Here is a 144,179-nt window from a genome sequence, read left to right on the forward strand (position 1 = left end):
GTTCGTCTTCACTTCTTCCTGGGCTCCTGCACCTTCCTCACTAGTTTGGCTGCTACCATGCGCCCTGGTAAAACCATCTCCCCCACCCTCACATGCCTGCCGCCTTGGTGCTGCCGACCGTCTGGACCTTGCAGATGTTAGCCCTTCTGCATACAACTCCTCCTCCTCTACTTCCTCCACCTCCTCTTGTGCCATCACCTGACTCCGAATTCTGTTTAACATGTGCTCCAGCATGTAAATCACCGGAATAGTCATGCTGATAATGGCATCGTCAGCACTAAACATCTTCGTCGCCATTTCAAAACTGTGCAGAAGGGTGCATAGGTCCCTGATCTGAGATCACTCCTCCAGCGTGATTTGCCCCACCTCTGGATCTCGTTGGCCCAGGCTATACGTCAGAACGTATTGCACCAGGGCTTGTCGGTGCTGCCACAGTCGCTGCAACATGTGCAGAGTTGAATTCCACCGGGTAGGCACATCGCATTTTAGCCGATGAAGAGGCAGGCCCAACGACTTCTGTAGAGATGGAAGTCGCTGAGCTGCGGGATGCGAACGGCGGAAGTGAGCACACAGCGACCGTGCCCTCTGCAGAAGGCCATCTAGTCCGGGATAGTGGGCTAAAAATTGCTGGACAACCAGGTTCAACACGTGAGCCATACAAGGCACGTGTGTGACATTGCCCCGGCGAAGGGCTGCACCCAGGTTTGCAGCATTGTCGCACACGGCCTTCCCTGGTTTCAGGTCCAGTGGAGACAACCATTCATGAAATTGGTTCTCCAGAGCTGACCACAACTCCTCAGCTGTGTGACTCACATTTCCCAGACATTTCAAAGTAAAAACCGCCTGATGACATTGAGCCCTACTGCCAGCATAGTAAGGAGGTGTGCAGGATCCCTTCTGAGCAGTTAGAAAGCGGGTGGCATTACCAGACAGGCTTTGGGTGCAGGTGGAGGACCGAGAGGAGGTTGAGGAGGCAGAAGCAGTGGAGGAACTTTGAGATAAAGAGGATTGACGCACAACTCGTGGGGACGGCAAGACTTGGACAGCAGCCCCTTGTCCTTCTGTCAACATAGTTACCCAGTGCCCAGTCAGCGACATGTAACGCCCCTGTCCATGCCTACTCATCCAAGTGTCTGTGGTGAAATGCACCCTGTCACACACAGTTTCTCAAAGAAGCGGTGATGTGGTGTGCGACATGCTGGTGGAGCGCAGGCACACCTTTCTTTGAGAAGTAGTGCCGACTGGGCATCTGGTACTGGGGCACTGCGACGGACATAAGGTCTCGAAAATCCTCTGTGTCCACCAGGCGGAAAGGCAGCATTTCTGTAGCCAAGAGCTTGCAGATGGTGAAATTCAACCTCTTAGCTTTCTCATGGCTAGGAGGAAATGGTCTTTTACTTGTCCACATCTGAGGGACCGAGGGCTGGCTATTGTGCTTAGACGGGGTTGATAAGGGTGTCCCCGGCAAACTGCCGGTCTGTGAGGAAGATGCAGGCGGACATGTTAGGTTGCCTTGATCCAAAGGTGGTGCTATCGATGTCGGACAGCGCTCAACACCAGCTGGTGTTACCACCTCCAAAGAAAATGATGACCTGCCAATCACGCTGGCTGTTGCGGGTAAAGAGGTGGCTGGTCTGCGCCCCAAAACAGGTGTGACTGCTGTCCCCCCAGTCACAGAGGATGAAGAGGCCGGGGATGCACAAGATACGGCAGACGGTGGTTGGCCCGGCCGGCTAGGCCGCATTGTAGCACAGTGAGCTTCCCACTGCAACTTATGCTTCATGTCCATGTGCCGGTTCATGCATGAAGTACTCAAACTATGTATTTTTTGGCCTCTACTTAGCTTTTGCTGACAAATGTTACAGATAACACGAGTTGGGTCATCTTTATCGATCTGAAAAAATGCCCAGGCTATGCAAGGCTTAGCACCCATGCGACCTGAAGAGCCACCATGACTTGTGGTCAGAGGCAGAGTTGTGTTTGAGGATGCAGTTTTCGACGTGCTTCCAGTACTACATCACTGTCCAAGAAGGGGCACCTGACCTCGTCATCACTAGCATTCTCCTCCACCTCCTCTGCTGACCTCATCTCTTGGCTGACTGTGGGTTGACAGTCAGTGGGATCTCCAACCTCATCATCATCACCCTGTGCGTTATCACACCCGTCGTCCTCAGAGCCAACCTGTTCCTGCCCTGACAAAAAACTAAAGTTGTCGCTCCAATCAGGTATTTGAGTCTCATCATCGTCTTCCGCATTGTCTCCACCAACAGGAGTTACAGTTTGGGAATGAGGGTCTACATTATGGTCAGAACCTTCAGCGTCTGGTCCTGGATCCGACTCATAAAGATTCTGGGCATCAGTGCAGATCATTTCCTCGTCTGGATTCACAGAAGCGCTGGAGCCGACCTCTGATTCCCAGGCTATAGTATGAGTAAACAGCTCTGCAGACTCAACCATCTGTTCTACCTCATACTCAGACGGGCAGCTGGAGATTTGGGAGCTGTGAGGAAGCAAGTGCGATTGGGGTGACACCTTTGAGGACTGGAGTATTTGTGATGTTGAAGTTGATGTGGAGGAGAGCCCACTTAAAGGAACACTTGATATCCGTTGAAGCACCTGCTGTTTTTGTGCCTCATCTGGAATTTGTAGCGATTGGCGTGGCTGTAAGAAAGGGATCTTATCACATTGTCCTTCCCAACACGCCTATTCCCCTTTCCACCAGCAGCAGGCCTTTTTCCACTCATTTTGGTGGTTAACTAATTCACAACTCTGGAGTTGTTTGCACAAAAAAAAAACAATGGATGGGAACCGAGCAGAGCTGAGTGGCCAAACTGTGGTATTAGGCCAAAACTATTGGCTGATGCAGAAAAAAATTATATTCAATTTGCAACCTGATGGAGGTCAGTATAGATGGACTAATAGAACAAGTCCCACACACTGCTAGAAAGACAAATATTTTTTCAGAGCTAGATGCAGATAAAAATTATATTCAATTTGCAACCTTATGGAGGTCAGTATAGATGGACTAATAGAATGATGCTATGCCCAAAAGGTTTTACTTCACTAGGTGCAGTAAAAAAATTGGTATTCTATACACAGGTGGTATATCTTGCAACACAGATAGGCTACTCCACTGACTAACACACTCTGCAATAGGCCAAAAAGGATTAGCTTTGCTAGATTCAGCCAAATGCTGTGAAAAAAAACTTGCACAGCACTGGCACAGACCTGCCTGGCAAAAACTGATAGGAACTGATGTAACCTAGTCCTGAAAAGGACTGCAATTACAATTAGTCTTTACTCCCACAATCTATCTATTTAAGAGCACAGACCAGCCTGATAAAAGTCGTAGGAAATGCTGCAACCTAGTCCTTAAAAGGACTGCAATCACAACTATTCCCTACTCCCAAGCTATCTGTAGATTTGTGCGAAAATTGGCTTGAAATGAACAAGGTATAGCGCACACAGCAACAGCGGTGCCGTCTAACACGCAGCTGCAGCAGTGAGAAAATGGTGGCGACGGGGAAAATGGCTTGGTCTTATAGGGCAAGGACATGTGACATACACTGCCAATGACACATGCCCTTGCTTGTGTGAAAAAAAGCACTTCGCTCCGTGTGTGCGCTGCTGATAGGCTGACAGATTGCACCTCCCCACTGTAAATGCGGGAAAGAGAAAAAAAAATGGAGATCTTCATTATTCCTGCAGAGATCCATCCCCTGCCCCTCCCCCCGCCCCGCTGTACACTCAAACTGCGTATTAACATTAATTTTCATCATTACTGAGAAAAAATTCAGTTATGATTTTGGTGCACGAACAGTTATCGAACATAACCTCGAACAGCCGAATTTTTCTCAAATCGTTCGTGTTCGCCGAAAGGCTCGAACACCGCCCAAAACAGCTCGAATTTGAGATTGGCGAACAGTTCGAGTCGAACAACGCTCATCTCTAATTTTGACCCTCATCAGTACTGAGCTATGTAGTGGATGGCAGAATAAGATGCTATAAATGCTGCTCAGGGAGATACTGACTCTCATTCAGGAGATTCAACTCGGTTTGGAGATTTAGAGCATTGCCTTGAAAATAAGGGTGTAGTTACACTGTGTGATGCTGCTGGTTGGCGGCTGTTTAATAGCCTGTTTACACAATCAGACCACACTTCAGATGTTCACAGAACGATCAGTAATAACTAGTGTTGAGCATTCCGATACTGAAATATCGGCTATCGACCGATATTTGCTGTATCGGATTTCCGATACTGAGTTCCGATACTTTTAGAATATCGAATACCTGAATCGGAAGTTCCCATAATGCAATGAGCCAGTTTGATTTTATTCAGCCAATGAGGATCCTAAGAAGTGTGGGCACATCCTGTTAGGCATGTAGGCATCTTAACTAATGGCATGGCTGTGATTGGCTGCTGAAATGATGTCATGATGCACTATAAAAGCCGCCGCCGCCATTTTGGGTTCACTCTGCTGTGAATTCAGTTAGGGACTGGACGCTGCTGTTCTGAGGGACAGTTTGAGCTAGCGATTTGCTTTATTGTGCTTTACCCAGGCTACTTTATAAACCGCTGTGCGAGAAGCTTTCTTTTGCCTTGCAGAGCTAGTGCACAGTTCTCTGCACTGTTCATGGCTGTCTGTGAGGTCTCTGTGTGTGAGTGCAGCTCACGCTGTAGTGTGTTCTGCAGCCACGTCCGGTTGTAGTCCGCTCAGCGTGCGTCACTGCTTCATACATTGTCCTTTTTTGCATTAGTGCTGCTAATTTTTCCTGATTTCTCCTATTAGTGTGGTGGTTCCATCCGTATCCAGCTAGATTGCTTCCAAACACACTATATAAGAGTAGATAGAGAAGCTTTCTTTTGCCTTGCAGCGCTAGTGCACAGTTCTCTGCACTGTTCACAGCTGTCTGCGAGGTCTCTGCGTGTGAGTGCAGCTCACGCTGTAGTGTGTTCTGCAGCCACGTCCGGTTGTAGTGCACTCAGTGTGTGTCACTGCTTCATACATTGTCCTTTTTTGCATTAGTGCTGCTCATTTTTCCTGATTTCTCCTATTAGTGTGGTTCCATCCGTATCCAGCTAGATTGCTTGCATACAAACTATATGGGAGTAGATAGAGGAGCCGTTCTGCAGCCTGTGCCCTGCAGCCCCAGCCAGATTAGTATTAGCCTATATTTTGTAGCCTCATCTATTGCATTGTAGGTTACCTTCCTGCATTGTAATAGCTACATAAAGTTTGTGATACTATCGGTTTTACATCTTTGGGCACATCCAGTGTCTTTTTGTGAAAAAAAAAACTTAAATAAAGTTCACCAAACACTCCACTTTACAGTTGTGTAGGCAACATTAGCTCATATTAAAGTCTAGTCCACACTTTATAAAATTAGTGTTTCTTATACCTGTTAGCAGCTGTTCAGGAATAAGCACACTAAGCCCTTAGTACTTAGCCTATCTTTATCAGTCTACGAAGATGAAGAAGGGAGGGAGTAAGGCATGTGGTCATGGGCGTGGGTGTGGAGTTTCTGCAGGGAGAGGACGTGGGGATTCTGTGCCTGCTGCGGGCACCAATGACTCAGCATCCCCCAGTTTTACCAGGGAACAGTCCTTTTTGCGCAGCTTTGTAGGAGCTCGCCGTACCCCACTGCTGCGGGAGGACCAAATTGAAGCCGTTGTCGGATGGATGGCAGCTAACGCATCGACTTCAATTAGTTCCAGATCCTCTCAGGTCCTGAGCACTGAAGAGCACCCATCTGTCTCTTCACCCCCTGCCAAATTGCCCAGGCAGTCAGAGAGCCCTGGACAGGAGCCATCTCTACTTCTGTTCTCTGAATCTCTTGGCTTGGAAAGAGGGGGCCAGCCAAGCATAATTTTAGAATTTGAAGAAGAGGTAGTATGCAGTGATGCGCAACCGCTTTGTCTCTCTGAATCTGAAGAGGCGGGTGGGCCAGTGCCTATGGTCAGCACACCTCCGTACGCATCTGAAGAGGAGTCTCAGGTGCCACTTTCTGGTGCGTACTGTGCTCTCGAGACTACCCAGGAGAAGCAGTTGTTTGAAGAGGGTAGTGTAGATGATGAGGTCCTTGACCCATCATGGCATGAGGTACAGGAAGATGGTGGGAGCAGCTCTGAGGAAGAGATTCCCCGAACGGCCCAAAAAGGAGGGAGAGGGAGGGGGCAGACTTGGTTGCCTGTAGCGTCCACTTTGGCACCCATTAGGAGCATGCATCTTCCAAAACCCAAAACAGGCGCTCCCAAGACTTGCAATGCCTGGTCCTTTCTTGACACAGTTGCAGATGACATTTGCTTTGTCAAATGCAAGCTGTGTAATTGGAAAGTGAAAAGAGGGAAAAGTGTCAGCAACCTCAATACCACAAAGATGTGGAAACATGTGCGGACCAAGCATGTGGTGGAGTTACAAAGACACACTGAAGACCTAGGCCAACCTACAGCGCCACCTACCACCTCTTCAGCTCGTGTTGTAGCCTCTTCCTCCAGCTCACACACAGCTGGTTCGGCTTCCTCACAGGATCGCCATGGAAGAACCTCTGGCACTGTTGTACAGAGAGACAGTGTCATTCCACCCACAGCACCACGTTCCCTGTCATCCTCACACTCCCAGGCCAGTCTACAGCCATCGTTAGCACAGGCATGGGAGAAAAGGCGCCCATACTCGGCAAACAACCCCCGAGCACAGGCTCTGAATGCTGGCATTGCAAAACTACTGTCCCTTGAAATGCTATCAGTCTGGTGGAGACTGACACCTACCGTAACTTGATGGCATTGGCAGTCCCACAATACAACGTGCCCAGCCGCTTTTAATTCAGCAGGCAAGCCGTCCCTGCCCTGCAACAGCATGTGGAGGGAAAAATTAAACATGCGCTACAAAACGCCGTCAGTAGCAAGGTCCACCTGACCACCGATGCGTGGACCAGTAAGCATGGACAGGGACGATACCTTTCCCTCACTGCCCATTGGGTAAATGTTGTGGAGTCGGGTACAGATCTTGACAGTGGCGCTGTACGTGTTCTGCCAACTCCAAGGATTGCAGGAATCCAGTCTGTACACATTGACTCCTCCTCATACTCCAGTTTCTCGGAATCAGTGCTGCAGGAGCCGTCATGGTCTACCTCCACATCGACCCGTGAACGGTTACCTGTTACGACCGATATGAGCACAGCCGTGGCCAAACGTCAACAGGCCATATTGAAATTAATTTCTTTGGGGAATCGAAGCCACACAGCGCAGGAGCTCTGGAATGCCATCAAGCAGCGACGTGTGGTTTGTGCCAGCGAATTTCCAGCCAGGCATGGTAGTGTGTGACAATGGCCGAAATCTGGTGGCATTTCTGGGCCTAGGCAACCTCACTCACATCCCATGTCTGGCACATGTGCTCAACTTGGTCGTGCAGAGTTTTTTGAGGGACTATCCGGATCTTGATGCACTGCTGCACAAGGTCCGCATAGAGTGCGCTAATTTGCGGCGTTCCAGCATCGCAAGATCGCGCATTGCAGCGCCGATTACGCCTTCCGGAACATCGCATCATATGTGACCTACCCACCAGGTGGAATTCAACTTTACATATGTTGGAGAGGTTGTGTGAGCAGCAGGCAGCAGTAATGGAGTACCAGCTGCAGCAGGCACAAACAAGTCGCAGTGCGCGCCGTTCACACTTTACCACCACTGAATGGGCCTCTATGAAGGACATCTGCCACATTTTGCGTGCCTTCGATTATTCCACGCGGATGGCAAGTGCAGATGATTAACTAGTCAGCATGAGTATCCCCTTTATCTGCCTGCTTGAAAAAACACTGCAAGCACTAAGGGAGGAGGTTTTGGAAGAGGTGGAGGATGAGGAGTCACAAATGCCATCTGCTTCTGTACAGTCTGCGCAATGTGGTTCCTCACAAAGGCCTAGGCAGGGGACACTTTGTGTGGAGGATGAGGAGGAGTCAATGGAGGAGGAAGACAGAGGAGGGAGGTACACAATGCTCTAGTAGTCAGTATCTAGAGTGAGGGTGGGGTGATGCAGAGTAGGCAGAGATCACGCCTCAAGCAGGGGACAGCGTTTCTTGGCCAGTTGGCATTCTGCAGCACATGGTTGATTTCATGCTGCAGTGCCTGAGAAACGACCGCCGCATCGCCCACATTCTCAACACGGCTGATTATTGGGTGTCCACCCTCCTAGATCCTCGCTACCGGGACAACTTACAAAGCCTCATAACACCGTTGAACCGGGAGCATAAAATGCGGGAGTACCAAGACACACTGGTGCATTCCATCATGTTCTCCATTCCACCCGAGAGCAGTGCTGCTAGTGCTTTACAAAGCAGCTCAGTGCGTCAAGGCAGTGGAGGAAGCTCTGCACAAAGAGGGAGCAGAAGCAGCACCTCAGCACAAGGCAAGACCAGTATGGCCCAAATGTGGCAAAGTTTTGTGTCCCTGCCACAAATGTCTACACCATCACAGACGGCTCCAGTCAGCAGGAGGCAACGTTTCCGTCAGATGGTGACAGACTACATGTCTTGCCCTCTCAGTGTACTCCCAGACGGCTCTTCCCCCTTCAAGTTTTGGGTCTCTAAGCTGGATACATGGCCAGAGCTTAGCAAGTATGCATTTGAGGTGCTGGCTTGCCCTGCTGCTAGTGTATTATCGGAAGGCGTCTTTAGTGCCGCAGATGGTGTACTAACAGACCATCGCACCCGACTATCCTCCGATAACATTGACCGGCTTACTTTTCTGAAAATGAACAAGGCCTGGATCTCGCATGAATTTTCCAGTCCTCTTCCAGATTAAATAATTGGTTGGCAACAGTATCCAGGTTCATGTTTCTACCACCTGAACTGTAATCCTTGGGCTCCAACACCGCCAGTTGCTGCTCAGAAGTGCCGTCTGCATAGTCAACACTTGCTCCAGTGTTATTGGGGTTCAGTAACGTCAGCTGATCCCCTGCTGTGTGTCTGGCAATTTCTCCTGCTCCGTCCACATTGACACTACTACTGATTTTAAACTTGCTCCAATTAGGCCTCTGGCTCCACTCTGTTTTTAGTATTCACCCTGGGTTCCAGCACCGCCAGCTGTTTCCCAGCAGTGTCTTTGGCACGGGTACTCCCTTCTGCCATGCCTGGTTCCAGCACGCCAGCTGTTTCCGGGTAGTGTCAACGACACTTTGCCTCCAATACGTTGTCCTGTCGTGTTGCGGTCGGGTTAGCCGACTCTATGGTGCCTGCAGTTTAGGTGACTCCTTTGTGGGCAGCGGGATCTGGCAATGAAGGCTGGTTCCATAGTGCCAATAGGACAAGCACCCCCTGTAGGACTGTGGGTTTCGGCAACTCCGACCGGCTCGCGGCCTTGCAACTTTTTTTTTCATGTGTACCTTCTGCTGCCTATCTGAGTTCCAGTACCATTAGCTGGTTCTCTGGAAGTTAATCTTGAATATGTCCCCCTGGGTTCCAGTAACATCAGCTGGTTCCAGGCAGTGCTTTTGGCTTAGGTGCCTCCTTCTCGGTATCCGAGTTCCACCAACTGGTCCTTGGTAGTGCTTTCTGGCACAGGTACCTCCTGCTTAGTAACCGGGTTCCAGTACCATCAGCTGGTCCTCGGTAGTTCCATTGGCTCTTGTACCTTCTGCTACTCATCCGGGTTCCAGTACCATTGTCGGGGTCGTAGCGACATTCCACTCGTCCTCCAGTCACTCCAAATTAAGGCTATGAGCATGGGTCAACCATTCAAAGAATGAGTCAGACAACAAGCTGGTTCAAACTCAGAGCATGCTCAGAAGGCTACTGGCAAGCCACGATCTCAGCAATGTTCTGTCTTTATTTCCGCATGCACAAACTTAAATACACTACATAATGGGGAGGGGAAAGGGAGTGTTCGGGGCGGGGTAAGCCATAAATGTCTAGTATCCAGCCACTCCTGATTGGTCCATGACTCCTTAACTCAGTCTCTGGGCAGACAACCGTCAGTTGATGTTTTGGTTTCATTTCTCTGAAACAGGTGCTTGGCTGATACTGGCGCCATCTTAGCATAAGTTTCGATCTAAGTAACACGTAGCAAGGAAAGCTTATTGTTATAAGACACAAAATGGTGGTTAGTACATAAGCAAAGCATATAAAAGTATAAAAGTGGAAAAATATATATTCTTTTTTACCCTGACATTCCCCCCTAAACACTAAGCTTTCCCTTGCTTCGGGGCCTTTGAGACTGTCCATGTGTGGGGAGAGGGGAGGTGGATTTCTTCACCCAATCATCTTAGAAGCTGCCCCCTTATGGGACGCCCCCAAACAATTGAGCCCTACCCTAAATGACACATGGAGTTCTCCCAACTGACCCTAAACTAGATCTCTCAATTGGACTGTCATGGGAGGTTGGAACAGCATTGTTTATAGCTTTCCTGTATAAGGGGACTATGCAGCATACCATGTCATTCCTGCACAATTCACTATGTCACAGTAATCAAATCGATACGTCTGGATTTTTGCGTGAGTATCTACCCAAAATGTGGTAGCTGTCCACCCTGGGACAGACAGTAAGCATATGGAAAGGATATAGAAGAAGGTAGTCATCTTTTATAGGCTCGTTTTGTCTCTCTTGCAGTGGGAGGCGTGAACCCAGGTGCTCTTGCCCTCAAACTTCAGAGCTGTAGGAGTAGTCAGGATCACAGTGTAGGGGCCCTCAAATCTGGGTTGGAGACAGTACCTCCGGACAAACTTCTTTACGTACACCAGGTACCATGATTTCAGCCTTGGGTGAAATCATGTACCGCATCACCTGTGGATTCTGGGAGAGAAGCAGACACTGTAGAGCGGGTGTTAGTCAATTCTTTAGACAGAGCAATCACAAATTTTACTACTCTATCATGTGTTTCAGACAACTCTTGGGGCCTAATTTCTCCTATTTTAGGTGGGGTCCCAAACAAAATTTCATAGGGAGTTAGCCCATGTTTAGCTTGTGGGGTGTGTCTGATATGATACAATACTATAGGGAGTAGGTCGGGCCAGGGGAGGGGATGATCTTGGGTCATTTTCAAGAGCTGGGTCTTGAGTGTGGAATTCATCCTTTCCACTTTGCCTGAACTGGCAGGATGGTATGGAGTGTGGAGGCCCAAATCTGTTCCCAACATGTTCCAAAGTTCTTTGTAGATATTTGCTGTGAAAGCTGGTCCTTGATCCGATTCTATGACTTGGGGAACTCCAAATCTGCAGGCAATTTCAGTGATCAGTTTCTTGGCTGTGACTTTAGCAGTCATGTTGACAACCGGGTAGGCCTCGGGCCAGGCTGAGAACATATCCACGGCTACCAAAACGTACTCATATTTTCCTGCTTTAGGCATTTGGATATGGTCGACTTGTATTCTCTGCCAAGGGTAGTCTGGTTTAGCCAGGTGTTGGAAAGGGACCCGTGCCGCACACGTTGGGTTGCAGTTAGAAAAATAGCCCAAGTACTACAAATTGAGTGTGGGCAAGGGAACAGAATCCCCCCTGACACCCTCAAATACCGACTCCAAGGCAACATTTTTTTACTAGGAGAAAAACAGAGTCATCATGGTTTTTTAAAAAAAGACACATATTTTATTAACAATCAGTTTAAGACAAGTGTTGTAATCAAAAAACAACAGGAAATTAATAAAGAGCAAGTGAAAAGCAAGGTGGACAATGAAATATCCACATAAGCCCAAACAGACCTGCCTCAATATTAGATGCTTAATCAAAAATAGACACAACTCTTATGACTGGAAAAAAGGATTTTTCCATAAGAGTAGGAAGACCGCTGCACCTAAGATTTTCAACCAATACCGTGAAAATTGCATAAATAATAGGCCAATAATTTATCTCAATGGAATATCAAAATTGAAGAGCTGTCGTTAAACTAAACACCTAGTGGCGCACTATAGTATACTGAAAAAAGAGAACAAGCATCAAAGACAGACCCATCAATTAAGGTGCAGCGTGCATGTTAATATAAACTATAGAGTTGGACAGATAGAGGAGCATCTCCACATATTCCCTCCCTTCCCCCAATCTCCCACTCCTACAAAATGAAAGGAGGGGAGAGTGACCTCTTAGGCATATTAGCATGAAGTGCCAGAAAGGGCATGTCACTCAAATTGGCAGTGGGGGAGATGTTGTTCTTACCAGGGGTGGTGGTGGGCAGTCAGTGGGCTTTAGGACAGACCACGTGCGTCCCCGACGCGCGTTTCGCGGCGATTACGGCCGCTTTCTCAAGGGGCGGTGAAGATAATGGGAAGCAGGCACCTTTTTTGAATCATTAGTGCCGGTCACGTGAGCGATCACGTGACCGGTCACATGTGTGATGGGGGCGTGCACTGGTGCCCTAGCGACGCGAAGCTGGCGCATGCGCCCGCCGTAACCCGCGCCAGACCACGCCCCCAGGCCGTCAAGACACCATCGCGCACGCGCGGGCACGCCGCTCAAAGAGCGGAGGTGCCCGACCGTGCGCGGACGTCATACAGACAGCCGGAGGCGCGCCCAACAGCAGGGAGGCCGGCGCATGCGCACCACGTCCCAGGGCAACAGTGCACGCATAGAGGTTACATATACACAGAACCAGGAAAGACAGAGCAGGAATTAAACAGGGAATTTCATATCATGACACCATATCCATGACAATTTGTCCATCAAGCCCTTTTCTTTGTCTTTTTCCATATTTCTGTCATCCCATCCTTAATTTCTATGGAACATCTGCATCACACAGTCATTTGGAGTAAATAAAGATTGATCCAATAAGGTGCAAAGAGAGGAGTTATGTTATTATCTGAAAAAAAGCTGAAAAATGTATACAATTAAAAACAAGAATTAAATTAAAACCAAAACAAAAATAAAAAAAGGAAAAACGGAGAAAAGAAAAAACAAATTTAACCCCAGACTAGACATATATATCCCTCGGACACAGTGAGGGTAACAAGGAGAGGGTAATTGTATGAATTAAAATTAACCAGGAAAAACCCAACATCACAAAAAGGAGGAAAAAGAGAGGGACTCATTTAGTCCACGGGGCGACAATGTCCCAAGTGTCACTATCCACTTAGCTTCGACCTGCGCCAAAACCTTTTTGACATTGCCGCCCCGTGCACCCAAACGTATCACGTCTATCCCCCGCACTTTGAAACAGCGAGGGTCGCAATTATGGACAGCCCTAAAGTGCCTAGGAATACTTTTGAGTTCGCTAACGTCGGTCGTTGTCCTGGCCGCACCAATGTCGCGCACATGCTCACGCACACGTATTCTCAGTTCCCTAGATGTAAGTCCAATATAGATTAGAGGGCAATCACACATGGCATAATAGATGACATTACTAGTGCCACATGAAATATAGTGTCTTATTTTAAAGAGTCTGTTGCCATCTGAGGACGTAAACGTGTTGCAGCGCGCGACATTGGTGCAGGCAAGACAACGACCGCAGGGAAAAGTTCCAAGGGTCGGTCCACGAGAGCCAAAAAGATTTGGTTGTGTCGGGACTAGAGATGAGCGTTGTTCTACTCGAACTGTTCGCCAATCTCAAATTCGAGCTGTTTTGGGCGGTGTTCGAGCCGGTCGGCGAACACGAACAATTTGAGAAAAATTCGGCTGTTCGAGGTTATGTTCGATAACTGTTCGTGCACCAAAATCATAACTGGATTTTTTCTCAGTAATGATGAAAATTAATGTTAATACGCAGTTTGAGTGTACAGCGGGGCGGGGGGAGGGGCAGGGGATGGATCTCTGCAGGAACAATGAAGATCTCCATTTTTTTTTCTCTTTCCCGCATTTGCAGTGGGGAGGTGCAATCTGTCAGCCTATCAGCAGCGCACACACGGAGCGAAGTGCTTTTTTTCACACAAGCAAGGGCATGTGTGATTGGCAGTGTATGTCACATGTCCTTGCCCTATAAGACCAAGCCATTTTCCCCGTCGCCACCATTTTCTCACTGCTGCAGCTGCGTGTTAGACGGCACCGCTGTTGCTGTGTGCGCTATACCTTGTTAATTTCAAGCCAATTTTCGCACAAATATACAGATAGCTTGGGAGTAGGGAATAGTGTTGAGCCACCCCAGTAGTGTTCGAGTTCGGTTCGGTTCGTCGAACACCCGTGTGTTCGCCGAACAGTTCGTCGAACTGTTCGTCGAACACCTTCGAACACTGTTAAAACCAATGGCAGGCAAACAAAAACACATAGAAACACATAGAAAACACCTTCAAAGGTGTCCAAAAGCTGACAAACTGCTCAGAAGACACAACTAACACATGGAAAAGTGACAAGTACATATAGTCATGCGAAAAGAAAAGAGGTGGAGGAGTAAAAGGAGGGGGAGACACAGATATAGGCATGTCATGCCCTTCTAAAATCCAAAAAGTGAGAAGCCGAGACGGCCAGTCCGCTCCTGCCCGTGCCACCTCCGTGTCCCCGGGTTTGTGCCAGAGCCGCGGTGAACCCTGACGGCCAGCCCCCCTCTCCCAATACTGGTGCCTGTCCGCTGGTGGGTCGAGAGAGCCCCCCTGTGGTGGAGGCAGCTCTAAGCTTTTTAATTTAAATTGTCCCTCTAATTTGAATGAATACACTTTAAATCCATTTACAAGGATCTATTGGAGGGCAAGTCTCATGCCAGCAGCCGCGTAATTCCAGCTCCAGTAGCGTCCACTAAAGCTGCTGCAGTTAAAAAGCTTTTATAAGGATCGAGCTCGGCTGTCCACCGCAAGGCATCCTAGTGCCAGTCCCAGCCCCTATGCCTTGGGGTGCCTCCTGATGCTCTTCACTAAGTATCCCGTGGTCCCGAAGCATTTCCTTTGAAAAAATTAAGTGTCCAAACTACAGGTGGTGTAGCTTGCTTAACAGCCGGGATAATCCGCTGACTAGCAGACACTGCTACTAGGCACAAAGTATTTCCTGGGCTAGATGCAGTTAAAAATTTGTAAGTAGATACTCTCGTTGGATGCTGAGAAAGCATTCCATAGAGTCTCCTGGCACGCCATATATGATTCTCTTAAAAAGCTTGGGGTAGGGGTCTAGGGGACCCTTTTATAGCCAAAATCACGGCCCTGTATCACAATACGTCACCTAGGCTGAAGATAAATGGAACTGTAGCACCGAGGGCTCGGTTGCTACAGACGTATTGCACCTCACCCAGAGGTGTGATATCTCACTCTCAGATAAGGATGGAGTGTGGATCAGGACCCGACACCTGCATGCATTACACCACATTGCCGTGGGGCAGGGCGACCAATATGCCCCTGAGATGGGCACGACAGTCCCTGTCCCTGGCTGGAGTGGGGGGAGGGAACACTGAGGAAGGGGAACCCTGCAGTGCAGGAGCAGGGAGGAAGCAGTTCCTGGGTGCATTGAGAAGGGAGTATAAAAGGTAGGCACCATCTTAGTTCAGTGCAGAGAAGTCTGAGCAGAAGTGGCAGGGAGCAGGGGCTCTGCATGAGCTCTGCTCCGGAGGCGGGCCTAGTAACAGAGGCCCAGGCCTGCAAGAGGGAGAAGGAAGGAAGAGGAGCGGAGAAGGCTCCAGGAACGAGGAATGAAGGGATCCCAGGGGTGCGGACGGGCGAGTCGCCACCGCACGCCCGAATCCACCTGCGTGGAGGGGTCAGGCCAAAGGGGGAGACCGGTCCCCGAACTAGTGGAGGCAGGAAACGACCCTCAGCTAGAAACCGGAGGCTCTGACATTTTATGTGGCGCAGCCCCTTGCTCCACCCGCTAGGAAGGCACCACATAGGGTCAGGGAAACTGGCGCCAAGTTTACCAAGAGGAGGCCCGAGGCAGCTGGACAGAAGTGTTGGTAAGAAAGGCCAGACAAAGGACACACAAAGGGGGTCCTGTGAAGCGCTCCAAAGTTATCTGGGAGTTGTCTGAGCCCCTCACCTGGTGAGCACAGTACGACGTGGGCAGCCGTTACCTGCAGACGTGGTCTGGATAATAAGAACTGTGAGTAAAGGCCCTGAACTGCATCACTGACTCCGTGTCGTTACTGCTGCTGCCCTGCACCATCACCCCCATCCTCCGCATACACTGCCCTGAGGCTATACTCCTCCCGTGGGGAGTTATGCTACGCTCTGCTGCACCCACAACACCAGCCTTAGCGGTCTGCCCTGTAGCGGCGGTTCACGCTGACCGCAATCCACGGGTGGCGTAGTCGGACATTTAAACATCAAAACCACATAAATAGTTCCGCCACTGGTTTGACCGCCCTGAGCCACGGAACCGGATCGCCGCCACGAAGACTACAACCACCAGCATCCACCAAAAAGGGTCCGGCTCCGGGTGTCCCAAGGCCCAGGGGGTGCGTCAGAACATTTTCATCACCTTTCACAATCACCAATGGGACAAGGCAGGGATGTCCTCTGTCCCCTCTCTTATACATCCTAGTGACGGAGCACCTGCTCTCATCAATTCGCCATAACCCCAATATTAGGTGGATTGAGGTGGGAGGCACCGAGTACAAGTGCTCTCTATTTGCTGATGATGTCCTAGTATATATCACTCAATCACATATATCCATCCCTGCTGTTATGGCTGAAATAGATCACTTTGTTACATGGTAAAATTTTAAAATCAATGCAGCGAAGTCTGAGGCCCTCGATGTCTCCCTCCCTAAATCCATATAGGATTCCATCCAGTCCAACTTTCCCTTTGCCTGGCCCTCACAGGGTATCAAATACTTAGGAATTCCTATTCATAGAGACCTCTCCCATCTATGTTATCTTAATTTTGGGCCCTTTATTGAACAATTCCATACAGACCACGGTTGGCAAGTTAGAACTGTAAGATTCACTACGTGAACCACTGGTGTTTTGTGGAAAAGCACATGTACACCGCGTTCCAAATTATTATGCAAAAAGTGTTTAGGAGTGATAAGGGAAGAATTTGTTTGTTTGTCAGTTAAACTCATTGATGGTGATGTGTGTCAGGGCTCTTTATATCACTGTAAGCAATTGCAGACACCTGTGCTAATTAGTTTGGCAGGTGTGTCCAATGAAAGGCAAGACTACTTAAGAAGGCTCTCTCACATTATTAAGCAGCCTACATTTTCTGCCAAAATGGGAAAGAAAAAGGATGTGTCGGCTGCTGAGAAGCAACAAATTGTGGAGTGTTTAGGTCAAGGCATGACTACAATCAACATTGTGCGATGATCAGGATGAAGTGTCTTGGCAATCAAGAAGTATGTAGCTGATTCACAGTACACACGTGTGCGTGCTGATAAGGGCAAATTGAGGACTCTTTCCTACAGGTAATTACGTCAGGTTGAAAGAGCAGCGGCAAAAAAGCCTTGTCATAGCAGCAGACAAGTTTTTGAAGCTGCTTGTGCCTCCAACGTCCCCCGAACAACAAGATGCAGGGTCCTTCAGAGGTTTGCAGCTGTGCATACGCCATCCTGTCGACCTCCTCTATCCACTTCACACAAGCAGAAACGGCTCCAGTGGGCCAAACATTACATGAAGACTGATTTCAAAACTGTTTTGTTCACGGATGAGTGCCGTGCAGCGCTCGATGGTCCAGATGAATGGAGTGGAGGATGGCTGGTTGATGGACACCCCACGCAAACACGGCTACAGCGCCAACAAGGAGGAGGTGGAGTAATGTTTTGGGCTGGAATCATGGGGAGAGAGATTGTCGGCCCCTTTAGGATCCCTGAAGGCGCTAAAGATGAACTCCATAATGTATGTGGATTTTCTCAAACAGCACTTCCTGCCATGGTTCAAGAAGAAGAACCGTGTATTTCACAGCAAGATCATTTTTCTGCATGATAATGCACCATCTCATGCTGCACATAAAACATCTGCATCTCTGGCTGATATGGGCATAAAAGGGGACAAACTTATGGTGTGACCCCCATGCTCCCCTGACCTCTACCCCATTCAGAACCTTTGGAGCATCATTAAAAGGAGTGTCTATGATGGCGGGAGGCAGTTCACATCTAAGCAACAGCTCTGGGAGGGTATTCTGTCCTCATGCAAAACAATTGAAGCAGAAACCATCCAAAACCTGACAAATTCAATGGACGAGAGAGTTCAGAAGCTCCTTTCGAACAAGGGGTCCTATGTGAAAATGTAACATCACCTAGAATAAAGTTTTGAGTTGAAAACTGTTTGATTTCAGTTTCTAACAACCTGCTAATGCTTATAATTTCAAAAATGACCATTTTTTTGGTCTTTATTAAAATGAAAAGGTTGATCGAAAAGTTTGGGGGATCTAAGAGTGTGGCAACCCAGTAGTCATGATTACTTCGAATTCTGACAATATGAGGGTCATGCTGCAGGTAGTGCAGCAAGAAGGCACTTATGTGTCTTGCGCATCTCGGAGCCCCAAAATTATTTTCCGGGCTAGATGCAGCTAAAAATTATTATTAATTTTAAATCTGGTGAAGCTTTAGTATAGATGGCCTAATAGGATCAGTGCTGCACACTGCTACAAAGCCCAAATTATTTTCCAGTCAAGATACAGATAAACATGATTAGTCATTTTAAATCTGGTGGAGCTTATTATAGATGGCCTAATAGAATCAGTGCTGCACACTGCTACAAAGCCCAAATTATTTTCCAGCCAAGATACAGATAAACATGATTAGTAATTTGAAAGCTTAAAACGGTTGGTAGGGTGATTTTAACCAATCATCAAGCTTTTACTCTCCCCAGGATGACACAGGGGTAGAAAAGTCGTTTCGGATCCATGATTTGTTCATCTTTATGAACGTGAGTCTGTCTACATTATCAGTGGAGAGCCGCGTGCGCTTATCTGTCAGCACACCACCAGCAGCGCTGAACACACGTTCAGACAGAACGCTGGCTGCGGGGCATGACAAGATCTCCAAGGCGTAAGTGGCTAGCTCCGGCCATTTATCCAGATTGGAAGCCCAAAAAGAGCAAGGGTCCAGTGACACAGTCGTGGCTTCAATGTTTACTTGGAGATACTCCTGTACCATCGTCTCTAGGCGTTGACTATGTGTCAGACTTCTTGTCTCCTGTGGCCTTGCAAAGGATGGGCTAAAAAAGTGGTGAAATGATTCCGCAAAATTGATGTTACCAGCAGATACTGTGGTTCTGTTACGGTATGAGTGCTGAACACTTGACGGTCCCACGGTTGGCAAGTTGGAACTGTGAGATTCACTATGTGCACCACTGGTATTTTGTGGAAAAGCACATGTAAGATTCTGCAACAGTCTCTGCTGATACTCCTGCATGCGTGCATCCCTTTCTATGGCAGGAATAATTTCTGCAAATTTACTTTTGTACCGGGGATCTAACAGTGTGGCAACCCAGTAGTCAGGATTATTTCTAATTCTCACAATTCGAGGGTCATGTTGCAGGTAGTGCAGCAAGAAGGCACTCATGTGTGTTGCGCATCCAGGAGCACCAAGTCCCTGTTGTGTTGGTGGCGAGGTAACAATCATGCTTCCTTCCTCTGTCCTCTCCCCCCAACCTCGCACAACAGAAATGTGATCAAGGTCTCCCTCATCTGATGAGTCTTCCATCAGTTCGTCCTCCACTTCTTCCTGGGCTCCTGCATCTTCCTCACTAGTTTGGCTGCTACCATGCGCCCTGGTAAAACCATCTCCCCCACCCTCACATGCCTACCGCCTTGGTGCTGCCGACCGTCTGGACCTTGCAGATGTTAGCCCTTCCGCATACAACTCCTCCTCCTCTACTTCCTCCACCTCCTCTTGTGCCACCACCTGACTCCGAATTCTGTTTAACATGTGCTCCAGCATGTAAATCACCGGAATAGTCATGCTGATAATGGCATCGTCAGCACTAAACATCTTCGTCGCCATTTCAAAACTGTGCAGAAGGGTGCATAGGTCCCTGATCTGAGACCACTCCTCCAGCGTGATTTGCCCCACCTCTGAATCTCGTTGGCCCAGGCTATACGTCAGAACGTATTGCACCAGGGCTTGTCGGTGCTGCCACAGTCGCTGCAACATGTGCAGAGTTGAATTCCACCGGGTAGGCACATCGCATTTTAGCCGGTGAAGTGGCAGGCCCAACGACTTCTGTTGAGATGTAAGTCGCTGAGCTGCGGGATGCGAACGGCGGAAGTGAGCACACAGCGACCGTGCCCTCTGCAGAAGGCCATCTAGTCTGGGATAGTGGGCTAAAAATTGCTGGACAACCAGGTTCAACACGTGAGCCATACAAGGCACGTGTGTGACATTGCCCCGGCGAAGGGCCGCACCCAGGTTTGCAGCATTGTCGCACACGGCCTTCCCTGGTTTCAGGTCCAGTGGAGACAACCATTCATGAAATTGGTTCTCCAGAGCTGACCACAACTCCTCAGCTGTGTGACTCACATTTCCCAGACATTTCAATGTAAAAACCGCCTGATGACGTTGAGCCCTACTGCCAGCATAGTAAGGAGGTGTGCAGGATCCCTTCTGCGCAGTTAGAAAGCTTGTGGCATGACCAGACAGGCTTTGGGTGCAGGTGGAAGACCGAGAGGAGGTTGAGGAGGCAGAAGCAGTGGAGGAACTTTGACATAAAGAGGATTGACGCACAACTTGTGGGGACGGCAAGACTTGGACAGCAGCCCCTTGTCCTGCTGTCACCATAGTTACCCAGTGCCCAGTCAGCGACATGTAACGCCCCTGTCCATGCCTACTCGTCCAAGTGTCTGTGGTGAAATGCACCCTGTCACACACAGAGTTTCTCAAAGAAGCGGTGATGTTGTGTGCGACATGCTGGTGGAGCGCAGGCACACCTTTCTTTGAGAAGTAGTGCCGACTGGGCATCTGGTACTGGGGCACTGCGACGGACATAAGGTCTCGAAAATCCTCTGTGTCCACCAGGCGGAAAGGCAGCATTTCTGTAGCCAAGAGCTTGCAGATGGTGAAATTCAACCTCTTAGCTTTCTCATGGCTAGGAGGAAATGGTCTTTTACTTGTCCACATCTGAGGGACCGAGGGCTGGCTATTGTGCTTAGACGGGGTTGATAAGGGTGTCCCCGGCAAACTGCCGGTCTGTGAGGAAGATGCAGGCGGACATGTTAGGTTGCCTTGATCCAAAGGTGGTGCTATCGATGTCGGACAGCGCTCAAGACCAGCTGGTGTTACCACCTCCAAAGAAAATGATGACCTGCCAATCACGCTGGCTGTTGCGGGTAAAGAGGTGGCAGGTCTGCGCCCCAAAACAGGTGTGACTGCTGTCCCCCCAGTCACAGAGGATGAAGAGGCCGCGGATGCACAAGATATGGCAGACGGTGGTTGGCCCGGCCGGCTAGGCCGCATTGTAGCACACTGAGCTTCCCACTGCAACTTATGCTTCATGTCCATGTGCCGGTTCATGCATGAAGTACTCAAACTATGTATTTTTTGGCCTCTACTTAGCTTTTGCTGACAAATGTTACAGATAACACGAGTTGGGTCATCTTTATCGATCTGAAAAAATGCCCAGGCTATGCAAGGCTTAGCACCCATGCGACCTGAAGAGCCACCACGACTTGTGGTGAGAGGCAGAGTTGTGTTTGAGGATGCAGTTGTTGACGTGCTTCCAGTACTACGTCTCTGTCCAGGAAGGCGCAACCTGACCTCGTCGTCACTAGCATCTTCCTCCACCTCCTCTGCTGACCTCATCTCTTGGCTGACTGTGGGTTGACAGTAAGTGGGATCTCCGACCTCATCATCATCACCCTGTGCGTTATCACACCCGTCGTCCTCAGAGCCAACCTGTTCCTGCCCTGACAAAAAACTAAAGTTGTCGCTCCAATCAGGTATTTGAGTCTTATCATCGTCTTCCTCATTGTCTCCACCAACAGGAGTTACAGTTTGGGAATGAGGGTCTACATTATGGTCAGAACCTTCTGCGTCTGGTCCTGGATCCGACTCATAAAGATTCTGGGCATCAGTGCAGATCATTTCCTCGTCTGGATTCACAGAAGCGCTGGAGTCGACCTCTGATTCCCAGGCTATAGTATGAGTAAACAGCTCTGCAGACTCAACCATCTGTTCTACCTCATACTCAGACGGGCAGCTGGAGATTTGGGAGCTGTGAGGAAGCAAGTGCGATTTGGGTGACACCTTTGAGGACTGGAGTATTTGTTATGTTGAAGTTGATGTGGAGGAGAGCCCACTTAAAGGAGCACTTGATATCCGTTGAAGCACCTGCTGTTTTTGTGCCTCATCTGGAATTTGTAGCGATTGGCGTGGCCGTAAGAAAGGGATCTTATCACATTGTCCGCTAAAAGAAGTAGACATTTTAGTTTGGCTGGAAGATGGTCTTTCTTCTGCACCTACCCCACGGACACAACCTTTTTTCCCCTTCCCAACACGCCTATTCCCCTTTCCACCAGCAGCAGGCCTTTTTCCACTCATTTTGGTGGTTAACTAATTCACAACTCTGGAGTTGTTTGCACAAAAAAACAATGGATGGTAACCGAGCAGAGCTGAGTGGCCAAACTGTGGTATTAGGCCAAAACTATTGGCTGGGTTAGATGCAGAAAAAAATTATTTTTAATTTGCAACCTGATGGAGGTCAGTATAGATGGACTAATAGACCAAGTCCCACACACTGCTAGAAGCCCAAATATTTTTTCAGAGCTAGATGCAGAAAAAAATTATTTTTAATTTGCAACCTGATGGAGGTCAGTATAGATGGACTAATAGACCAAGTCCCACACACTGCTAGAAGCCCAAATATTTTTTCAGAGCTAGATGCAGAAAAAAATTATTTTTAATTTGCAACCTGATGGAGGTCAGTATAGATGGACTAATAGACCAAGTCCCACACACTGCTAGAAGCCCAAATATTTTTTCAGAGCTAGATGCAGAAAAAAATTATTTTTAATTTGCAACCTGATGGAGGTCAGTATAGATGGACTAATAGACCAAGTCCCACACACCGCTAGAAGCCCAAATATTTTTTTAGAGCTAGATGCAGAAAATTTTTTTATTCAATTTGCAACCTGATGGAGGTCAGTATAGATGGACTAATAGACCAAGTCCCACACACTGCTAGAAGCCCAAATATTTTTTCAGAGCTACATGCAGAAAAAAATTATTTTTAATTTGCAACCTGATGGAGGTCAGTATAGATGGACTAATAGACCAAGTCCCACACACCGCTAGAAGCCCAAATATTTTTTCAGAGCTAGATGCAGAAAATTTTTTTATTCAATTTGCAACCTGATGGAGGTCAGTATAGATGGACTAATAGACCAAGTCCCACACACTGCTAGAAGCCCAAATATTTTTTCAGAGATAAATGAAGAAAAAAATTATTTTTAATTTGCAACCTGATGGAGGTCAGTATAGATGGACTAATAGACCAAGTCCCACACACTGCTAGAAGCCCAAATATTTTTTCAGAGCTAGATGCAGAAAAAAATTATTTTTAATTTGCAACCTGATGGAGGTCAGTATAGATGGACTAATAGACCAAGTCCCACACACTGCTAGAAGCCCAAATATTTTTTCAGAGCTAGATGCAGAAAAAAATTATTTTTAATTTGCAACCTGATGGAGGTCAGTATAGATGGACTAATAGAATGATGCTATGCCCAAAAGATTTTACTTCACTAGGTGCAGTAAAAAAATTGGTATTCTATACACAGGTGGTATATCTTGCAACACAGATAGGCTACTCCACTGACTAACACACTCTGCAATAGGCCAAAAAGGATTAGCTTTGCTAGATTCAGCCAAATGCTGTGAAAAAAACTTGCACAGCACTGGCACAGACCTGCCTGGCAAAAACTGATAGGAACTGATGTAACCTAGTCCTGAAAAGGACTCCAATTACAATTAGTCTTTACTCCCACAATCTATCTATTTAAGAGCACAGACCTGCCTGATAAAAGTCGTAGGAAATGCTGTAACCTAGTCCTTAAAAGGACTGCAATCACAACTATTCCCTACTCCCAAGCTATCTGTATATTTGTGCGAAAATTGGCTTGAAATTAACAAGGTATAGCGCACACAGCAACAGCGGTGCCGTCTAACACGCAGCTGCAGCAGTGAGAAAATGGTGGCGACGGGGAAAATGGCTTGGTCTTATAGGGCAAGGACATGTGACATACACTGCCAATCACACATGCCCTTGCTTGTGTGAAAAAAAGCACTTCGCTCCGTGTGTGCGCTGCTGATAGGCTGACAGATTGCACCTCCCCACTGCAAATGCGGGAAAGAGAAAAAAAAATGGAGATCTTCATTGTTCCTGCAGAGATCCATCCCCTGCCCCTCCCCCCGCCCCGCTGTACACTCAAACTGCGTATTAACATTAATTTTCATCATTACTGAGAAAAAATCCAGTTATGATTTTGGTGCACGAACAGTTATCGAACATAACCTCGAACAGCCGAATTTTTCTCAAATTGTTCGTGTTCGCCGACCGGCTCGAACACCGCCCAAAACAGCTCGAATTTGAGATTGGCGAACAGTTCGAGTAGAACAACGCTCATCTCTAGTAGGGAATAGTTGTGATTGCAGTCCTTTTAAGGACTAGGTTACAGCATTTCCTACGACTTTTATCAGGCAGGTCTGTGCTCTTAAATAGATAGATTGTAGGAGTAAAGACTAATTGTAATTGGAGTCCTTTTCAGGACTAGGTTACATCAGTTCCTATCAGTTTTTGCCAGGCAGGTCTGTGCCAGTGCTGTGCAAGTTTTTTTCACAGCATTTGGCTGAATCTAGCAAAGCTAATCCTTTTTGGCCTATTGCAGAGTGTGTTAGTCAGTGGAGTAGCCTATCGGTGTTGCAAGATATACCACCTGTGTATAGAATACCAATTTTTTTACTGCACCTAGTGAAGTAAAATCTTTTGGGCATAGCATCATTCTATTAGTCCATCTATACTGACCTCCATCAGGTTGCAAATTAAAAATAATTTTTTTCTGCGTCTAGCTCTGAAAAAATATTTGGGCTTCTAGCAGTGTGTGGGACTTGTTGTATTAGTCCATCTATACTGACCTCCATCAGGTTGCAAATTAAAAATAATTTTTTTCTTCATTTATCTCTGAAAAAATATTTGGGCTTCTAGCAGCGTGTGGGACTTGTTCTATTAGTCCATCTATACTGACCTCCATCAGGTTGCAAATTAAAAATAATTTTTTTCTGCATCTAGCTCTGAAAAAATATTTGGGCTTCTAGCAGTGTGTGGGACTTGGTCTATTAGTCCATCTATACTGACCTCCATCAGGTTGCAAATTAAAAATAATTTTTTTCTTCATTTAGCTCTGAAAAAATATTTGGGCTTCTAGCAGTGTGTGGGACTTGTTCTATTAGTCCTTCTATACTGACCTCCAGCAGGTTGCAAATTGAATATAATTTTTTTCTGCATCTAGCTCTGAAAAAATATTTGGGCTTTTAGCGGTGTGTGGGACTTGGTCTATTAGTCCATCTTTACTGACCTCCATCAGGTTGCAAATTCAAAATAATTTTTTTCTGCATCTAACCCAGCCAATAGTTTTGGCCTAATACCACAGTTTGGCCACTCAGCTCTGCTCGGTTACCATCCATTGTTTTTTTGTGCAAACAACTCCAGAGTTGTGAATTAGTTAACCACCAAAATGAGTGGAAAAAGGCCTGCTGCTGGTGGAAAGGGGAATAGGCCTGTTGGGAATGGGAAAAAAGGTTGTGTCCGTGGGGTAGGTGCAGAAGAAAGACCATCTTCCAGCCAAACTAAAATGTCTACTTCTTTTAGCGGACAATGTGATAAGATCCCTTTCTTACGGCCACGCCAATCGCTACAAATTCCAGATGAGGCACAAAAACAGCAGGTGCTTCAACGGATATCAAGTGCTCCTTTAAGTGGGCTCTCCTCCACATCAACTTCAACATCACAAATACTCCAGTCCTCAAAGGTGTCACCCAAATCGCACTTGCTTCCTCACAGCTCCCAAATCTCCAGCTGCCCGTCTGAGTATGAGGTAGAACAGATGGTTGAGTCTGCAGAGCTGTTTACTCATACTATAGCCTGGGAATCAGAGGTCGACTCCAGCGCTTCTGTGAATCCAGACGAGGAAATGATCTGCACTGATGCCCAGAATCTTTATGAGTCGGATCCAGGACCAGACGCAGAAGGTTCTGACCATAATGTAGACCCTCATTCCCAAACTGTAACTCCTGTTGGTGGAGACAATGAGGAAGACGATGATAAGACTCAAATACCTGATTGGAGCGACAACTTTAGTTTTTTGTCAGGGCAGGAACAGGTTGGCTCTGAGGACGACGGGTGTGATAACGCACAGGGTGATGATGATGAGGTCGGAGATCCCACTTACTGTCAACCCACAGTCAGCCAAGAGATGAGGTCAGCAGAGGAGGTGGAGGAAGATGCTAGTGACGACGAGGTCAGGTTGCGCCTTCCTGGACAGAGACGTAGTACTGGAAGCACGTCAACAACTGCATCCTCAAACACAACTCTGCCTCTCACCACAAGTCGTGGTGGCTCTTCAGGTCGCATGGGTGCTAAGCCTTGCATAGCCTGGGCATTTTTTCAGATCGATAAAGATGACCCAACTCGTGTTATCTGTAACATTTGTCAGCAAAAGCTAAGTAGAGGCCAAAAAATACATAGTTTGAGTACTTCATGCATGAACCGGCACATGGACATGAAGCATAAGTTGCAGTGGGAAGCTCAGTGTGCTACAATGCGGCCTAGCCGGCCGGGCCAACCACCGTCTGCCATATCTTGTGCATCCGCGGCCTCTTCATCCTCTGTGACTGGGGGGACAGCAGTCACACCTGTTTTGGGGTGCAGACCTGCCACCTCTTTACCCGCAACAGCCAGCGTGATTGGCAGGTAATCATTTTCTTTGGAGGTGGTAACACCAGCTGGTCTTGAGCGCTGTCCGACATCGATAGCACCACCTTTGGATCAAGGCAACCTAACATGTCCGCCTGCATCTTCCTCACAGACCGGCAGTTTGCCGGGGACACCCTTATCAACCCCGTCTAAGCACAATAGCCAGCCCTCGGTCCCTCAGATGTGGACAAGTAAAAGACCATTTCCTCCTAGCCATGAGAAAGCTAAGAGGTTGAATTTCACCATCTGCAAGCTCTTGGCTACAGAAATGCTGCCTTTCCGCCTGGTGGACACAGAGGATTTTCGAGACCTTATGTCCGTCGCAGTGCCCCAGTACCAGATGCCCAGTCGGCACTACTTCTCAAAGAAAGGTGTGCCTGCGCTCCACCAGCATGTCGCACACAACATCACCGCTTCTTTGAGAAACTCTGTGTGTGACAGGGTGCATTTCACCACAGACACTTGGACGAGTAGGCATGGACAGGGGCGTTACATGTCGCTGACTGGGCACTGGGTAACTATGGTGACAGCAGGACAAGGGGCTGCTGTCCAAGTCTTGCCGTCCCCACAAGTTGTGCGTCAATCCTCTTTATGTCAAAGTTCCTCCACTGCTTCTGCCTCCTCAACCTCCTCTCGGTCTTCCACCTGCACCCAAAGCCTGTCTGGTCATGCCACAAGCTTTCTAACTGCGCAGAAGGGATCCTGCACACCTCCTTACTATGCTGGCAGTAGGGCTCAACGTCATCAGGCGGTTTTTACATTGAAATGTCTGGGAAATGTGAGTCACACAGCTGAGGAGTTGTGGTCAGCTCTGGAGAACCAATTTCATGAATGGTTGTCTCCACTGGACCTGAAACCAGGGAAGGCCGTGTGCGACAATGCTGCAAACCTGGGTGCGGCCCTTCGCCGGGGCAATGTCACACACGTGCCTTGTATGGCTCACGTGTTGAACCTGGTTGTCCAGCAATTTTTAGCCCACTATCCCAGACTAGATGGCCTTCTGCAGAGGGCACGGTCGCTGTGTGCTCACTTCCGCCGTTCGCATCCCGCAGCTCAGCGACTTACATCTCTACAGAAGTCGTTGGGCCTGCCACTTCACCGGCTAAAATGCGATGTGCCTACCCGGTGGAATTCAACTCTGCACATGTTGCAGCGACTGTGGCAGCACCGACAAGCCCTGGTGCAATACGTTCTGACGTATAGCCTGGGCCAACGAGATTCAGAGGTGGGGCAAATCACGCTGGAGGAGTGGTCTCAGATCAGGGACCTATGCACCCTTCTGCACAGTTTTGAAATGGCGACGAAGATGTTTAGTGCTGACGATGCCATTATCAGCATGACTATTCCGGTGATTTACATGCTGGAGCACATGTTAAACAGAATTCGGAGTCAGGTGGTGGCACAAGAGGAGGTGGAGGAAGTAGAGGAGGAGGAGTTGTATGCGGAAGGGCTAACATCTGCAAGGTCCAGACGGTTGGCAGCACCAAGGCGGCAGGCATGTGAGGGTGGGGGAGATGGTTTTACCAGGGCGCATGGTAGCAGCCAAACTAGTGAGGAAGGTGCAGGAGCCCAGGAAGAAGTGGAGGACGAACTGATGGAAGACTCATCAGATGAGGGAGACCTTGATCACATTTCTGTTGTGCGAGGTTGGGGGGAGAGGACAGAGGAAGGAAGCATGATTGTTACCTCGCCACCAACACAACAGGGACTTGGTGCTCCTGGATGCGCAACACACATGAGTGCCTTCTTGCTGCACTACCTGCAACATGACCCTCGAATTGTGAGAATTAGAAATAATCCTGACTACTGGGTTGCCACACTGTTAGATCCCCGGTACAAAAGTAAATTTGCAGAAATTATTCCTGCCATAGAAAGGGATGCACGCATGCAGGAGTATCAGCAGAGACTGTTGCAGAATCTTACATGTGCTTTTCCACAAAATACCAGTGGTGCACGTAGTGAATCTCACAGTTCCAACTTGCCAACCGTGGGACCGTCAAGTGTTCAGCACTCAAACCGTAACAGAACCACAGTATCTGCTGGTAACATCAATTTTGCGGAATCATTTCACCACTTTTTTAGCCCATCCTTTGCAAGGCCACAGGAGACAAGAAGTCTGACACATAGTCAACGCCTAGAGACGATGGTACAGGAGTATCTCCAAGTAAACATTGAAGCCACGACTGTGTCACTGGACCCTTGCTCTTTTTGGGCTTCCAATCTGGATAAATGGCCGGAGCTAGCCACTTACGCCTTGGAGATCTTGTCATGCCCCGCAGCCAGCGTTCTGTCTGAACGTGTGTTCAGCGCTGCTGGTGGTGTGCTGACAGGTAAGCGCACGCGGCTCTCCACTGATAATGTAGACAGACTCACGTTCATAAAGATGAACAAATCATGGATCCGAAACGACTTTTCTACCCGTGTCATCCTGGGGAGAGTAAAAGCTTGATGATTGGTTAAAATCACCCTACCAACCGTTTTAAGCTTTCAAATTACTAATCATGTTTATCTGTATCTTGACTGGAAAATAATTTGGGCTTTGTAGCAGTGTGCAGCACTGATCCTATTAGGCCATCTATACTAAAGCTTCACCAGATTTAAAATTAATAATAATTTTTAGCTGCATCTAGCCCGGAAAATAATTTTGGGGCTCCGAGATGCGCAAGACACATAAGTGCCTTCTTGCTGCACTACCTGCAGCATGACCCTCATATTGTCAGAATTCGAAGTAATCATGACTACTGGGTTGCCACACTCTTAGATCCCCCAAACTTTTCGATCAACCTTTTCATTTTAATAAAGACCAAAAAAATGGTCATTTTTGAAATTATAAGCATTAGCAGGTTGTTAGAAACTGAAATCAAACAGTTTTCAACTCAAAACTTTATTCTAGGTGATGTTACATTTTCACATAGGACCCCTTGTTCGAAAGGAGCTTCTGAACTCTCTCGTCCATTGAATTTGTCAGGTTTTGGATGGTTTCTGCTTCAATTGTTTTGCATGAGGACAGAATACCCTCCCAGAGCTGTTGCTTAGATGTGAACTGCCTCCCGCCATCATAGACACTCCTTTTAATGATGCTCCAAAGGTTCTGAATGGGGTAGAGGTCAGGGGAGCATGGGGGTCACACCATAAGTTTGTCCCCTTTTATGCCCATATCAGCCAGAGATGCAGATGTTTTATGTGCAGCATGAGATGGTGCATTATCATGCAGAAAAATGATCTTGCTGTGAAATACACGGTTCTTCTTCTTGAACCATGGCAGGAAGTGCTGTTTGAGAAAATCCACATACATTATGGAGTTCATCTTTAGCGCCTTCAGGGATCCTAAAGGGGCCGACAATCTCTCTCCCCATGATTCCAGCCCAAAACATTACTCCACCTCCTCCTTGTTGGCGCTGTAGCCGTGTTTGCGTGGGGTGTCCATCAACCAGCCATCCTCCACTCCATTCATCTGGACCATCGAGCGCTGCACGGCACTCATCCGTGAACAAAACAGTTTTGAAATCAGTCTTCATGTAATGTTTGGCCCACTGGAGCCGTTTCTGCTTGTGTGAAGTGGATAGAGGAGGTCGACAGGATGGCGTATGCACAGCTGCAAACCTCTGAAGGACCCTGCATCTTGTTGTTCGGGGGACGTTGGAGGCACAAGCAGCTTCAAAAACTTGTCTGCTGCTATGACAAGGCTTTTTTGCCGCTGCTCTTTCAACCTGACGTAATTGCCTGTAGGAAAGAGTCCTCAATTTGCCCTTATCAGCACGCACACGTGTGTACTGTGAATCAGCTACATACTTCTTGATTGCCAAGACACTTCATCCTGATCATCGCACAATGTTGATTGTGGTCATGCCTTGACCTAAACACTCCACAATTTGTTGCTTCTCAGCAGCCGACACATCCTTTTTCTTTCCCATTTTGGCAGAAAATGTAGGCTGCTTAATAATGTGAGAGAGCCTTCTTAAGTAGTCTTGCCTTTCATTGGACACACCTGCCAAACTAATTAGCACAGGTGTCTGCAATTGCTTACAGTGATATAAAGAGCCCTGACACACATCACCATCAATGAGTTTAACTGACAAACAAACAAATTCTTCCCTTATCACTCCTAAACACTTTTTGCATAATAATTTGGAACGCAGTGTACATGTGCTTTTCCACAAAACACCAGTGGTTCACGTAGTGAATCTTACAGTTCTAACTTGCCAACCGTGGTCTGTATGGAATTGTTCAATAAAGGGCCCAAAATTAAGATAACATAGATGGGAGAGGTCTCTATGAATAGGAATTCCTAAGTATTTGATACCCTGTGAGGGCCAGGCAAAGGGAAAGTTGGACTGGATGGAATCCTATATGGATTTAGGGAGGGAGACATCGAGGGCCTCAGACTTCGCTGCATTGATTTTAAAATTTTACCATGTAACAAAGTGATCTATTTCAGCCATAACAGCAGGGATGGATATATGTGATTGAGTGATATATACTAGGACATCATCAGCAAATAGAGAGCACTTGTACTCGGTGCCTCCCACCTCAATCCACCTAATATTGGGGTTATGGCGAATTGATGAGAGCAGGTGCTCCGTCACTAGGATGTATAAGAGAGGGGACAGAGGACATCCCTGCCTTGTCCCATTGGTGATTGTGAAAGGTGATGAAAATGTTCTGACGCACCCCCTGGGCCTTGGGACACCCGGAGCCGGACCCTTTTTGGTGGATGCTGGTGGTTGTAGTCTTCGTGGCGGCGATCCGGTTCCGTGGCTCAGGGCGGTCAAACCAGTGGCGGAACTATTTATGTGGTTTTGATGTTTAAATGTCCGACTACGCCACCCGTGGATTGCGGTCAGAGTGAACCGCCGCTACAGGGCAGACCGCTAAGGCTGGTGTTGTGGGTGCAGCAGAGCGTAGCATAACTCCCCACGGGAGGAGTATAGCCTCAGGGCAGTGTATGCGGAGGATGGGGGTGATGGTGCAGGGCAGCAGCAGTAACGACACGGAGTCAGTGATGCAGTTCAGGGCCTTTACTCACAGTTCTTATTATCCAGACCACGTCTGCAGGTAACGGCTGCCCACGTCGTACTGTGCTCACCAGGTGAGGGGCTCAGACAACTCCCAGATAACTTTGGAGCGCTTCACAGGACCCCCTTTGTGTGTCCTTTGTCTGGCCTTTCTTACCAACACTTCTGTCCGGCTGCCTCGGGCCTCCTCTTGGTAAACTTGGCGCCAGTTTCCCTGACCCTATGTGGTGCCTTCCTAGCGGGTGGAGCAAGGGGCTGCGCCACATAAAATGTCAGAGCCTCCGGTTTCTAGCTGAGGGTCGTTTCCTGCCTCCACTAGTTCGGGGACCGGTCTCCCCCTTTGGCCTGACCCCTCCACGCAGGTGGATTCGGGCGTGCGGTGGCGACTCGCCCGTCCGCACCCCTGGGATCCCTTCATTCCTCGTTCCTGGAGCCTTCTCCGCTCCTCTTCCTTCCTTCTCCCTCTTGCAGGTCTGGGCCTCTGTTACTAGGCCCGCCTCCGGAGCAGAGCTCATGCAGAGCCCCTGCTCCCTGCCACTTGCTCAGACTTCTCTGCACTGAACTAAGATGGTACCCACCTTTTATACTCCCTTCTCAATGCACCCAGGAACTGCTTCCTCCCTGCTCCTGCACTGCAGGGTTCCCCTTCCTCAGTGTTCCCTCCCCCCACTCCAGCCAGGGACAGGGACTGTCGTGCCCATCTCAGGGGCATATTGGTCGCCCTGCCCCACGGCAATGTGGTGTAATGCATGCAGGTGTCGGGTCCTGATCCACACTCCATCCTTATCTGAGAGTGAGATATCACACCTCTGGGTGAGGTGCAATACGTCTGTAGCAACCGAGCCCTCGGTGCTACAGTTCCATTTATCTTCAGCCTAGGTGACGTATTGTGATACAGGGCCGTGATTTTGGCTATAAAAGGGTCCCCTAGACCCCTACCCCAAGCTTTTTAAGAGAATCATATATGGCGTGCCAGGAGACTCTATGGAATGCTTTCTCAGCATCCAACGAGAGTATCTACTTACAAATTTTTAACTGCATCTAGCCCAGGAAATACTTTGTGCCTAGTAGCAGTGTCTGCTAGTCAGCGGATTATCCCGGCTGTTAAGCAAGCTACACCACCTGTAGTTTGGACACTTAATTTTTTCAAAGGAAATGCTTCGGGACCACGGGATACTCAGTGAAGAGCATCAGGAGGCACCCCAAGGCATAGGGGCTGGGACTGGCACTAGGATGCCTTGCGGTGGACAGCCGAGCTCGATCCTTATAAAAGCTTTTTAACTGCAGCAGCTTTAGTGGACGCTACTGGAGCTGGAATTACGCGGCTGCTGGCATGAGACTTGCCCTCCAATAGATCCTTGTAAATGGATTTAAAGTGTATTCATTCAAATTAGAGGGACAATTTAAATTAAAAAGCTTAGAGCTGCCTCCACCACAGGGGGGCTCTCTCGACCCACCAGCGGACAGGCACCAGTATTGGGAGAGGGGGGCTGGCCGTCAGGGTTCACCGCGGCTCTGGCACAAACCCGGCGACACGGAGGTGGCACGGGCAGGAGCGGACTGGCCGTCTCGGCTTCTCACTTTTTGGATTTTAGAAGGGCATGACATGCCTATATCTGTGTCTCCCCCTCCTTTTACTCCTCCACCTCTTTTCTTTTCGCATGACTATATGTACTTGTCACTTTTCCATGTGTTAGTTGTGTCTTCTGAGCAGTTTGTCAGCTTTTGGACACCTTTGAAGGTGTTTTCTATGTGTTTCTATGTGTTTTTGTTTGCCTGCCATTGGTTTTAACGGTGTTCGAAGGTGTTCGACGAACAGTTCGACGAACAGTTCGGCGAACACACGGGTGTTCGATGAACCGAACCGAACTCAAACACTACGGGGGTGGCTCAACACTAGTCGGGACATAGTGGCTCGACACTAGAAGGTCTTTAAGATTTTTGGCCCGTCTCGGTGTCATAAGGGGACGATCCCCAAGAATTGGTCCCAGGGAGGGGTCGGTTGCCAAAATGTCCCAATGCTTGGTCATAGTCCTCCTCATATTTTCCCACTCATGGTTGTAATCCGAAATATACCGAATTTTTACTTGTCCAGTCTCCGATCCTTTAATAACGTTAGAGTATAGTAAGTTGTTACGTGGGGTCCGTCTGGCCCTATCATATCCATGCTTGATACATCTGTTGCTGTACCCTCGTTGTTTAAATCTGAGCCTCAAGTCCACGGCCTGACGCTCAAATCTAAGGTCAGAGGAGCAGATTCGCCTCGCCCTCAGGAATTGCCCGACGGGGACGGCCCTTATAGTGGTGGGATGGTGTGCCGTATCGGCATGTATTAGGGCATTAACTGACGTAGACTTCCTAAAAATGTCGGTCTGGAGGCACCTCCCACCATCAACCTCCAGCTCGACATCCAGGAAGTCAATTTTAGTAGTATGAGATCTATATGTCAGTTTAATGCCCCATGTATTCTGGTTCAGTTGTACCATAAATTCATTGAGCTGTTGCACCGTCCCTCGCCAGAAAAACAAAATATCATCAATATAGCGGAGCCAGCATAAAATTTGGTCCGTGGCCCCCGCGCCCTCATCGCCAAAAATGTGTCTCTCCCATGCTCCTAGAAAAAGGTTAGCGTACGAGGGCGCGCAGGCCGCCCCCATCGCTGTGCCCCGCCTTTGCAGATATACTGCATCTTTAAACAAAAAATAATTATGGGTCAGGACAAATTGCAAGAGCTCGATGATAAACCCACACAAAGGGCCGCCCAGGTCGGACGCCCCGAGGAAGAGACGGACCGACTCCAGACCAATGGTGTGCTCAATGCAGGTGTACAGACTTTCCACATCTGCTGTAACAAGCAATACCCCACTATCCAAAAGGACGCCATCGACCCGCGTAAGGACGTCCGCCGTGTCTCTGATGTACGAGGGCAGGGTCTCAACAATTGGCTTCAAGTAAAAGTCAATAAATCTGCATATGGGTTCACATAGACCACCCAGACCTGACACGATCGGACGTCCCGGCGGGTCGACGGGTCCTTATGGATCTTGGGTAAAAGGTAAAAGGTCTGTGTTTTTGGAAATCGGACAGTCAGGGCCTCCACCGTTTTCTTATCTACAATCCCACCCTCACAGGCATTGGCCAAAATCACCTGGAGTGCTGCGGAGAAGGAGGTTGTAGGGTTATAACAGAGTTTGGAGTAAGTATTAGCATCCTTTAGTTGACGGAATGCTTCTTTCTCATATTTCTTGCAGGGCCAAATCACAATATTTCCCCCTTTGTCCGCTGCCTTGATTACAATGTCACTATAGGACTGCAAAGTGCTAATTGCTTTCCGTTGAGATGCTGTAAGGTTATCAAATCTTCTAGAGGTAGACAACCTTCCAAAGTCCTCAGATACAAGCCTAGAAAAAATTTCCACAGCCGGGCACAGGGACAAAGGGGGCAAGCGTGTAGATTTAGGCCTTGCACATGGGGGTAACCCACCTTGTTGGAAAGATCCTTGCTCCTGCAATAATTCCTCCAAATTTGAAATTGCCTCCTGCTCCGCAGAACTCCAGGATTCACAAGGTGCCATGCTCCTAGAGTGTAATTTATGGAGGATGAGTTTGCGTGTAAAAAGGTGAAGGTCCTTTAAAGCTGTAAAATAATTAAAGCCATTAGTGGGGGAGAAAGACAATCCCTTGCTTAGAATCTCCAACTGCTCTGCAGAGAGAACATGGGAGGACAAATTGACAACCTGTAACTCCCCCTGGGACCCACTCACCCGTTGTTGCGATGGACCTTTGTTTTTGCTAGTCTGTCGAGTCTGGACCCTTCTAGGATTTTGTCCCAGAGCACTCGGATTATCCACAAATTGCGTTTTTTCGTGAGGATCCTCCACAGACGTGGTGGATGACATGGACGTTGATCTTGATCTGGAAAAAGAGCCTCCTCTCTGTTGAGGGCGAGACCGTCTATTTGAATGTCCCCATTTGTACATACGTTGTAATTGTTTATCTTGTAAATCACGTGAAAATTTCTTGGATTTAAACGTCTGGACCTCATTAGCCAGTTCCTGAGATAGAATTTCAATGTCTTCATTGAATTTTTTTAAAGACTCATTAGACATCTCTTTCTTCAGTATAAGCTGTAGTTGTTCAATTTCGGTCTCAATCAATGTTAGAGATTTCTGGTTCATCTCAATAAGTAGGTGCATGTATCCAATTGAGCATATGTTGGAATGTTGTTCCCATCTAGTCTTGATAGAATCATCCTCTACATTGAAGGAGGGAAAGATCTGTACTCTCAGACCCCGGGGTATGAGTCCCCTCTCAATATATTTTTTTAGGAAAGCCACATTCCACCATAGCCGTGTTCTCTTTCTAATGAGATCCTTAAATTTATTAGTATGTTCATTCATACAGAACCCCCCCCCGCATTACTATCATTGTCCTCCTTGCATGCATCGTTAAGTTGTGAGAGCCACGTTCCGTCCCGGGCTCGAAAGTCCATAGCGGGCCTGAAATAAACTGTGTGAGCCACAGAAATAAATATAATTAGAAAAATAGCCCAAGTACTACAAATTGAGTGTGGGCAAGGGAACAGAATCCCCCCCGACACCCTCAAATACCGACTCCAAGGCAACATTTTTTTACTAGGAGAAAAACAGAGTCATCATGGTTTTTTAAAAAAAGACACATATTTTATTAACAATCAGTTTAAGACAAGTGTTGTAATCAAAAAACAACAGGAAATTAATAAAGAGCAAGTGAAAAGCAAGGTGGACAATGAAATATCCACATAAGCCCAAACAGACCTGCCTCAATATTAGATGCTTAATCAAAAATAGACACAACTCTTATGACTGGAAAAAAGGATTTTTCCATAAGAGTAGGAAGACCGCTGCACCTAAGATTTTCAACCAATACCGTGAAAATTGCATAAATAATAGGCCAATAATTTATCTCAATGGAATATCAAAATTGAAGAGCTGTCGTTAAACTAAACACCTAGTGGCGCACTATAGTATACTGAAAAAAGAGAACAAGCATCAAAGACAGACCCATCAATTAAGGTGCAGCGTGCATGTTAATATAAACTATAGAGTTGGACAGATAGAGGAGCATCTCCACATATTCCCTCCCTTCCCCCAATCTCCCACTCCTACAAAATGAAAGGAGGGGAGAGTGACCTCTTAGGCATATTAGCATGAAGTGCCAGAAAGGGCATGTCACTCAAATTGGCAGTGGGGGAGATGTTGTTCTTACCAGGGGTGGTGGTGGGCAGTCAGTGGGCTTTAGGACAGACCACGTGCGTCCCCGACGCGCGTTTCGCGGCGACTACGGCCGCTTTCTCAAGGGGCGGTGAAGATAATGGGAAGCAGGCACCCTTTTTGAATCATTAGTGCCGGTCACGTGAGCGATCACGTGACCGGTCACATGTGTGATGGGGGCGTGCACTGGTGCCCTAGCGACGCGAAGCTGGCGCATGCGCCCACCGTAACCCACGCCAGACCACGCCCCCAGGCCGTCAAGACACCATCGCGCACGCGCGGGCACGCCGCTCAAAGAGCGGAGGTGCCCGACCGTGCGCGGACGTCATACAGACAGCCGGAGGCGCGCCCAACAGCAGGGAGGCCGGCGCATGCGCACCACGTCCCAGGGCAACAGTGCACGCATAGAGGTTGGGTTGCAGGTAGCGCAGACAGAGCAGGAATTTGAGTATGCAGTCACAGTGGAAGAGATTCCGGGTGCAAAGTACAGTTTCTTGATACATGCCAAGGCTTGATTCTTTCCTCTGTGTGTAGGCCCGTGAGCCCATGCTGCCACGGCTGAGTACATGCGCCTGGGCAAGCAAGGTTTTCCGTCCACTTGATAAAGAGCTGAGTCGATCTTTAAATCTTTGCGACCTGCCAGCACGGCTCCTGCCGCTTTCCATTGCTTGACTTCTTCAGTGGGGGTCTTCCTTTGTCTTCCTTTGTTCCTCACACAATTTTTCTTCAGGCATCCTGACCCCCCTGGATTCCACTCGTGTCTCCGCTAGACTTGTATGGTCTTCCGCCAGCTGTTCTTTGGCCCTTGCTCTAGTGAGCGCCACAGCTATGGTTTGCAGGCTCTCCCCCATCTCTTCTTCCTTTTCCTGCCACTTTGATGACACATTCTCCACTGCTGCAGTCTTGGCTGCTTGGTCAGCTAGGTGGTTGCCCCTGGCTTCCCTGGAATCTAGTCTTCCATGAGCCTTGACCTTGATAACAGCAACCTGAATGGGTAGTTCCAGGGCCTTCATTAGGGCCTTAATCCATGAGGCATGTTTCACTGGTGTACCTGCAGCTGTGATGAATCCTCTAGACTTCCACAAGAGTCCAAAATCATTGCAAATTCCATGTCCATACCTAGAATCGGTATATATGTTTGCCGTTGTTCCAGCTGCCAGGTGGCAGGCTTCTGTGAGAGCTACAAGTTCAGCTTCTTGTGCAGACATGTATGGTGGTAGAGCTTCAGCCTTGAGGACTGTTAGGTCTGTTGTGACAGCATATCCCGTGTGGAACTTCCCTTGAGGGTCTGCGAAACGGGATCCATCAGTCCATAGATGCAAGGCAGGGTGTGCGAGCGGATGTGCCACCATATTCTCTGGAGCAGAAGTCTCTTCCTGCAAAATTTTTATACAATCATGAGGCTCCACCAATGGACCTTCACCCTGTTCATCTTCCCCCCTAGAAGGTGGAAGCAAAGTGGCAGGGTTGATAGTCAGACATCTGGTAAATGTTATATTGGAGGGCAACAATAGGGAACACTGCAGCCGCAGGTGTCTTTGGTTGGTTAGATGTTTCGGAGATGTTTGTTGCAGAACAGCCGAGAGATCATGGCCAGCCTGTATAACTAGATCATGTCCAAGGACGATATCAGCTGACTTGTCAAGGAGGATGTGAGCAGCGTGGACCGCCTTAAGGCACGTGGGGGCAGTTCGAGCGACAGGGTCCAGGCGGGCTGAGTAGTAGCCTAAAGGCCGATACTTATGATCATAGTGTTGTGCTAGAACTCCAGAGGCATGACCTTCCGATTCAGAGACAAAGAGGTGAAATGGCTGAGTATAGTCTGGTAAGCCCAAGGCCGGGGCAGAGACAACAGCCTGTTTAAGGCGGTCAAAACATAGTCTGCGTTGGTGAGAGACACGTGGATCTTCAGCATGAAGCCAGACGGAGCCTTCGTCCTTAAGACAGTCATACAGGGGTTGCATAAGCTTTGAGGCATCCGGGATCCATTGCCTGCAGTAAGTGATGAGGCCAAGGAAAGTCTGCATAGCGGAGTAGGTGGTTGGGAAGGTGATATCCATGATGGCTTGTTTTCTTTCTTCAGTCAGATGTCTAGCACCTTGTGATATACAATGTCCGAGGAAAATGACCTTGGGCAGACACCATTGGACTTTGCCTTTCGAGACCTTACAGTTAGCTGAGTGAAGAAACCAGAGAAGGGATGTTGACATCTCTGGCAAATTCTCTTCAGTGCCGCAGAATAAAAGATCATCCACATATTGTAGAAGAGTGACCTGAGGGTTCTCTTGAACCCATGGCTCCAGAATAGACTTCATAGAATGAATGAATTGGTTAGGAGAGTTCTGGGCTCCTTGTGGAGTCCTGGACCATGTAAGCTGTGCTCCTTGAAAGGTAAAAGGCAAAAAGAAACCACGAATCTTCATGCAAGGGTATACTGAAGAAGGCGTTGACCAGATCTAACACTGTAAACAAGGTGGCCGTTGGAGGCACCTGAGACAAGAGGGTGTTTGGGTTGGGTACCACTGGAGTTTCTAAAATGGTAGCTGCATTGACGGCTCTGAGATCCTGAACCAACCGGTATCTTGGAGGCTCTCCCGGAGCGGTTTTCTTTTTTACAGGAAAGAGGGGTGTATTGCATGGAGATACACATCTAACAAGGACTCCTGACTCCAGGAGGGAAGCGATTTGGGTACCCAAGCTTTGTTCTTGTGCCGCCTTGAGGGGGTATTGTGGCAACCGTGGGTACCTGTGTCCAGGCTTGAGGTGTACTTGGACCGGGGGAACCTGCAGGAGGCCAATGTCCTCTGGCCCGCTGGACCACAGAGAGTGAGGGAACTGTGAGGTATCAAGAAGAGTGTGAGGTTGTATGGTCAACATCATGAGAGGGAAGGCTTTGAGAACGCAGCGATCTTCAGTCCCTTGTTCGGAATGAGGATCTCACAGAAGAAGCTCCATACCATGGCTTCCGAAGGTAATAGTTGCCTTCATCCGCTCTAAGAGATCGGCTCCCAACAAATTAACGGGGCAAGTTTCTGAGACCAAGAATCTTGTGAGTACTCCAGTGAATGGTCCTGCAGACACAGGGACTGTGAGTGGGGAGGAAGTATGTTGGCCTTCCACCCCAACACAGGTGAGGGTATCCGGTGATAGGGATACCGAGGGAGGGAGCTGTGTGGAAGAAATGACAGATGTGGCCGCCCCAGTGTCCACCATGAACTTTAATGGTTGATGGTCCACCTGTAAAGTGACAGTCCCACAGGCGGCCGTGGGGTGCGTAGCCGGGAAAGTGGACACTGGTTGACCGGGCCGTCATTGGCGTGGGTGAGATGGTTCACGGGAAGGTTCATGGTTGTGTGGACCGTCATGAAACGAGCGGTCATGGTATTGTCTGCGGGTTGGACAGTCTCTGAGAATGTGATTAGGGCTACCACATTCCCAACACAGTATGCGTCCTTCAGAATCACGAGATTATCTCTTGTCTCTAGGTGGCCCCCTGTCATTTCTTCTGTCTTGTTTTCTATATGTGGGAGGAGTATCATCACCTGTGCCTTTAACCATTACCCACTTGATTCCATGTTGGTTGCCAGGGGGTGGGTAGCTTTCTTGAGCTTGATATACCATGGCAGGAGCGGCTTTCTTCTTTGGCTTAGTATCCTTTTCCATTTTTAGCATGGCTTTTTGGAAAGCTTTGACAATGTCCACCGCGTCGCTAAAAGAAGAAGAACGGATCTCGGGGCGTACCCTCAGAACCTCATCTCTGAGGGCGTCTTGTAGGCCATCTACTAGGGCCTGAACCAACAGGGCGGCCTGCGTCTTGACGTGAGGACTGTATCCGAGATCCTCAAAATGCATGCTGAGTCTTGCAGCATATCTTTCCACAGATTCATCAGGGTCTTGTTGAACATCTTGTACAGACCCAGCTTGATCTGACAAGCGATCCTGAGCCCAGGCTTTTAACTGTTTCATGTATTCTAGGCCGGATTCATACGTACTAAGGGATCCTGCTTTTGTGGAATCCATGGCCTTTTCGATAGTAGGCAAGAAATATTCCTTGGCCTTCACAGATGTGATACCTGCCAAATCAGCCCAGGTTGCACCATAAATGGCTCTGGTTGTGTCCAAGCGTTTAGCATACTGCATGGGAGATTTATCGGGATCAGGAAGCTTTGAGACCAGAGTGTCTACTTGTACTGGGGTAAAGGGTTGATATTTGATCATCCCTAAAGGTCCAGGAACTTGTTGAGGACCGGGCAGCGTCTCATGTTCCTTGGTGGTGTTTGGGGTGGCAGTTAGGGAGGATTCTTCAGGCAACAGAACCGCATTAGGTATCGGTGTTGGGGAGGAGGTTGCCACTAGTAGCTTAAGGGCCAAAGGCATAGCAGCATGAACTGCTGGACTACGGACACATACAATGCGTATTGAGTCCAATCCATGGGGGAGAGTCTCCATGCCTTCCTTGAGGGCTAGTACGTGTTCCTCCATGCACGGCCCGAGTGGGTAGCCGAAAATTCCAGAAGATATAAGTGGTATCGCTAAAGTGCGTCTGGGCATATCCTGATGACTCAATTTTCCTGCATGAAGGAGTACTGAACGGATGGTAGATGTGAGAGTGGAACGTGACTCTTCGGGGTTCTGGGGGTCATAAATAGGACCCACTGCATGTATGATAACATCAGCGGGCAGTCTACCCGCACGGGTGACTAAGGTCTGGCCTTTTGAAAGCTCTCCGTTTTCGGCTAAGTGAGCCTGGCATTCTGCAGCCAGAGTGGAACCAGCAGCAAGGGCAATTTTACGAGCCAATCCTCCAGCATGGCTCATACGGGTGTTTGCAGGGTTGACTATGGCCCCCACCCGATGTGTAAGGATGTCACCATAGCCTATTGACAGAGTGACAGGGCGTCCTGATGGGTCTACTAGATTCCGGGAGCGGCAGGGGTCCCAGACTTCTGAGGGGCTGGGGGGTGGTGTTCTTTCAGCAGTTGCTTTGAGCAAGGGCCGGAGTATGGGTAATGGATGTGGGGTGGAGGATGCCATAGGAGACGTATGGGATAAAAGGGGGGGGGCTGGAGTATCTTGAGCCCATCCCTCATCTGGCTCCGTATCGTCTTGAGTAACAGTATGTTGGCAGAGGGAGAGCAGTCTGGCCTGAAATTCTGAGGAGTTGAGGAGGATATCCCCAGGATTATGGGCGACCCCTATGGGGAACAGAGGGAACGCCTCAGCATCGTGGACTGGAGCAGAGGGTATCACATTAGTTTCAGATGGGTGCTCTGGGACTGCGGGCTTTTCCACCCGTGCTGGCGGCTGGTAATAAGCACCGGACGGATCTAGTAGTGGATATAGACCAGATTGGGGTTTCCCGGGCCTCCCACAACAAGTAAAAGGTGTAGTAAGATGGCCGTTGGAGGGAGGAGTTGGAGTGGGAGTGGGATTGTTCTTAGGGGCAGGAAAAGGTGTCGTAAGATGGCTGTTGGAGGGAGGAGTTGGAGTGGGAGTGGGATTGTTCTTGGAGGCAGGAAAAGGTGTAGTAAGATGGCCGTTGGAGGGAGGAGTTGGAGTGGGAGTGGGATTGTTCTTGGAGGCAGGCTGGGCATCGTGCCATGGGCGGCCCGCCCCACAGACACAGCGGAACTCCGCCCAGGGCGGGTTCTGCTCTCCACACATACGACACGTCCATCCTTCCGATGATTTGGCGTCGGCGCCATTATAGGGTGGTGGCTGAGGGCTCGGTGTAGTGACAGGCATCAACGGGGTTACGGCCAATTTAGGGTCACATAACAAATCACATTCTGCAGCTTTCATGTATCCGAACAAAGGCTCGGCATTCTCTGTCCCCCCCGCACCATCTACTTCTTTCCAGCCCTCAACCTTTAACTCATTCGCTACTCTAAGATGTGCTTGAGCCTGGTGCAGGAGTCCTTGATCACTCAACATCCCTTATTTTGTATAACGTATTCCTTCTACACTGTAGGCTGAAGTCTGCCCGTACTGGGTAGCCTTATCATTTTATACAAATTCCTAACATTCTTAACAGCCTCCTTGCTTTCCCGTGACTCTACTAATTGGATGACTCCCACTGCACCATCCGGCATCTTGCCAGGTCTTTCAGATTTGAACATACGCAACATTTTCTTATAGAATGCAATGATCTGTCGCGACTCAGATCACTGGTGCAGTCCACAGGTCCCCACCCCTCAGTGTAGAGCACACCTCAATACACTGATGAGATAGAGAGACACCTCAATCTATCTCCTTTCCTAACCTTCAGTGTAGAGCACACCTCAATACACTGATGAGATAGAGAGACACCTCAATCTATCTCCTTTCCTAACCTTGACTTTACAGCAGTCTCTGTGGTAGACGAAGAGCACTCCTCAATTCGTCACAGATTCTTTCTCCCTTACACTTCAATTCAAGGATGGCTTGGAATCGACTATCAGTCACGGGAGGCAACTATCTAAGAAAAGTACAGTGACCGGGGGAGGAGGAGGTGGTGTGCACACGAGAACGCGCAGGCATGCGACGTCACTCGGTCTCACAGTTGCTGGTTCAGGACGTGGTGCGGGACGCCCAAGGTCTCACCACTCGACCGGTCACCCACCCAGATCCAACCTGACAATCCCACAGGAACCGCTGCGGCTGACACACAGGCAAGTGAGACATATAAAATAAATCTCGACTTACCGTGTTCGATGGAGGTTGATCAGGCCTCAAATTCAGCCGCCGCGGTCACCACCAGGGAAGTCAGCAATATGGGTCCGGGAGGGCGGCGTACCGCTAGCCACGCCCCACGTTGGGCGCCATTTGTCGGGGTCGTAGCGACATTCCACTCGTCCTCCAGTCACTCCAAATTAAGGCTATGAGCATGGGTCAACCATTCAAAGAATGAGTCAGACAACAAGCTGGTTCAAATTCAGAGCATGCTCAGAAGGCTACTGGCAAGCCACGATCTCAGCAATGTTCTGTCTTTATTTCCGCATGCACAAACTTAAATACACTACATAATGGGGAGGGGAAAGGGAGTGTTCGGGGCGGGGTAAGCCATAAATGTCTAGTATCCAGCCACTCCTGATTGGTCCACGACTCCTTAACTCAGTCTCTGGGCAGACAACCGTCAGTTGATGTTTTGGTTTCATTTCTCTGAAACAGGTGCTTGGCTGATACTGGCGCCATCTTAGCATAAGTTTCGATCTAAGTAACACGTAGCAAGGAAAGCTTATTGTTATAAGACACAAAATGGTGGTTAGTACATAAGCAAAGCGTATAAAAGTATAAAAGTGGAAAAATATACAGTACAGACCAAAAGTTTGGACACACCTCATTTAAAGATTTTTTTGTATTTTCATGACTATGAAAATTGTACATTCACACTGAAGGCATCAAAACTATGAATTAACACATGTGGAATTATATACTTAACAAAAAAGTGTGAAACAACTGAAAATATGTCTTATATTCTAGGTTCTTCAAAGTAGCCACCTTTTGCTTTGATGACTGCTTTGCACACTCTTGGCATTCTCTTGATGAGCTTCAAGAGGTAGTCACCGGAAATGGTTTTCACTTCACAGTTGTGCCCTGTCAGGTTTAGTAAGTGGGATTTCTTGCCTTATAAATGGAATTGGGACCATCAGTTGTGTTGTGCAGAAGTCTGGTGGATACACAGCTGATAGTCATACTGAATAGACTGTTAGAATTTGTATTATGGCAAGAAATAAGCAGCTAAGTAAAGAAAAACGAGTGGCCATCATTACTTTAAGAAATGAAGGTCAGTCAGTGCGAAAAATTGGGAAAACTTTGAAAGTGTCCCCAAGTGCAGTTGCAAAAACAATCAAGCGCTACAAAGAAACTGGCTCACATGAGGACCGCCCCAGGAAAGGAAGACCAAGAGTCACCTCTGCTTCTGAGGATAAGTTTATCCGAGTCACCAGCCTCAGAAATCGCAGGTTAACAGCAGCTAAGATTAGAGACCAGGTCAATGTCACACAGAGTTCTAGCAGCAGACACATCTCTACAAGAACTGTTAAGAGGAGACTTTGTGCAGCAACCCTTCATGGTAAAATAGCTGCTAGGAAACCACTGCTAAGGACAGGCAACAAGCAGAAGAGACTTGTTTGGGCTAAAGAACACAAGGAATGGACATTAGACTAGTGGAAATCTGTGCTTTGGTCTGATGAGTCCAAATTTGAGATCTTTGGTTCCAACCACTGTGTCTTTGTGCGATGCAGAAAAGGTGAACGGATGGACTCTACATGCCTGGTTCCCACCGTGAAGCATGGAGGAGATTGTGTGATGGTGTGGGGGTGCTTTGCTGGTGACACTGTTGGGGATTTATTCAAAATTGAAGGCATACTGAACCAGCATGGCTACCACAGCATCTTGCAGCGGCATGATATTCCATCCGGTTTGCGTTTAGTTGGACCATCATTTCTTTTTCTACAAGACAATGACCCCAAACACACCTCCAGGCTGTGTAAGGGCTACTTGACCAAGAAGGAGAGTGATGGGGTGCTATGCCAGGTGACCTGGCCTCCAAAGTCACCAGACCTGAACCCAATCGAGATGGTTTGGGGTGAGCTGGACCGCAGAGTGAAGGCAAAAGGGCCAACAAGTGCTAAGCATCTCTGGGAACTCCTTCAAGATTGTTGGAAGACCATTTCCGGTGACTACCTCTTGAAGATCATCAAGAGAATGCCAAGAGTGTGCAAAGCAGTCACCAAAGCAATAGGTGGCTACTTTGAAGAACCTAGAATATAAGACATATTTTCAGTTGTTTCACACTTTTTTGTTAAGTATATAATTCCACATCTGTTAATTCATAGTTTTGATGCCTTCAGTGTGAATGTACAATTTTCATAGTCATGAAAATACACAAAAATCTTTAAATGAGAAGATGTGTCCAAACTTTTGGTCTGTACTGTATATTCTTTTTTACCCTGACACCATCAGCTGGTTCTCGGCAGTTCCTCAGCCTTCTTGTACCTTCTGCTACATTTCCAAGTTCAAGCTTTTTGAAATGGTTTTTGGTAATCACTCTGGATCTCCCTGACAACGACCCTGAAGACGACGACCCTGAAGACCACCCCGAAGAAGACGAGGACCCCGAAGACGACGACCCTGAAAACGATGACCCTGAAGACCACCCAGAAGAAGACAACGACGACCCTGAAGACCACCCCAAAGAAGACCAAGAAGATGACCATGAAGAAGATGACCAAGAGGACAAAGAACAAGAAGACAACCACCAAGATACAGAAGAACAAGAGACAGAAGACCAAGAAGCAGAAGAACATTAAGCATAAGACTGAAAATCAGAGCAAAAGATATTATCTAAATTATAATCAGAAGAAGACTAAGCAGTGTATGGGGGTGAGTCCGTTCCTACTCGTGGTGCCCCTGGAAAATACCTGCTGCTGCAGGCCAAACTGAACGTGGACAAATCCTGTTGTAAATCTTTTGTGACAGGCAGAACGGAAGGTGTAATCTTCAAACTTTTATAGATAACAACTACAGGAATGCCTGTCAAAAATAAGAATATGATGAAAAAGAAGAATATGAAGAAGATGAAGAAGCAGAATATGAAGAAGAATAATAGTTGAATGAAGAATGTAAAAAAAAATGAATAATAGGAAGAAGGTGAAGAAGAAGAAGAAGAAGAAGAAGAAGAAGAAGAAGAAGAAGAAGAAGAAGAAGAAGAAGATGAATAAGGTGAAGAATAAGTTGATGAAAAAGATGCTGCTGCTGAGGATGATGAAGGAGAAAGTGTGGGAGAAGTAAAAAAGAAGGTGAAGAGCATGGAAGTAGTGAAACATAAATATCTGAAAATATAAAAAAGCTTAACATAGTCAATATCTTTGTAACTCCGAGCGTCTTAAAAAAATTATTAATTCCTGCTATTCCATTTGATTGGGCTAAACCTCTATGCCTTTAATGTCTCCTCCACCTCCCCCAATACATTCTACATTATTATTGTTTTCCTTCATGTAGAATTAACCTACTTGGAAAGAAAGGGTTTATTTTCATTCCGATATTTGTGTCCCATTGACTTGCATTGGTTTCCGGTATCGGAATCGGCGATATCCGATATTTTTTGGGTATCGGTCCGATCCAATCTGATCCGATATTTCCAGATATCGGAAGGTATCGCTCAACACTAGTAATAACTCCTTCAGTGCACATTGGCTGCCATTGTTCTTAGCATGGTCCTGCTAATATAGGATGATGTGCTCCCGAGAACAATGGTCTTTTGGGCAAACCAAAAGATCATTTGTTTAGTGATCGGCAGCCTGTATAGACTATTATCATGAAACGAGCATTACTAGGAACACTCGTTTCATAATAGTTGTGCACAGTAAATGCCCCTTCTGTTTCCATAAGCGTTGGGTCTCTTCATTGTACCTCTGAGCTACCTGAAAGTTTAGATTTATGAGCATAAACTTAAAATCTATTTCTTGGAACAGTCTGGATTAGTATATAATGTAGGTATAGAGGAATAAAGGAAACAACCCTTCCATTTTTGAGTTATTCCATCCTTTCATGTAAAAACTGTTGGCTAAATTCAGTGGAATTGCTGTTTTGAGAACTCAATATGGTTGTATTGGCAGTGCCCTCTGCTGGATAACGTTGGACTTACATCAGCCTTCATGAAAGGCTAATACACAAGGAAATTACATAAGCTCCAAAGTATCTGTGCTTACAGTCCTACATTACAAAAATTATATATATTAAAAGAATAGGGACATACAGCCCTAAATCCTATGTGGTATGGGTGCATATAATCTATGGCAGAAAAGTGATGCCAGGATAGCAATAAGGTGTAATTCGATTTTGAATTTATTTGTAGCAAATGATGCAACAAGCGTTTGCTTATTCTAATCGTACAAAAGTTTATAAAATAAATAATGAAGTATTAGAATTATACAATGTTTATGCTGATAGGAAAGTAAGCAAAGCAATTACTTATATAGTTACAGTGCCTACAAGTAGTATTCAACCCCCTGCAGATTTAGCTGGTTGACACATGCGGAATTAACTTGGCATTGTGACATTTGTACTGTAGATCAGCCTGGAAGTGGGAAATGCACTGCAGCAAATTTTTTTTTTTTTTTTTTTTTTTAAAAACGTTAAAAGTTAATTCAGAGTGTCATTTATTATTCAACCCCTCAAACCACAAGAATTCTGTTTGGTCCCCCTAAAGTATTAAGAAGTAGTTCAGGCACCAAGAATAATGAGCTTCACATGTGTGGATTAAAGATCTCTTTTGCCAGCCTTTTCTGACTATTTAAGACCCTCCCCAAACTTGTGAACAGCACTCAGACATGGTCAACATGGGAAAGACAAAGGAGCATTCCAAGGCCATCAGAGACAAGATCGTTGAGGGTCACAAGGCTGGCAAGGGGTACAAAACCCTTTCCAAGGAGTTGGGCCTACCTGTCTCCACTGTTGGGAGCATCATCCGTAAGTGGAAGGCTTATGGAACTACTGTTAGCCTTCCACGGCCTGGACAGCCTTTGAAAGTGTCCTCCCGTGCCGAGGCCAGGCTTGTCCGAAGAGTCAAGGCTAACCCAAGGACAACAAGGAAGGAGCTCCGGGAAGATCTCATGGCAGTGGGGACATTGGTTTCAGTCAATACCATAAGTAACGTACTCCACCGCAATGGTCTCCGTTCCAGACGAGCCTGTATGGTACCTTTACTTTCAAAGCGTCATGTCAAGGCTCGTCTACAGTTTGCTCATGATCACTTGGAGGACTCTGAGACAGACTGGTTCAAGGTTCTATGGTCTGATGAGACCAAGATCGAGATCTTTGGTGCCAACCACACACGTGACGTTTGGAGACTGGATGGCACTGCATACGACCCCAAGGATACCATCCCTACAGTCAAGCATGGTGGTGGCAGCATCATGCTGTGGGGCTGTTTCTCAGCCAAAGGGCCTGGCCATCTGGTCCGCATCCATGGGAAGATGGATAGCACGGCCTACCTGGAGATTTTGGCCAAGAACCTCCGCTCCTCCATCAAGGATCTTAAGATGGGTCGTAATTTCATCTTCCAACAAGACAACGACCCAAAGCACACAGCCAAGAAAACCAAGGCCTGGTTCAAGAGGGATAAAGTCAAGGTGTTGGAGTGGCCTAGTCAGTCTCCTGACCTTAACCCAATTGAAAACTTGTGGAAGGAGCTCAAGAATAAAGTCCACATGAGACACCCAAAGAACCTAGATAACTTGGAGAAGATCTGCATGGAGGAGTGGACCAAGATAACTCCACAGACCTGTGCCGGCCTGATCAGGTCTTATAAAAGACGATTATTAGCTGTAATTGCAAACAAGGGTTATTCAACAAAATATTAAACATAGGGGTTGTATAATAATTGACCCACACTTTTATGTTTAAAATTTAATAAAATTCAACTGAGCAACATAACTTTTTGGTTTGTAAGATTTATGCTTCTGTTCATAAAACCTACTCTCGTTTGCAGTTTGAAGGCTCTAACTTATTTGCATCTTATCAAACCAGCTAAATCTGCAGGGGGTTGAATACTACTTGTAGGCACTGTATCTGTTTTAGACAATCTCTTTTTAATAAAAGTCAGTTACATAGGATCTACCAAGTCCAACCAATAATACTGTGTTGGTCCAGAGGAAAACAGAAACTCGGTGAGACAGATTCCAATACCCCACATTAGGTGGAAAAATTCCTTTCTGGCTCCAAATATAGCAATCAGAACAAATTCTTTAGTAAGGACCGTTTCCACGATTCTACCTCCAATTAAAATAAGCTGACTTTCCCCAGAAAATTTGAAGAGACAGAGACAGAGACAGAGACAGAGACAGAGACAGAGACAGAGAGAGAGAGAGAGAGAGAGAGCCCGGCTGATCATTAGAGCTTATACAGGAGAGACAGAGAGGTAACTAGTGTTGAGCGAGCACTAAAATGCTCGGTTGCTCGAAGCTCGGGCCGAGCTCACTGTGATACTCGGGTGCTCAACCCGAGCAACGAGCCCAATGTTAGTCTATGGGAGACCCGAGCATTTTTGCGGCAGCACCCCCCGCAGTCTGTAGAAAGCCTAAAAAGTGCCCAAAACGATAGTGACAGTGCTCAAATGACATGGGGACAGCATGGGGATCGCCCCAGGAAGCATTTCTGACCCCCAGGTCACTGCTGTCAACAACGTGGTCAGAGGTATTAAGCCACTTTTACGGACTCACAATAAAACGTTCAAAAACTAAATTGAAACTGTTTTCCTGTGAAATATGTTAAAGAACATCCTTTCCAGGGTAAAGACTTGTGTATAAGGTAAAATAAATAACCAAAAAAAAAAATAATCCGCCACACCTTGTGCTATTTACATAAGTAGCATTTTTTATGCTTTTTTGCACTTTTGTATTGCTTACAACTGTGACAAATGAATTCACCGGGAAATGTCATTTTAACGTTTTACAACCTTATCTGGCCATGTGCTGTGTGACACATGCATACAGTGCTGAAAAGACATCAAAACAGCATGGGGAAGACCCCTGGAAGCATCTCTGACACCCAGGTCACTGCCTAAAAGTGTGCCCATCAGAAGTGATCCTTGCCGCATAAGAAGATGCAGACTTGGAACTATCCCCATGCAAGTCTTTTTCCCAGGGCAGTGTTCAATTGTACCTCCCCCATTCCTTGCAATGCAAGCGCAAATATGCAGCCAACCACCCACCCGCAGGCTGCAATACTATACTGCTAGCTTGCACTTGAAATGGGGCCTTTTAGTTTGGAGGAGGCCGAAGCTGGCCACTACCTCATGGCTGCGTTGGCGGTGAGGTCCCCAGCCACCACTATTTGTCCCGGCAACCTTCCCCACACTTTTCTTAGCCTGACCTGCTTTAGGGCAGCATTGGACGAGCCCACCAGACAACCAGAGACTCCTCCGGTGGGCCCTGGCTTCTCCATCAGGAGAGTTGAGAGTGCCAAGGTGAGGAGCATGATGATGATGATGGAAGTTAGCATCTGCTTTGTTTTCTTGGAATGCAAGCGTAAGTGTGCAGCCTGCCACCCACCCACCCCCAGGCTGCAATACCATACTGCTAACTTGCTTGCACTTGAAATGAGGCCTTTTATGCTTGTGGAGGCAGGCGCCGGCCACCATGTCATGGGTGCGTCGGTGGCCTGGTATCCATACTCAGTCCCCAGCCGCCTGGCGGCCGGGTGTCCACACTCTGTCCCCAGCTGCCAGGGGGCGGCCGGGTGTCCATACTCGGTCCCCAGCCGCCCCTATTTGTCCAGTGCGCCTTATACACAAGCGTGCATACCAAAGCATTACCTGTGCCCTACCCAGTGCATTTAGTGGGAAGGTCAGCCTATTCCGCTGTAGTGTGCGCACGCCAACCCCCTGTTCACGGCACATGCGAAGATGCCTCCCACCCTGCACCTGTCATTGCAGACTTACAACTATCCCCGTTCAAGTCCTTGTCCCAGGGCAGTGTTCAATTGTACCTCCCCCATTCCTTGCAATGCAAGCGCAAGTATGCAGCCTGCCACCCACCCACCCCCATGCTGCAATACTATACTGCTTGCTTGCTTGCACTTGAAATTGTGCCTTTTAGGCATGTGGAGGCGGAATCTGGCCACCACGTCATGGCTGCGTCGGCGGCCTGGTATCCATACTCAGTCCCCAACCGCCCGGCGGCCGGGTGTCCATGCTTGGTCCCCAGCTGCCAGGGGGCGGCCAGGTGTCCATAAACGGTCCCCAGCCACCCCTATTTGTCCCGGTGCACCTTATACACAAGCGCGCATACCAAAACATTACCTGTGCCCTCCCCAGTGCATTTAGTGGGAAGGACAGCCTAACCACAAACAAGTGGACAAGTGAATGTGGCCAGGGATGGTCCATCTCACTGATGCCTTCACACTGGGTTAATATTGTGGAAGCCGGGACACAGTTGGACACTGGGATGCAACACGTCCTCCAGACAGAGGATTGCGGGTCCTTGGTCAATCAGGCTTCAACACAAATTTCAGAAGGTAGACAGCAGCAGTGGTCGGCCTCCTACACAACGAGTAAATTATTCATGATCATGAGGCCATCCATCTCCTTAGCTTTCTGTTCCTTGGAATGCAAGCGCATGTATGTAGTAGCGGCTAGGCCTGAGGTGGTCAGCGTTTTGGCGCATATACTACCTCCTCCGAGGATTGCTGGATGTTTTCCTGCTACTATCCCAGTTCTATGACTCCCGTTAAAACAAAGCTTCAAGTGATGAATGATGGATGAGGTGGTGGCAAAGGAGAAAGAGCAGGAAGAACAGGGACCATTCACATCAATATCAGGCCAGTCTTGTAGGATATGTTTCTGTACCAAAAGGAGCGGTTCGGCTACACAGTTATAGGGCCTTAACTAAACCGTTTTTTCCATTTATAGCAACTGGGTCTCCTGTACACTGTTGGCCTAAGAAGTGAATGGAAGGCTTTCTAAAAATTATGAGGAACTGCAATGCCCCTTGAAACAGATGTGGATTACAGCGTACTAAAAACCTTCTACCCATTATTGGGGAGTGGGTCTCCCTTAGTGTTCGCCTATGCATTGAAAAGCAAAAGCTAACTAAAAAAAGGAGGAAATGCAATGCCCGTTGGAAGAGTCGTGGAGTTCAGAGTGGTTTAACAAGATTGTTTTAATGCCCCTTGGAAGAGTCGTGGAGTTCAGAGTGGTTTAACAAGACGGTTTTAATGCCCCTTGGAAGAGACGTGGAGTTCAGAGTGGTTTAACAAGACGCTTTTAATGCCCCTTGGAAGAGACGTGGAGGTCCCAGTGGAATAAAAAGACAATATCAAGGCCCCTTGGAAGAGTGGTGGAGGTCGCAGTGGAATAAAAAAACAATATCAATGCCCCTTGGAAGAGTGGTGGAGGTCCCAGTGGAATAAAAAGACAATATCAATGACCTTTGGAAGAGACGTGGAGGTCACAGTAGCTTAACAAGACGGTTTTAATGCCCCTTGGAAGAGACATGGAGTTCAAAGTGGTTTAACAAGACGGTTTTAATGCCCCTTGTGTAACATACCTGGCGGCGTCCTTGCATGGTGGTCCATCTCCCACTGTGCAAGAGAGCACACTTGATCTCCAATTCAGAATGTCTCTCTGGCTTCCCTCCATGCTGTTTGTTTGTCTCTGTTTCTGCTGCTTAAGGGCGGGGCCCAATCACTTCCTGCTTTTTGTACCTGCTGCAGGCACACCCCTTGTGCGTCCTCAGCTTATTGCTGTCTGTCACCTGGTATTTAAACCAGCTGCTCCAATTAACCCATGCCTGAGCATCTTGCCCTGTCAGTTGGCTTTTTGTCTCTGACATGCCAGGTCCTGTGTATGTTACCTGTCTTGCAGTATTTGTTCCCGTGTCTGTACTGTGTCCTACCTGTGTACTCTAACCTGCAGTCTGTACACGCTCTCTAGCCTGTTGTCTTCTGCCTATCCTGGAGGCTGTATTTCCAGGCCAGTGTGAACACGCTCCTAGCCTGGTCTTTCCGCCTTCTAGGGCCGCATACCTAGACCCGTTCCTGTATCTTGCCCGTTCTTGTTTGTATACTCTTCTAGCCTGTTATCTGTTTTTCTCTATGTCCGTACCTTCCCTTTTCTTGCAGAATCTGATCCCGTACCTATCTCCTACTCGTTGTCTTTGTACTCCAGTTTGTGAGTTTGGAGTCCACTCTCTACTTCATTGCAAGTATCCTGTGTGTATCTGGTTCTGCCTTTCCCTTCCAGTCTGTTCCTTGTGAACAGAGCCCTGTCCCCTCCGCGTCTGCGGTTTCGCTTTGCTCAGCCCTGTCCACCACGTCTGCGGTTTCGCTTTGCTCAGCCCTGTCCACCACGTCTGCGGTTTCGCTTTGCTCTGCCCTGTCCACCGCGCCTGCGCTTTCGCTTTGCTCTGCCCTGTCCACCGTGTCTGCGCTTTCGCTTTGCTCTGCCCTGTCCACCGCGCCTGCGGTTTCACTTTGCTCTGCCCTGTCCACCACGTCTGCGGTTTCGCTTTGCTCTGCCCTGTCCACCGCGCCTGCGCTTTCGCTTTGCTCTGCCCTGTCCACCGTGTCTGCGCTTTCGCTTTGCTCTGCCCTGTCCACCGCGCCTGCGGTTTCACTTTGCTCTGCCCTGTCCACCGCGTCTGCGGTTTCGCTTTGCTCTGCCCTGTCCACCGCGTCTGCGGTTTCGCTTTGCTCTGCCCTGTCCACCGCGTCTGCGGTTTCGCTTTGCTCTGCCCTGTCCACCGCGTCTGCGGTTTCGCTTTGCTCTGCCCTGTCCACCCCGTCTGCGGTTTCGAATTTGTCTCCCAGTCTGTACTGGACCCTACCCAGCCTGCGCTCTAGTCTGCCTGTTCCTGTATTCTCCGGTGTGGGTCAACAGCCGTGTCCGGAGCCTGACCTGGAGTAGACCCTGGTCCCTCTGCTCGGTTCCTCCCTGGTGCACTGGTGTCGTATGCAGTCATGCGACCTTGGTCGGATCGGGCAGATACTTAGTTACGCCCCTCCAGGCACTCTCCGGTTCATGGCACAGTGGAATCACTACATACACACGCACACTCCACTCAGCCCGGGTGTGTGCATTACAGCATGCTCAAGACATGGTTCCCGTTGAGCCCCACGGCCTTCGCTCTCTGAGACTTTTTCCAGCGAATACGTGCATTAAAAATAAATAAAAAAAATATATATTTTTTTTTTTTTTCTTTTTTTTTTTTCTTTAGCTCAGTTCCAGGCGAATTACGCATCCGTCCAGATGGATCTTTCTGCACTCGTTCCTGCGGATCCGCCACGGTACTATGGGGATGCAAGACAGAGTCGTGCATTTGTGGAGAAATGCATGCTACACTTTAAGGCCTACCCTCTCTATTTTCCTTCCGATTGGGCTAAAGTGGCCTTTATGATTGACTACCTAGAGGGTGATGCCTTGAAATGGGTCACCCCCCTATGGGAAGCATGGGATCCTGTCGTCCTTGACCTGCAGGCCTTCCTGGTGGCCTTTCGTATGGTCTTTGAGGACCCTAACCCTGAAGCCCCTGCTGCAGCTTCACTTCCCAATATCCCGGAGCAGCCCCGACCGGTAATGTGTGGGTAGCGCACTAGTCCTCCTGCCCGAAGAGACTACTGCCCACCCAGAATCCACACAGGATGACTACGCTCTCCGGAATACTTCTCACGACCTCAAGAGGCAGTCCAGACTTGCTAGGCGTAGAGGGAAGCCGTCACGCCAAGGTCTGTTCTCCCAAAGACCTCCTGATTCCAACCTTGAGGTTCTTGCTGAAGCTTCATTTCCCGGTATCCTGGAGCAGCCTCAACGGGTAATGTGCGTGGGTAGCGCACCAGTTCTCCTGCCCGAAGAGACTACTGCCTACCCAGAATCCACACTGGAGGACTTCCTGCACCCGGTATCTGATGCTTCACCCACTTTAACCGGTGAGCCTGTCCAAGGGTACTCTGAAGCAGCGATTACCTCCGAGTCTGTGCATCTCTACTACCTGGCAGAGGACCCCATGTTGCCTCCTGAATCCTCTGGGATACCACCTGATGACAAATGGAGAGAGACTTCCCTACACCCGGTATCCAATACTTCGTCTGCTCCGTCCTGTGAGCCTGACAATAGGTACCTCAAAGCGGTAGTTAACCCCGAGTCTCTACTCCCCTCCGACCAGGCGGAGGACCTCCAGTTGTCTCCAGAACCCTTCGGGGTGCTACCTGGTAGCGAATGGACAGAGCCTTCCCTATACTCTGCACCTGATACCTCGCCCGCTTCGTCCAGTGAGTCCGACTTAGTGTTCTCCGAAGCAGAGGTTACCCCCGAGTCTCTACACCCCTCCGATCAGGCGGAGGATCTCCAGTTGTCTCCTGAACCCTTCGGGGTGCTACCTGGTAGCGAATGGACAGAGACTTTCCTATGCTCGGTACCTGATACCTCGGCTGCTTCATCCAGTGAGTCCGACCTAGTGTACTCAGAAGCAGAGGTTACCCATGAGTCTCATCACCCCTCCGACCTGGCGGAGGACCTCCAGTTGTCTCCAGAACCCTTCGGGGTGCCACCTGGTGGAGAATGGACAGAGACTTTCCTATATCTTGGATCTGATACCTCGCTCGCTTCGCCTAGTGAGTCTAACCTAGTGTACTCCGAAGCAGAGGTTATTCCCGAGTTTCTACACCCCTCCGACCAGGCGGAGGACCTCCAATTGTCTCCAGAACCCTTCGGGGTGCCACCTGGTGGTGAATGGACAGAGACTTTCCTATGCTCGGCACCCGATACCTCGCCTGCTTCGTCCAGTGAGTCTGACCTAGTGTTCTCTGAAGCAGAGGTTACCCCCGAGTCTCTGCACTCCTCTGACCCGGCAGAGGACCTCCAGGTGTCTCCTGAACCCTTCGGGGTGCTACTTAATCATAGAATGGTAGAGTTGGAAGGGACCTCCTGGGTCATCTGGTCCAACCCCCTGCTCAAAGCAGGATTCACTAGATCATCTCAGACAGATGTCTGTCCAGCCTCTGTTTGAAGACGTCCATTGAAGGGGAACTCACCACCTCTCGTGGCAGCCTGTTCCACTCATTAATCACCCTAACTGTCAAAAAGTTTTTTCTTGATAGCTTGATAGTTTTTTCTTGATAGCGAATGGACTGAGACTCTCCCATACTCGGTACCTGATACCTTGCCTGCTTCATCCAGTGAGTCTGAACAAGTGTACTCCGAAGCAGAGGTTACCCCCGAGTCTCTGCCCCCCTCCAACCCGGCGGAGGACTTCCAGTTGTCTTCTATACCCTCTGGGGTGCCACCTGAAAATATGTGGAGAGAGACTTCCTTGTGTGCTGTTCCTGATACTCCACCCGTTTCGTCTGTTGCTGAGGATGGCTGGATAGGAGGTAGCATCCTAGCTACCCAGATGAGACCAGTTTTTCCTGTGGACAGTGGAAGTGAAATTCTTGAAGAGAAGGATTGGCCCTCGAATTCCCTGCGGAAGATTCTAGCAGGCCTGAAGAAGAGGGGGCGTAAGGGGGGGTACTGTAACATACCTGGCGGCGTCCTTGCATAGTGGTCCATCTCCCACTGTGCAAGAGAGCGCACTTGATCTCCAATTCAGAATGTCTCTCTGGCTTCCCTCCATGCTGTTTGTTTGTCTCTGTTTCTGCTGCTTAAGGGCGGGGCCCAATCACTTCCTGCTTTTTGTACCTGCTGCAGGCACACCCCTTGTGCGTCCTCAGCCTATTGCTGTCTGTCACCTGGTATTTAAACCAGCTGCTCCAATTAACCCATGCCTGAGCATCTTGCCCTGTCAGTTGGCTTTTTGTCTCTGACATGCCAGGTCCTGTGTATGTTACCTGTCTTGCAGTATTTGTTCCCGTGTCTGTACTGTGTCCTACCTGTGTACTCTAACCTGCAGTCTGTACACGCTCTCTAGCCTGTTGTCTTCTGCCTATCCTGGAGGCTGCATTTCCAGGCCAGTGTGAACACGCTCCTAGCCTGGTCTTTCCGCCTTCTAGGGGCCGCATACCTAGACCCGTTCCTGTATCTTGCCTGCTCTTGTTTGTATACTCTTCTATCCTGTTATCTGTTTTTCTCTATGTCCGTACCTTCCCTTTTCTTGCAGAATCTGATCCCGTACCTATCTCCTACTCGTTGTCTTTGTACTCCCGTTTGTGAGTTTGGAGTCCACTCTCTACTTCATTGCAAGTATCCTGTGTGTATCTGGTTCTGCCTTTCCCTTCCAGTCTGTTCCTTGTGAACAGAGCCCTGTCCCCTCCGCGTCTGCGGTTTCCCTTTGCTCAGCCCTGTCCACCGTGTCTGCGGTTTCGCTTTGCTCAGCCCTGTCCACCACGTCTGCGGTTTCGAATTTGTCTCCCAGTCTGTACTGGACCCTACCCAGCCTGCGCTCTAGTCTGCCTGTTCCTGTATTCTCCGGTGTGGGTCAACAGCCATGTCCGGAGTCTGACCTGGAGTAGACCCTGGTCCCTCTGCTCGGTTCCTCCCTGGTGCACTGGCGTCGTATGCGGTCGTGCGACCTTGGTCGGATCGGGCAGATACTTAGTTACGCCCCTCCAGGCACTCTCCGGTTCATGGCACAGTGGAATCACTACATACACACGCACAGGCCACTCAGCCCGGGCGTGTGCATTACACCTTGGAAGAGATGTGAAGGTCCCTGTGGAATAAAAAGACAATATCAATGCCCCTTGGAAGAGTGGTGGAGGTCCCAGTGGAATAAAAAGACAATATCAATGCCCCTTGGAAGAGTGGTGGAGGTTATGTGGCGCCCTGCTGCGCATTGGTGCCACAAATCCCAGAGGGGTGCATGGATGGATTTCTCCACAAGAGGCCCTCATAGCATTCACACACCTCCACCTTCCACCTCAGACCACCAGAGGGAGCCCGTTAGGGATATATAAAGGGAAGGTGGAGCTAGGCAGTTCAGTCTGGAGTCTACAGTCAGTCTGCTGCAGACAGAGAGGTTGTCAGGCCAGCCCAGACTCAGTGAGCTCAGGTTAGGAGCCTAAGGCGTGCCGACGCCAAAAGAGTGGTGAAGAGTAGCGAGGCCTACTGCCAGTGTGAAGCCTAGTGAGGGCCCCGAGCGTGGCTGAGGGCGAGTGGAGTAAGCGAGCTACATAGGGGGCAGAGGAGCTTAACCAGCTCACCCCACAACCATTTACCGGACACCGGGTCCGTGTCTGCAGGGATTCCTACATCCAGCAGAAACAACCGGAACCCCTGGCGAACTATATGTCCCAGGAACACCAAAAGCTGACTGTTATACCAGGGTCAGGAGTCACAGAGGCTCAAGAGACCGGGGAGTGTGATCTCCAACAGAAGGCCCTACCACCAGGTTAGCAGGTGCAAGACAGACCAAGTTAGGCCTAGCTCCAGGCAGGTCAAACTTATCAGGAAAAGGCAAGAAACAGGAGGTCCCACAACCGCTCAATGGGGAGAGTCCTGATATGCACCCTTCACCCTACAGTGCCCTTGATCGTGCCTGAAAACACCACCAGTAAAGGTACTGAAGTGAACTCCGGTGTGCATGACTATTCTATCCTTCCTCTGACCCAGCTGGGTCCCCTCTGTCCTGCAGCTCCGATCCACCTGTGGGGAGCCGCACCAACTAAGCTGCCTGAACACCGGCCTCAGAGGACTGTCGCAGCACTGGTGATCCTCACCAGACACCAAGGGTGGTGTCACGAACATTCCCTATCCCATATAACTTCGCCCCTTCTTTTTAAGAGTGACCCCAGGGTACGGGCCCGGGAGCCCGCCACCGCAGCATCCCCAAAACCAACAGGCCCGGGCGCCGAGTCGTCCCCATCCCCTGGGCGCGTCATCTCTTCCTGGCGTCACGAACAGGATTCCGTGCCCGCTGCAACGACAGAGTGTTGTGCCCATTGCCACCGGGTACTGTGCACCTTTAATCTGAACTGTGTATTTAACAGAAGATCACCGCCATTGTTGTGCCGCCGAGTGGGAAGAAGGGCATAACCGCGGGAAAATGAGAGGCGTACCTGCTGAAACGCGCAAAGCCCCAGACACGCCCCACGGCTTGACGTCAAACCAGGAAGCGCCAGGTCCTGGAAGGGGCCCCGTTGAGCGCTCTGACGTAGGACACAAGCGACGCAAGGTCCTGAAGGAAGACCGTCACCTGTGGAGCTGCGGCCTACCGGAAGAAAAGAATAGAAGGTAGGCCACGGTTCACTACGGGGGCGCCAGAATGTCCGAAGAACAGCACAACGCCGGAGTATCGGTTAACCGCCCTGATGTTCAACCCCCGCTCGGCGTCGAGCAGCCCGAAGCAGCCGCTCCACCAGCAGGGCTTGTAACCCCTGTCATACCCATGGCCCTACCGTACATCCCTGGAGCAAAGTGGCTTCCCCAGTACAGCGGGAAACCGGATACCCTGTCTGGGTTCAAAAGGAAAATATGCAGCATACTGGACATGTACTCTATGACAGGCAAGCAAAGAGCCGCTGTTGTATTGGGACAATTGACTGGTGCTGCAGAGTGAGAAGTAGAAACCTGGTCGGCCGCAGACCAGGAGTCAGTGTCCGCAATCTTTAAAAAGTTACAAACTGTCTTTGAGAATCGTACTGAGACAGACCTCCAAATGAGGTTCTACAACTGCTCTCAGCAACCGGAGGACAGTGTTCGGGACTATGCCTGGCGTTTTACAAGGGGCCCTGCGAGCTCTGAAACAGGTTAGTCCAACCAGCATCAATGAAGAAAATAAAATTCTGAAGGAACAGTTTATCTGGGGACTGAGGTCTCAAGAGGACTGTGCGTTGGTGGTCCCTGGATCATCCAGATGCCACCTTTGACACCCTTAAGGACATGGCTATGAAAGGACTGCAGCCCCTGGAAACAACTGCTATCCAATGTTACCAGGGTGGGGCCACCCCAGTGCCTGCAGCGTCCACCTTTTTCCTGGTGGCTGCTGAAGCCAAGGTTCCAGCAACGTCCCCTAGTGAGCTGAACAGCCTGCGCTCTGAAGTGCGTCAGTTGAGCAAAACCCTGACCACTATGCTGAGTGCCCTGCAGCTGTGGACGGAGCCCGAGGAGGAAGGAAGGATCCTGCTAGCCGACTGCCCTGAGGATGTCCCCTGGATGAGAAGGAGGAGGAGGACAACGCCACCCCCTGGGAGGACCAGCGACCAACGCCGCCCGCCAAAGGATCCTGTCTGCCACCAGACAGGACACGACGTCCGGAGCTGTCCTTTAAACGAGCAAACCCTGGGGCCGAGGGCCGACACCCAGGAGTAGATCGCTCAGGCCCATCAAACTGGTACCGCAGGTTCGTCGGAGGAAGACCTTTCCTGTCCATCGTGCTGGACGGCATCGCTACACCCGCTCTGCTAGACACAGGATCTCAGGTAACCATCATGCCTGATGTCCTCTACAAAAGGTTCTGGTCCATAGACGAACTTCACCCGCCAGATCCAAATCTTTCCGTGTATGCCTCAAACGGCCTCCCCCTTAACCTAGTCGGGGTTAAGGATGTGGCAGTAAAGGTGGGAAGAGTGGAACTGAAGGACCAGGGACTAATTGTAGTAGAGACTAATCCTGATGATACAGACTTGTATATGGTACTTGACACAAATATTGTTAGTAACTGTTTGGGAGAAATGTTCTTGCTCCAACAGATAGCTGACACTGCCAGACCAGGGCAGAGAAGGGCGCTCCAGAAATGTACGGGTGACTGACCCGGTACCCATTGTGATTCCCCCGATGAGTGAAATGCTGATTTGGTGTAGAGCAGCAATAGCTCTCAACGGACGGAGCTACCAGGCGGTAGTAGAGCCCCTTAGCTCGGAGCATAGACCTACACTCTTGACTGCCAGAGGGGTACTGGATGTACGCAATGGGAGGGTGCCCATATGCCTCCTAAACTATGGGGAGAATGAGGTTAGATTACCACGCTATGCCACTGTTGCCAAATTGTACACAGTAAATAACAACTCCATACACACGGCGGAGTCCTTAACCTCACCAGACGAAGTGGAGGATAATGACCCGGGAACCCAGGTGGAGGATTGGTGTCAACAGCTCCATGTTGGGACAGACACCACTCTTGCCCATCAGAAGCAGGGTGTACACCGGGTGGTTCAGGAATACGCGCAGGTATTCAGTAAGCACCCACTTGACTTTGGGAGGATTAAAGGGGTACAACACCATATCCCCACAGGTGACCATCCACCCATCAAAGAACGTTACAGGCCTATACCACCAGCACACTACCAGAAGGCGAAGGACATGTTGCACGACATGAAGGCGGGGGTAGTAAGGGATAGTTGTAGTCCCTGGGCAGCTCCCCTAGTTCTAGTCAGGAAAAAGGACGGAAGCATGAGAATGTGTGTAGATTACAGATAAGTAAATCGCATTACACATAAAGATGCATACCCTTTACCACGCATAGAGGAATCCCTGGCTGCATTAAAGTCTGCAAATTACTTCTCCACCCTTGACCTCACTAGTGGGTACTGGCAAGTAGCTGTTGCTGAGGAGGATCGGGAGAAGACGGCCTTCACTACCCCGATGCAACGCCTCCGGAACGTTCCAGAGATTGATGGAGTGCTGCCTGGGACACCTCAACTTTGAGACTGTGCTACTATACCTGGATGATGTGATAGTGTACTCCAAAATGTATGAGGACCACTTGAAGCACCTGGTGGAGGTATTTGAGTCGCTGTCCCGGTATGGGATGAAGCTGAAGCCCTCAAAGTGCCACCTGCTCAAGCGAAAGGTACAGTACCTGGGGCACATCGTCAGTCCAGAAGGAGTAGCACCAGACCCGGAGAAGGTCACTGCCATCCAGAAATGGCCGGAGCCGAAGAGCCTCAAGGAGGTACGTCAGTTCCTGGGACTAGTCGGGTATTACCAAAGGTTTGTGAAGGACTATACCAAGAAAGCGGCGCCTCTGCAAGACCTCCTGGTAGGACAGTCCCCCAGAGGCAGAAATCCCCCGTTCCAGTGGGGTAAGCAGCAAGCTGAATCTTTTAAGGTGATGAAGGAGATCCTGACCGGCGAAGAGATCCTATCCTACCCTGACTACAGCCTACCATTCCTGCTGTACACTGATGCCAGCAATGAAGGATTGGGAGCTGTACTGAGTCAGAAGCAGGATGGCCGAGAGAAGGTGATCTCCTATGCAAGCAGGAAGCTCCGCCCAACCGAGAGGAACCCAGAGAACTATAGCAGCTTCAAGTTGGAGTTCCAGGCCCTGGTCTGGGCCATCACCGAGCGGTTCAAGCACTACCTAGCCTCCAGTAAGTTCACTGCCTTCACTGATAATAACCCCTTGACTCATCTGGAAACAGCCAAGTTAGGAGCCATGGAACAACGATGGATGGCTCGGTTGTCAAACTACCAATTCACTTTTAAGTACCGGGCAGGCCGCAAGAATGCCAACGCCGATGCCCTGTCCAGGATGCCTCACCAGTCGGACGCCGAAGAGGAAGTGGATGACCTGGAGGAGATTGAACTACCTGCCTTTCATCGGAATGGGATGGTCCACGAGCAACGAGCCTCCAGGAGGCATCGCGGTAAGACGTTAAACCCCCTGCCTCACCACAGCTGGAAGGAGACCCAGGACAGCGACCCGGTTGTCAGCCGTATCAAAGAGCTGATAACCCAAGAAGGTTCCTCCCTGGAAAAGGACGCGTCTCTACAAGCCAAGCAGCTGTGGAATGAGAAGAGCTGGCTGTTCATCTATAGAGAGAACCTGTGCCGGAGGTACGTCAACCCCAAAACCCATGACATGGTATGGCAGATAGTGGTGCCCAAGACAGACATCCAGATGGTGTTGGAAGCCTACCACGATCAGGCGGGGCACTTTGGCTGGAAGAAGCTAGAAACCCTGCTGAAGTGTCGGTTTTACTGGGTAGGAATGCGCAGTTCCATTGAGAGGTGGTGCCGGAATTGTGGACCCTGTAGCCTCAGAAGAAAAGACTAGAGCAGCCTGAAGGCACCCCTGCAACCCATCAAGACAACTTGACCTTTGGAGATCGTGGCCCTGGATCATGTCAAGCTGTCACCCAGCAGGTCAAGATATTCCTATGCCCTGACCATGGTGGATCACTACTCCCGGTTCCTGGTGGTCGCCCCCGTCAAAGATCTGATGGCAGAGACAGCAGCAAAGACGTTTCAGGCGTACTTCTGCAGGCCCCATGGATTCCCGGAGCAGGTGCTGACAGATTAAGGCCCAGCCTTTGAAGCCGAATTGTTCAAGGAGTTATGCCATCTGTACGGGTGTAAAAAGATCCGGACTACACCTTACCACCCCCAAACCAACGGTCTCTTAAAAGATGAATAACATCGCCATCGACCTGCTGAAGACCTTACCACTAGAGGAGAGAAATCAGTGGCCAGACCTACTACCTGACCTGGTAGATCTGTACAACTACATACCTGTGAGTTCCACCAATTGTACTCCAGCATATCTCATGTGAGCAAGACCCGGGAAGTTGCCCATGGACCTGGAGCTAGGTGTAGTAGAACCAGAAGCAGATATGTCCACTGAGGACTGGGACACGACCAGACAGGAGCAGTACAGAAGAGTACAGGCCTGTGTCGAAGACAGTCTCACTCGGGTTAGGGACAAGCAGGAAGCCCACTACAATAAAAGTGCGCCCGCAGAACCCTTCACACCAGGAAAAGTGGTGTTAAAGAGGAAAAGGAGAAACCACAAAATTGATGACCAGTGGGAGAGAGAACCCTACACTGTGTTAAATTCAAGATTTGATAACAAGAAGACCTGTTTGATTAGCAAAGACGGAGGAATAATGACTGCAACGGTATCTAGAGACCATCTGAAGTTGTGTCCAGACCTGCTAAAGCCCCAAGAAGAAGTGCCTCTCACCGTACCGGAGGAGCCTAAAGAAGCAGTACTCCATACTGACTTAGGAGATTTCCCGGCAGATTGGCCTCAACTAGGAGGAGCAGTAATAATACCTGTGATCCACTTCTTTCAACAGCCAGAAGACCCTCCACAGCAAGTAGAATCTGTAAGTGCTTCAGAAGAGCCTGTTCAAGAAGAATCCCCGGAAGAAGGATCCCCGGTTGGAGCAGAGCAAGAAGGCCCAGCCAATGGTATACTTGCCAGTCCCATAGAGAGGTTAAGGCAACCCTGCAGTCCCCCAACACTTAGAACTGACAGAATGGGAGGTAGTGCAAACACTAGTGCCTCACTCATTCCAGTACCACGTAGGTCGACACGTAGCACACGAGGTCAGACCCCTGTCAGATACAGAGAATAAAGATGGAAACTCTGACAGTGTAGATAGTTGCACCTGGGGTATTATATTGTGTATTTTCCTGTATATGTATTTATTACATTGTGTTTTGCTCAGAATGGACAATCTAAGTGAAATGGACTCTTTCCCTTGTTGCCTCTAGTTACCCGTCAGGGTACTTAAAGAACTTCATGGCTGAGGACTATGTGCAGCCCAAAAACTGTTGCTGTAAATAATTGCACTCCCTGGAGTGCCCCTTTAGGTGACCTCAGAACAAAAACCTGTCTGGTGTGGCACAAAAGGAGGTCCAACTCAGGATCGCCATGCCCTGCAGCCACCCCAGGGCCTACGTGGAGGGTTTGCTTTGGACAGGTCCCTCAACCTACAAAGTACTTTAACCTGTGAGATGGACACCCTGTTAGGGGACCTCACCGGAAGAGACTTGAAACCTGAGGTTGCTTATTGTATTGTACATATTTATTTATTATTTATAATTTTTTATATGCAATGTTCAAGCAAGGTGCCTCCCATAAAGGGAAGAGTTATTGTCATTGTAAAAATTACTTCAGTCCGGGAGTACTGAGATTTGCTAGGGGGGAATGTGGCGCCCTGCTGCGCTTTGGTGTCACAGATCCCAGAGGGGTGCATGGACGGATTCCTCCACAAGAGGCCCTCATAGCATTCACACACCTCCACCTTCCACCTCAGACCACCAGAGGGAGCCCATTAGGGATATATAAAGGGAAGGTGGAGCTAGGCAGTTCAGTCTGGAGTCTACAGTCAGTCTGCTGCAGCCAGAGAGGTTGTCAGCCCAGCCCTGACTCAGTGAGCTCAGGTTAGGAGCCTAAGGCGTGCCGACGCCAAAAGAGCGGTGAAGAGTAGCGAGGCCTACTGCCAGTGTGAAGCCTAGTGAGGGCCCCGAGCGTGGCTGAGGGCGACTGGAGTAAGCGAGCTACATAGGGGGCAGAGGAGCTTAACCAGCTCACTCCTCAACCATTTACCGGACACCGGGTCCGCGTCTGCAGGGATTCCTACATCCAGCAGAAACAACCGGAACCCCTGGCGAACTATATGTCCCAGGAACACCAAAAGCTGTCTGTTATACCAGGGTCAGGAGTCACGGAGGCCCAAGAGACCGGGGAGTGTGATCTCCAACAGAAGGACCTACCACCAGGTCAGCAGGTGCAAGACAGAGACCAAGTTAGGCCTAGCTCCAGGCAGGTCAAACTTATCAGGAAAAGGCAAGAAACAGGAGGCCCCACACCCGCTCACTGGGGAGAGTGCTGATATGCACCCTTCACCCTACAGTGCCCTGGATCGTGCCTGAAAACACCACCAGTAAAGGTACTGAAGTGAACTCCGGTGTGCATGACTATTCTATCCTTCCTCTGACCCAGCTGGGTCCCCTCTGTCCTGCGTCCCTTTTCCTACATTGCTCTGAGGCCCTGTTCCACCTGTGGGGAGCCGCACCAACTAAGCTGCCTGAACACCGGCCTCAGAGGACTGTCGCAGCGCTGGTGATCCTCACCATACACCATGGGTGGCGTCACGAACATTCCCTATCCCATATAACTTCCCCCCTTCTTTTTAAGAGTGACCCCAGGGTACGGGCCCGGGAGCCGGCCACCGCAGCATCCCCAAAACCAACAACAGGCCCGGGTGCCGAGTCGCCCCATCCCCTGGGCGCGTCAGTTACAGTGGAATAAAAATACAATATCAATGCCCCTTGGAAGAGTGGTGGAGGTCACAGTGGTATAAAAAGACAATATCAATGCCCCTTGGAAGAGACGTGGAGGTCCCAGTGGAATAAAAAGACAATATCAATGACCCTTGGAAGAGACGTGGAGGTCACAGTAGCTTAACAAGACGATTTTAATGCCCCTTACAAGAGCCATGCAGTACAGCATATTAAAAACATTATTCCCATTATTGGGGAGTGGGTCTGACAGTCTTTGCCTATGCCTTCCAAGCAAAAGCTGCCAAAAATTAGGACAGAGGAACTTGCAATGCTGGCAACACGGAACACGGTCACCCTGGTGGTATAGTGGTGGTGAAGGTTGAGGATAAGGAGAAGAGCAAAAAAATAGCTGAAATGAGGGTGTGTGGGTGTGAAGCGGTGCATGGGAATACACCTCCCGAAATAACACAGTGGATTTGACTTTATAATACTCTGCCGTCATTTGGTGGTGATGAAAAGTCTGGCCCAATCCAGCCCTTGTTCATTTTGATAAGGGTCAGCTTGTCAGCATTGTCAGCTGACAGGCGAGTGCGCTTATCAGTTATAATTCCCTCAGCGGCACTAAAAACACGCTCCGATAACACGCTAGCGGCAGGGCAGGCCAGGACCTCCAAGGCATACAGAGCGAGTTCATTCCAAGTGTCCAGCTTGGATACCCAATAATTAAAAGGCACAGAGGAATCACGGAGGACGCTGGTACAGTTGGCAAGGTACTCCCTCACCATCTTTTGAAACTTTCCACTCCTTGTGAGAGTACCCCGCGCCTCAGGGACTGTAAGCTGGGTGGGTCTCAGAAAACTGTCCCAGAACATTGACAGTGTTCCCCTGCCTCTGCTGGATTGGAGTTGCGTCTCTCTCGCCTGTACGCCTTGGTTGGGCAACGAAATGTGACCTCTGCCGCTAGCGTGTTCGGATGGGAATTTTTTTAACAGTTCTGCAGCAAGGGCCTTCTGGTACTGCCCCATTTTTGTAGACCCCTCCACCTCAGGAATAAGAGTGAAAGTTCTCCTTGTAGCGGGGGTCTACAAGTGTCACCAACCAGTAATGACTGTCACCCAACATTTTGACAACACGAGGGTCACGGTTAAGGCAGAGTAACAAAGTCAGCCATGCGTGCCAGACTGGTAACGGGCAAGACTTCCATGTCCTCACTAAGATGACGACTGACCATGCTCTCCTCCTCCTCCTCCTCCCCCCTGTCCTCAGGCCACCCACGCTGAACCGACGGTATGACAGTTGTACAGGTACTACCGTCTACAGCGCATGATACCAGTTCCTGTTCTTCCTCCTCCTCCTCTCCCTCATTGTCCCCCAATGCACATTGGGATGAGATGAGGCTGGGCTGTGTGTAATCGCCCGCTACGGCTTCTTGATCCATCTCATCATACTCTGGCTGCAATGCCTCCTCTTTAATTCTCTGCAGAGAGCGTTGCAAAAGAGACAAGTGGGATGCTGATGCTAATGATGGCGTCATCGCGACTCACCATCTTGGTGGACTCCTCAAAGTTTGTCAGGATGGTACATATGTCAGACATCCAGGTCCACTCCTGAGGTCTTATGTGTGGAGTCTGACCTGAATATTGATGGCCTTGTTGCAGCTGGTACTCCACAACTGCTCTCTTCTGCTCACAAATCCTTTGCAACATGTGGAGGGTAGAGTTCCAACGTGTGGGGACATCACACACCAGTCGGTGTGCCGGAAGCTGCAAACGCTGCTGCAACACAGCAAGGGTGGCGGAAGCTGTAGCCGACTTCCGAAAATGAGCTGTCAGGCGGCGTACTTTGACGAGCAGATCTGGCAACTCGGGGTACGATTTAAGAAACTGCTGAACCACGAGGTTAAGCACATGAGTCAGGCATGGTACGTGTGTGATCTCGCCTCGCCTCAGAGCCGCCACCAGGTTACGGCCATTGTCACACACGACCATGCCTGGATGTAGGTTCAGCGGTCTCAGCCACAGATCTGCCTGCTCTTTCACAGCTGCCCAGAACTCACAAGCAGTGTGAGGTTTATCTCCTAAGCTTATGAGTTTCAGCACAGCCTATTGCCGCTTGGCTGAGGCAGTACTGCAGTGCTTCCAGCTTGTAACTGATGTGGTGATATCTGAGATGGAGGCTGAACATGAGGAGTAGGAGGATGCGCAGGAGCTGTACACTGTGGGGGCAACTCTGACTGACATAAGGCAATCCTTGGTGTGGGGAGGATGTGTTCCGTCCCAAGGTCCGACTGGGTCCCGGCTTCCACTATGTTTACCCAGTGTGCAGTGAGGGAGATGTACCGTCCCTGGCCACAAGCACTTGTTCACGTGTCCGTTGTCAGGTGGACTCTCCCAGTAACTGCGTTGTTGAGGGCACAGCAGATGTTTTGGGACACGTGCTTGTGTAGTGCGGGGATGGCACACCGGGCAAAATAGTGTCGGTTGGGGACTGAGTACCGAGGGACGGCCACCGCTATAAGGTTGCGGAAGGATTCCATCTCCACCAGCCTAAAAGGCAGCATTTCCAACGCAAGCAGTCGTGAAATGTGCGAATTTAGGACTGTGGCCTGTGGGGCGTTGGCTGCGAATTTGCACTTTCGTTCAAAGGTCTGGGATATGAACAATTGAACGCAGCGGTGGGACGTGTACGTGGACGTTGAGAAACTGCCATAACAAGTGAAGACTGAGAGGAGGGGGCATCTTTGCATGCAGTATGGACAGGGGATTGCCTTGAACGCACAACAGGGGGTTCTCCTACACGCACAACAGCGGAAGAAGCAGTGGTGACACCCGCTGACACTGGTCGTGGACCCTGGCGTTCGCCCCACAAAGTCGGGTGCTTTGCTGCCATGTGCCTGATCATGCTGGTGGTGGTCAGGCTGGTAGTTTTGTCACCCCTGCTGATGCTGGCATGGCAAGTGGTGCAAATGACCTTTTTGGGGTTATCAGCAGAGTCTTTAAAAAAATTCCAGACTCTGGAAGACCTACCGGTTGTACTGGCAACGTCCCTTGTGTTGGTGTTACGGGGAACGGTTGCCCGCCGTCTGTCTGCGGCCACCACACTGCTTCTTCCTACCTGTTGGGGAACTCTGCCTCCCTCCCCCTGTGTGCTGCTGGCCTCGCTCTGCATGTCCTCCTGCCACGTTGGGTCAGTTACTAGATCATCCACCACCTCCTCCTCTTCCACTACCACACCACGGTCCTCCTCCTCACTTCGTGGCATTTGTGTCTCGTCATCGTCCACCTCTTGTGACAAATTGCCAGCATCGCCTTCCTGTGGCCGTGGCTGTTCAAATATTTGGCCATCACTACATGGGATCTCCTCTTCCACCACTTCAAGCGGAGCAAGCGAGGGGCCCAAGTATGGAAATGGACCAGTGAACAGCTCTTCAGAGTGTCCAACTGTGGGATCAGTTGCTGTCTGACGACACTCGTCATGGTGGGAGGAAGGAGCATCAGGGTGAGGAGGAGTATGCGGTCGAGACTCACGGCTACTAAGACTTGACCGTGTGAAAGACAGACCGGAGGTGGTGGTGCCCAGGAGACTGGAAGTATTATCTGCTATCCAATTAATAACCTGTTCACACTGATCAGTTCGCAATAGTGGTGTTGTGTGCTTCCCTAGTAATTCGGTCAAGAACTGGAAGCGAGAAGATGTGGCTGTTGGTTGTGGCACATTTTTACAAAAGGAGATTAGAACCGTGGAAGAGAAAAACCACAGTTCTTTTTCTCTGACCTACACCAGACTCTTTTAAACAGATATATTTGTGTCTGAACACTCACAGACACTCAATTTTTTTTTGGGGGGGGGGGGGGGGGGGGGAATACCAAAAGGTTAATAAGACGGATATTTGTACAGCCTGAGTGAGGGAAAAAAAAAAAGAGGATTTAGATGAAAAAAAAGGATTTTCCCTGGCCCCTGAGACCTGGGGCTAAGTCTAGCAATTTGAGCAGCAGTAGCACACAGGACTGTAATGCAGTGTTTGTTGGTATAACCACTGCGTCTCCTATACAGCCTGCCTGCTTGCCTTATATCTGGGATGGATATTAGTCCTCAGAAGGACTGTTTGTTTGATTTTGCAGGCTTTAGAGACCCTACACTACCTATTTCGCAGTATAAATCTCTCCCTAGCTCAGCAGCACTGACCATACACTGTCTGATCTGGAGTGACTGTGTCCAAGATGGTGGCGCCCGGTTTTAAATACTCGAGGTGATGCTGTGTGGCCAGCCAATCACTGTAAGGCCCACAACCAACATGGCTTCGGCATTACAGTGAATGGCTGGCAATCCCTGCATGTTCATTGGCTCTGTAAAGAGCGCCAAACATGTAGGGCGGAGACCCGAGCTCCCGCCTGAGTAACCCGAAAATGCTCGGTGCTCGCCGAACATCCCGAGTAGTGAGATGCTCAGACTAGTACCGAGCAGTGTCGAGCATGCTCGCTCAACACTAGAGAAAACGCCTTTCATTTTTAGTTGCTATGGTGGTAGGAATATTTAAGTATGAGCGTAGTTTGCCTACACTAGAGAATCACCTTTTCTGTAATAGATTATAATCTGACAAGTAAAAAGTTACACTTCATTTTTCAGAAACTACTGTAATGGCTGGTTTACGTATTTATGGAGAACAAATCCCAATATAGCAGAATTACTCAAAAAATGTCAAACACTCTGCAAGACCTCTAAAAGAAGTCCAAAGTAGAAGGGCAGAAATAAGGCAGCCAAGTATTGAGTATACACTGTAGCTTTTGGAGATTTTTTTCAGATGTTAGGATAATATGGATCATCATGTTTGGAAGGAACTATACATTTTTTCATGTAAACATTTAAAAAAAATCTACTTTAATAGAGGGTTATCTGTTTAAAAAAAAAATTGTCCCCTGGCTAGGGTTTGTTTTAAAAAATAAAACTGAACTTTACTCACCCTTCCTGGGTCCATAGCTGAGTCTCCTCTGCTGTTCCTGGTGTTTATTATTGTCTGCAGTATTGACAGCATGTTGACTGTGCTGCAGCTAATCAGTGAGCTCAGTGGCTCATGCCATCAACTCGTTAATTACTTCTGCCGATAAAAAAAATAGTGCAAAATATTAAGTTATACAGTAATGCAATACGGAATTTTTTTTTATTACTTTTCTAACACACACATGCATATTGCATGTAATGCACATCAATGTGCAGAACACAAGTTCACTATTTTACTTGAAGATGGAGTGTTGCTTTTTTTGATTGGATTATAATTTTATGGAGAACTGGGTAATTGTCTTTAAGCATGCACCCACATTGTTTTATTCCAGTGCTGCTTTAATAGATAGTGTGACAAAACAGCTTCTAATCTTAATCAGCCAGACGTCTAGATTTTTTAAGCCAAGAAAAATAAACTATTGTGTTTGTGTGGACTTGTGAATGTATGTGTGTTTCTTTGGCTGGTTAAGAACAGTGACTCCAGGTGAAACAATGATGTTTATTACTATGCTAATTGCATATTGTACTAAAGCCAGCTAGATGTTGATTTAAAGAGTCCCCCTTCTATACCAACTATGTAAATTGAATACGTGCACATACAATGAGACCGGAGCCCTGTGGAATAATATGTAGATCTAAATGTGGGAAACAGAGCGCACAATAGGGTGATACCCTATGGAGGGAGAGTAAGAGAGTGCTGGTTACACTCACCTGATGGAGTTGTGACAGGCACAACTCCTATGCAGGCATGAAGAAAACCAGCTGCTGCTGCCCCGTGGCTGGAAGATGAATCCTCCAGGAGATATTGGATCCAGTTGGATAAACACGTAGCTGGGCTGCGCTGCTGAAGTGAATCAATTCTTCAGAGATGATGATGATGATGAAAAAGGCTTTTTATTAACAACGCGTTTCAACGCCGTACCGGCGTCTTTTTCAAGTTAAAAAAACAAATGTGTACAGCATGAGAATGGATGGGTTTTTAAAGGGCCAAAATGGATGCCAGTTACATAGGGAACACCCACAGGAACACTTAAACCAATAGGGAAATTAGGAAGGGGAGGGACGTTCAACTAGCAATGAGAGTTGGACTGAAAAAAAAAAAAAAAAAGGAGGGACCATCCTTAATACTGATAAAATGTAAACAGTTAAATGATTACAATGTGGGAGAAGTGGGATAAGAACCCAGAATGAGGCAGTGAATAGAAGCCAGTAAGTGAATATTTAACAGGTGAACCACCCAGGCAAATGTGGGAAAGGGGACAAAGGAAAGAGGGGAAATGCACATATAAATGGCACCACATAAATAAAAGACAAATTGTTGAGGAGAAGCGATTAGAGTGTAGGAGAAATGTGATTAGAACCTGGGATTTGGCAGTGTATGAACATCAGAACGGCAACATTTAACAGAGGAGCCATCAAGGTGGATGAGGTGAAGGTGGTACAGAAAGGGAACTATACTTATAAATGAATAAAAAGGACAAAAATGTTGTGAAGACTGCGGTTTGGAGTGAAGGAGAGTTAAAAAAGGGGGATGAAAAATAAAATGGGGATAATAATATTCATAAATACAAGGAGGGAATAACTAAAAAAATAAATAAATAAAAAAAATATATATATAGAAATAAAAAAAAAATTAAAATTGAATTTTCAAGAATGGATAAATTGGATCCAAGATCATGTGTATATTGATTGTTTAGGATAAAACACATTGTGATATAGAATTAAAAATGGGGATATTAATAGAAATTATATTAAAATAACAATCAGAAAAAGTACCTAAGAAAATACATAAAAAAGGGATCTGTGACCCTATGCAACCACTGTGCAGAGATAAAAATAGAATAAAATAAACAATTAAATAAAAATCTCAGTAATTTCATTGAGTCCATAGGGTTTAAGGGTGCTGATCCTGTATATCCAATATATTTCTTTTCTCTTCAAGGTTTCCATAGGGTTTGGGAGATCAAGGGAAATGGATTCAATTGGTGTGATAGAGATGCCTGTGGCATTCTTACCGTGTACCAATGCGCAATGCCGGGATAAACCATGCTTCATGAAACCTTTTACAATATTGGACCGATGAGAGTTAAGCCTTCAGTGTAGTGTCTGGGTGGTCCTGCCCACGTACTGCAGGCCACATTGGCATTCTATGAGGTATATAATGAAATGAGATTGACAGCACATATTTGACTTGATAGTAAAAACTTCACCTGTATGGTTAGATTTAAAAGTTTGGGTATTATGTTTAATGCTGTTGCAACAAAGGCATTGTCTCAAAATGTTGCCATTCTGATGTTCATACACTGCCAAATCCCAGGTTCTAATCACATTTCTCCTACACTCTAATCGCTTCTCCTCAACAATTTGTCTTTTATTTATGTGGTACCATTTATATGTGCATTTCCCCTCTTTCCTTTGTCCCCGTTCCCACATTTGCCTGGGTGGTTCACCTGTTAAATATTCACTTACTGGCTTCTATTCACTGCCTCATTCTGGGTTCTTATCCCACTTCTCCCACATTGTAATCATTTAACTGTTTACATTTTATCAGTATTAAGGATGGTCCCTCTTTTTTTTTTTTTTTTTTTTTTTCAGTCCAACTCTCATTGCTAGTTGAACGTCCCTCCCCTTCCTAATTTTCCTATTGGTTTAAGTGTTCCTGTGGGTGTTCCCTATGTAACTGGCATCCATTTTGGGCCTTTAACCCCTTAACAACATCTGACGTACTAATACGCGTCTGTGCCCTGGGACTTAAGAGCCAGACCCGTATTAGTACATCATGGCGATCGCGCGCGCACACAGGCTGTGCGGGCGCGATCGCCGCCGGGTGTCAGCTGATTGTCACAGCTGACACCCGATACTATGTGCAGGGAGCATTCCTGCACCGCTCCCAGCACATTAACCCCCGCGATGCTGCGATCGAAGTCGATCGCAGCATTGTGGGGGCAAGGGGAGGTGATCGCAGATACTCACCTCCTCTTCCGGCTTCCAGCGCTGTCTGCAAAGGCTTTCCGGGTGTTGCCATGATGACCCGATGTCGTCATGACAACATCCGGGTCACCAGACAGCAGGAAGATTGTTTGGACATGCGCAATGCATCTCCAAACAATCTTCTCCCTGTCCGGCGCTGACAGCCTGCATGGCACAGGGATGGTGCTGCATTCCTGTGCCATGCAGGCGATCAGAGAAAAAAAAGTGAAAGTCCCAGAGTGGGACAAAGTAATAAACTATATAAGCTTCCAGAAAGTGAAAAAAAAATAAAAATAAAAAATTGAAAAAATATAAAAAAAAAATAAAAAAATAATCCACCAAAAATAAAAATATAATGTACCCATCAATAAATATTATTATAAAAAAAACAAAAAAAACCCAATAAAAGTACACATATTTGGTATCGCCGCGTCCGGAACAACCTGACCTATAAAACTGTCCCACTAGTTAACCCCTTCAGTGAACACGGTAAAAAAAAAAAAAAAAAAAAACGAAGCAAAAAACAATGCTTTCTCACCATACCGCCAAACAAAAAATGGAATAACACGCGATCAAAAAGACAAATATAAATAAATATGGTACCGCTGAAAACGTCGTCTCGTCCCTCAAAAAACAAGCCACCATACAGCTCCATCATCCGAAAAATAAAAAAGTTATAGCTCTCAGAATAAAGCGATGCTAAAAAATATTTTTTTCTATAAAATTGCTTTTATTATGTAAAAGTGCAAAACATAGAAAAACTATATAAATGTGGTACCGCTGTAAACGTACTGACCCGAAGAATAAAGCTACCTTATCAATTTTACCACACGCGGAACAGAATAAAAAAAAAAAAAAAAAAACAATTCCTGAATTGTTGGTTTTTGTTTATTCTGCCTCCCAAAAATCGGAATAGAAAGCGATCAAAAAATGTCACGTGCCTGAAAATGGCACCAATAACAACGTCAACTCATCCCGCAAAAAACGAGCCATCACATGACTGTCTGCCAAAATCTGGAAAAATTATAGCTCTCAAAATATGGCGATGCAAAAACTAGATTTTACAAAAAATGCGTCTTTTAGTGTGTGACAGCTGTCATTCATAAAAACCCCATATGATTCTGGTATTGCTGTAATCACACCGACCCGAAGAATAAAGTCGTCTAATCACTTATACCGCACAAGGAACGGCGTCAAAAATAAACTCTTGGGTTAGGATTGGGCTAGGGTTAGGGCTGGGTTTGGGGCTAAGGTTGTGCTAGGGCTAGGGTTGTGCTAGGGTTAGGGTTGTGCTACGGTTAGGGTTGTGCTAGGGTTAGGGCTGGGGTTGGGGTTAGGGTTGGGGTTAGGGTTGTGATGGGGTTGGGATTTTTTTCAAAAGTAAGAAAAAAAGATGACGATATGGCGACTAGTGTTGAGCGCAAGTGCTCGCTACTTGAGTTTGCATCGGGTGCTCTGGTATGCATTGAGTATCGTGGGTATTTGAGTGACATGCTCGAGTCTCTGCCCCATATGCTTCGCGGCCAAAAAAACTTTATGGGGATTGCCTGCCATGCACTAGCGATCCCCGCATGTTTTTTTTTTGGGTGTCTAATAACCGTGAAACATGCGGAGCAGGGACTCGAGCATGTCACTCGAGCACACGCTGTACATGGTGCATACCTGTGTACCCGATGCAAACTCAAGTAGTGAGCACTTGCGCTCAAGACTAATGACAACTTATTCAATATGATGACCTAATGTAAACAAATTCTGTGTCGTACCTCTGGGTTCAAAATGTTCACTATACACCTTAATAAAATCCTTGGGGGGTATAGTTTCCAAAATGGGGTCACTTGTGGGGGAGCTCCACTGTTTAGGCACATCACGGGCTCTCCAAACGCGACATGGTGTCCGCTAACAAATTGAATGGAAAATCGTCTCAAATTGTTAGCAGACGACATGTTGCGTTTGGAGAGCCCCTGCGTGCCCAAACATTGGAGCTCCCCCACAAGTGACCCCATTTTGGAAACTAGACCCCCCAAGGCACCTATCTAGATGCATAGTGAGCACTTGGAACCCAAGGTGCTTCACAAATTGATTCGTAAAAATGAAAAAATGAAAAAAAAAAATCACTTTTTCATTTTTACATATCAATTTGTGAAGCACCTAGGGGGTTCCAAGTGCTCACTATGCATCTAGATAGGTGCCTTGGGGGGTCTAGTTTCCAAAATGGGGTCAATTGTGGGGCGCTCCAATGTTTGGGCACACAGGGGCTTTCCAAACGCAACATGGTGTCCGCTAACAATGTGAGCCGACAATTTGTTAGCGGATATCATGTTGCATTTGGAGAGTCCCTGTGTGCCCAAACATTGGAGCTCCCCCACAAGTGACCCCATTTTGGAAACTAGACAACCCAAGGCACCTATCTAGATGCATAGTGAGCACTTGGAACCCCCAGGTGCTTCACAAATTGATTCATAAAAATGAAAAAGTGTTTTTTTTTTCACTTTTTCATTTTTACGAATCAATTTGTGAAGCACCTGGGGGTTCCAAGTGCTCACTATGCATCTAGATAGGTGCCTTGGGGGGTCTAGTTTCAAAAATGGGGTCACTTGTGGGGGAGCTCCAATGTTTGGGCACACAGGGGCTCTCCAAACGCAACATGGTGTCCGCTAACAATTTGAACCGATTTTCCATTCAATTTGTTAGCGGATACCATGTTGCATTTGGAGAGTCCCTGTGTGCCCAAACATTGGAGCTCCCCCACAAGTGACCCCATTTTGGAAACTAGACCCCCCAAGGCACCTATCTAGATGCATAGTGAGCACTTGGAACCCCTAGGTGCTTCACAAATTGATTCGTAAAAATGAAAAAGTGAAAAAAAAAACACTTTTTCATTTTTACGAATTAATTTGTGAAGCACCTGGGGGTTCCAAGTGCTCACTATGCATCTAGATAGGTGCCTTGGGGGGGTCTAGTTTCCAAAATGGGGTCACTTGTGGGGGAGCTCCAATGTTTGGGCACACAGGGGCTCTCCAAACACAACATGGCGTCTGCTAATTATTCAAGCAAATTTTACAATCAAAAAGTCAAATGGCGCTCCTTCCCTTCCGAGCCCTGCCGTGCGCCCAAACAGTGTTTTTTCCCCAAATATTGGGTATCTGCGTGCCCAGGGGAAATTGCACAACAAATTTTGGGGTCCATTTTTTCTTGTTACCCCTGTGAAAATAAAAAAAATTGGGTCTAAAGTAACATTTTTGTGAAAAAAGTTAAATGTTCATTTTTTTCTTCCACATTCAAAAAATTCCTGTGAAGCACCTGAAGGGTTAATAAAGTTCTTTAATGTGGTTTTGAGCACCTTGAGGGGTGCAGTTTTTAGAATGGTGTCACTTTTGGGTATTTTCTGTCATAAAGACCTCTCAAAGTGACTTCAAATGTGATGTGGTCCCTAAAAAAATGGTTTTGTAAATTTTGTTGGAAAAATGAGAAATCGCTTGTCAACTTTTAACCCTTATAGCTCCCTAACAAAAAAAAATTTTGGTTCCAAAATTGTGTTGATGTAAAGTAGACATGTGGGAAATGTTATTTATTAACTCTTTTGTGTGACATATCTCTCTGATTTAAGGGCATAAAAATTCAAATTTTGAAAATTGCTAAATTTTCAAAATTTTCATTTTTTTCACAAATAAACGCAAGTGATATCGAAGAAATTTTACCACAATCATGAAGTACAATATGTCACGAAAAAACATTCTCAGAATCATGGGGATCCGTTGAAGCGTTCCAGAGTAATTACCTCATAAAGTGACAGTGGTCAGAATTGTAAAAATTGGCCTGGTCATTAACGTGCAAACCACCCTCGGGGCTTAAGGGGTTAAAAACCCATCCATTCTCATGCTGTACACATTTGTTTTTTTAACTTGAAAAAGACGCCGGTACGGCGTTGAAACGCATTGTTAATAAAAAGCCTTTTTCATCATCATCATCTCTGAAGAATTGATTCACTTCAGCAGCGCAGCCCAGCTACGTGTTTATCCAACTGGATCCAATATCTCCTGGAGGATTCATCTTCCAGCCACGGGGCAGCAGCAGCTGGTTTTCTTCATGTCTACATAGGAGTTGTGTCTGTCACAACTCCATCAGGTGAGTGTAACCAGCACTCTCTTACTCTCCCTCCATAGGGTATCACCCTATTGTGCGCTCTGTTTCCCACATTTAGATCTACATAGAATCACCCACCTGCTCTTTTGGATACAAGTGCAAGTGGCAGTTGCAGTAGCAGCCTGAGGGACCGCAGCAGCCAGGGAAAGGATCACATTCCATTTCCAGCATGGATTACTTCAGGAACCCCTCTCTCCAAAGAGAAAGGCTTATTCAACAATATGTAGGTACTTTTCAACTTTCTATTGAAGAGGACCCTCTTGACCATGTACCTTATACTGAAGAGGATAGCATTAGGATGAAGAACCTTTTTATGGATTTTGAAAATGCTCTTAGAGAAGAGATGCACTTTAACATTGATGCACGCTTCCTAGCGATTTATATGAAAGAAAATATTTGTCCCAGGGGGCTCAGAATCCCACGTGTCTCCCCTTTTCCTGAGGACCTTTCCTTTACTTCTAAATGGGACACCATTTTAAGTACATGTATGAAAAGTCTTTTAGAATGTTTATTTGCAAAGAGATCAAATATTGCATCACAAGTGTCAACACGTATTAACGACCTCACTAGAGAATTAACTGAGTTTTCTTTACATAAAGATTTTCAAACAATAAATTCCAATATTACATCTAGGATACTCACTTTGGAACATGAAATGATTACAAAAAAATCCAAAAAACTCACTAGAGACAGGTCAGACTATCGTGGTGGGAATGCTACTACCAAAGCCTTTAAACCCATCTCTAGTAATATTACTAAAAGGAGAACTTCCAGCACCACTATACCCATCCAACCTGATAGTAATGCACCACGTACCAATACCAACAACTCATGAACATTTTTAAACAGTAAATACAATTTCAAAAACAATACAAAAAATCGGTCTCTTATATCCAGTTCCTCTATAACTCCTCCTGGCAATTCAATTCCACCAACAAAATTTTCCAATCCCACCACAACTTCCTCTGCTCTATCCCCCACCAACTCTGTATCCAATACGGAGAAATATTTGGAAGTGATCAAAGACAAAATCCATCGTTTGCGCACTGAACATAACATACCCATTCCGGCCTCCAACATTCCCTCCTTTCAAATTCCGTTCCATCTAATGTCCACTCACATACCAGATGAAATATCACTCATACCACTCACACCAACTCCCCTGAACCCACACCCTGCCCCACTTTCACAAATTTCACTTCCACCAAGCAACCATGATATTGATCTTGATTTCTCAGTTCAAGACACTTCCACGGATTTTCTCCCCACTTTTTTAGAACTTCAAGTTGAAAAATCCCCCACAGTCACAAACAATCTTCAAGTGACCAGTAACACCATTGTTTTGGATAACACCAAAGCAGGAAGCATGGGTTCAGTGCCATTTCTACCTCCTATTCACTCGGCTTCAGCACCTGCTAGTCCCCAAAACCCCTCATCAATAAAAAGCCACAAAAAGGAAAAATCTAGGAGGGGTACAAGAGGAGGGAAAAACAATAAAAAAAGGAAAAATCTCTCCCAATCAAACTCAAATGTAAAAAATAGCCCTCCAACAAACAATATATTTAATTTATCTCATTATTCTTTGAGCGCCACTGAAATAGCGGTATTATCTAAAGGGCTCTCTTTCTGTCCCACCAACACGGTTGATGATTTCAACATATTCCTTGACCTTCATATATTTATCAGAAAATTAACTCTGAGAAGACACTTTTCCATAAACAAAAATAAACCACCTCCACAGGATGCTTCACCTACAGATTTTCACGTTGATGTCCAGCCCAAGTCTAATTTTTATCCACTTGAAAGTCAAGGCCATTTTGTAAATACATTTTTGGAGTTGGTACTTGATGAATTTAAAAACATCAAAAGTAACACACATGGATATTCCAAGAACAATCTCACAAAGCAAGGAAAAATAGCTATACAATCTCTTAAGAATAACCCCAACATTGTCATACGGTCTGCCGACAAGGGGGGTGGTATAGTGGTACAGGATCGAGATAACTATATTAAAGAAGCTTTTAATATTTTATCTAGCCCAGAGCACTATGAAATCGTACATAATGATCCATTTCCACCCATATATGCCAAATATTCCCAACTCATCTCTAAAGCTTTTGAACAGGGTGTTTTAAATAAGAAAGAAAAAAAGTTCTTGACTGCTAATGATCCAAACATACCATTCATGTATCACCTCCCAAAGATACATAAATCTCTTGAGAACGCTCCAGGACGACCAATCATATCTGGGATAGGATCACTTACAAGTAATTTAGCCTATTATCTTGACACTATTCTCCAAACTCATGTCAAAAGCCTATCCAGTCATTTGGATGACTCTGGTCATCTGATTAGGATTCTACAGGGCATAACTTGGGAAGATTCATATTTATTTATTACACTTGATGTCACCTCGTTATACACTAATATCAGACACAACATTGGTTTACATTGCATTAATCTATTTTTGTTGAAAGATGCAAGGTTAAGTAAACCACACAAAGCTTTTATTCTGGAAGGTTTGGATTTTATTTTACAAAACAATTTTTTTAAGTTCCAAAATAATGTTTATCATCAAAAATGTGGCACAGCTATGGGGACAAGGGTAGCCCCAAGCTATGCAAACTTATTTATGGGCGTTTTTGAAGAAAAATTTATTTATAATTCCAAATACAATGCCAACATTGTCCTGTACAAGAGGTTTATAGATGATCTTTTTATTATTTGGAAAGGGGATCCACAAACAGTTTCATGCTTTTTATCTCATCTTAATTCTAATGATTGGGGGATTACTTTTACTCCTACAATAGGGAAAGATTTTATTAACTTTTTAGATATCATTATCTCTCATCAGGGACAACATGTAATTACTAAAACTTTTTTTAAAGATGTGGATGCCAATAGCTATATCCATTTTTCCAGCGGTCACTATAAAAAGTGGCTTGAAAATGTCTCTTTTAACCAGTTTCAACGGATAAAACGTAACTGCAGTAATGAGGTTGATTTTGAATCACAAGCCAATATCCTGCGTGAGCATTTTCATAGGCAAAGTTACCCCAAAGGGCTTATCAAGCGTGGTTATCAGAAAACTAGGAACTTATCACAAAAACAGTGCAGGTGATGATTTCAATTGTAATTTTATTACAACTTTTAATTCAGCACATGAGTCCATTCGAAACTCACTGCACAAACATTGGCACATTCTTCTAAAAGATCCAATTCTGTGTTCTCTCATTCCTAAACAGCCTAAGGTTACCTTCAGGCGAGCCCCTACGCTGAGAAACATCATAGCCCCCAGTCGCCTGAAACACACTACCCCCAGTGGTACACGCACCAATAAACGTTCACAAAGAAATGGGAGTTTCAAATGCTTTTCGAGACAATGCCTTTGTTGCACCAGCATTAAACATAATACCCAAACTTTTAACCATACAGGTGAAGTTTTTACTATCAAGTCAAATATGAGCTGTCAATCTCGTTTCATTATATACCTCATAGAATGCCAATGTGGCCTGCAGTACGTGGGCAGGACCACCCAGACACTACACTGAAGGCTTAACTCTCATCGGTCCAATATTGTAAAAGGTTTCATGAAGCATGGTTTATCCCGGCATTGCGCATTGGTACACGGTAAGAATGCCACAGGCATCTCTATCACACCAATTGAATCCATTTCCCTTGATCTCCCAAACCCTATGGAAACCTTGAAGAGAAAAGAAATATATTGGATATACAGGATCAGCACCCTTAAACCCTATGGACTCAATGAAATTACTGAGATTTTTATTTAATTGTTTATTTTATTCTATTTTAAGCTCTGCACAGTTGTTGCATAGGGTCACAGATCCCTTTTTTATGTATTTTCTTAGGTACTTTTTCTGATTGTTATTTTAATATAATTTCTATTAATATCCCCATTTTTAATTCTATATCACAATGTGTTTTATCCTAAACAATCAATATACACATGATCTTGGATCCAATTTATCCATTCTTGAAAATTCAATTTTAATTTTTTTTTTATTTCTATATATTTTTTTATTTATTTATTTATTTATTTTTTTAGCTATTCCCTCCTTGTATTTATGAATATTATTATCCCCATTTTATTTTTCATGCCCCTTTTTTAACTCTCCTTCACTCCAAACCGCAGTCTTCACAACATTTTTGTCCTTTTTATTCATTTATAAGTATAGTTCCCTTTCTGTATCACCTTCACCACATTCACCTAGATGGCTCCTCTGTTAAATGTTGCCGTTCTGATGTTCATACACTGCCAAATCCCAGGTTCTAATCACATTTCTCCTACACTCTAATTGCTTCTCCTCAACAATTTGTCTTTTATTTATGTGGTACCATTTATATGTGCATTTCCCCTCTTTCCTTTGTCCCCTTTCCCACATTTGCCTGGGTGGCTCACCTGTTAAATATTCACTTACTGGCTTCTATTCACTGCCTCATTCTGGGTTCTTATCCCACTTCTCCCACATTGTAATCATTTAACTGTTTACATTTTATCAGTATTAAGGATGGTCCCTCCTTTTTTTTTTTTTTCAGTCCAACACTCATTGCTAGTTGAACGTCCCTCCCCTTCCTAATTTTCCTATTGGTTTAAGTGTTCCTGTGGGTGTTCCCTATGTAACTGGCATCCATTTTGGGCCTTTAAAAACCCATCCATTCTCATGCTGTACACATTTGTTTTTTTAACTTGAAAAAGACGCCGGTGCGGCGTTGAAGCCACGTTGTTAATAAAAAGCCTTTTTCATCATCATCATCTCTGAAGAATTGATTCACTTCAGCAGCGCAGCACAGCTACGTGTTTATCCAACTGGATCCCTGTGGAATAATATCATCCCTAACCCTTGATCTGTGGATGTGTTCTTGAAAGGACACTTGTAACTATTTAAGGGACATATGCCTCTGTAGCTGTCAGAATTGAAACAGAGACTCAAAGATCAGACACACTGTTCAGGAGAGTAGCTTGATAGCATGGCTCGATCCAGAGAGACACAGATTTGTATTCTATATGATTCCGGCCTAACAGTACATGGCCCTGACTGGAAGGATATGGAATTGCTCCATTGACCATCAGAGAGCCCATGGATACATTGGGGGAGACCAGTTTGGGACGATGAAGTCACCTGGCCCCATGGATATGTTGTTTGGGGTTGCCAGGTGGGACCCGCCGGTCGTCTGGAACCCATGGAGACTTTTGGAGAAGCCAGATTGGAACCAGCCAGTCACCTGGCCCCATGGAAACTCCCGGAGAGGCCAGGGTGGGACCCTCTGGTGGACTGTCAGCTACCTCCTCTCTGTGGGGGCCCGCCAAAAGCGGGGGTGAACTGGTTGAGGTAGTTGACCCTGGAAATTCCAAATACGCAGTTGCTTTTTTCCCATCGGGCCAGCAGAAGGGTGAGACTGTGTAGTGTTGTACCATCTTGGGTATTTGCTGGGACTGTTCTGTCTGTTTATTGCCTGTTTTGTGGTTCAATAAAGTATTGCCACACTGTTTTACCCTCACCCTGTATTGTCTGAGTAGAGTTCTGCCCAGGGAAGACCCCGGGTCATCACAGATAGATAGATAGACAGACAGATAAATAGATAGATAGATAGATAGATAGATAGATAGATAGATAGATAGATAGATAGATAGATAGATAGATAGATAGATAGACAGGTGAAAAATGGCAGCACTCCTATTTCAAAACAGTGAAAAGTTGTACTTATTCCAAACCCATGTACACGATGTTTCGGCTCTGCCAACGAGCCTTTTTCAAGTGAGTAAGATAGTACTAGAGACATCCTGAAATATCAGTTCTGGTTAATTAAGTTATTTACAGTCATTTTAAAAACATCAACAAATTTCATATGTGTGCATTCACTTTTCATAATAATAAAATAAAACATTCATTACATATATAAACGTGTATAAAACCTCAAAACTATACATAATATCTGCTATCATGCATAATTAATCTATGAAAAGACAGGTGCTGCAAAATAATCTATAATGGTGTACATATTATATCACCATATACTTATGAAAGATGTCATTACTGGCATCTTTCTGTATCTACTGTGCATATCCAGACCAGAATAATTAATCTCAAGTGATGAACATCTGGAAGCATACTGAGTTTGCTTGCATTGTGCAATGTGCTCTATGTGCAAATAGTATACCCTGATCACTTGATCTACTTGAACTATTCTGGATCTCTAAAACGGGAGGCAGGCAGAGGGGCCGGGCCAGACCTCATGTTGAATACTGTGTTCAGTTCTCGGCACCACATTTTAAAAAAAGACATTGAAAAACTGGAGTGAGTTCAGAGAAGAGCGACCAGGATGGTGAGCAGACTGCAAACCATGTCCTACGAGGAACAGTTAAAGGAGCTGGGAATGTTTAGCTTGCAAAAAAGAAGACTGAGAGGAGACTTGATAGTTGTCTACAAATATCTTAAGGGATGCAGAGGCATCATCCTTATTCTCATTTGCACATTGAAACATGAGAACCAATGGAATGAAACTGAAAGGGAGAAGATACAGAATAGATAATAGAAAAAACTTTGACAGTGATCAATGAGTAGAACAGGCTGCCACAAGAGGTGGTGACTTCTCCTTCAATGGAAGTCTTCAAACAGGGCTGGACAGATATCTATCTGAGATGGTTTATTGAAACCTGCATTAAGCAGGGAATTGGACATAACGACCCTGGAGGTCCCTTCCAACTCTAACATTCTATGATTGTATGATTTTATGAAATCACAGATAGGAAGAAGCACAGTGCACAGTCCAACCCTTGTGTATGGAAATTTAATTAGCAGAAAAGTTCAAATGGTGATTAAAGAGGAACAAAAAAGCTCTTTTCTTTATGAAAGGAATCAGTGTAATCAGTATCACAGCGCCATTACCGCCATGTCTTTACTTTACATTACATAGGTTCTTTTTATATATTCGGGTTTATTAACCTTTTTAATTGAATGATCAAAAATACAAATTGCCCAATAATTGTGCGCACAGTGTACTTTACCACATGAAGAACACTTTCAGAGTTAGTTGGATTAAAAAAAGAGAATTGCCCATCAAGTTTCACCAAGGAATGGGAGTAGAGATGAAAAATGAAAGAACAAAGAGAGATTATGTTCCTAGATGAATGGCATGTTAACCTCCCAATACACTCAAAATATTTGCGTAGGAGAGGGCACAAGTGGCTCCTATTGCTGTATCACTAAGATATGTTTTAGTTAGAGGATCGAGTTTGAGTTAAATTTCCTGAAATATGTGGTTTCAAGCGAATCTGAACATTCTGAGATAAGATTCGTGGTTCACAATTGAAAAAAATGCATTGCACCATTTCACACATGCTACACACTCAGTGAGCACACTAATGGCATCTGGCAGGGTAGCACGGGCTTCACCATAATGACCTGCAGCAATCCAATCTCATGGTGTAGCACTGGCAATCAGGGGTGCTATCACTGGCAGTATAAAATATAGGGGCCGGCCAAGGAATGTCATTTTATGCCTGTACTGTGTAGGGATAAGAGCTCAGAGCACACAGGATAGGGATACATTAAGGCTTAATGAGACTGTGGTGTACAACTTCAGCGCTGACGTACTATATCGAAAATGCGAGTTACAGTCTCAGATCGTGAATAGAAATCCAAGATTCAAGTGATATACAAAGACACTGTAGTGTCTCATCATCACCACTCAGTGTGCGTCTGAGAATTAATATATCTGTGATATACAGCAGCAACAGCACCTTATTAGCGGCTTATTTTATTTGTTTTCACATAGTGACAGCAAGTAAGAGTAGTATAAAACAACCTATTGCAGATTTTGTAACAAAATCTGAATTCAAGGGTTACTTTTGTTTGTAAATGAAAGTGCGATCACTGTGTTTTGAGGTCTGCCATTTTTTAGAAAAACAGAAATCTCCCAAATCCTGAAATCAAACAAAAGTGTTCACCTACTAAAGTGCAGGCGTTGTTTAAAACAATTTTTTGAGCCCATTTCATTGCTTCAATATTCTAATATTAGACATGTACACACGCCACCTGAATATAGCTGTGTTACACGTGTTTGCTTATGGGATGTGATTCTACCTAGATTTCCTAGTCCCAACCTATTTTGTAAAGGCACATGAACTTCATTTTTATTTTTTTTCATTTTTTTTAAGAGAAAAAAAATCCAGAATCCTGAAACATAAACACAAGAGTTCAGCTACTAAAGTGTGCGCATTGTTTGAAATAATCTGTTTAGTAATCTTCATTGTCACAAGTAGTTCTACCTACATTTTCTGGTCCCATCCGATTTTGTAAAGGCACAAGGGCATTTTTTTCTTCAACTTTAACCCCTTTCCGACCAAGTCAGTAATAGTACGTAGCTGCGCCCTGGGACTTATGGTCCAGCTACGTACTATTACACATAATGCGATCGCGCTCGCACACAAGCAGTGCAGGGCATTCGCCGCCGGGTGTCAGCTGATTGTCACAGCTGACATCCAGTGCTATGTGCCAGGAGCGGTCCTGCACCGCTCCCAACACATTAACCCCCGCAATGCTGCGAAGTCGATCGCAGCATTGCATGGGCAAAGGGGGAGGTAAGAAACGATACTCACCTCCTCTCTGGCGTCCAGTGATGTCTGCGGAGGCTCCCGGATGTTGTCATGATGACCCGATGTCGTCATGACAACATCCGGGTCACCAGGAGGCTGGAAGTTACTTTGGTCATGCGCAGTGCATGACCAAAGTAATGTCTCCTTGTGTGCAGCGCTGACAGGCTGCATGGCATAGGGAGCTGCAAAATCCCATAGTGGGACAATGTGTAAAAGTAAAAAATACTGTAGGAAAGTGAAAAAAAAATTAAAACAAATTGTAAAAATATTTAAAAAAAATTTAAAAAATAATCGTCAAAAAATAAAAAGATATTGTACCCATAATATTTATTTATTATTAAAAAAAAAATAAAGGAAATAAAAGTACACATATTTAGTATTGCCACGTCTGGAACAACACGACCGATAAAACTGTCCTACTAGTTAACCCCTTTAGTTAACATGGTAAAAAAAAAAAAAAAAAGAATAAAAAAAAAACTTTATCATCATATCACCAAACAAAAAATGGAATAACACGCGATCAAAAAGATGAATGCAAATAAAAATGGTATCGCTGAAAATGTCATCTTGTCCCGCAAAAAACAAGCTGCCATACAGCACCATCATCCGAAAAATAAAAAAGTTATAGGTCTCAGAATAAAGCGATACAAAAAATTAGTTTTTCTAGAAAATTGTTTTTATTGTGTAAATGCGCCAAAACATAAAAAAATATATAAATGCGGTACCGCTGTAAACCTACTGACCCGAATAATAAAGCTGCCTTATCAATTTTACCACACGCGGAACGGCATAAAAAAAACAAAAAAAAACAATTCCGGAATTGCTTGTTTTTGTTTATTCTGCCTCCTAAAAATCGGAATAGAAAATCAAAATAAAAAAATGTCACGTGCTCGAAAATGGTACAAAATTGTCCCGCTAAAAACAAGCCCTTACGTGACTTTGTCGGCCAAAATATGGAAAAATTATAGCTCTCAAAATATGGCGATACAAAAGCTAGTCTTTGCAAAAAAATGCGTCTTTTAGTGTGTGACAGCTGTCAATCATAAAAACCGGATATGAATCTGGTATCGCTGTAATCGCACCCACCCAAAGAATAAAGTCGTCTAATCACTTATACCGCAAGAGGAACGGCGTAAAAAAATAAACTCTAGGGCTAGGGTTGTGCTAGGGTTACGGTTGGGCCAGGGTTAGGGTTGGGCTAGGGTTAGGTTTGGGCTACTGTTGAGCTAGGGTTAGGGTTGGGATTGGGGTTAGGGTTGTGCTAGAGTTAGAGTGGGCTACGGTTAGGGGTGGGCTAGTTTTAGGGTTGGGCAATGGTTAGGGTTGGGGCTGGGTTTAGGGTTGTGCTAGGGTTAGGGTGGGATAGGGTTAGGGTTGGGCTAGGGTTAGGGTTGGGCTAGGGTTAGGGTTGGAGTTGTATTAGGGTTGGGGTTAGGGTTGTGCTAGGGTTAGGGTTGGGTTAGGGTTGGGGTTGGGCTAGGGTTAGGGTTAGGGTTGAGCTAGAGTTAAGGTTGGGCTAAGGTTAGGGTTGGGGTTAGGGTTAGGGTTGGGCTAAGATTAGGGTTGGGCTAGGGTTAGGGTTTGGGTTGTATTAGGGTTGGGGTTAGGGTTGGGATTTTTTCAAAAGTAAAGAAAAAAAAATGATGACGATATGGCGACCAGTGTTGAGCGCAAGTGCTCGCTACTTGAGTTTGTGTTCGCGTGATATGCTCGAGTCTCTGCCCCATATGCTTCGCAGCCAAAAAAAACGTTGCTGGGATTGCCTGCCATGCACTTGTGATCCCCGCATGTTTTTTTTTGGGTGTCTAACAACTGTGTAATATGCGGGGCGGGGACTCGAACATGTTACTCGAGCACCTGTGACACATGGTGCATACCCGAGTACCCGATGCAAACTCAAGTAGCGAGCACTTGCGCTCAAGACTAATGACAACTTATTCAATATGATGACCTAAATCCCTGTATTATTTAGCTTTTGGCATTTTTTCTGTAAAAAAAAAACAGTAATAGTGTCTCCCTTACTGTTCAGACACAAATATATCTGTTTAAAAGATTCTGGTGTAGGCCAGATAAGTAGAAATGTGGTTTTGCAGTTTCACGGTTCAAATCTCTGTATTATCCAGCTTTTGGCCTTTTTTCCGTAAGAAAAAAAACAGTAATAGTGTCTCCCTGACTGTTCTGACACAAATATATCTGTTTAAAAGATTCTGGTGTAGGCCAGATAACTAGAACTGTGGTTTTGCAGTTCCACGGTTCAAATCTCAGTATTATTCAGCTTTTGGCCTTTTTTCTGTAAAAAAAAACAGTAATAGTGTCTCCCTGACTGCTCAGACACAAATATATCTGTTTAAAAGATTCTGGTGCAGGCCAGATAACTAGAACTGTGGTTTTGCAGTTCCACGGTTCAAATCTCTGTATTATCCAGCTTTTGGCCTTTTTTCCATAAAAAAAAACAGTAATAGTGTCTCCCTGACTGTTCAGAAACAAATATATCTGTTTAAAAGATTCTGGTGTAGGCCAGATAAGTAAAAATGTGGTTTTGCAGTTCCACGGTTCAAATCTCAGTATAATCCAGCTTTTGGCCTTTATTCCGTAAAAAAAACAGTAATAGTGTCTCCCTGACTGTTCAGACACAAATATATCTGTTTAAAAAATTCTGGTGTAGGCCAGATAACTAAAACTGTGGTTTTGCAGTTCCACGGTTCAAATCTCTGTATTATCCAGCTTTTGGCCTTTTTTCCGTAAAAAAACAGTAATAGTGTCTCCCTGACTGTTCTGACACAAATATACGTATCTGTTTAAAAGATTCTGGTGTAGGCCAGATAACTAGAACTGTGGTTTTGCAGTTCCACGGTTCAAATCTCAGTATTATCCAGCTTTTGGCCTTTTTTCCGTAAAAAAAAACAGTAATAGTGTCTCCCTGACTGTTCAGAAACAAATATATCTGTTTAAAAGATTCTGGTGTAGGCCAGATAACTAGAACTGTGGTTTTGCAGTTGCGCGGTTCAAATATCAGTATTATCCACCTTTTGGCCCTTTTTCTGTAAAAAAAAAAACAGTAATAGTGTCTCCCTGACTGTTCAGACACAAATATATCTGCTTAAAAGATTCTGGTGTAGGCCAGATAACTAGAACTGTGGTTTTGCAATTCCACGGCTCAAATCTCAGTATTATCCAGCTTTTGGCCTTTTTTCCGTAAAAAAAAAGTAATAGTGTCTCGCTGACTGTTTTGACACAAATATATCTGTTTAAAAGATTCTGGTGTAGGCCAGAGAAATAGAACTGTGGTTTTCCTCTTCCATGGTTCCAATCTCCTTTTTATTACCCTTTTTCCATTGATAGCGCGAGTGTAAGCTATTTTACTTAATTTACAATGGGCAAGGCGCGTGGCAAGGGACGTGGAACTGGACGTTCTGGTGATGGTACGTGTAGACTAGAGGACGGGGCCATGCCCAAGGCGAAAATGTGCCACAACCAACAGCCACATCTTCTCGCTCCCACTTCTTGACCGAATTACTAGGGAAGCACACTACAATACCAGTATTGCGAACTGATCAGTGTGAACAGGTTATTAATTGGATAGCAGATAATACTTCCAGTTACCTGGGCACCACCACCTCCGGTCTGTCTTCCACATGGTCAAGTCTTAGTAGCCGTGAGTCTCGACCGCATACTCCTCCTCACCCTGATGCTCCTTCCTCCCACCATGCCGAGTGTCGTTAGACAGCAACTGATCCCACAGTTGGACACTCTGAAGAGCTGTTCACTGGTCCATTTCCATATTTGTGCCCCTCGCCTGCTCCGCTTGAAGTGGTGGAAGAGGAGATCCCATGTAGCGATGCCCAAACATTTGAACAGCCACGGCCACAGGAAGTCGACGCTGGCAATTTGTCAAAAGAGGTGGACGATGACGAGACACAATTGCCACGAAGTGAGGAGGAGGATCGTGGTGCGCAAGTGGAAGAGGAGGAGGTGGTGGATGATCTAGTAAGTGACCCAACGTGGCAGGAGGACACGCAGAGAGAGGCCAGCAGCACACAGGGGGAGGGAGGTAGAGTACCCCAACAGGCAGGAAGAAGCAGTGTGGTGGCCACACACAGAAGGCGGGCAACAGTTTCCCGTAACACCAACATGAGGGATGTTGCCAGTACAACTGGTAGGTCTTCCAGACTCAGGTTTTTTTTTAAATACTCTGCTGATAACCCCAAAAAGGCCATTTGTACCACCTGCCATGCCAGCATCAGGAGGGTGACAAAACTACCAGCCTGACCACCACCAGCATGATCAGGCACATGTCAGCAAAGCACCCGACTTTGTGGGGCGAACCCCAGGGTCCACGACCAGTGTCAGCGGGTGTCACCACTGCTTCTTCCACTGTTGTGTGTGTAAGAGAACCCCCTGTTGTGCGTGCAAGGCAATCCCCTGTCCATACTGCATGCACTCCTCTCAGTCTTCACTTGTTATGACAGTTTCTCAAGAAACAGCATCAACGTCCACGTCCCACCGCAGCATTCAATTGTCCATAACCCAGACCTTTGAACGAAAGTGCAAATTCGCAGCCAACGCCCCACAGGCCACAATCCTAAATTCGCATATTTCATGACTGCTTGCGTTGGAAATGCTGCCTCTTAGGCTGGTGGAGACGGAATCCTTCCGCAAACTTATGGTGGTGGCCGTCCCTCGGTACTCGGTCCCCAGCCGACACTATTTTGCCCAGTGTGCCATCCCCGCACTACACAAGCACGTGTCCCAAAACATCTGCCGTGCCCTCAACAACGCAGTTACTGGGAGAGTCCACCTGACAACGGACACGTGGACAAGTGCTTGTGGCCAGGGATGGTACATCTCCCTGACTGCACACTGGGTAAACATAGTAGAAGCCAGGACCCAGTCGGACATTGGGACGGAACACATCCTCCCCACACCGAGGATTGCGGGCCCTATGTCAGTCAGAGTTGCCCCCACAGTGTACAGCTCCTGCGCATCATCCTCCTTATGTTCAGCCTCCATCTCAGATATCACCACATCAGTTACAAGCTGGAAGCACTGCAGTACTGCCTCAGCCAAGCGGCAACAGGCTGTGCTGAAACTCATAAGCTTAGGTGATAAACCTCACACTGCTTGTGAGTTGTGGACAGCTGTGAAAGAGCAGGCAGATCTGTGGCTGAGACCGCTGAACCTACATCCAGGCATGGTCATGTGTGACAATGGCCGTAAGCTGGTGTCGGCTCTGAGGCGAGGCAAGATCATACACGTATCATGCCTGGCTCATGTGCTTAACCTCGTGGTTCAGCGGTTTCTTAAATTATACCCCAAGTTGCCAGATCTGCTCGTCAAAGTACGCCGCCTGTCAACTCATTTTCGCAAAGTCGGCTACAGCTTCCGCCGCCCTTGCTGTGTTGCAGCAGCGTTTGCTGCTTCCGGCACACTGACTGCTGTGTGATGTCCCCACACGTTGGAACTCTACCCTCCACATGTTGCAAAGGATTTGTGAGCAGAAGAGAGCAGTTGTGGAGTACCAGCTGCAACAAGGCCGTCGATATTCAGGTCAGACTCCACACATAAGACCTCAGGAGTGGACCTGGATGTCTGACATATGTACCATCCTGACAAACTTTGAGGAGTCCACCAAGATGGTGAGTGGCAATGACGCCATCATTAGCGTCAGCATCCCACTTGTCTGTCTTTTGCAACGCTCTCTGCAGAGAATTAAAGAGGAGGCATTGCAGCCAGAGTATGATGAGATGGATCAAGAAGCCGTAACGGGTGATTACACACAGCCCAGCCTCATCTCATCCCAACGTGCATTGGGGACAATGAGGGAGAGGAGGAGGAAGAACAGGAGCTTGTATCATGCGCTGTAGACGGTAGTACCTGTACAACTGTCATACCGTCGGTTCAGCGTGGGTGGCCTGAGGACAGGGAAGAGGAGGAGGAGGAGGAGAGCATGGTCAGTCGTCATTTTGGTGAGGACACGGAAGTCTTGCCCATTACCAGTCTGGCACGCATGGCTGACTTTATGTTACTCTGCCTTAACCGTGACCCTCGCGTTGTCAAAATGTTGGGTGACAGTCATTACTGGTTCGTGACACTTTTAGACCCCCGCTACAAGGAGAACTTTCACTCTCTTATTCCTGAGGTGGAGAGGTCTACAAAAATGGGGCAGTACCGAAGGCCCTTGCTGCAGAACTGTTAAAAAAATTCCCATCTGAACACTAGCGGCAGAGGTCACAGTTCGTTGGCCAACCAAGGCGTACAGGCGAGAGAGACGCAACTAGAATCCAGCAGAGGCAGGGGAACACTGTCAAGGTTCTTGGACAGTTTTCTGAGACCCGCCCAGCTTACAGGCCCTGAGGTGTGGGGTACTCTCACAAGGAGTGGAAAGTTTCAAAAGATGGTGAGGGAGTACTTTGCTGACCGTACCAGCGTCCTCCGTGATTCCTCTGTGCCTTTTAATTATTGGGTATCCAAGCTGGACACTTAAAATGAACTCGCTCTGTATGCCTTGGAGGTCCTGGCCTGCCCTGCCGCTAGCATGTTATCGGAGCGTGTTTTTAGTGCCGCTGGGGGAATTATAACTGATAAGTGCACTCGCCTGTCAACTGACAATGCTGACAAGCTGACCCTTATCAAAATGAACAAGGGCTGGATTGGGCCATACTTCTCATCACCACCAAATGACAGCAGAGTAGCATAAAGTCAAATCCACTGTGTTATTTCGGGAGGTGTATTCCCATGCACAGCTTCACACCCACACATGGGTATACGCTTCCTCATTTAAGCTGTATTTTGCTCTTCTCCTTATCCTCAGCCTCCACCACCATTATACCACCAGGGTGACCATGGTCCATGTTGCCAGCATTGCAAGTTCCTCCGTCCTACTTTTTGGCAGCTTTTACTTGGAAGGCATAGGCAAAGACTATGGGAGATCCACTCCCCAATAATGGGAATAATGTTTTTAATATGCTGTACTGCATGGCTCTTGTTTGCCAGCATTGCAAGTTCCTCCGTCCTAATTTTTGGCAGCTTTTGCTTGGAAGGCATAGGCAAAGACTATGGGAGACCCACTCCCCAATAAAGGGAATAATGTTTTTAATATGCTGTACTGCATGGCTCATGTTTGCCAGCATTGCAAGTTTCTCCGTCCTAATATGTGGCAGCTTTTGCTTCGAACACATAGGCAAAGACTATGGGAGACCCACTCCCCGATAATGGGAATAATGTTTTTAATATGCTGTACTGCATGGCTCTTGTAAGGGGCATGAAAACTGTCTTGTTAAACGACTCTGACCTCAACGTCTCTTCCAAGGGGTATTAAAACCATCTTGTTAAGCTACTGTGACTTCCACGTCTCTTTCAAAGAGCATTAAAACCATCTTGTTAAGCGACTGTGACCTCCACGTCTCTTCCAAGGGGCATTAAAACCGTCTTGTTAAACCACTCTGGCCTCCACGTCTCTTCCAAGGGGCATTAAAACCATCTTGTTAAACCACTGTTACCTCCACGTCTCTTCCAAGGGGCATTAAAACCGTCTTGTTAAGCTACTGTGACCTCCACATCTCTTTTAAGGGGCATTAAAACCGTCTTGTTAAAGCACTCTGACCTCCACGTCTCTTCCAAGGGGCATTAAAACCGTCTTGTTAAGCTATTGTGACCTCCACCACTCTTCCAAGGGGCATTAAAACCGTCTTGTTAAGCTACTGTGACCTCCACCACTCTTCCAAGGGGCATTGATATTGTCTTTTTATTCCACTGCGACCTCCACCACTCTTCCAAGGGGCATTAAAACTGTCTTGTTAAGCTACTGTGACCTCCATGTCTCTTCCAAAGGGCATTAAAATCGTCTTTTTATTCCACTGCGACCTCCATCACTCTTCCAAGGGGCATTAAAACTGTCTTGTTAAGCTACTGTGACCTCCATGTCTCTTCCAAGGGGCATTAAAACCGTCTTGTTAAACGACTCTGAACTCCACAGCTCTTCCAAGGGGCATTAAAATCGTCTTGTTAAGCTACTGTGATCTCCACCACTCTTCCAAGGGGCATTGATATTGTTTTTTTATTCCACTGCGACCTCCACCACTTGTCCAAGGGGCATTAAAACTGTCTTGTTAAGCTACTGTGACCTCCACGTCTCTTCCAAGGGGCATTAAAACCGTCTTGTTAAACCACTCTAAACTCCACAGCTCTTCCAAGGGGCATTAAAACCGTCTTGTTAAGCTACTGTGACCTCCACGTCTCTTCCAAGGGGCATTAAAACCATCTTGTTAAGCTACTGTGACCTCCATGTCTCTTCCAAGGGGCATTAAAACCCTCTTGTTAAGCTACTGTGACCTCCACCACTCTTCCAAGGGGCATTAAAATCGTCTTGTTAAGCTACTGTGATCTCCACCACTCATCCAAGGGGCATTGATATTGTCTTTTTATTCCACTGCGACCTCCACCACTCTTCCAAGGGGCATTAAAACTGTCTTGTTAAGCTACTGTGACCTCCACGTCTCTTCCAAGGGGCATTAAAACCATCTTGTTAAGCTACTGTGACCTCCACCACTCTTCCAAGGGGCATTAAAACCGTCTTGCTAAGCTACTGTGACCTCCACCACTCTTCCAAGTGGCATTGATATTGTCTTTTTATTCCACTGCGACCTCCACCACTCTTCCAAGGGGCATTAAAAACGTCTTCTTAAGCTACTGTGACCTCCACGTCTCTTCCAAGGGGCATTAAAACTGTCTTGTTAAGCTGCTGTGACCTCCACGTCTCTTCCAAGGGGCATTAAAACCGTCTTGTTAAACCACTCTGAACTCCACAGCTCTTCCAAGGGGCATTGAAATGTTGTTTTTTATTACCTCTAACCTCCACGACTCTTCCAACGGGCATTGCATTTCCTCCTAGTTTTAGTCAGCTTTAGCTTTTCAATGCATAGGCGAACTCTAAAGGAGACCCACTCCCCAATAATGGGTAGAAGGTTTTTAGTACACTGTAATCCACATATGTTTCAAGGGGAATTGCAGTTCCTCATAATTTTTGGAAAGCCTTCCATTCACTGCTTAGGCCAACAGTGTACAGGAGACCCAGTTGCTATAAATGGAAAAAATGGTTTAGTTAAGGCCCTCTGACTTCCATGTCACTTCCAAGGGGCATTGGAGTGCCTCGAAATTTTTGGTAGGCATTGCACTCACTGTATGCCCTATAACTGTGTAGCCGTACCACTCCTTTTGGTACAGAAACATATCCTACAAGACATGTGTTGTTGACTGGCCTGATATTGATGTGAATAGTCCCTGTTCCTCCTGCTCTTTCTCCTTTGCCACCACCTCATCCATCATTCATCACCTGAAGCTTTGTTTTAACGGGAGTCATAGAACTGGGATAGTAGCAGGAAAACATCCAGCAATACTCGGAGGAGGTAGGATATGCGCCAAAACGCTGACCACCTCTGGCCTAGCTGCTACTACATACATGCGCTTGCATTCCAAGGAACAGAAAGCTAAGGAGATGGATGGCCTCATGATCATGAATAATTTACTCATTGTGTAGGAGGCCGACCACTGCTGCTGTCTATGTTCTGAACTTTGTGTTGAAGCCTGATTTACCCAGGACCCACAATCCTCTATGTCTGGAGGACGTGTTGCATCCCAGTGTCCAACTGTGTCCCGACTTCCACAATATTAACCCAGTGTGAAGGCATCAGTCAGATGGACCATCCCTGGCCACATTCACTTGTCCACGTGTTTGTAGTTAGGCTGTCCTTCAAATACGGGCGGATGGGGACCGTTTATGGACACCCTGCCGCCCTCAGGCGGCTGGGGACCGTGTGTGGGCACCCGGCCGCGTGGCGGCTGGGGACCGAGTATGGACACCCGGCCGCCACCCTGGCAGCTGGGGACCAAGCGTGGACACCCGGCCGCCGGGCGGCTGGGGACTGACTATGGATACCAGGCCGCCAAAGCAGCCATGACTTGGTGGCTAGATTCCGCCTCCACATGCCTAAAAGGCCGAATTTAAAGGGCAAGCAAGCAAGCAGTATGATATTGCAGCCTGGGGGTGGGTGGGTGGCAGGCCGCATACTTGCGCTTGCATTGCAAGGAATGGGGGAGGTACAATTGAACACTGCCCTGGGACAAGGATTTCCATGGGGATAGTTGCAAGTCTGCATCTTCTGATGCGGCAAGGATCACTTCTGATGGGCACACTTTTAGGCAGTGACCTGGGTGTCAGAGATGCTTCCAGGGGTCTTCCCCATGCTGTTTTGATGTCTTTTCAGCACTGTATGCATGTGTCACACAGCACATGGCCAGATAAGGTTGTAAAATGTTAAAATGACATTTCCCGGTGAATGCATTTGTCACATTTGAAAGCAATACAAAAGTGCAAAAACGCATAAAAATGCTACTTGTGAACATAGCCCAAGGTGTGGAGGAGTATTTTTGTTTTTGGTTATTTATTTTACCTTATACACAAGTCTTTACCCTGCAATGGAAGTTCCTTAACATATTTCACAGGAAAACCGTTTCAGTTTCGTTTTTGAACGTTTTATTGTGAGCCCATAAAAGTGGCTTAATACCTCTGACCACGTTGTTGACAGCAGTGACCTGGGGGTCAGAAATGCTTCCTGGGGCGATCCCCATGCTGTCCCCATGTAATTTGAACACTGTCACTATCGTTTTGGGAACTTTTTAGGCTTTCTTGGGCTCATTGCTCGGGTCGAGCACCCGAATATCACGGTGAGCTCGGCCCGAGCTTCGAGCACCCGAGCATTTTAGTGCTCGCTCAACACTAGTCTAGTTTCCAAAATGGTGTCACTTTTGGGGGATTTCCACTGTTCAGACACATCAGGGGCTCTCCAAACGCATTTTGGTCCCTTTAAAAACAGGGTGGCACATGTTAAGGATCTGAAACTCCTAAACCCTTCATCCAATTTTAATGTGGATACCCTCAAATGAAAGCTGAAAGTCTGAACTTCAACTGCATCTGAATTGTTTTGTTTAAAATTCATTGTAGTAATGTCTAGAACCAAAATTAGAAAAATGTTGTCTCTGTCCAAATATATATGGACCTAACTGTAGGTGGCCATTGTGTTAGGGGGACGGTTGCAAACAACTTTATTAAATAATGGAACGCAACCGAACTCGGGGTCCGCGATGCAGCCTGGAGGACTGCGGCCGAACACCTTCCGGGTGAGAAGGTAAAACAACCAACTTAAATGAGAGATGTGCGATAAATAATGTATCTGTAGCCCTGTTTACAGCACAGGGACTACACAGCAGGCACTAGGATGCGTGTGTGATACACGCCGACGTATACGAGCTCTCAGCTGGCGTGCTACTGGACTGAGGAGTATCTCTCCACATGGCTTACAGGTGGTGCCGGGAATACGGCGTCTGCAGACTGCTCGGGGTGTATGGCGACCCCTTTGTCGGAGCCAGACTGTCAGACGAAGCTACCTGCCTCCCTCCATCTAAGGCTGCCTATCCCCCGCTAAACCTGCCTGACCAAAGCTAAAGCACACGTGGAGCCCAAGCGACCAAGCGTCCACACAACAACACCATCACAGCTCAATGATCAGAGCGCGCCGCCATGTATGTGGGCGGGCCATTCAAAGATTAAGCCCTGCCCACCGTCGCACTTTTGGTGACGTCACCCGTGACCAATCAGGCGGTGCCAGGTCACCGGATCAGCTGACTCCTAAACCACCAATCACGGTCCGCCATGTCACGGGCATGCTCAGTGCAGTGAATCCTGGACTTAGGCTGTAGCAACCATGTTTACCTCCGCAACCTACGCTTCATGTTGCTAGGAACAAAGGAACAAAGACCCATGTGACAACTTGTACAACTCGTGCAGCAGCTAGGCATTGGGACTGATGATGATGCTGAGCAGCATCATACCTGGCTGGACCAGAATGGGGGACTACAGAATCCACTGATGGCTCTGAACCCATTTTGAATCCAGCAAACGCCCGATGCCTAACACGTTGCTGCAAATTACTTTCTATGCATGTGCTTAAGTAGCTATCTCTTTATGTAGGGTTAAGCTTTTTGTGTCAAGGGTGACAGAATTTTAAGCCAAAAATTGGTTTGCTTGTTTATAAACAATTTTAACGTTATACTTTTGTTCAACATGTATGCTAACCCCAAACATGACATGGCAGGGCGATAGAAAGAAAAACTAATATCACAAATAAGAATCTGGTTACCGCTAGAATCAGCTCTAACACCACTGGTAGCGCTGGCAGAAACCAGCCCGGCGTTTCCAATCTCTGGCAAGTGCATTAGCTTAGAGGAAGAGTAGGACATATTCAAGTACATGTCCAATGCTCATCTCAATCACAGCAGGATGATGTAGCTTCTAACAGTGACACCATCAGCTGGAGTGAGCATTCTGCTCATGCCACCTCCTTCGCCACCATAACATTTAATGCTGTACCAATATCAATGACACCTGTTTCTTTCTATTCTGTCCCAAAAGTCCCCTAACCCAAAGCAAAGTGAGGACTAAGAAACATACTAAATCACAAAAATGGCTTCCAGTTGATATTTTGGAAGACATAAATAGTCAGCCTTTATTCTTTGAAGACGTGTTGCTGAAGGAGATGGACCACACAATTCTATTGCCAATCTGTGTTGCAAGCTCTGCGAACTATGTTTGGGCACAAAATACAACATTTTTTTAACCAAATTTTATCATATTATATGCATATATATTTTTTGATACAACAAACTCACATTCTTTCTATGAAAATGTAATATTATTTTGACTACATCTGTGCTAAATTTTCCCGGTAGCACCCTGATCAGGATTCATCAGGATTCTCATAAAGGGAAAAACTGTTCAAAATAATCAAAACTAATCTCAATTCTCAAATTCATTAGCTAAAGTAAAAAAACAACTATACAATCTCCCCATATTGTTCAGAAATGTTTGGTGTGATAGAATTAGCATATTTGCAGGAAAATCTGTGTTCCCTAATCAGTAAATCTTTTCCACAGTGTAAAGTTGCCAACCACATGTATTACCAGGTGACCAATATGCGCTTCCTGCAAAGACAATTCTTTGTGGCTCCTTTACAAAGCAGGTCAGAAAGGGAAAAAAATGAAAAATTATTAAACCAAAATTCTTTGAATTCATTCATTTAAATTTTCTGTCTAAAAAAATATTTTTTTAAAAAATTATGAATCCATATTTGGCGAGGGAATTGCCATCTTAACAGGGAAACATGAGTTCCCTAGTTGGTTAAGCTGAAGCACAGTGGACAGTTGCTGACCACATGTATGGCCAGGTGACCATTATACACTTCATGCAGTATTCCTCGAGTATTTGGCCCCTGTGCAGTGCATGTTAGAAAGGGAAAAATTATCAGAAAGCACCAAATTGTTTAACATTTTCAAAACCAAATTATTTGAATTCCATAAGTGCAATTTTCTTTCACAAAATTAACAATTTTACAATTATCCGAAACAGCAGAACCATTTCCGCTTATCTCTAGTTATCTTGTAAGGTCAAGAGTAGCGATGAGCGAGTATGTTCTGTTAACCCTTTCGGCGAGCATGCTCGGGTGCTCGCCGAGTATCTTCAGCATGCTCGGGTGTTATGTTTTAGTCACTGCGTGTCCATGATTTGCGACTGTTTGACAGCTTTAATACATGTGAGGAATGCCTAAGAAACAGGCATTCCTCACATGCATTAAAGTTGTCAAACAGTCTCAAATCATGGCAGTGACTAGAACATAACACCCGAACACACTGAAAATACTCAGAAAACACCCGAGCATGCTCGTAAATCTCGAGTAACGAGCATGCTCGCTCATCACTAGTCAAGAGTAGTGATGAGTGAGCTTGTTCTGTCAATTCTTTTTAGCGAGCATGCTCGGGTGCTCGCTGAATATTTACAGCGTGCTCGAGTGTTTTGTTTTAGTCACTCCGTGCTCATGATTTGAGACTTTTTGACAGCTTTAATACATGTGAGGAATGCCTGACAAACAGGCATTCCTCACATGTATTAAAGCTGTCAAACAGTTGCAAATCATGGACACACAATGACTAAAGCATAACACTCGAACTGGAGCACGCCGTAAGTATTCGGCGAGCACCCGAGCATGCTTACCGAAAGGGTTAACAGAACACCCTCTCTCATCACCAGTCAAGAGGCATTAATGGCATACTTAGGAAGTAACATCAGCAATTTAACACTGAAATGATCAACTTTGTATCGAAAACCATATTCCTAAAATATTTAAATCATCGGGGGGAAAAGACGACACAGACGTAAAAAATCAATACACATACAAACCATTTCACAACCAGTAACTCATAATGTTCTTTTGAGGTAAGAAGACTGCAATTAGAACATAATTGTACGTTCATTTGCAGGAAGGGGTAGTAATGTAGGCTAAGATAAAAGATGTCATTGGCCAAGCTATGTTCCATCTTCGCTGCTGTCAGTATGATGCCAAACAAAATTTGAGTTGAGTAATTAAGTCATTTAAGATCGATTCAATGCAGTCACTGATCTGCTACATGGTGGAAAACAGCGATTGACAGACTCCGTTGATTTTAAAATAGTTTATCTCGTTTCATACATTCTATAGATTTACTACAGAGTATAGCACAGCCATCTTTTATAGATAATCTGTAAAAGAATTACCTAGTAGGGCCTGCTAGCGGGTAAACATACATGCAAGGACCAGTTTTATAGAAATATTGTTGTGCAATCATATTAAGATAAAGTTATCAGCTCACGGAATTTTCACTCCTAGTCTTTCAGCGATAGTTCTCGGTGCACAGAACAATATGGAGGGCTGGCATCCCAGGGCAAATAATAATAGAATATGATTGCCAGTGAGCACTCAAGTTATCTTTATTAAAACATTAAAAGTGCACATGACAGACAAGCCTGAAATCCAAAGTTTTACAAAGCAGCATTTATAGCTGCTTATTGCGTCAGATTGGCTAGAAGATTTCTTGGTCAACCCCTTGTCCAGCCTAGGACATCTGTACTTTTTTATAACTCTTCTCATAGAGTGAAATATTGATTTTACATATATGTGATATATCAGGTCAGGTGTGGTTTAATGGATGGGAACTCAGGAGCTGAGCTTGCTCTGTACAAGGCTGGTGCCTGCTATGTCACACATCTGGCACCTTTAACGCTAATGCCGGCATCCCTGCGTGCACCCCCTCCCTCCTCCCGGCAGGGATGCCGACATAAAGCCACGGCCGCTTGGCGACGTCTCTCTGTTCTGCTGTAACTTCCTGCTCCTGGACTTGCGCATGGGTCTCCTGGCCTCTTAATGGGGTAGCACGCGCACTCTGAATCTGACCCAGCCAATAACTGGAAGGCATCTAGTATATACGGGACGCTCCCTTTCTAGGGAGGTGCCTGTACAACGCCCTCTTTAGTGTTAGTTTGAGTTTGTCCCTGTTAGTTAGTTGTCAGGTCCCTAAACCTATTCCTGAACCGATTCCAGAACCTATTCTGTTAGCACCTGAATCTGAGCTAGCCTACTCTGAACCTGAACCTTAATGGTAGTTGCCTTTGCACCATTCCAAAGGCTCCGTGCTTCCTTGTGGCAACTTCCCACCAAGTCACCAGCAAATTCAGAGACAAATCGTTTCCAAGGCACCAGAGATAGTTCTATTCCTTTATTCTTCCAAAATGGATCATAAAATCAACGTTTTGGCAAGCAAGCGGTCCTTTTCAAGCATAAACAAAATGGCAGATGAAGCTAACATACATGCAGTACACAGAGATATTTTATATCTGGGAACCATTGGGCCACTCCTTCCGACTCCTCCCTCCATGTTACCATGGAGACTGTATACAATCGAAAGAACATAAAACATAATACAATTTAAAAACAACATTTACATAAGATCACATAGCGAAATAAGGAGAGTATCAGTGATGTGCAGTGCCTTGTCATCTTGATAGTTTGCCCATGATCATGTTGCTGTAGTGTATGATGGACAATAAAATTTATGCTGTTTTGATATAAAAAGCCTGAGACTGTGAGTATCCAAGTGTCTACCAGAGAGCTGAAACCCTACATTAGCTATATATTTTGCCACAAACAACAACACAATGCGGCTGATTCATTAAGACTGGTGTTGTGAACTCCAGTCTTAATGAAGGTCTCGCTGGAGTATGATAATATTTTATGAATTTGATGGGCGGAAGCAGCTCCGCCATCTACAACTCCCATATTGGCATACCTTGCTGGAAATATGATGTAAATGCCAAAATTTCGCAATATTTCTGCCCAACTTTTGAGTTCCACAAAAAATATTGTGACTAATTATGTTTTTTTTACGTCACAATTCTAACATACGCAACTTAATGAATCAGGGCCAATGGTTCTAGACTGTGTAATTTTCATAGAACATTTCAGAAAGACTGAGAAAAATCTGTTAAAAAATATAAGACTGGAATCTTTTACAAAACCCTTTTAAATCAATATCATTTTAATTCAAAACGATAGTGAAAATTTAATCCTTTATAAATGTTACACATACGCTGCCTAAGTTCAGATAGGGGCGAGACCGGTTACATGAATTCGTTGGAATCCTGGGGGATCCGTTACTCAGGGAGACCATAGGCTGCAGCTTCTCTCAGGCACAGGATAGATTTAATTGCTGACCAGACACATTTGACAAGAGTCCTCAGAAATGGTAGAACAATAACATTTAATGAGGCACGGCCAGTGCAATTTAAGTGTCTCTTTGAGCAACAGGCTCCAGTAACAACAGTACAATCTCCTTCGCGGCACAGTAGTACATAGTCTATCCAGTAGCACAGTACAGCAGAGTTTTAATGCATACACAACCAGAGACTTTTCCTTCACAAGGACTCAATAGTACACAGCATTCTTTATCCTGTATGGAGATGGAGGGGGGGGAGGGTCTGATGAGGGAGATGATCCCAATGACAGGATTCCTTCCATTTCTTATCTTTCTGCCCAATAATACTCCACACTGTTAGCTCAGGGAGTCTATCTGACCTGTGTTTAGCTTCCATTCTGACCTGAATTCTGTTCCCTTGCCTTCTGGGAGATGCAGATCATACACCACCTTTCTCTTTGGCTTTAGCCAGACAGTAAACAACTTCCCCACAATCCCCCTGGGGCTCTGCTAAAACACTCCCCTTCTCCTGTGACTGTGTTAACCCCTCTAGTTGCTGGATGCTTCTGGAGCACAACACTTACTGCCTGCTGTGCTTGTTTTACTTCTAATAGTTACTGGGTGCTTTTGAAGCTACAGCACTACTTCTGCATGTCACACTCTTCCCTCCTTTTTGAATGTCGTCCTCGACATTCATCTTAATTGGTCAATCTGACCAATTCTGAGACAGTGGTGAAAGTTGAATAACTTCATATACAGATTGGCATGGTCAAATTGGTATAACGTTCATAAACATTGATAACAACCTATTCTTACGACCTTTTACTTGTAGGACACCTGTAAGAAATAAACAATTAACACAATTAAAACAATCAGCATCTCTTCAACTGGAGCTTTTCGTACATCTTCAACCAGCTCTCTCTCACTAGGCTTTAACAGTTTTTTTGTTTCTACAAAGTCTTTTAAGGAAAATCAAAGCATGAAAACAAGTCTTTCCAGTAGGCAACATCTTCCATGCTGCATCTCGGTGGTGAATACCACTCCAGTGGGCATACCTGGTCCATAGGCAGCGATACCTGTTTCCAGTCGACAGTCCTTGGCACTTGACTCGGTTCACCAAGTGTCTCATATGTCAGCATCACGGGCCTCCTCACTTCTCAAGTCGACATCCTCCTGGTGGGTTGTTCCTCAGATACCACGAGTTCTTCGGTCACAGGAGTTTCTCCCGCCGGACTCATTTCCGGTGCTTCCTCAGATGCTCTTGGAGCTGCCTCTGTAAGTTCCTGTACTTCTCCTGAGTCGCTTGTTTCTGCACGGTCTGGTAATTCCACTCCTCCTGAGTGTTGATCGGTCTCTTCAGGGACCGATGTTTGATAGTCAGATTTGAATTGGACTTCATCTGTACTCCTTGGTACAAACTCTGGAGCCTCGAGACGTAGTTCACTCTCCTGAGGATGGTATATCCCTCTCCTTGCTGGAAATACAATGGTGTGTTCTTCTTCATCTGAACTTTCAAGGTCACTATCCACCTCCGGAGCTTCAGTCTGTGGTGGTCCCTTAGTCAATCTCGGACGATGTCGGTCTACTTCTGGGAAGTCTTCTTGTGGTGGGAGATAATCACAGGGTAGTAGTAAATTCCTATGGAATATTCTGATTTTCTTGTCTCCCGTTTCCAATCGGATTTCATACATTGGGCTGTCATCAGCTTTCCTCCTTGCGACCACATACACCTTGTCTTCCCAGTATGAACTAAGTTTTCCTGGACCGCCTTTCTCATGTACGTTCTTGACTAGCACCCGGCTTCCCGGTGCCAATTCTACTCCATAACATTTTCGATCATAGTACTCCTTACTCTTGCTCTGTCCTTGCGTAACCACTTTGGACGCTATGTTGTATGCCTCAACCATCTGTTCCTTCCATTTCCGAACATATACAGGATACGTTCTATAAGTCTCTAGCACCGGAGTATCAAACATGATGTCGATTGGCAGTCTTGGCGATCGGCCATACAATAAGAAGGGTGAGTAGCCTGATGCATTGCTCTTTGTACAGTTATAGGCATGTACCACTTTTGACAGAGAACTCTTCCAGTCTTTCTTCTCATCAGCTGTTAAAGTGTGCAACATCGACAATAATATCCGGTTAAAACGTTCCACTTGTCCATTACCCTCTGGGTGGGATCTCTGAATTCTACAGTACTTTCCTAGCTTGCAAAGAGCTGGTTCTCAAATTCTCTTCCTTGGTCATGGTGTTACCTCGTAGGGAACCCAAACCTCAAAGCAAAATCATTAAAGATCTTCTCTGCTGTTGTTCGACCCAATTTATTGGTGGCATATGCTTGAGCAAATTGAGTAAAATGGTCCATCACCACTAAGATGTATTCTTAGCCACCCTTGCACATCTCGAGATGTAGAAAGTCTATTGAGAACGTCTCGAACGGATACGTAGTTTGGATGTTGCCCATAGGTGCCCGGGTTGATGTGTTGGGATGTTTATCTTTCAGACACCCACACTCCCTGGTCACGTACCTCTCAATATCTTTCTGCATGTATGGCCAGAAGAACCATTCATGGATCAAGTTTGTTGTCCTTTCCACTCCCAGGTGTCCCATGTTTTCATGGAGTTCTTTGAAGACCAACCTACGGAATACTCTGGGTAGTATTAACTGCCGGTTTTGTCCTCCTTTATGATACAGGATACTGTCTTCTCTGAGGTTGAGCTTCGTACATTCTTTAGCTAAAACAGATGCTGCTGGTGACTCATTATCTCTCTCCCCTTTACTTGGAAACCGATTTTGGTCCACATAAAGTAGTATTCTACCAATTATCTGATCTTCCCATTGTGCTCTACGGATTTTTCCTTTTGGTAGTTGTTGAATAGACAGGGGGTGATCTTATTCTCTTGCTTTTATGGTGGTTTCCACCATCAACGGACACCACAATGGTTTGTCTTCCTCTTGATAAGCTTGTACCACTTGGGTAGTGCTCTCAATTGCTTCCAGACTGACTTCCTCAGAGCATTCTTGTATGAACTCATCGGGCTCTAGTGACATTCTCGACAATCCATCAGCATCTGTATTGCATTTTCCTGGCCTGTACTTGATGCTGAAATTGAAGTCAGCTAGTTCAGCGACCCACCTCTGACCCGTTGCATTCAGTTTGGCTGTAGTGAGGACATAGGTCAAGGGGTTGTTGTCAGGGTATACCTCAAACTCTTTGTTTTAGTAGAGATAATCTCTAAATCGTTCACAGATAGCCCATTTCAATGCCAGGAACCCCAATTTTCTGGAATGTAGATGGTAATTCTTCTCGGCGTCTGTCAATGTTCTAGAGCCGTAACTGATGACTCTCAATTTTCCATCTTGATGCTGATACAGGGCAGCTCCCAGTCCGACTTGAGAAGCGTCACAATGAAGAACAAATGGTAAGTTGAAATCAGAATATCCCAAGATGGGTGGTTTTACCAGGGAGTCTACTAGTTCTTCCAATACCTCCTGGTGGTCTACTGTCCAGGGAATGGGCTGTTGGGACGAAAAGGTGTTTTTTCTTTTAAGCCAGGTCCTACCCATGTTCTTATTTTTCTCCGTGGGTGTGGTTGACTCTGTCGCCCCCCTAAGAGGAGGTATAGTGGGGCGACAATCCTGGAGAAGTTCTGAACGTAAGTACGGTAGTAGGAGAGGAATCCTAATATCTGCCTCAACTCCCCAACCTGTAGAGGGCTGCTTGTCTTTTAAGGCCAGTACCGGAGCAATTTCTGCTGGGTCCATAGCATATCCTTCTCCAGTCACAATTTTCCCTATAAATCGGACTTCCCTTTTGAACAGTTCACACTTCTTTGGGGTCAACTTAATTATGTGTTGTTGATACCACTGTAATACGGTCCTCACGTGTTTAACATGCTCCCGGAATGTTTTGCTGTGTACCACATTCAAGTACGGCAGGCAGAAATCGTCCCTCAATCCTTCTAAACATGTCTCCATGCCTCTCTGGAATTCTGCTGGAGCTGAACTGAGCCCAAACGGTATGCGAATCCACTCATATAACCCCCATGGTGTGATGAATGCTGTCAAAGGTCTACTGGACTCTTCAGCAAACCCTTGATGGTATGCTTTACCCTGATCGAGGACAGAGAACCAGGTACTTCCTGATAGGCTATCCAGCATATCTTGAATCTTTGGTATCGGGTGCCGATCAGGTACTGACTTTCGGTTTAGTTCCCGGTAATCACAGCAGAGTCTCAACGTACTGTCCTTCTTCCTAACACAAACAATAGGAGAGGAATAAGACGACTTCGACTTTTTCCTTCGACTTCGACCTCTGTTGATTAGGTCTTGTAAATACTCATGGTAATGGTTTCGGCACAGACATGTAACTTCTGGTTACTGGGGTCGTGGCTTTCAAATTAATTTTCAACTGCAACAATGGGATACAACCTATATCAGAGTCATCTTTGGAGAATGCTTGACACTCTTCTCTCAGCATCTGTTTTGCTACCACTCGATCTTCAGCACAGAAGTCTTTCAGGGGTACTGGGGGATCCCAATTTCCTCCCCTGGGCAACTCCTGTTCCTTGGTGGGGAGACTGAATTCACGGTAGACCCCTGGGCAGGACTCACACTAGCTGGATATACCGTTTTAACGGTTTTGATGTGACCTAACACAGTCTTTGGATCCAGTCTAATTTCGTGTTTCATTGTATTCATCACTGGTACTGTTACTCGAGCAAACTCACCAGTAGGAATCGTAAGCACAGTCTCACCTTGAACTTTGCCTTCCGGAAGTTCTGAGGAGTCTTTTGGCACGAACAGTCTTTTCTGGACTTTTCTTCCCGGTTCTACCTAGAGTCCACACCTCACCCTCACCATTTGGTGTGCAGGGATGATAGTTGGGCGCCAACCTACCTTGACTTCTTTTAGGTCCATTGTATTCTGTGCTTTCTTTACTCTATGAATCACATTTTCCGCCACGGTGTTGGATATAGCAAGCGATGTGGCAATTGCATCCACCACCAGTGTTCCATATTTGTGTTTCGTGATGACCTCATTGATTACATTATAACCCGGGATAGGACCCTCTGCCACGTTCTGATCACTGGTCACGAGAAAAGGTACCAAAAGATCAATGGTGTTGCTGTTCTTCGTGGCCCTCAGTTGGAAAGTCACTTCCACCCAGCCTATGAAAGGGATTTTGGTCTGGTTGACAGCTTGGCTGTGGAGTTCCACTGGTCCTAAGAGTTCTTTTAGCGACCAAAGGCAGGTATGTGGCAGGTAGCGCCTTCTCCATTCTTCAGTTAAAAGGCTTGTTTGGGCTTCTATGTCCCACAGTGCTTTTACCAGGAGTCCATCTAGCTGGCACTGTAAAAAGCACCCTTCACCGATTAGGCTGATGAGGCTGTCTTTAGTTCTCTTCAATCCTCCTCCCAGTAGTACATCGTTTGACCTCCGCACTAGGCATTAAGTAACTGATGCCCCTGTTTCTCTTGCAGCTGTTGTAGACGGGAACACACTTGGGGATAGTACTGATGCAGCCGTTTTACCTCATGCGCCGTTCTGGGGTTTGGTGAGGTTTGGATTTGCTTCTGGGGCCTTCTCCGTGTTACCATTCACCTCACACTGGCAACCTCCTGCCTTTTAACCCAAACGACTGTTACCATTGGCATTCCTTGGCATAATGTCCTTCCTCCCCACATCTTAAGACAGTGGACACACACCGTATTCTGATTTGATGAACGGCACGCTTCACAAGCTGGGTATCTTCTATTTTGGAACCCACTCCTGGGTTTGAGGGATATAGGTTCTGGCCTGGAAGGAATCAACTTTTTCACCTCAATCAACTCGGCTTGCAGTTCTCCTATTACTTCCTCCTAGTCAGCACTGGCAGTCCTCTCTTTTGTTGGTGATTTAAGGTTCCCTCTCGGAGGTGGCACTGGAGGGTCTCCATGATGTCCTTCAGACTGGCCACCGGGTTTCTCCAACTTCAGCTAATTCCTTTTGGTGTTTTTAGGGGCAGAGCCTTTCTTTAACTTCTGTTCGCTCTCTGACTCCAAACTAGCTGCCTCATTCATTTTTTCAATAAGGACTTCATCCAGAATGCCAGGATCTTCTAGGTACTGTTTCAGCTACAACTTGATGTCTTTGCTGATAAACCCCGTTCCCAATGATCTCAAGAACTTCTTCTGGACTAGTCCAGCATCAAACTTCTCTTCCGCTTCTACATCTCTGGATGCAAACAACAGTCTATCCTTCAGTTCAATTACTCTGAAAAACAAACTTTGGGGTGATTCATTATTTTTCTGTGAGAGGTCAATGAGTCGGTGGAACAATTCTGAAGTGCTCTCTTCTTTATAATGCCCTTTTAAAATCATCTTCAGCTGTTGCAAGGTCAATTGACTCTTTATTTCTAGCATACTACGGAGGTTCAGCCTGGGCTGATCGCTTTCACCACCCCCTCAACGATCTCATCTGGTTGGTAGCCTTTCTGAAAGCCTGCATAGATCTGGTGCAACAAGTTCATATAAGACAGTTTCTCTTTCTGTTCACACTCTCCAATCTGTCCCAGGATATTGAATTCTTTCCTTATGGTGATTTGTGGTGTTGGAGAGGACTGTCTTCCTGATTTATCTAACCCAAGCAGGTTAAAGGTTCTGTCTGAGTTTATCACCTGTTCAGAAGTTTTGGTAGATTCCTGCAGGGCTGTTGTTAGGGCTTTGAATTGTTCTTTCAATTCCTAAAGTTCTGTCTGCGGACGGAGATTCCCGCTTTTGGTAATTGGTGCTGCCCTTCAATCCTACAACTTCAACCTGGTTAGAAACTGTGTTAGCTCCTGGAGGAATGTCCCCATGATGTCTTCAGCTTCTTTCTCCCCAAGCTCATCCATTTTTGCATTAATGGCAGCTAACAGTTGTGCTTTAGAAATTTGTTCTTCTGACATCTTTATATGTTCTGCTACTGTTCTCAATTCTTCACAGGTTAACTGAAGAAGCAGCTCACTAATTCTATCCATTTGTATTTCCACATTCATTGCTGCTAGTGAGTTTTCTTTAGGGCTGGTCCCCTTTAACTGGTGCAGCAGAGTAGAATTGAGGTGCTGTGCTGCTGTGTTTTTCAGACACTTTTCCTCTTCTCCCTCTACACGCTTATTCCCGCTCAGGAGTCTCCGTACGGGCCACCAATGTTACACTTACGCCACCTAAGTTCAGATAGGGGCGAGACCGGTTACATGAATTTGTTGGAATCCTGGGGGAACCGTTACTCAGGGCGCCCATAGGCTGCAGCTTCTCTCAGGCACAGGATAGATTCAATTGCTGACCAGACACATTTGACAAGAGTCCTCAGAAACGGTAGAAAAGGAATATTTAATGAGGCATGACCTGTGTTTAGCTTCCCTCCTGACCTGAATTCTGTTCCCTTGCCTTCGGGGAGATGCAGATCATACACCACCTTTCTCTTCAGCTCTAGCCAGATAGTAAACAACTTCCCCACAATCCCCCTGGGGCTCTGCTAAAACACTCCTTGTCTCCTGTGACTGTCTTAACCCCTCTAGTTACTGGATGCTTCTGGAGCACAACACTTCCTGTCTCTTGTGCTTGTGTTACATCTAATAGTTGCTGGATGCTTTTGAAGCAATAGCACTACTTCTGCATGTCACATAAATTAATTTAAGTAATTAAAGAACTGTTTGAGGCTGATATTAGAACCTGGTGCTGTCACGCACGTGGATCGTGGACCCACTGAGCTATAGTCCAGGCTTACCTTTCGAGGGGTGTGGCTAAGTGGCCACCTGGTTTTCACTAGAACTCCTTATGGTGGAGTTGGGCTCGAGGTGCAGGTGGCCGCCAGGTACTACTCCAAGGGCAGTCCCAGGTACTGCGGCAGCTGACACCAAAGGTCAGGATCGCAGACATGGTCTCGGAGTATAAGGCAGGGCTGGACACTGATGTAGGTGCAGATATTGCCGATCCTGTAACACTTTACAGGACGGAAACAGGTGCAGGCTCAGACAATGCGGATCCTGGAACACTTGACAGGATGGACAATAGTGCTGCTGAGGTACCGCCAGTGTGGTTTCAGGTTCAGATACCACCGGAGCCATTTCAGGTTCAGGTACTGCTGGTGCGGAATCAGGTTCTGGTACCACAGGTGAGTTCAACAATAGGTTCAGGTAATAACAGAAAAGGTTCAGGCTCAAGTTCAGTCTAGACGGGTTCAATAACAGGTTCAGGTTCTAACAAGATAGGATCAGACTCAATTTCAGGTTCAGACTAGGTGGGTTCAATAACAGATTCAGGTTTTAACAGACTAGATTCAGTAATTGGTTCAGGGACCTGACAACTAACAGGGACAAACTCAAACTAGCAATAAAGAGGGCGATGTACAGGCACCTTGCTACAGGGGCGTGTGTCTTAAATATTGGATACCTCCCAGGTATTGGCTGGGGGCAGATTCAACGTGCGTGCGCTACCCCTTTAAGAGGCGGGGCCATGCGCTGACCCAGGAGAAGCGGCCGTGGTGGTGAGTATGTCAGCGTCCCTACCAGGAGGAGGGGGAGGGAACATGCAGGGACGCTGGCATTAGCATTACAGTACCCTTCCCCTTTCGCCCTTTCTTCTTCAAGCCTGTAAGAAATCTTTGCAGAAGTGGGGCACAAATATTCTCCTTGGATTCCCACAATCTTTTTTTAAGATGAAATCCTCTCCAGACCACTAGGAAAAAGATTTTACATTCGGGCCTCAATAGCACTGGAGCAGGAGAGAACCTGTTTAATGAAAGTAATTGAAGATACTATCTCCGGGTCCATCTTCAATTCTGTATCCGGGATGATACATCCTTGAGGGAGTGGGGATCCTGGAAACCGGCCAATGGACTCTGATTTCTCTTTGAGGCCGAATTCTCTCTAGACCACTAGAAACAAGTTTTTTCCTTAGGGCCTTAGGCGCACAGGAATAGAAGAGAAGACTTTTTCTAGGCAAAGAATTGAAGATACCTTCTCCTGGTTCATCTTCAATTTGGTAACCGGGATGATACGTCCACAAGGGGGGAAAGATCCCGGAGGCAGGTTAATAGAAGCAATTTACTGTCTGTGCTGGGGCAACGTCTTCTCTTCCTTCTCATTGAAGACATCAGCACACGACCAAGAAGCGGATGGCAGACTTGTTGGAGAAAATGCCATCACTGGCGGCTGTACTGGACATATAGGGACCAGACACCTCTTGTGGCAGGACTGTCCCCAATTAAGAACCTCACTGGATCTCCAGTCTAGAATGGGCTCATGAGTACGCAGCCACGGAAGATCCAGGAATAGTGGGTGCAACAGACCAGGCAGCTCATAAAAAGCGATCTTCTCCATATGAAGCATTCATTCCCGAAGCTTCACCTGCTCAGTAACAACTCGAACAACTTTGGATAGGACCTTTCCCTTGGTGGAGGACACCATCAAGGGACTCTGGAGGCGTCAAACAGGAATCTGATACCGAAACTACCACAGCTTGCTACAAAAAATTTCCCGTCGAACCGGAGTCAAGGTAGGCTGTCTCAACAAACCTGGTGCCACCACAGGATACAGAAACATTCAGAGTCAACAGTGGAGAGGTATTACTCTCGCCTAGGGTAGCCTATCCTACAGACCCTAGGCTTTGGAGTTTTTCCGAGGACAAGAACAGATGAGATGTTCCATGCTATCACAGTAGTAGCACAATCCCTTGGCACAACGTTGTTCCTGCTGCTGCTCAGCCAGCTTCACACGGTCAACTTGCATAGGTTCAGAGAAGATAGCTGTCTCAGAAGACTGGGGAACGAGTGGTCTCTGGAGGGACAGACAGAGTCAGACATGACGGTTTCACGCGTCACCTCTCTGGACCGTTCCTGGAACTTGATGTCGATCTGGATTGCCAGAGAAATCAGGTCGTCTAGGTAGAAGGGATGTCTCGACCAGCCAGTTTGTCCTTAATCCTTCCAGACAGTCCCTCAGAGAAGGCTGCTAGTCATTCCAGCCTAGTTCGGAAGACAGGCTGGGAAACCGGGCGGCATACTGGCTTACAGACAGACCACCCTGATGTAGTCTGAAACTGATTTCATTTCATAGTGCAGAGTGCACTGAAATAGGAACCCAGGGCACTGTTTGGGTCCCCGTCGTAATGTGTTGGAGCAGGCAGACGAGGACCAGCTCCAGATGCATAAGTTGCAGGCTGAGTACTCACTGCCGAGGTTGCTGCAACTTGGGCTGGAGCGGATGAAGTAGCTGTCGTCAGGGTATTTAAATGGCTATTCACAGTCCGCAGATAGGAAAACATTTTTTCCTGCTGATCTCGCTGACGGATCAACTCTTGGTACAAGAGGGCAGTGGGGTCTTGGGATCAGCGGGGTCCATGGCCCGTTCAAACTGTCATGCATGTGAATCGTGGATGCACTGCACCCCTCCAAAGGCCAAAGTAGTGGACAACCCCTTTAAGGTAAAATGTGAAAATCAGTCTGAAAATCAGGCCTCTTTTACTGAAGCAATTATATAGATATAATGGACACCAGAAAGTTGGCAAAACCTTTTTCACAGCAACATTTTTCCTAATAAAACTGGTTGCTGATCTGTCATAATATAAATAGACAGGGATGTAGCTCCCATTTTTGAGTTAGGCATTTCTTCAATATAGCTTCCCATGGTCAGGTGTTTGAATAGTCAGGCCTGGGTCCTCCTCTGCTCCCATCCACACTGTGGTTGTCTGACACAAGGTGAGGCTTTAATGCTAGAGATAGGACCGTCCCGATTGGATACACCTTGTCGCGGTGGGATGGCTTTTGATCAAACTAGTTTTAACTAAATACCTTATGTTATTTACATGTACTATCACTATTTATTTATTTATTTATTTATTTATTTACTTACTGCAGGGTATATGTTTATTTTGTTTTTTATCTTAGATTTTGTCTGTTAAATGGCCACTGTGTGAATGTGCTCCTACACATTGCACTTATACCAACTTATGTTCTGGATAATTTTTTTGGTTTTGCTGTAGTTTCTTGTACTTTATACAAACAGGGGTGTGGCCTAACTTTTTGAGCTAGACTTTTCATTTATATAGCTTCCCATGGACAGGTGTCTAAACAATCAAGCCTGGGTCCTGCTCTGGCCCAATCTATGTTGAGAGCGTCTGGCACAAGGTGAGATTTTAATAACAGAGATAGGACCATCCCAATTGGGTACACCTCGTTGCAGTGAGATGGCTTTTACACTTTTTTGATCAAAATAGTATTAACTAAGTGCCCTATGTTTTTTACATGTCTTATTATTATTTATTTATTTATTTAGAGTATATGCTCATTTTGTTTTTATCTTAAATTTTGTATAATATAATAGGTTAACATAATATACCATCGGAAGCAAAGATTAATGGGACCCTTGTCTTCACCAAGATTTTACCAATTCAAAGATATCTCTTTTTCACAAAATACATCTCACAATCACAGGGATTGTGTGGAAACTGCACTACTTAAAGAGAATGTATCATCAATAAAAATGTTAAACAATTGTAAAAATGTAAAATATTAACTTTAATAAAGGAAATGTGAAACCATTATGGTACAAAATATGAAAAATGATCAAAAAAGCTGTAATATTTTCAACTTGTAAACACTAGAGGGAGGAGCTGCTCACGTTTAATATGAAAACCGAGTGTAACCTTATCTCGCATTACAACTGCAGTAAATGTGGGAAGGATCTGCTGGCATGTGTCTGATGTCACTCCTCTCCTTCTGGGAGTTTGCAAAAGAAAGGGAAAGAAAGATTAGAATAAAAGTTTGTTGTTGTCTGCAATGTGATACTGACATGTAGACAATGTCACCAAGGACAGCTAACAGATGCGTTTCTATCATTCCTTATAACTGAAGAGAAATCTGAAATTGCTTGTTCCCTGGAGAGCAATGCAAACATACAATGAATATATGCAATTCCATCATTGCTTTTTGGGTTTCGTTTCAACAGCAGTCATTGTATGGTTAAAATGACCTGGTAACATAATTTTCATTGTTATGGTGACACCAAAATACTCATAATTGGCGAGACCAAACTTGCACAGATTTTTTTACTGTAACCTTGAAAACATATTCTGAAGTTTGCAAAAAAAATTGTGTAAAGGAATGTTTTGATATCTTTTTGATGCATTTATTTAGGGAGATGAGGTGACTGAAAACTGCAATTCTGGCATTTTTATTATTTTTCTGTATATGGTATTTCCCAGGTTTAATTAATTTTATATTTTGGTAGACTAGACTTTTATGGATGCAGCAATACCAGATGTTTATGTTTTTCTTTTTTTAATGGGGGAGAAGAAGGGTGGGTATTAGAATTTTTTAGTGTTGAGCGGAGACTAGAACCAGCATTAGGCGGTGCAGGCAAAAATTACAACCTCCAACCTCCAACACCCTCTCCTATGTCATTCTTCAGTCTCTGTTAGTTGAATCTGCTCCTGGGAAAGCTGGGTGCTTGAAAAAGCTGTTTCTGGGAAAGTTCGCCATCCAGCTTTCCCAGGAGCAGATACGACTAGCAGTCTAATCCTAGGAAAACTGCATTTTGTGGCATGAACAAAGGAGATTTATAAGCACCTCAAATGAAGAGCTATTAATGGTCATCAGGCTGGAAAAGGTAAAAAAGCATCTCTAAAAAGTTTAGACTCATATAATAGTATGTGAGATCACAAATGAACCCAAGGTAACCTCTAAGCAACTAAAAGCCTCTCTTCCATTAGCTAATGTTAATGTTCATTAGTCCACAATCAAAAGGACACTAAACAGCAATAGTGTGCAAGGGGAAAGCCAGCTGTTATTCTACTGGCTCAAGCACAAGCTCTTGGTTCACGGGGCCAGTTCCCTATACAAGTCTGTGCCGAGTTTTTGCTAGGACCCAGCAACTACCTTTGACATCATCATCAAAGGCCTTTTTAAGGCTGACTCAACTAAGTGCTGTCTCAGTATTCAGTAAGCATAACATTCAGTTACCACTTGTACTTCAGAAGTTTGCCTCACCATTCACTTAACTCAACTGGCTGATCATCTCTTCAAAAACGCCTGCTTACTTATCAACTAATAGCTCAGACCACTTCTACACTAATACTGGTACTTTTCATATTTCAATGCTGCTGCAACAATGCATAATCTTCTTTACACTCAAGTATCCAGGTCGCCTGTTCATCATTGCTGGTCTGCGGTAAACCATCTGTCTCCTGTGAGCATAACAAACTCTGCTTTGTAATTACTGTTGCTGTTCACACTAAAATTCTGCTGCAACCAGTGAGTTATATTCTCTATCAGTTATTCAGTTTGCGGGTTCATTATGGCTACCTGGGGTTAAGCATTTGTTTGCTAATTGAAATTATTTCTGCCATTCACCATTTGTATGCTGATAGCATACAACTCTGCCATTAACCATTTGGCTGCTGAAGGTATTGGACTGACTACACACCTTTAGTTTCTGAATATATCCACACTCATGGCTCTGTGTCTTTTTGTCTTTCCTTTTTCACTTATCAGCCTGCCATTCTGCATACCTGGCTGTTTTTGTCCTCACTGATGTCCAGAAATTCCTGCGCAGCTGCTTCATTGCCTTTGATCCATGTTGCTCACCCTAACCATCCACTTAGGGAATATTCACCTAACCAGGCGAACCCATAACACCATTATTCTTCAAAAAGTACTTTTCTACCTTTGCTAAAGATCACCTGGACAAACCAGAAAGCTATTAAAACTATTTTTTATGTAAATGGATGACACAAAGACAGAGCTTTTGGGTTTAAATGAGAAGTATTATGTTTGCAGAAGGAAAAACACTGCAATACAGTAAAAAAAAAAATTCACACCATCTGTTAAACACAGTGTTGGTAGCATCATAGTCTGGGCCTGTTTTGTTGCATCTGGGCCAGAATGACCTGCCAGCATTGATGAAACAATTAACCCCTTTAAAGCCCAAGACGTACTAATACGTATCTGCACCCTGGGACTTAAGAGACGGATACGTATTAGTACATCATGGTGACTCGCCCCCTGTGCCGTGGGGTACTCAGTGCTGGGCCGGTCATTGCTAGGGGAGATGTCACAGTGGCGGTGACTCGGTCCGTGACCCAGGGCGGTCAATAAAAGGGGATATTTACAGGGGATTATAGTTTTTATATAAAGTTTGTGACGCCACCTGTGGTATGCGGCTATATGGGGCCCCCGCTGCGGTGCAGATCCTCTGGAGCTGATGATGAAGCAGCAGAGTTGGTTCAGCTCTCCACAGGCAGAGCTTAGCTCCAGGGCAGGAAATGGTGATGTTATAGATGTTGCTGTGCAGTGTAGTGCAGGGGATGATGGCTCAGCAGTAATAATTCACAGAGACAGTGGGGTGCAGTCTTCTACATTTACTCACAGTTCTCACTTTGCTCCTGGTTACAACTGCAGATCATAACTTCCCACGTCGTCCTGTGCTTACTCAGGGAGGGGTTCAGTAAACTCTCAGGTACCTCCGGAGTACGTAATGGGACCCCCTTCTGTGTGTTCCTTCTGGCCGTCTCCCTGCACCTCACACCCAGTGTCTCAATCCAGTGACCGCAGACCTTGTCGGGCGACGTCTTCTCTGTCCCCTGGGTCCTCTATGGCCACCTTTTCGGGGAGTTAGATGTGGCTTTTGGCTGCAGCACCTGAAATGCTGCACCCTCCGGTTACCTAGTTAAATATTGCAATTCTCACTAGTTAGGGGCCGGTCCCCTCTGCGACCCAATCCCTCCACCGCCTGGTAGATTCGGGCGTACGGGTGGCTTCCAGCACTGCCCGTACCCCTGGGATCCTTTCTTCACTCCTGGAGCCTTCTCTCTGCTCCCGTTCCTTCCTGCTCTCCTTCTCCTGGGCCCCCTCACTCAGGCCCGCGCTTCCCTTAGCAGAGCTCCTGCAGAGCTCCTACTCCCAACTCTTCCTCTGACTCAGACTCAGACTTCCTCTCAGACTTTCTCTCAGACTCTGACTCCCTCTAGAAGACTCCACCCTCTCTTTTACATCGCTTCTTACTGAGCTCCCTTGAACTACTTCCTCCACCCACACCCACTACATGGTTCCCCCTACTTTGGTTCCCCCCACTCCAGCCAGGGACAGGGCTCAGCAGAGGAGCAGCGCATCTTGCCCCTCCTGCTGGTCTGGAGTAGTGTAGTGTTGGATGCAGGTGTTAGGGTCTCGGGCAGTACTCCTTCCTTACCTGAGAGAGAGAGACCACACCTCTGGGTGAGATGCAGTACCTCTGTGGCAACTGAACCCGCAGGGGCGCTACATACTCCCCTGGTAAAACACAGCACGTCCGCGGGCTGGAACAGAGTAAAGCAAGGTTTTAGACATACAATTTTTAGAATGCATTCACATATAAGATCATAAACAAACTCTTTTCTTCCCTTTATGGGAGGCACATTTCTTAAACGTTACATGTTTCTTATCAAGACTTTTTAAAACATTATAAAACTTTTTTTATTTATAAAACATTCCTCATATAAAACATTTTTAGCAGGCTACAGCGCGATCTGTAATCGGGTGTCCATTCCACTGAACAAGGTGTAATTCTGGTGAACATGAGGGACCCGTCCGAAAACCCTCAACTTAGGCCCTGGGCGTGGCTGCAGGGCATAGATGATCCAGTCATTGGACCACGTCTTCGGCCACGCCAAACGGGTTTTTGTTCTGAGGTCTTTGTATATAAAACCAATAAGAGGCACTTTAATAAGTGCAAACTATTTACAAGACAATTTTTTGGCTGCTCACAGTCCTCAGCCTGTGAGTTTTTGGTACCCTTACCGGGTAACTATGGAAACACACACACAACGATTACTGCAATACCCTTCCGGGTAACTATTTACAGTTCAGTTCCACATACTGCGCTTAGTAGTGGTGCTCCCTCCTGGGAAACCCCTGATTCCTGCAGGTTGACCCAGCTGGGTCATCAGCCTTGCACTGCGGGGGCATGTCCTTTCCCTCCTCCACTACTCTGTACACCTCGAGTAAAGGTGACACGGTCACCGGGGTAGAGGTCTCTGCCGGGATGTCCCTGTTGAAGATGGGGTTTGATGTCCCGCCGATTCACGAAGACGTCCTGGGCCATCTGCGGCTCTCTAGCGAAACCCCACCTGGCTTACAGGTCAAATTTTATGACTATCCCCTCCAGACGGGACTGGACGTGGCAGATCTTATCTTTCGGGCCCGGGTTTTGGCCGCCATATTCCGGGCCTCCATCTGCTCCCAACACACCTGCCGGTTGTGCGGCTCCATTTCTAACTGCAGAAGCTCCCGCCTGCAGTGCTCCTCCCTCCTGAGGGCCTGGGTCTGGGTCTCCCACGAGAACCCCATGAGGTTCCCCTCCCGAATGTCCCACCGAAACTCCTCTCCTCCTTGGTAGGCAACCGGGGGTGCGGGTGAGGGTGTAGGAGGGAGTCCCTGCTGGTCCTCAAACTTGGCGGACCAGTCATAGACGGGGCTTCCGTACACCCTCTCGGGTGCGGGGGCAGGTGGCTCTGGTAGGAGGCCTAGAAGTAGGTCTGCGGAGTCGGTACCTGGGATTGGAGGTTTCGCCAGGGGGCACTCCACAGGGGAGCAGGTCAGCACTCTCAGTGCCCGGGACAGGGAGACTCCTCTTACCTGCTCCCGTGGCTGCTCCTGTGCTGCTCTCTGCCTCCTGGCTCCGTTCAGGCTCCGCCGGGGCTGGGGCGCTGCTGGTGGAATGCAGCGCTGGCTGCTGCCGGGTCACGATCTTCCTCAGCAGCTCCTCCTTCCAGCCAGTGATGGCATCCTGCTGGGCCTTCTCCATTCTCCGGCCGAGCTCTTGGACCTCGGCATGGAGGAACTCCGTATCCTCCAGGGATAGTTTGGAGATCACTTCCTCCAGGGTGAGTGGCATCTCGGGTTGCTGCAGGCCATGGACGGGAGCTCGGTCCTGACTTTTCTCCATGCTGCCTGCCGGATGCGGTCTGTCTAGACTGCTGGAGACTCCGCCCTGTCTCCCAGGTTTCTTCTCTCCTCTCCCCTTTTGGGGGCGGTTCCATGGCAGCTTGCTGTCGGCCACACCTAGGGGCGGCCCCCCCACCTTGATGGACACATCTACATACATGGCCACTGCAGCTCGGGGCGGGCCCCGCTTTTGGCGCCATTCTGGAACCCGGCCCACGATAGGAGGTGGTTTCTTATTGTCTTTGATCACGCACATAATGGCGCCCGTTCTTCTGGGGCGGGCGAAACATTCAGTATAGAACACAGTCTCTAGGCGCACAATACCCGGTGATAACAGGTGGGTTCATGTCCTGTTCGTGACGCCAAAGATGACGCGCCCCCTGGAACAACAAGCAGAATAGGATGAAGGGGTGTCACCCATCATTGATGTTTATTCTGCTTGTTGTTCCTTTTTATAATAATATTTTTTAGATTGATTTAAGAAAGATTGATTATGTGACTGACATGTTTCTATCTCTCTAATCTATGTGTGATGCTATTTTTTCTGTTCGTAATTGTCGGGTACCGGTGTATGCCGCTGATGAATTGCCGGTCGGCTTTTTTAAAGAGACGGGTGCATGAAAATCGGAGGGCACTAGTGTGTTCCAAGTGCCCTGCTATGTTTTTCATGCACCCTCCTATATACCCTGCCTGCCTGTCTGCCTATATATTCTGCCTGCCTGACGTTTAAATGAGCCCATCGATTTGGGCAATTTTTGACCTTCTGCAGACCGCCGGGGGGGACCACCAGAAAAATGCTCGAGTTTCCTATAGACTTACATTGGGCTCGTTGCTCGGGTCGAGCACCCGAGTATTCCAATGTGCTCGACCCGAGCAACGAGCACCCAAGCATTTTAGTGCTCGCTCATCACTAATAATATGATTAATATGATGGCTTCAGCTTCTAGATTTTTGTACTTTTATTATATTGATTGAAGTGCAAATAAATTGGAGTGCCTTATCTTAGGTTGCTAAAAAAAAAAAAATTGGTTGTGAAAATGAACAAAGCCAATTAGCATTAAACATTCCCTATATGAAAGGTAATTGGAGGAAGGACGATGTTAGGAGGATACAATATATTGCAGCCAAAACTACTTTGTTTTTGTAGCTGGCAATTTTACTTCTAGAGAATAATATGCCCAAAAATACAGTGTGTCATTGGCTACAGATTTTATAATATATGGTACTTTATATAAAAAAAAGCAATGTTCCATTAAAATGCTTGTCCAGTCACCGTAACACGTGGACCTCAAAAATATTACTGCACACAAGCCCCTCTTTATGGAAATTTGACACAAACATTCACTAAAAATATGTATTTTTCTTTAACCTAAATAAGTTATACAGTTCTATGCATCAGGAACTAGAAAGGAGCATTAATTGAAACTCAAGAATGTAGTAGTGTATGTAGCATGTTGTCTAGAGAAAACTTGTCAATTTTCTTTCCTTTTGTCACTTTGGCAACATAGACTTTGGTCTAGTGGGAAGTAGTCTAATTGAGGATGTGAATCGCTACATCTGTGACACCCCAGGGGTCTGGTTGCCACAGTGATAGAGATATTACGTCTGAGAGCAGGTGGGAGGTCTCTTGGTCAGGGATCCTATGCATGCCACACCTCCTGCCCAGTCCTGGGAGGGGAAGAACTTCCCCTATATAAACCTAGGGCTGAGGCAGGGTTAGTGTGTAGAGAAGAAGAAGAGACAGAGAAGAGAAGCAGATATAGGAAAAGAACATCAGGAGCTCTGTGGGAGCAGTGCTATAAGGAGTCAGGGGCTGGCAGCTGCAGAGCTCGCCCTGACTGAGAAGCTATCACCGGACCCGGAGTCCGAGGCTGTGGGGACTAATCTTTACCCAGCAGCAGAAACCGCCCGGCAGGGGATTTCAGGTCCTCTGGCCAAGAAACCCGAAGGCACGGTCACACGCGTGGGACCAGCACCGCCGTCGTGGAGCGGACGCCACTAGAAGGCCCCGAGTCACCGGCCATACGGGTGAGCACCACACGGTAGACTCAGGGACGTGGGCTACTTATACCCGCCTCTAGCAAGGTAGCCAGAAGAGTACAGTCAGTTTGGGAGGCCTACAACTCCGCCTGGCCAGGGGAGATCCCATCTGCTCAAGGACTGACCAGGCCCCGATCGCTAGCCAGTACTCCGGGAGGGTCTATCTTTATCACCAGTAAAGACCCTGAACTACACCGCATCGTCTCTGAGTGATTCCTGCTATCCCCTTCATCCACGTCGGCTGCCCTGAGGCCATACCCCTCCCGTTGGGGGTGATACTATCACGCTGCACAATCCTACCACCGGCCTCAGCGGTCTGCCCTGCAGCGGCAGCTCCTTCGCTGCATTCAACGGGTGGCGTAGTCGTCCAACATCTACCGCTAATACAACGCCACTTAGTCTGACTCCCTGGGCACGGACCGGGTCACCGCCACGAGACTACAACCCGCAACAGATCCGGCTCCGGGTAAGCTCCTGCATGCGCAACGCTGTGCGACACAGGCCCAGGGGTGCGTCAACTTTTGGCGTAGTCGGCAGGATCTCGTGCCCGCAACCACCGGGTACTGCGTGCCTGAAAAAGACTGTTCAAACTTACCAGTGGTGAAGATTCCCGCCATCCGTGGAGGTTTCCCGCCATCCGGCGCCATCTTCTACCTTCTTCCCGCCATCCGCGAAGTTTTCCCGCCATCCGGCGCCATCTTCTGCCTTCTTCCCGCCATCCGTGGAGTTTTCCCGCCGTTGGACGCCATCTTGAAGACGCCGCGCGGGAAGAAGAGGGGCGTGGACTCCGAAAGCGCGCAAGAACTGAAGCCCCGCCTCATGTCCGGACGTTGCGTAAGGTCCTGGAAGGAGCCCAACAGACGCCGACGTCACAGGAGCGCGACGGAAGGTCCTCAACCCTGACGATCCACTGCGGAGCCGCGGCCTACGGAAGAGGATCATCGCAAGGTAGGCCACGGTCCACTAGGGGGGAGGAAGATGTCGGATACGGAGGAGAGCTTCACTGCCTTAACCCCCGCCAGCGCCACCGCTGCTGCAGTCATGCCTTTCACCATGCCCTATATCCCGGGAGCGGCCTGGCTACCCCAGTACTCAGGGGAGTCACATACCCTGCATGACTTTAGAGAAAAGCTGGATAGCCTCTTCCAGGTGTATCCCCTCACAGAAGAGCAAAAAGTGAGCATCCTGGTGGCCCAATTAACCGGGGCAGCCCAAAGGGAGGTAAAATCCTGGCCACCTGGGGGGAGGACTGTTGCAGGGATACTAACCCGGCTGAGGGACACCTTTGATACCCGCACCTCAGCCGAGATCAAGCTTAGATTCTACGGGTGCAAGCAGCGAGCACACGAGAGTATAAGGGACTATGCCCTGAACCTACAAGAGGCCCTGAGAGCCATTAAGCAGACCGACCCTGACGGCGTGGGAGACGAGGACAGGCTGTTGACTGAACAATTTATAGAGGGTTTATATTGCAATGCCCACCGAACCCAGTTGCGGGCAATGGCCTTACAGGACCCTCATCTGGGATTTGCACAGTTCAAGGACAGAGCCATCCGGGTGCTCCGAGAACCGGCACCAGGTGGCGTTGTGACCCACAGACGCCCCACTACCACTTACCACCAGGAGGCGGCGCCCTTGTCGGCAGGGCCTGTGGGAGCTGATGCGCAGGCTTTGAACAATGACCCGGCTCCAGACCTGCACCATCAGGTCCAAGAGCTAGCTAAAAGCGTTGCTGCACTAACCCGAACTGTGCAGTCTTTACAGGTTTCCACTCCAGGGAAGATCCAGCTGGCATCCGGACCGGAGGACATCCCGTGGCGTCGACCAAGGAGGACCCCACCGGCCAGAGGAAGACCCAGCGACCGATACAACGAGGACGGACAACCCATCTGCCGCCGCTGCAATCAACCCGGACATATGGCAAGGTACTGTCCTTTAAACTGGCACAACCTGGGGTAGAGGGCCAAACCCCAGGAAAAAGATCATCAGGCCCATCGAACTGGCGCGACAAATATGTGGGAGGATGTCCAGTCTTGCCTGTGGTACTGGATGGCATCCCTATGAGTGCCCTACTGGACACCGGGTCACAGGTTACCACTATCCCGTACGTGCTCTTCAAGCAGTACTGGAATGACTCGGATATCACCCGCTACCCTGACGACGATTTGAGTATCATCGCCAGCAATGGTCAGCCCGTGCCACAGATTGGATTTAAAGAGGTGACCATTAAAATCGGTAGAGTTGAACTGGCGGCACAGGGACTGATCATTGTAGACATTGACAAGCACGAGAGTCACCCAAAGATAACTCTAGGAACTAATGTAATTGAAAATTGTCTTGCAGAGGTGATTTTCCTTTTACAGCAGGTTGCCAAGAACGCCAGCTCCGGCCAGCAGCGAGTGCTCCAGAAAGAGATCCGGGCACTGATGCGACGGCAACAGATAGAACTCTCCGGTGGTGAGATTGGTAGCGTAAGAATGTGTGACCCTTTTCCTATTGCCATGCCCCCAAAAATTGAAATGATGATTTGGTGCCGGGCAGCTATTGGTCTGAGAGGTAGAGATTACCAGGCAATGGTAGAACCAGTTTACTCAGACAGTAGGCCCACCATTTTGACAGCACGGGGGGTGGTCAATGTACGCCATGGGAGGGTGCCCGTTCGCATAATAAATATCGGGAAGAGGGAAGTGTACCTGCCCCGGTATGCCACGCTAGCCAAATTGTATACCATCAATCAAAATTCCATACAGTCCGTAGAACCCTTGCCTCTATCTTCCCCGGAGGAAGGTAACGGCTCTAAGGAAACAATGGAGGACTGGTGTCAGCAACTACATTTGGGTACTGACTCCACTCCCTCACACCAGAGACAGGGAGTCTATCGGGTGGTTCAAGAGTACGAGAGAGTGTTTAGTAAACACCCGTTAGACTTCGGGCGAGTCAAGGGGGTAGAACACCACATCCCCACGGGAGACCATCTTCCCATAAAAGAGAGGTATCGACCCGTACCCCCTGCACACTACCAACACGCCAAGGGGATGCTTAGGGACATGAAGGAGGCTGGGGTGATCAGGGATAGCTGTAGCCCCTGGGCAGCTCCACTAGTCTTAGTCAAAAAGAAAGACAACACCATGAGGATGTGTGTAGATTACCGGAAAATCAACCGTATCACACACAAGGATGCGTACCCCTTACCGAGGATAGAGGAGTCTTTGGCTGCTTTAAGATCTGCTAACTTCTTCTCTACCTTGGATCTCACTAGCGGGTACTGGCAGGTTCCTGTAGCAGAGGCGGACCGGGAGAAGACCGCATTCACCACCCCGATGGGACTTAGCGAGTTTACCTGCATGCCGTTCGGACTCTGTAACGCACCAGGAACCTTTCAACGATTAATGGAGTGCTGTCTGGGCCACAGAAACTTCGAGACGGTCCTGTTGTACCTGGACGATGTCATCGTATATTCCAAGACTTATGAGGACCACCTGAAACACCTGGCGGAAGTGTTCGAAGCTCTGGCAAACTACAGCCTAAAGGTAAAACCCTCCAAGTGTCACCTCCTAAAACCAAAGGTGCAGTACCTGGGACACGTGGTGAGCGCTGACGGAGTGGCTCCCGACCCTGATAAGATCACCGCAATTAAGGAATGGCCAAGTCCCTCCAGTGTAAAGGAAGTGCGGCAGTTCCTCGGGTTGGTAGGCTATTACCGCAGATTCATCCCCGGTTTCACCAAAAAGGCAGCTCCTATGCAGGACCTCCTGATAGGCCAGTCCCGGAAGGCCAAGAACCAGAAGCCGCCCTTCAAATGGGAGAAGTTAGAAGAAGAGTCCTTCCGCCAGCTGAAGATGGCCCTCACGGGGGATGAAATCCTGGCGTACCCTGATTACAGCCAGCCCTTTATCCTCTACACCGACGCAATTAACATCGGGCTAGGAGCCGTACTGTCCCAGATCCAGCAGGGGAAAGAACGAGTAATCGCTTACGCCAGTCGAAAACTGCGACCCACCGAAAGAAACCCTGAGAATTACAGCTCATTTAAGCTAGAGTTCCTGGCAGTGGTGTGGGCAGTCACCGAACGCTTTAAGCACTACCTCGCTTCTTCCCGGTTCACCGTGTACACGGATAACAACCCGTTGACACACCTGGACACGGCAAGACTCGGTGCCCTAGAGCAGAGATGGATGGCCCGTCTGTCCAACTACGAGTTCACAATCAAATACCGGGCAGGACGCTCCAATACCAACGCGGACGCCCTGTCCAGGATGCCAAACCTACCGGACGTAGGAGAAGATCCAGAGGGACTGGAAGAAGTCGAACTCCCCGCGTTCCACCGTCATGGGACTATCCAGTATTCCCATCGGGTAAGGAGTAAGCAAGCCGCTACGGTTAACCCCTTGCCTCACTACAACTGGGAGGAAACGCAAGAGAGTGACCCTGCCGTCCGACTGGTGAAGGAGATGCTGACTCGGCCAGAGGCTCGCCTTGACCTAGACGCTCCGGAGGAAGCCAAACAACTGTGGGCTGAGAAGAGTCGACTGTTCCTTTACAAGGGGAAGTTGTGCCGCAGAATGGTTAACTCCCGGACGCATGAACTAATCTGGCAAGTAGTGGTGCCACGAAGAGACGCAGCCATGGTGATGGAGGCATACCACGACGGGGCTGGACACTTCGGATGGAAGAAGCTGGAGTTCCTGCTGCGCGGGCGGTTCCACTGGGTAGGCATGAGGGGAACCATCGAGAGGTGGTGCAGAGACTGTGGCCCGTGCAACCTAAGAAGGAAGGACCGTGCCAGCCAGAAGACCCCCCTTCAGTCCATCGTCACCAAGCAGCCGTTGGAACTGGTAGCCTTGGATCATGTAAAACTGACCCCAAGCAGAAGTGGCTACGTCTACGCGTTAACCATTGTGGATCATTACTCCCGGTTCTTGGTTGTCGTCCCCGTTAAGGACTTAACAGCTCAAACAGCAGCTAGAGCCTTCCAGCAGCACTTCTGCCGTCCACACGGGTACCCGGACCAAGTGCTGACGGACCAGGGACCTGCCTTTGAAGCGGAGGTCTTCCAGGAATTCTGCAATCTGTATGGCTGCCGGAAGATAAGGACGACACCCTATCATCCGCAAACTAATGGACTCTGTGAGAAAATGAACCAGGTGGTAATGGATCTTCTGAAAACGTTGCCCCTGGAAGAACGCAGTCTGTGGCCTGAGAAGCTGCCCGACCTGGTGGACCTGTACAACTACATCCCTGTAGGTTCCACCAACTGTACCCCGGCATACCTAATGAGGGCAAGGCCTGGTAAGCTACCTGTTGACCTGGAGATGGGAGTCCTGACACCTGAGGACACTTCACCGGAAGCAGACTGGGACACAAAGAGGCAGCAGCAGTACCGGAAAGTACAGGAGAGCGTGGAGCGAAGTCTCTGTCTCGCTAGGGAAAGACAAGAGAAAACTTACAACCAGTATGCTCCCGCTGTTCCCCTGGTACCCGGAGAGCAGGTCTTGAAGAGGAAGAGACGGCTCCACAAGTTGGATGACCAGTGGGAGAAGGACCCGTACACCGTACTGCCCTCAAGCCATGACAACCCAAAGGTCTGTACCATCAGTAAAGACGGAGGGGAAACCACAGCCATTGTATCCCGGGATCACCTGAAGAAGTGTCCCGAACAGCTACGGAACCCAGAAGGAGAGCAAGAAGACCCTCGACCCGTAGAGGAAAGGGAAGATATGGTTAGTACTGTGCTCGGAGACTTCCCTCAGTCCTGGACTCAAGTCAATGGTGCAGTTGTGGTACCCGTCCTCACGTTCCTCCAACCAGCATCCCAAGTGCCTACGGAGCAACAGGTAGAGCTGGAAGAGCAGCCGGTCCAGGAGGCAGCAGACTCCACACAAGCAGAACAGGAGGATCAACCCTCTGCTCATAGTGAGCCTGCCGTACCCCTAGTGAGCCAAAGAGCCCGTAGACAGCTGCCCAGTTTACCCTTGACAGCTCCTACACCCTGTAGTTCAGGGCCAGACAGTCAGCTCCGTAGGTCCACTAGGGCCACTAGAGGCCAGTTACCCGCACGTTGGAGGATTTGAAGTGTTTAAATTGTTTTATTTGTGGTCACCTGTCTGTTACTTGTAAATAATTATGTGTTTCTAGTTATTTTTAGGAGTCCTTGGTGGATTTACCGGGAATCCTTGTACAATTGGTTGGAGCGTAACCTAGGAATGGACTAAAGACTGTTAAGGACTCGGGGCAGGACAGACCCCTACCTGGTTACGTCTCCCTGTTTTGGTGAAATGGACACCTTGCTTTTCTTCAAAACTGCACCCGGTTGCGGACACGCCGTAACCATCTTTATGTGTTTTTCTTATTGTATTATTATTGTTTATACCTTGTTATGTTTTTCTAAAAAAATATGTTTAGTCCCGGAGTACTAAATTTCACTAGGGGGGAATGTGACACCCCAGGGGTCTGGTTGCCACAGTGATAGAGATATTACGTCTGAGAGCAGGTGGGAGGTCTCTTGGTCAGGGATCCTATGCATGCCACACCTCCTGCCCAGTCCTGGGAGGGGAAGAACTTCCCCTATATAAACCTAGGGCTGAGGCAGGGTTAGTGTGTAGAGAAGAAGAAGAGACAGAGAAGAGAAGCAGATATAGGAAAAGAACATCAGGAGCTCTGTGGGAGCAGTGCTATAAGGAGTCAGGGGCTGGCAGCTGCAGAGCTCGCCCTGACTGAGAAGCTATCACCGGACCCGGAGTCCGAGGCTGTGGGGACTAATCTTTACCCAGCAGCAGAAACCGCCCGGCAGGGGATTTCAGGTCCTCTGGCCAAGAAACCCGAAGGCACGGTCACACGCGTGGGACCAGCACCGCCGTCGTGGAGCGGACGCCACTAGAAGGCCCCGAGTCACCGGCCATACGGGTGAGCACCACACGGTAGACTCAGGGACGTGGGCTACTTATACCCGCCTCTAGCAAGGTAGCCAGAAGAGTACAGTCAGTTTGGGAGGCCTACAACTCCGCCTGGCCAGGGGAGATCCCATCTGCTCAAGGACTGACCAGGCCCCGATCGCTAGCCAGTACTCCGGGAGGGTCTATCTTTATCACCAGTAAAGACCCTGAACTACACCGCATCGTCTCTGAGTGATTCCTGCTACCCCCTTCATCCACGTCGGCTGCCCTGAGGCCATACCCCTCCCGTTGGGGGTGATACTATCACGCTGCACAATCCTACCACCGGCCTCAGCGGTCTGCCCTGCAGCGGCAGCTCCTTTGCTGCATTCAACGGGTGGCGTAGTCGTCCAACATCTACCGCTAATACAACGCCACTTAGTCTGACTCCCTGGGCACGGACCGGGTCACCGCCACGAGACTACAACCCTCAACAGATCCGGCTCCGGGTAAGCTCCTGCATGCGCAACGCTGTGCGACACAGGCCCAGGGGTGCGTCACATCCATGACCTAGATTTCTTCCCATGTACAGGTAATACAGCTATCCCCTGGCATAGATAGTGGAACGCCTGTCATTACTAGCAGAAATTACATTACCGAGTGTCATAGGAAACCCCTTCATCTCTTTATCATGGGCCTATGGGATTTATCAGCTTTCCTCAAATTCAATAATATATCAAAAAAATGTATCCTGGGAAGAAAACAGGGAGGCAAGCAAAATTCTTCATTGTAGTAATGACTTTGTAGCATATGCTACGATGAGTTTATAATTAAGTTTTAACATCTGATATTTTTTTAATTTTCTATTCTTATACAGTGGCGTGTAAGTATGGAATATGCATAGACACATACGAACTACATGCATACACATAATATACTATTAATAATTTATCATCTAGAATAACAACATAATACATAGGCTCACTTCAGTAAGAAAATAAATGGTAACACACAAAAAACATAGGGTACTTAGTTAACATTTCTTGTGTCAAAACATAAAAGTCATCCCACTGCAACAAGATATACCCAATCAGGATGGACGCTAATTCTGGTAACTCACCCTAACTTTTAGTTTTGCTGTAGATCCTTGTACTCAGTACATTTGGGATTGTGGTCCCTTTCTCGCCTTCTCCCTGGGCTCCTTCATCCACTCAGCTGTCATGAGGCAGGTGGTGTAAACTACAGTTAGGTTCAGGTCCTTCTCTACCCCAGTCTATTTTGAGGCCTGCTGGCACATAACGAGGAGAGTCACTAGAGTAAGGACCATCCTGATTGGGAACACTTTGTAAACTAAGAACCCTATGGGTTTTTTTTTACATGTGTTACTATTTATTTACTTACTGAATTGTGCCTACACATTATGATTTTATTCTAGGCCATATTTTAAGTTACAAAATTACCATCAAATTTAGAACACGTATTCCACACCTCATTTTAAAAAGGCATCTTATATTACCTTATAATGTCTATCAATGCACATACTGTAGGTGACATAGCATTGATGTGTAATGTCATACAACAGTGTCCAGTCTCATCATTGGAAGGATCATCCCATTCTATTGACCAATTTTCTAAATACCTTTATATAGCAAAAATGTATGCTTTATTTATTGCATTCTTTCAGGATTCCAAAATGGCAACAATCTTGTGCCTACTTTCAACCATAAGGCTGCGTGCCCACGATGCGAATTTAATGCGTTTCCGCGGCTGCATTTCCGCCGCGAAAATGCATTAAAAGCGCATGTTAAGTTGTCTGCCATGTTTCCCCAATGATAATCCGCATGTGCTGTGCACATGTTGCGGAAATTTCCGCTGCGGGTTATCATTGCGGAAAAATCCACAGCACTACCATTATTTTACGGAATAGCGGCGTAATGTGTTAGGGTAGTACTCCGACTGATTACTTATCAAACTTTTCTTGGCTGCAGAGGGCACAAAGTCTACGATAAAGATTCTAGTTACAGACTCCTTTCTTCTCCTACTGTAGCTGCTTGTATAACTACATTTTTTTTCCTGATTTTTATCTTTAACATTGTTGGTTTCAAGCTATAAGTTTACTTTATTTCTTTTTACATTTGCTCTTTTGAAGTGTTAAGTGGAACTTTTACGGTGTGTAGAATTATTTCACATTAGCTGACTTCAGACGTGTAACAAAAGCATTCAAGATGACTTTACAGCTCTCCCTCATGTATTCTACTAACTCGAGATATGAGCAGACACTTGGGCTTAGAACTACATTCTTTATGTTTTTTTTCTTAAAACCTACACAAAGCTTGATGGTTGAGTACTTGCTGACTCAAGCTTGCAGACAGGAGAAAAAATGGCTTTTTATTCTAAGAGCAATATTACTGTCTGACACCTTGATCTCAGGAATCATTTTCAAATAGCAATGATCCTATAAAACAAGTCTGTGACACTTGTGTATGATTTTGTGGTATACCTATGGTCTTGTGTCTGCATTAGCAGAAGTATGAACCTCTTAAGAAATGTAATATGAAAATAATTTAACTGACTCTATGCAGAATTCAACAAATTGGAGCAGGTAAAAATGTAAAAATTTCATATAGATTGAATATTTAGAAAAATTTACTTTATCGGCCTAAGTTGCGTTATGTATTATAGCAGAAATTATTTTAATACTTATAATTAACATCATGATGCTTGCACTAATATAACTTTTTTGGAACTTACATTTTAATTAAGAGACAAATTCTACATTACCAAATAATATAGCCCACAAGAACAGTAAAACAAATGTAACAAGGAATTATGAATTAACAAGGAAAATAGAAAATAAAATAAATAATTGTGCATGACAGGCAAAGAAATATGATGAGCATCTGGCCGCAGGTGGTGGTCTGGGGTGACTCTCAGAGGGTAGCATTTTGCTGCTTCCCTGCTTTTTGCATTCAATGTATCACATCAATGCTGTCATCATAGCACCACAGAGGAAGCTAAGATGGCAAGAATAAGTAAGCGCTTTATGTAGACGAAGATTAAATAGACATTTACAATAGATGAGAAGAAGGAGTGATGAGGGGACACTATACGGAGAGGGCAGAGCAGTATAGAGGGGGCAACTATAGAAAGGAGGCATATTGGTAGACAGAGGGCAGTCTGGAGAGTAGGCACAGTATAGAAAGTGGAGCTGTATAGAGAGGGGGAAAGTCCCACCAAGGACAAAATCTACAAGGAGTTTGTATGTTCTCCCCATATTTGCATGGGTTTCCTCCCACACTCCAAACACATACTGATAGGGAATTTAGATTGTGAGCCCCATTGGGGAAAGCAGTGATGGTGTTTGTAAAGGGAAGCGGATTATATCAGTGAGCAAAATAAATAAATAAAATAAGGAAGGATAGTGTGATGGTTATAGTTCATAATGGTAGACAGTGTAGAAGTTGAAATTCATAAGGGCAAACAGTGTGGAGGTTATAGTTGATAAACGTGGACAGTGTGTATGTTATAGTTCATAATGGCAGACAGTGTGGAGGCTATAGTTCATAAAAGGCAAATGGTGTGGAGTCTATATTCATAGGGGAAAACTGTCTAGCGGTTATAGTTTTTACGGGTGGAATGTGTGGATGCATCAGAAGGAGGATGGTATATGGAGGCAAAATTTTATAGGAGAGGGCAATGTGGAGTCTATATACCATAAGAGGGACAGTATGAGAGTCATATTTTGTGCCAGGAGCTCAGTGAGAGTCATTCATTATTCAAGGACTCAGAATAGGACAGTTATTTTTATTCATGAGCATTATTAAAACACTGTTATTTTTAAGGGCACCATGTTGGGATTTGAGGCAGAAGATCAGAGAAAACAGAAATTTGCAGAGACAAGCTGTGGGTGTCCATAGTCATCATGGCATCTGCGCCAGATGGATGAGAAATACTCCAATCAGAGAAAAAATCAATTATAAAGTAGCTGGGTATAAATGTTTATTTGTGATACTGTATCTAATCAGTACTGTGGTTTCTGTATGGTCTGCAGTCTAATGATGGCTGGTAACAACAACTTCCAGTATCTACTTACCATTGCTAACAACATACTGCGAATTGTAGGTTCATATGTAGCACCCTGAGGATTCGGCTGCTACAGGGGTATTACACCTCAAGCCAGAGGTGTGGTATTCCACTCCCGGGTAAGGATGGAGTGTGGAACTGAGCTCAGTAGGCTGCATGCACTACACACATCCCATTTCCGGGGGACAGACCAACGGTACTCCCACCAGTTTATGTGCAGGTACGATAGTGTCTGTCCCTGGCTGGAGTGGGAGGGGGGTGGAACATCCCAGTAGTGTAGGGGCAGATAGGGGGAGCAGTCTGGGTAATGCTAGGAGCTCATTGGGTGCTGGTCACCTGAGCTCACACATAGAGGGAGTATATAAGGTGGGAACCATCTTAGAACAGGGTCTTTTGTAGAGGTTTGGTCAGACAAGCAGAACAGCTCAGCCAGCTCCAAGGCCAAGAGAGAGAGAGAGAGGAGAAAGAAGGACCCAGAGGGGGAGAAGAGGGAACTCCAAGAACCCAAAATTAGACCAGAGGGTGAAGAGTTGGCACAAGGGTACCGGATCCCAAGCTGGTGGAGGGCCCTAATCCTTAGCCAGAGACCGGAGGTCGTGGGCAGGATCTGCCACGACCACCCACTAAATCCACCCGGAAGGCACACCAAGAATAGGGTCAGGGAACCCAGAGACAAGGGTTTACCAACAAGAGGCCCGAGGGAGCCGGACTTAGGTGGATCCCTGGTGGGGAAGGCCAGAGAGAAGGACAAGTCAGAAAGGGAGCTCAGGACCACGCTCCAGAATCACCTGGGGGTTGGCCGAGTCCAGGACCTGGTGGACGCAGCACGGCTCGGGTGGTCACTCAAGGCCGGAGTGACCAACACAAAAGCAGTAAGTAAAACCCTGAACTGCACAGCCCGACTCGGAGTCTTATAACCACTCTCACTGCACCACCACAACCACCACCCTCTACAACTGACCCCCTGAGGCTATACCCCTCCCGTTGGGGGTTATACTACCTGAGCTGCACACACACCACCAGCCTCAGCGGACCCTGCTGCAGCGGCGGCCGTAGTGACCGCAAATCAACGGGTGGCGTAGTCGACACTAAAGAACATCCAGTAACATCTGTAGGACTGCCACACACTGAGCTTGACACCCTGGGAACGGACCGGGTCACCGCCACTCGGAGACTACAACCCCCATCTGATCCGGCTCCGGGTATTCCCCAAACAACACTGGCCCAGGGGGCGCGTCAACTTTGGCGTAGTCGGCAGGATTACGTGCCCGCAACAACCGGGTACTGCGTGCCTGAAGAAAAGTTCACCGTTACCTCAAAAAGAAGTCTCCCGCCGGTTCCGGAGGGTCCCCGCCAACGGACCCCATCACAGGTCGTTTCCCGCCGGTTGTCCGCCATTTGCAGCTTTTTCCCGCCATCCATGGAGTTTCCCGCCACTGGGAGACGATTCCCGCCATTTCCAAAGATTTCCCGCCTTGGAAGAGCGGACGCCATTATGGGCGTGCCAGAGGGTGGCAAGAGGCCACCTCCCATCGTGGGCCAGGTCGAAGAATGGCGCCAAAAGCGGAAACCGCCCCCACCAACAGAGACTGTGATGCTGGAAGTGTCCATCAGCGTGAGAGAACTGCCCCTGGAACTGACAATCACAAAGTTGCCCCGGGACCACCCTCAATGTGGGCGGAGACAGAACAAGAGAGCAAAGATGGGTGTCGCCTGGAGCAGTCTGGAGAGAGCGCACCCGGAGACAAGAAGTCTGGAGAGGAGTCCAGAGAAAGCCTACCCGGAGATGGAGGGAGAGTCAGGCAGCACCGACCCAGTGGTCAGGAGCCTGCTGCAAGCAACAACTCCACTAGGCCTAGTGGAGGTCCTGGCACAGCTCCCCCAAGACCGGGAGTGTGCACAGACTGCGCTGGAGGGCCTCGCACGGAGGATGGCCCGGGTGCAGCGAGAGACGTTGGCGGAGTGAAGCCGAGAGATGGCCCAGCAGACCGGAACCCGTCAGCGGAGCACGCCACCCGAGACGAGGAGACAGACCGCCTCTGAGGATGGTGCAGGAGGACTCAAGGCCGGAGACGGCGCCGAGAAGGGAGCCGAACGGACGGAGGCAGGTAAAGGGGATGTCTCTACCCCGAGCCGGGAAACCGTGTACCTGCCCCAGCTCCCCGTCGCAGAGCCCGAAATTCCCCCTGCCGTGCCCGTCGCTGCATCGTCACCGCCGCAGACTAGGCCTCAACCGGAAACCGCGGCCGCGACCCCTGTGACGTCACGCGCTTCGACCCTGAGCGCGGCAAAGCAGGAAATACCATCAGCCTGGTCGCAAGGCCTAGTACCCCCGGGCGCCGCCATTCCAACAGCGCCCCCTACCTCCGCGGAGCTACCAGCCTGGTCGCAGGGCCGAGTAACCACGGGCGCCGCCGTTCTTACGGTGCCCTTTTCCTTTAGCGTGCCCCAAGCCTGGTTGCAAGGCCTGGTCAACCCGGGCGCCGCTACCACCACAGCGCCCATAACACCTAAAGTACCGCCCCTGGGTGAGGACCTGTTCGCCCAGCATACGTGCCCGGATGGGCAGCCATTCATATGGCCACCGGAGTTTCACCATCCCCGACTCCGGAAAGAAAGACCCCTAGATGAACCCCTGATTCCGGTTCCGAAGCCCTTCAGGAGGACCCAGCCCCCGCTAGAGGAGGCACAGTTTGAGTGGGACCCCACCGGAGGAGACCTCATGGGGTTCACTCAGGAGACGCGGGCGGCCGCAGCGGAGCGTGCAGAGTGCTGCCGCCAGCAGCTCGAGGTCTTCGAGAAGGAGCGGAGAGAGAGGCGGGTCCGGGAACAGCAAGCACAGATAAGGAGCGCGGAGCAGAAGAGCCGGACCAGGAGGAACCCCCGTGCAGCTCATGGTCCCCGTACCACCGGGACTGTGATTAAATTCAACCTGCAGCATGGGTGGGGCTTCATAAAAGACCATCATACCCCCGGCGACGTCTTTGTCACACGCAGAGACGTAGAAAGCCATCTGCCGGAGGGACACAGAGGTCGTGACCTGTACGTAGGGGACGAGGTCACCTTCACCCGGCACAAGTGTGCCAAAGGACCCTACGCCCTCCATGTACATCGCCTGACGGAGGAGGAGCTGCGGTGTGAGGAGGAGCAGGAGGACCCGGACGGGTCTAAATCCAAAGAAGGAGCAGGAGGACGCCGTCGTTAAAGTACGTTAAAGAGACTGTAAATAGTTACCCATCGGGGTACAGTGAACTGTTGCTGCTTTAAATAAGTCCCCGTTGGGACAAGAGTGAACTGTTAACCCGTGTGTCCCTATTCCCATTACCTGGCCGAGGACTGAGAGCGGCCATATTCCCCTTGTATATAGTTGCGCTTCCTAAGGCGCCCCCTACCGGTTTTATAGTAAATTGTTGTTTTTCTTAAAGAGACTGTCGCGCTTTTCCCGGTCACAAGTTGCACCGTGGCCGGAGGAGCAAGAGTGTTTACAAGGACGTTATTTATGAAGAGTTTTTATGAAAAGTTTTATGTGATGTTTTATATGTTTATGTTTATGAAAAAAAAAATTGTATGCTTTGGATGTTTTTATATCTTACAGCCCGAGGACGTGCTGTGATTTACCAGGGGGGAATGTAGCATCCTGAGGATTCGGCTGCTACAGGGGTATTACACCTCAAGCCAGAGGTGTGGTATTCCACACCCGGGTAAGGATGGAGTGTGGAACTGAGCTCAGTAGGCTGCATGCACTACACACATCCCATTTCCGGGGGACAGACCAACGGTACTCCCACCAGTTTATGTGCAGGCACGATAGTGTCTGTCCCTGGCTGGAGTGGGAGGGGGGTGGAACATCCCAGTAGTGTAGGGGCAGATAGGGGGAGCAGTCTGGGTAATGCTAGGAGCTCATTGGGTGCTGGTCACCTGAGCTCACACATAGAGGGAGTATATAAGGTGGGAACCATCTTAGAACAGGGTCTTTTGTAGAGGTTTGTTCAGACAAGCAGAACAGCTCAGCCAGCTCCAAGGCCAAGAGAGAGAGAGAGAGGAGAAAGAAGGACCCAGAGGGGGAGAAGAGGGAACTCCAAGAACCCAAAATTAGACCAGAGGGTGAAGAGTTGGCACAAGGGTACCGGATCCCAAGCTGGTGGAGGGCCCTAATCCTTAGCCAGAGACCGGAGGTCGTGGGCAGGATCTGCCACGACCACCCACTAAATCCACCCGGAAGGCACACCAAGAATAGGGTCAGGGAACCCAGAGACAAGGGTTTACCAACAAGAGGCCCGAGGGAGCCGGACTTAGGTGGATCCCTGGTGGGGAAGGCCAGAGAGAAGGACAAGTCAGAAAGGGAGCTCAGGACCACGCTCCAGAATCACCTGGGGGTTGGCCGAGTCCAGGACCTGGTGGACGCAGCACGGCTCGGGTGGTCACTCAAGGCCGGAGTGACCAACACAAAAGCAGTAAGTAAAACCCTGAACTGCACAGCCCGACTCGGAGTCTTATAACCACTCTCACTGCACCACCACAACCACCACCCTCTACAACTGACCCCCTGAGGCTATACCCCTCCCGTTGGGGGTTATACTACCTGAGCTGCACACACACCACCAGCCTCAGCGGACCCTGCTGCAGCGGCGGCCGTAGTGACCGCAAATCAACGGGTGGCGTAGTCGACACTAAAGAACATCCAGTAACATCTGTAGGACTGCCACACACTGAGCTTGACACCCTGGGCACGGACCGGGTCACCACCACTCGGAGACTACAACCCCCATCTGATCCGGCTCCGGGTATTCCCCAAACAACACTGGCCCAGGGGGCGCGTCACATACGACACAAATGTATTTTGCGGGGTTGACCTGACATTGCAGTTTATCTCTGTACTAAGCTTGGTGATTTATTCATGTACTGCTGTTGGTGCTGATGATGTAGTCATGTACTGATAGTGGTTCTGCTGCTTTATTCATGTAATGATGATGATTCTGGTGATGTCTTCCTGTACTGTTGGTCATTCTGGTGCTGTATTCATCTATTGATGGTGTGTCTGGTACTATATTCATGTACTGTTGGTGGTTCTGGTGCTGTATTCATGTGCTGTTGGTGCTTCTGGTGCTCATAAGAGACAGTGATTTTTTGCTATATACTGCAATACTGACTTAGTAAAAGTAACCAGAAGATCGCAGGTTGAAGCTGCATAAGGGGATTTAATAAGAAGAATTTGTTCTCTGCAGGTTTATATTGCACTGCAGTGAAGGGCACCATTTCAGTTTTCACCTTAGGCAACAGAAAAGCTAGAATCAACCCTGTTATGATGGAATATACTAATGTTGAATAATATAACTTTTAGTGTAAAATAATTGTCTTCTTTAGTTATTACAATTGCTCTCGTAATTTAAAAGGAGATATTAAAAAGTGTTAAAATTTAGTTGCAATCCAATTATACCTGCTCCAAAAATAAGATGGATATGCACACCATCAGCAGCCCAAATTAAAATGCAAGCCACAAATTAAAAAAGTTATCCTCAACATTACAATCAGATAAAATTGCAAAGGGCTTGTAAAAACAAGCAAGTTCGCAATTCATTTGTTGCATTGCTTGCATTACGTAACATGGGCTCTATTGCTTTAAATGATTTCATAAGAAAAAATACAGCTATTATAATCTACATATAACATATGCTATTATAAAGTAGCATGTGATGACATTGTTATTCCATTGTACCTTGATATAAAACCATTAACTTCATTGTTGCTGTATATTTCTTGTATTGTGACCATATGGTTTTCCTTTCTTTATGTTTAAAAGCAATACAAATTTTGTTAAATAAAAATGCTTAGATTGTTTATTCTCTAGACAATGGTCAGCATATATCAGACTGCAGGTTGTCCTGTTCTTAGGACTTGCAATGATTAGCTGTATTGTGTTTGAGAGCTAGCAAAAAAAAGTGGTTAATGGCCCACCACTACAGGTCTCCATAAAATTAATAACTGTCCTTGTAATCTACAAATGTTCTGGTTCCTCCAGATCATAGTACAGTCTTTGTAGTTATAGTTAACCTGCACTGGATAGTAGATAAGGATCCTAAAAAAGACTCAAAACACCATATTTAGTTTTTTTGAAAATTGTTTTTTTTAAACCCATATAAGTAGTTATAGTGATTGCAATTATGTCACTTTAATATATTAAATATTCTCAAAACCATTAACAACAGCTGCAGATTGAAAACACCTTCGATCCTAATTAATAGAATAAGTGTCAGCAGCCGGCGTCATGTCTTAGGGGAGATAGTAGTGAATGTTGAATGCAACTTCAAAGATGTGCTGCAAGGCTAACTCGTTCTTTCATGCATTTAATTCTTCTTGTAGGCTATTTTAGCGCCTGTTGGCATTATTACCCTAGTAAATTAGTAAGCAGGTCTCCATTGTGCCATATGTGCTGAAATATATATATATATACAGTACAGACCAAAAGTTTGGACACACCTTCTCATTTAAAGATTTTTCTGTATTTTCATGACTATGAAAATTGTACATTCACACTGAAGGCATCAAAACTATGAATTAACACGTGTGGAATTATATACTTAAAAAAGTGTGAAACAACTGAAAATATGTCTTATATTCTAGGTTCTTCAAAGTAGTCACCTTTTGCTTTGATGACTGCTTTGCACACTCTTGGCATTCTGTTGATGAGCTTCAAGAGGTAGTCACCGGAAATGGTTTTCACTTCACAGGTGTGTCCTGTCAGGTTTAATAAGTGGGATTTCTTGCCTTATAAATGGGGTTGGGACCATCAGTTGTGTTGTGCAGAAGTCTGGTGGATACACAGCTGACAGTCCTACTGAATAGACTGTTAGAATTAGAGATGAGCGTTGTTCTACTCGAACTGTTCGCCAATCTCAAATTCGAGCTGTTTTGGGCGGTGTTCGAGCCGTTCGGCGAACACGAACAATTTGAGAAAAATTCGGCTGTTCGAGGTTATGTTCGATAACTGTTCGTGCACCAAAATCATAACTGGATTTTTTCTCAGTAATGATGAAAATTGATGTTAATACGCAGTTTGAGTGTACAGCGGGGTGGGGGGAGGGGCAGGGGATGGATCTCTGCAGGAACAATGAAGATCTCCATTTTTTTTTTCTCTTTCCCGCATTTACAGTGGGGAGGTGCAATCTGTCAGCCTATCAGCAGCACACACACGGAGCGAAGTGCTTTTGTTCACACAAGCAAGGGCATGTGTCATTGGCAGTGTATGTCACATGTCCTTGCCCTGTAAGACCAAGCCATTTTCCCCGTCGCCACCATTTTCTCACTGCTGCAGCTGCGTGTTAGACGGCACCGCTGTTGCTGTGTGCGCTATACCTTGTTAATTTCAAGCCAATTTTCGCACAAATCTACAGATAGCTTGGGAGTAGGGAATAGTTGTGATTGCAGTCCTTTTAAGGACTAGGTTACAGCATTTCCTACGACTTTTATCAGGCAGGTCTGTGCTCTTAAATAGATAGATTGTGGGAGTAAAGACTAATTGTAATTGGAGTCCTTTTCAGGACTAGGTTACATCAGTTCCTATCAGTTTTTGCCAGGCAGGTCTGTGCCAGTGCTGTGCAACTTTTTTTCACAGCATTTGGCTGAATCTAGCAAAGCTAATCCTTTTTGGCCTATTGCAGAGTGTGTTAGTCAGTGGAGTAGCCTATCTGTGTTGCAAGATATACCACCTGTGTATAGAATACCAATTTTTTTACTGCACCTAGTGAAGTAAAATCTTTTGGGCATAGCATCATTCTATTAGTCCATCTATACTGATCTCCATCAGGTTGCAAACTGAATATAATTTTTTTCTGCATCTAGCTCTGAAAAAATATTGGGCTTCTAGCTGTGTGTGGGACTTGTTGTATTAGTCCATCTATACTAACCTCCATCAGGTTGCAAACTGAATATATTTTTTTCTGCATCTACCTCTGAAAAAATATTGGGCTTCTAGCTGTGTGTGGGACTTGTTCTATTAATCCATCTATACAGACCTCCATCAGGTTGCAAACTGAATATATTTTTTTCTGCATCTACCTCTGAAAAAATATTGGGCTTCTAGCTGTCTGTGGGACTTGTTGTATTAGTCCATCTATACTGACCTCCATCAGGTTGCAAACTGAATATAATTTTTTTCTGCATCTACCTCTGAAAATATATTTGGGCTTCTAGCAGTGTTTGGGCTTGTTCTATTAGTCCATCTATACTGACCTCCATCAGGTTGCAAATTGAATATAATTTTTTTCTGCATCTACCTCCGAAAAAATATTTGGGCTTCTACCTGGGTGTGGGACTTGTTCTATTAGTCCATCTATACTGACTTCCATCAGGTTGCAAATTGAATATAATGTTTTTCTGCATCTAGCTCTGAAAAAATATTTGGCCTTCTAGCTGTGTGTGGGACTTGTTCTATTAGTCCATCTATACTGACCTCCATCAGGTTGCAAACTGAATATAATTTTTTTCTGCATCTAGCTCTGAAAAAATATTTGGCCTTCTAGCAGTGTGTGGGACTTTCTCTATTAGTCCATCTATACTGACCTCCATCAGGTTGCAAATTAAAAATAATTTTTATCTGCATCTACCTCTGAAAAAATATTTGGGCTTCTAGCTGTGCGTGGGACTTGTTCTATTAATCCATCTATACAGACCTCCATCAGGTTGCAAACTGAATATAATTTTTTTCTGCATCCAGATCTGAAAAAATATTTGGCCTTCTAGCTGTGTGTGGGACTTGTTCTATTAGTCCATCTATACTGACCTCCATCAGGTTGCAAATTGAATATAATTTTTTTCTGCATCTAACCCAGCCAATAGTTTTGGCCTAATACCACAGTTTGGCCACTCAGCTCTGCTCGGTTCCCATCCATTGTTTTTTTGTGCAAACAACTCCAGAGTTGTGAATTAGTTAACCACCAAAATGAGTGGAAAAAGGCCTGCTCCTGGTGGAAAGGGGAATAGGCGTGTTGGGAAGGGGAAAAAAGGTTGTGTCCGTGGGGTAGGTGTTAAAGCAACAGTAACATCTGCAGAAGAAAGACCATCTTCCAGCCAAACTAAAATGTCTACCTCTTTTAGCGGACAATGTGATAAGATCCCTTTCTTACGGCCACGCCAATCGCTACAAATTCCAGATGAGGCACAAAAACAGCAGGTGCTTCAACGGATATCAAGTGCTCCTTTAAGTGGGCTCTCCTCCACATCAACTTCAACATCACAAATACTCCAGTCCTCAAAGGTGTCACCCTAATCGCACTTGCTTCCTCACAGCTCCCAAATCTCCAGCTGCCCGTCTGAGTATGAGGTAGAACAGATGGTTGAGTCTGCAGAGCTGTTTACTCATACTATAGCCTGGGAATCAGAGGTCGACTCCAGCGCTTCTGTGAATCCAGACGAGGAAATGATCTGCACTGATGCCCAGAATCTGTATGAGTCGGATCCAGGACCAGACGCAGAAGGTTCTGACCATAATGTAGACCCTCATTCCCAAACTGTAACTCCTGTTGGTGGAGACAATGAGGAAGACGATGATAAGACTCAAATACCTGATTGGAGCAACAACTTTAGTTTTTTGTCAGGGCAGGAACAGGTTGGCTCTGAGGACGACGGGTGTGATAACGCACAGGGTGATGATGATGAGGTTGGAGATCCCACTTACTGTCAACCCACAGTCAGCCAAGAGATGAGGTCAGCAGAGGAGGTGGAGGAAGATGCTAGTGACGACGAGGTCAGGTTGCACTTTCCTGGACAGAGACGTAGTACTGGAAGCACGTCAACAACTGCATCCTCAAACACAACTCTGCCTCTCACCACAAGTCGTGGTGGCTCTTCAGGTCGCATGGGTGCTAAGCCTTGCATAGCCTGGGCATTTTTTCAGATCGATAAAGATGACCCAACTCGTGTTATCTGTAACATTTGTCAGCAAAAGCTAAGTAGAGGCCAAAAAATACATAGTTTGAGTACTTCATGCATGAACCGGCACATGGACATGAAGCATAAGTTGCAGTGGGAAGCTCAGTGTGCTACAATGCGGCCTAGCCGGCCGGGCCAACCACCGTCTGCCATATTTTGTGCATCCGCGGCCTCTTCATCCTCTGTGACTGGGGGGACAGCAGTCACACCTGTTTTGGGGCGCAGACCTGCCACCTCTTTACCCGCAACAGCCAGCGTGATTGGCAGGTCATCATTTTCTTTGGAGGTGGTAACACCAGCTGGTGTTGAGCGCTGTCCGACATCGATAGCACCACCTTTGGATCAAGGCAACCTAACATGTCCGCCTGCATCTTCCTCACAGACCGGCAGTTTGCCGGGGACACCCTTATCAACCCCGTCTAAGCACAATAGCCAGCCCTCGGTCCCTCAGATGTGGACAAGTAAAAGACCATTTCCTCCTAGCCATGAGAAAGCTAAGAGGTTGAATTTCACCATCTGCAAGCTCTTGGCTACAGAAATGCTGCCTTTCCGCCTGGTGGACACAGAGGATTTTCGAGACCTTATGTCCGTCGCAGTGCCCCAGTACCAG

Source organism: Phyllobates terribilis, unplaced genomic scaffold (genome assembly GCF_046119375.1).
Source record: "Phyllobates terribilis strain yellow unplaced genomic scaffold, ASM4611937v1 Scaffold_4__5_contigs__length_816908805, whole genome shotgun sequence".
Classification (NCBI taxonomy): domain Eukaryota; kingdom Metazoa; phylum Chordata; class Amphibia; order Anura; family Dendrobatidae; genus Phyllobates; species Phyllobates terribilis.